The sequence below is a fragment of the Engystomops pustulosus genome, chromosome 2 (genome assembly GCF_040894005.1).
Source record: "Engystomops pustulosus chromosome 2, aEngPut4.maternal, whole genome shotgun sequence".
In the NCBI taxonomy this organism is placed as follows: Eukaryota; Metazoa; Chordata; class Amphibia; order Anura; family Leptodactylidae; genus Engystomops; species Engystomops pustulosus.
The window spans coordinates 215970273-216108138 of NC_092412.1; the positions used below are offsets into that span (position 1 = coordinate 215970273).

The 137866-nt window shown below is 44.0% G+C and overlaps 1 protein-coding gene and 1 long non-coding RNA gene across 3 annotated transcripts; one reads left to right on the plus strand and one right to left on the minus strand.

Annotated features, from left to right (window-relative positions):
• The first annotated feature begins 45657 nt into the window (after window positions 1-45657).
• Window positions 45658-72178, plus strand: LOC140119275 (protein ABHD15-like). Its single transcript, XM_072138122.1, has 3 exons — window positions 45658-46293; window positions 62751-63103; window positions 71008-72178. The coding sequence occupies exons 1-3, from the start codon at window positions 45856-45858 to the stop codon at window positions 71540-71542; spliced, it is 1326 nt and encodes a 441-aa protein (XP_071994223.1). The 5' UTR covers window positions 45658-45855; the 3' UTR covers window positions 71543-72178.
• On the minus strand, window positions 62984-104029 carry LOC140119276 (uncharacterized). Of its 2 annotated transcripts, XR_011853359.1 has the most exons (5): window positions 103680-104029; window positions 103049-103149; window positions 66117-66183; window positions 64037-64093; window positions 62984-63077 (listed from the first exon to the last, which is right to left on the minus strand). It is a non-coding gene; the product is annotated as an uncharacterized lncRNA (long non-coding RNA). The 2 variants fall into 2 exon arrangements; XR_011853358.1 differs by lacking the exon at window positions 66117-66183.
• Between the last annotated feature and the right edge of the window lie 33837 nt (window positions 104030-137866).

A 137866-nucleotide genomic window follows, 5' to 3' on the forward strand; every position in this document is an offset into this window, starting at 1 on the left:
TTCCGGACCCCTGAAGGGTACGTAAGGTCACTCAGTTATCCTTTTACAGACACTCCCAGAACGCACGGGTTCTGAGAGGCGCAGGAAGTGATTTAAAGTTGTCCACACAACTTCCGGATATGGCACAACCCTAAATCAGATCCCTGAATGGCTATAAGATCCCTCTCACTAGCCGCAGTGAGACAGAATATTATCAGCCTTATGCTGCCACCAGTTCTCCTTTAATATAAGCCCGGTCCGTAACGGGATTATATAGGGTGAGGAACCAACCCGGTAGCATGTATATAAGCGAGAAACCCGGACGTAAGATTCGTGATCGAGATAAAAGAGCAACACAGATTAGATTTTATATTTAATTGCCTTAAGGGCACACTAGACAATACAGTACACACAATAGGTATATACAGTAAACAGAGTACAAATTACACGGGCAGCACTACAAGTCTAAGCAGTTTGGTTAATTAGTTAGTTACCTTTGTGTGTGGCCTAATGGGGATGGATAGTCCACACTTTTAGATCCTCCCTGCGCTTAGTTGATGTTAGTTTCCCCCAGGACAAAGACCCCGGCCCCTTCAATGGTGCCCGATTATATCAGGTGTGGACACACCTCTGTCCACCCTAAGGTGGGGTTAATGGTCCCTCCTACCTGATATTACATCCAGAACCCTGTAGAAGCCACAGCTACCCCATGGGAAGGTCCTGGGGTCATGGTTCTGGTATCATTGGATCCGGGTGAATCCCAGGATCGCATTGATACCAAACCTGACCCATTTGCTATGGTCCTATCCAGAGATATTGATATCTCTGGATCTGAGTATCCTAGAGCAATGAACAATGGGTTGTTATGATTTATGGAGAATAACTGATCCAAAAATGTATTTGGTGTTCTGGTGAGACGGACCATAACTTCATAACTGTCTCTATACAACCTGGTGATGTGAAAGTTTTAATGGCTCTTTGTTTGCGACTGGGGAGGCGAGGGGGGGTGAGGCCTGCAGTCGGTTTGTCTGTATAGGTCTTTGAAGCCCAGCCACATGCTGGTTTTGTCAACAAACTGGCTCAATTAGGTTAATTTATGGTGGTGAATTACCAGCAGGCCTCCCCTCCCCCTGGTCACCCTGGTCACATCATCACACCTCCCCCCTATAGAGGGCGCTAGGGGGCAACACCCTTCTGTGTTCCCCCGCACGCCCATCAGCTATCTCCCCTTGCCTGGATAACCCATCTGCATTTCTGTGTTCACGGCCCTTTTTGTGTCGAATGGCGAAGTTGTACTGTTGGAGTGCGAGGCTCCAGCGTAACAACCTCCCATTGGTACCGGATACCGTGTGTAACCAGCTGAGGGGATTGTGATCCGTCTCCACCGTGAAGTGGCGCCCGTACAAGTAGGGCTGCAGACGCTGCAGGGCCCAAACAATTGCCAGGCATTCCTTCTCCATGGTGGAGTAGGCCACCTCCCTCGGCAGGAGTTTCCGGCTCAGGTACATAACGGGGTGTTCATGGCCCGTTTGGTCTACCTGGCTGAGTACAGCACCGAGGCCAAACTCGCTGGCGTCGGTTTGTACTATAAATGGCCGGCTAAAGTCAGCTGCTTGTAGCACCGGGAAGGTAGACAAAGCAGTCTTCAGCGCTCGGAAAGCCGTCTCGCATTCGTTTGACCAATCGACTGCGGAGGGCAACTTCTTCTTGGTGAGGTCCGTCAGGGGCTTAGCCAGCGTACTATAGTGTTGTACAAATCTCCTATAGTACCCGGCCGTGCCCAGGAAGGACATCACCTGTTTTTTAGTCCTGGGGGTGGGCCAGGACGCAATGGCATCCACTTTCCCTGGCTCTGGCTTCAGCACCCCCCCACCTACCCGGTGTCCCAGGTAGTGGACTTCACTCATGCCCAGCTGGCACTTTCCCGGCTTAATGGTCAAGCCTGCCTGGCGGATCCGCCAAAGCACCTGCGTCAGATGCTCTAGGTGATCCTGCCATGTTGGACTGAAGACGGCAATGTCGTCCAGATAGGCGACCGCATATCCTTCCAGCCCTTTAAGCAATGTGTTGACCATCCGCTGGAAAGTGGCAGGGGCATTCTTCATGCCAAAAGGCATCACGGTGGACTCGTAAAGTCCAAAAGGGGTGATAAAGGCAGAGCGTTCCCGGGCCTCATGAGTCAGAGGAATCTGCCAGTAACCCCGGCTCAGATCCATGATGGTCAGGTACTTTGCCCCGGCCAGCTGGTCGAGCAGGTCATCGATGCGGGGCATTGGGTACGCATCGGTGACCGTAACAGCGTTGAGCCCCCTGTAGTCCACACAGAACCGGGTGGTCCGGTCTTTCTTTGGAACGAGGACTACAGGGGAGGCCCACGCACTGTTAGATGCCTGGATGACCCCTAGCTTCAGCATTTCGTCAATCTCCAGCCGCATGTGCTGCTGCACCTCCGGGGAGACCCGATACGCTGAACGCCGGATTGGGGAATGATCCCCGGTGTCCACATGATGGACTGCCAACTCGGTCCTTCCCGGTTGGTTGCTAAATAACTCCTGGAAGGGTTGTAGGGTGGCCCACAGCTGGGTTCTCTGTTCCACCAGGAGTTCATGGCTTACCTCCACATCCGCAAGGGAGCCTCCTGCCCGGACCTGGGCCAGCATGTCTAGGAGGGTCTCTGCCTCCCCTTCCTCTGGCAGGTTACACACTGGGAGGGCGCATGCCTCCCGCTCATGATGTGCCTTCATCATGTTTACGTGATAGGCTTTCCGCCTTCCACGAACTGGGTCCAGGGTGACCAGGTACGTGACGGCGTTAAGCTGCTGATGCACGAGGTATGGGCCTTCCCAGGCAGCCTGAAGCTTGTTTTGTGGCACCGGGACCAGCACCCACACTTTTTGACCCACCTGGTAGGTCCTCTCCCGGGCATTCTGGTCATACCAACGCTTCTGGTCGGCCTGGGCCTGCGCCATATTGTCATGTACCAGCTGCGTTAAGGCCGTCATTTTGTCACGAAAGCGCATGACATACTCAACGACCGACACTTCAGGGGTAGCTAATTCTCCTTCCCAGGCCTCTTTCACCAGGGCCAGAGGTCCCCGTACCCGTCGCCCATACAGGAGCTCAAAGGGGGAGAACCCGGTTGAGGCCTGTGGAACCTCCCGGTAGGCAAATAGCAGGTGTGGGAGGTACCTTTCCCAGTCGCGCCCGTGGGCGTCAGCCAACATACGAAGCATTTGTTTTAAGGTGCCATTGAACCGTTCGCACAGGCCATTGGTCTGTGGGTGGTACGGGCTGGCCACCAAATGTTGCACCTGTATTTGTTTACAGAGAGACTCCATCAATACTGACATAAACTGGGTTCCTCTGTCAGTAAGCATTTCCTGGGGAAAACCCACCCGGGAGAAGATCTCTAACAATGCAGTAGCCACCTTGTCCGCCCGAATTGAAGACAAAGCTACGGCTTCGGGGTACCGTGTGGCATAGTCTACTACCGTTAATACAAATTCCTTACCGGAGCTACTGCGGACGGGCATCGGTCCCACTAAATCCACAGCCACCCTCCGGAAAGGTTCATCAATTATCGGCAGAGGCATCAGTGGGGCCTTAGGGCGCAGCCCAGCCTTCCCCACCCTCTGACAAGTGTTGCATGAACGGCAGTAGGCAGCCACATCGGCCCCCAATTTTGGCCAGTAAAAATGTGGGGCTAGTCTAGCCTTTGTTTTTGTAATCCCCAGGTGTCCGGCCATTGGAATCTCATGGGCTATCCGCAACAACTCACTCCTGAACGGATAGGGTACCACTAACTGTCGGTCCCTGGGCCATGCCTCCGGTGCACCCTGCCGGACCGTCACCCGATACAGCCGTCCTTGGTCCCAGACCACCCGCTCAGGGTCCGAGTCTGAAGGAGGCTGTGCCGCTTGCTCCTTAAGAGCTTTCAGGCTGGCGTCAGCTTCTAACGCTGCCTGAAACTCCTGGCTGGACATGGCGAGAATAGAAGAGACTGCCATGTCTTGTACCATTTCCCCGGGTTCTGACTCCTGGCCTCCATCTGACCTGGTAGTCACTGGGTCAGAAGGGAGGAAGTCGTTTGGCCCCTGAGGGGTCTCAGCACTCCGACTGCGTGTGACAGCGGCAATGGTCGCTGCAACCGCAGGTAGTGCCCACTTCCTCTCCCCTTCTGATCCAGTTGCCAAGGCAGACGGACTGGCCCTGTCCGGAGACAGCCCAGCTGGGGTTAGATTCTGCACGGAATCCGCTCCTGCAAACCTTTCCCCCACAGCTGTTGGCCCCCTGTCTCTCCCTATACTAGGAGTCTCAGAGGACAACAGGTAACCAGAGGCGGACAGGCCACTCCCTATAGTAGCCTGACCCTCTGCTTGGATGGTCCCCTCCCCCACGGGTAAAGTAGGACCCAGGACCCTACCCACCCCCACATTCCTGGCAGTAGGTAGGTCACATACATCAGTATTATCATTGACAATATCAACATCAGTGTCAGAACAATCAATCTCAATACCAGCTACAGCGGCAGGCTGCACATCGCTGGTTATGGGCTCAGTCCTTGCAGATGCTGGGGTCACATACTGTGACACAAGCCGGCCCAAGTCTGTTCCCAGCAGGACACTCACGGGAATATCGGAGGATACCCCCACCTCCCTTATGCCCCTCCCCGCACCCCAATCCAAATAGACCTTGGCAATGGGCAGTGCCGGTTCTGTTCCTCCAATTCCGGAGACAGTGAGGGTTTTCCCGGGTATCAAGTCCTGTGGGGACACCAGTTCTGGTCGTACAAGGGTTAGCTCCGCCCCGGTGTCTCTCAGTCCCATGGCCACGGCCTGGCCTATGGTGACGGGCTGCAAGTTATCATGGGACCTCCCACCACCCCCACCCACACATAAAACAGGGGACGGTTTTAGGGACGGTACCGGGGCCCTGTGACGCTGGGGACAATTTGCTTTGAAGTGTCCCGGCTGTTTACACAGATGACATACTCGAGGTTCACCAACCGGCATGGAGAGGGAAGGATGGAAATATGCCCCCTTGGGCTTAGGGACAGGGGTAGCAGGGATGGTCTCCCTGACCGGGATGGTGTTGGTCTTACCCCCTCTCCAGCCAGCAGGTCTCCTGGTCTCCAGAGTCCGGTTGTTGCTGTATTCATCTGCCAGGCCAGCTGTTTCCAAAGCATCCTTGGGTTTCCGGTCACGAAGGTGCTGCTGTAACTCCTCCGGGCAATTCCACAAAAACTGCTCAATGGCGATTAGCTCCTTCAGCTGCTGGAAGGTGGTAAGTCCCAGTCCTGAGGTCCACTGGTCCACTGCTCGGAGAAGAGCCCTCATGTGATCAGTCCAGCTGTCAGCAGACCCCCGCTGCAAACTCCGGAGCTTCTTCCGGTAATTCTCAGGGGTTAGGTTGTACTGATGGACCAGAGCCTGCTTGATATCCTCATAAGTCAGGGTGGTCTCGCTAGACATATAGCCGAATATTTCCAGGGCCTTCCCTCTGAGACGAGGGGTAAGGTACCGAACCCATTGGTCCACAGGCACATGGTACTGTTGGCAAGTTTTTTCAAAAGCCAGCAAAAAAGTGTCCAAGTCAGTACCTTTATCCAACAGGGGGAAGTCCTCAGTCCGCAGCTTTGGGACATGGTTCTCCGGCAACACTGGACTAGCAGGAGCAGACTGTTGTAGCTGCAGCATCTGTAGCTGGTGTTCACGCTCCCGTTGCCTTTCTGCGGCCTCTGCTTCCACTCGCTCCCGCCGTTCTGTAGCCTCTGCTCGCTCTCGCCTTTCTGCCGCCTCTGCTTCCATTCGCTCTCGCCGCTCTGCAGCAGCCATGAGGGTCTCGTATGCAGCATGGTTCCCCGCCTGTAAACTGGACAAGGCAGCTTGCAAGATGGCCGCCGAGCCCATCAGACCATGTGGGTGGGCGGGCAGTGGGCGGTCCAATGTGGGACTGACCACTGGCGACCGGCTCCTTGGGGAGTCTGGGCAGAGCTCCCCCTCGCCTTGAACAATAGCGCCCCCCACCTCCTCCTGGTCCAACTGCGGTACTGCATCGTCCTCTGTAATGTCCACAGCACTGGCAGCATTCTTCCTGCCTTTGTTTCTACCGGCCATTATCACAGCTCTTGGTAACTAACAAAGAACTGCAACTTGATGTACCTCACACCTTACTGTAATTGCACTCTGCTTGTGTCTAGTGCTGAATTGGTCTTAAGATCCCAACACAAAAGCTGCTGTTGGCAATCTTTAGTATTTGAGAGTATGGATTACACAATCAAACACTATTATCTCGATTATCCCACCGCTTGCCACCAATGTGAAGGAAACCGCAACGTTCCGGACCCCTGAAGGGTACGTAAGGTCACTCAGTTATCCTTTTACAGACACTCCCAGAACGCACGGGTTCTGAGAGGCGCAGGAAGTGATTTAAAGTTGTCCACACAACTTCCGGATATGGCACAACCCTAAATCAGATCCCTGAATGGCTATAAGATCCCTCTCACTAGCCGCAGTGAGACAGAATATTATCAGCCTTATGCTGCCACCAGTTCTCCTTTAATATAAGCCCGGTCCGTAACGGGATTATATAGGGTGAGGAACCAACCCGGTAGCATGTATATAAGCGAGAAACCCGGACGTAAGATTCGTGATCGAGATAAAAGAGCAACACAGATTAGATTTTATATTTAATTGCCTTAAGGGCACACTAGACAATACAGTACACACAATAGGTATATACAGTAAACAGAGTACAAATTACACGGGCAGCACTACAAGTCTAAGCAGTTTGGTTAATTAGTTAGTTACCTTTGTGTGTGGCCTAATGGGGATGGATAGTCCACACTTTTAGATCCTCCCTGCGCTTAGTTGATGTTAGTTTCCCCCAGGACAAAGACCCCGGCCCCTTCAATGGTGCCCGATTATATCAGGTGTGGACACACCTCTGTCCACCCTAAGGTGGGGTTAATGGTCCCTCCTACCTGATATTACATCCAGAACCCTGTAGAAGCCACAGCTACCCCATGGGAAGGTCCTGGGGTCATGGTTCTGGTATCATTGGATCCGGGTGAATCCCAGGATCGCATTGATACCAAACCTGACCCATTTGCTATGGTCCTATCCAGAGATATTGATATCTCTGGATCTGAGTATCCTAGAGCAATGAACAATGGGTTGTTATGATTTATGGAGAATAACTGATCCAAAAATGTATTTGGTGTTCTGGTGAGACGGACCATAACTTCATAACTGTCTCTATACAACCTGGTGATGTGAAAGTTTTAATGGCTCTTTGTTTGCGACTGGGGAGGCGAGGGGGGGTGAGGCCTGCAGTCGGTTTGTCTGTATAGGTCTTTGAAGCCCAGCCACATGCTGGTTTTGTCAACAAACTGGCTCAATTAGGTTAATTTATGGTGGTGAATTACCAGCAGGCCTCCCCTCCCCCTGGTCACCCTGGTCACATCATCACACCCCTGTCTATAGGCTACTCCCCAAACAGCACTTCTAAGAACCTTTTGTATAAGATCAAGTGTAGTAGCGTTCTTATAAGTTTAGGATATGGCGGGTGAGGGGAATGTAAACAGATGCGCAAGAAGCGCTGAAATAATATCCCTAAATGGTAAAAGTTTGCAAGTATATTTTGGGGATTACACAGCAGGGTGGCGACAAAGTTAACAACTTTGATGTGGAATGCCCTGTAATAGCTCTTGGGCGGTGTGCCTTTTATCGCCTAGGCTCAGCAGTTTCAGCACCGCCTGCTGTCGCTTAGCGACGGCACTGCTGCTGTGCCTAGAGCTACCGACTGATGGCGCCATGCCCACGGATGGTAATTCGGAGGAGGAGGAGGTGGAGGAGGGGTGGGAGGAGGTATAGTAGGCCTTTGAGACCTGGACCGAGGTAGGCCCCGCAATTCTCTGCGTCGGCAGTATATGACCAGCCCCAGGGTCAGACTCGGTCCCAGCCTGCACCAAGTTAAGTGTAGTAGCGTTCTTATAAGTTTGGGATATGGCGGGTGAGGGGAATGTAAACAGATGCGCAAGAAGCGCATGATGCGCATGGAGCTGGCGTTCCGCTGCCAGGCGAGCTTTCGCCAATCCAAGCCCCTGTCTCTAGGCTACTCCCCAAACAGCACTTCTAAGAACCTTTTGTATAAGATCAAGTGTAGTAGCGTTCTTATAAGTTTAGGATATGCCGGGTGAGGGGAATGTAAACAGATGCGCAAGAAGCGCTGAAATAATATCCCTAAATGGTAAAAGTTTGCCAGTATATTTTGTGGATAACACAGCAGGGTGGCGACAAAGTTAACAACTTTGATGTGGAATCCATGAAAACAACCCAAATTTCTGCCTGACACACCTCGTTTGATAAAGGGACGATGTATGGAGGCAGCTATATGGACGACTTTTGGAGGTAGCAATGGAGACAACGTGTGGAGGCTGCTATGGAGACAATTTAATTTGGATAGTGCCTGTATGTGGCAGTCCCAAACATTTTTCAAACCAGAGGAGCAGGTAGGTGGCCCTCCAGTAAAATGGGATAGATTGAGTGCCTGTATGTGGCAGTCCCAAAAATGTTTCAAACCAGAGGAGCAGGTAGGTGGCCCTCCAGTAAAATGGAATAGATTGAGTGCCTGTATGTGGCAGTCCCAAAAATTGTTCAAACCAGAGGAGCAGGTAGGTGGCCCTGCAGTAAAATGGAATAGATTGAGTGCCTGTATGTGGCAGTCCCAAAAATTGTTCAAACCAGAGGAGCAGGTAGGTGGCCCTGCAGTAAAATGGAATAGATTGAGTGCCTGTATGTGGCAGTCCCAAAAATGTTTCAAACCAGAGGAGCAGGTAGGTGGCCCTCCAGTAAAATGGAATAGATTGAGTGCCTGTATGTGGCAGTCCCAAAAATTGTTCAAACCAGAGGAGCAGGTAGGTGGCCCTGCAGTAAAATGGAATAGATTGAGTGCCTGTATGTGGCAGTCCCAAAAATTTTTTAAAACAGAGGACCGGGTAGGTGGCCCTCCAGAAAAATGGAATAGATTGAGTGCCTGTATGTGGCACTCACAAAAATTGTTTCAAACAGAGGACCGGGTAGGTGGCCCTCCAGAAAAATTAAATGCATGAAGTACTATAGCAAGAGCCAGTGGGCCCTGTCAAAAAATAGCCATTTTCCTCTGCTTTACTGTACAAAGAGGAGGAGAAGGAGGAAAATGAGGAGGAGGAGGAGGAGTGGATCAATTATTCAGGTTGAGCTTCCTTCACCTGGTGGAGATTGGAAATTCTGAGAAATCCAGCCTTTATTCATTTTAATAAGCGTCAGCCTGTCAGCGCTGTCAGTCGACAGGCGTGTACGCTTATCGGTGATGATGCCACCAGCTGCACTGAAAACCCGCTCGGACAAGACGCTAGCGGCAGGGCAGGCAAGAACCTCCAAGGCGTACAGCGCCAGTTCGTGCCACATGTCCAGCTTTGAAACCCAGTAGTTGTAGGGAGCTGTGTGATCATTTAGGACGATGGTATGGTCAGCTACGTACTCCCTCACCATCTTTCTGTAAAGATCAGCCCTACTCTGCCGAGACTGGGGACAGGTGACAGTGTCTTGCTGGGGTGACATAAAGCTGGCAAAAGCCTTGTAAAGCGTACCCTTGCCAGTGCTGGACAAGCTGCCTGCTCGCCTACTCTCCCTCGCTACTTGTCCCGCAGAACTACGCACTCTGCCGCTAGCGCTGTCAGAAGGGAAATACTGTTTCAGCTTGTGCACCAGGGCCTGCTGGTATTCATGCATTCTCACACTCCTTTCCTCTCCAGGGATGAGAGTGGGAAGATTTTGCTTGTACCGTGGGTCCAGGAGAGTGAACACCCAGTAATCGGTGCTGGAATAAATTCTTTGAACGCGAGGGTCACGGGATAGGCAGCCTAGCATGAAATCTGCCATATGCGCCAGAGTACCAACGCGTAAGAATTCACTCCCCTCACTGGCCTGACTGTCCATTTCCTCCTCCTCCAACTCCTCCAACTCCTCTTCTTCTGCCCATACACGCTGAACAGTGAAGGACTCAACAATGGTCCCCTCTTGTGTCTCGCCAACATTCTCCTCCTCTTCCTCCTCATCCTCCTCCACCTCCACCTCCTCCGATATGCGCTGAGAAACAGACCTCAGGGTGCTTTGGCTATCAACAAGGGAATATTCTTCCCCCGTCTCTTGTGACGAGCGCAAAGCTTCCGACTTCATGCTGACCAGAGAGTTTTTCAACAGGCCAAGCAGCGGGATGGTGAGGCTGATGATGGCGGCATCGCCACTGACCATCTGTGTTGACTCCTCAAAGTTACTCAGCACCTGACAGATATCAGACATCCACATCCACTCCTCATTGTAGACTTGAGGAAGCTGACTGACCTGACTACCAGTTCTGGTGGAAGTTGACATCTGGCAGTCTACAATCGCTCTGCGCTGCTGGTAAACTCTGGATAACATGGTCAGTGTTGAATTCCACCTCGTGGGCACGTCGCACAACAGTCGGTGAGCGGGCAGTTGGAGGCGGCGCTGCGCTGCCCTGAGAGTGGCAGCATCTGGGCTGGACTTCCTGAAATGCGCACAGATGCGGCGCACCTTCGTGAGCAAATCAGACAGATTGGGGTATGTCTTGAGGAAACGCTGCACTATCAGATTTAACACATGGGCCAGGCATGGCACATGTGTCAGTCTGCCGAGTTGCAGAGCCGCCACCAGGTTACGGCCGTTGTCACACACAACCATTCCCGGCTTGAGGTTCAGCGGTGCAAGCCACAGATCAGTCTGCGCCGTGATGCCCTGTAATAGCTCTTGGGCGGTGTGCCTTTTGTCGCCTAGGCTCAGCAGTTTGAGCACCGCCTGCTGTCGCTTAGCGACGGTACTGCTGCTGTGCCTAGAGCTACCGACTGATGGCGCCGTGCCCACGGATGGTAGTTCGGAGGAGGAGGTGGAGGAGGGGTGGGAGGAGGAGGAGGCATAGTAGGCCTGAAACACCTGGACCGAGGTAGGCCCCGCAATCCTCGGCGTCGGCAGTATATGAGCAGCCCCAGGGTCAGACTCGGTCCCAGCCTCCACCAAGTTAACCCAATGTGCCGTCAGCGATATATAGTGGCCCTGCCCGGCAGCACTCGTCCACGTGTCCGTGGTCAGGTGGACCTTGTCAGAAACGGCGTTGGTCAGGGCACGGATGATGTTGTCTGACACGTGCTGGTGCAGGGCTGGGACGGCACATCGGGAAAAGTAGTGGCGGCTGGGGACCGAATACCGAGGGGCGGCCGCCGCCATGAGGTTGCGAAAGGCCTCGGTCTCTACTAGCCTATAGGGCAGCATCTCCAGGCTAAGCAATCTGGAGATGTGCACATTAAGGGCTTGGGCGTGCGGGTGGGTTGCACTATATTTGCGTTTCCGCTCCAGCGTCTGGGGTATGGAGAGCTGAACGCTGGTGGATGCTGTGGAGGATCGTGGAGGCGACGATGGGGTTTTTGTGCCAGGGTCCTGGGCAGGGGGCTGACTAGCAGCTGACACAGGGGAAGGAGCAGTGGTGTGCACGGCCGGAGGTGAACGGGCTTGTTGCCACTGAGTGGGGTGCTTAGCATTCATATGCCTGCGCATACTGGTGGTAGTTAAGCTAGTAGTGGTGGAACCCCTGCTGAGCCTGGTTTGGCAAATGTTGCACACCACAGTCCGTCGGTCATCCGGTGTTTCCTTAAAGAACCTCCACACTTCTGAAGATCTAGCCCTCGCCGCAAGAGCCCTCACCACGGGAGCTTCACTAGTTGACAGTGGCGCTGATGCACCAGCTCTGGCCCTGCCTCTCCGTCTGGCCCCACCACTGCCTCTTCCAACCTGTTCAGGTCGAGGACTCTCCTCCGTCTCAGAAGCACTGTGTTCACCCGGCCTCTCAACCCAGCTTGGGTCTGTCACCTCATCATCCTCCGATCCCTCAGTCTGCTCCCCCCTCGGACTTCCTGCCCTGACAACAACTTCCCCACTGTCTGACAACCGTGTCTCCTCATCGTCGGACACCTCTTTACACACTTCCACTACGTCAAGAAGGTCATCATCACCCACAGACTGTGACTGGTGGAAAACCTGGGCATCGGAAAATTGCTCAGCAGCAACCGGACAAGTGGTTTGTGACTGTGGGAAGGGTCCAGAAAACAGTTCCTCAGAGTATGCCGGTTCAAATGCCAAATTTTCCTGGGAGGGGGCAGACTGGGGGGGAGGAGGCTGAGGTGCAGGAGCTGGAGGAGTGGGGATTTCGGTGACATGGGTGGACTGCGTGGAAGACTGACTGGTGGTGGACAAATTGCTCGAAGCATTGTCAGCAATCCACGACATCACCTGTTCGCACTGTTCTGGCCTCAACAGTGCTCTACCACGAGTCCCAGTAACTTCAGACATGAACCTAGGGAGTGTAGCTCTGCGGCGTTCCCCTGCTCCCTCATCAGCAGGTGGTGTCTCACCCCGCCCAGGACCACGGCCTCTGACCCCTGCAGTAGTTGGACGCCCACGTCCCCGCCCTCGTCCTCTACCCCTAGCCCTCGGGTTAAACATTTTTAAAATGAGAGTTATAACTTTTTTTTTTTTTTTTACTTCTTTTTGTTTTTTTTGGTGTTTTTTTGTGTTTTTTTTTTTTTTTTGGGTTTTTTGTTTTTTTTGAGTTTTTAAAACCAAACAATCCTATCCTATTGCTATGGCTATTTTCTAGCCAAGTATCAAAGGAAGCACACTACTATGCCAGATGAGATGACACTGAGTTATTGCCTAATAGAAATCCAACCCCTACTGAATTTTGCCACTTCGGCCTTTGCTATGGATATGTGCGCCACTAAGCGCAGAACACAGCGGTCGCAAGTCTCACTACAAATTGCTCAGAATTGGCAAGTACATGCACTGCAGAAACTACAGCCACCAGCAGATCAACCAGAAATCAAATATATAGAACGCTACTGTAGGCTTCAAGAAGCTGTTTGTATTCTCCTATGGCTATTTTCTAGCCAAGTATCAAAGGAAGCACACTACTATGCCAGATGAGATGACACTGAGTTATTGCCTAATAGAAATCCAACCCCTACTGAATTTTGCCACTTCGGCCTTTGCTATGGATATGTGCGCCACTAAGCGCAGAACACAGCGGTCGCAAGTCTCACTACAAATTGCTCAGAATTGGCAAGTACATGCACTGCAGAAACTACAGCCACCAGCAGATCAACCAGAAATCAAATATATAGAACGCTACTGTAGGCTTCAAGAAGCTGTTTGTATTCTCCTATGGCTATTTTCTAGCCAAGTATCAAAGGAAGCACACTACTATGCCAGATGAGATGACACTGAGTTATTGCCTAATAGAAATCCAACCCCTACTGAATTTTGCCACTTCGGCCTTTGCTATGGATATGTGCGCCACTAAGCGCAGAACACAGCGGTCGCAAGTCTCACTACAAATTGCTCAGAATTGGCAAGTACATGCACTGCAGAAACTACAGCCACCAGCAGATCAACCAGAAATCAAATATATAGAACGCTACTGTAAGCTTCAAGAAGCTGTTTGTATTCTCCTATGGCTATTTTCTAGCCAAGTATCAAAGGAAGCACACTACTATGCCAGATGAGATGACACTGAGTTATTGCCTAATAGAAATCCAACCCCTACTGAATTTTGCCACTTCGGCCTTTGCTATGGATATGTGCGCCACTAAGCGCAGAACACAGCGGTCGCAAGTCTCACTACAAATTGCTCAGAATTGGCAAGTACATGCACTGCAGAAACTACAGCCACCAGCAGATCAACCAGAAATCAAATATATAGAACGCTACTGTAGGCTTCAAGAAGCTGTTTGTATTCTCCTATGGCTATTTTCTAGCCAAGTATCAAAGGAAGCACACTACTATGCCAGATGAGATGACACTGAGTTATTGCCTAATAGAAATCCAACCCCTACTGAATTTTGCCACTTCGGCCTTTGCTATGGATATGTGCGCCACTAAGCGCAGAACACAGCGGTCGCAAGTCTCACTACAAATTGCTCAGAATTGGCAAGTACATGCACTGCAGAAACTACAGCCACCAGCAGATCAACCAGAAATCAAATATATAGAACGCTACTGTAGGCTTCAAGAAGCTGTTTGTATTCTCCTATGGCTATTTTCTAGCCAAGTATCAAAGGAAGCACACTACTATGCCAGATGAGATGACACTGAGTTATTGCCTAATAGAAATCCAACCCCTACTGAATTTTGCCACTTCGGCCTTTGCTATGGATATGTGCGCCACTAAGCGCAGAACACAGCGGTCGCAAGTCTCACTACAAATTGCTCAGAATTGGCAAGTACATGCACTGCAGAAACTACAGCCACCAGCAGATCAACCAGAAATCAAATATATAGAACGCTACTGTAGGCTTCAAGAAGCTGTTTGTATTCTCCTATGGCTATTTTCTAGCCAAGTATCAAAGGAAGCACACTACTATGCCAGATGAGATGACACTGAGTTATTGCCTAATAGAAATCCAACCCCTACTGAATTTTGCCACTTCGGCCTTTGCTATGGATATGTGCGCCACTAAGCGCAGAACACAGCGGTCGCAAGTCTCACTACAAATTGCTCAGAATTGGCAAGTACATGCACTGCAGAAACTACAGCCACCAGCAGATCAACCAGAAATCAAATATATAGAACGCTACTGTAGGCTTCAAGAAGCTGTTTGTATTCTCCTATGGCTATTTTCTAGCCAAGTATCAAAGGAAGCACACTACTATGCCAGATGAGATGACACTGAGTTATTGCCTAATAGAAATCCAACCCCTACTGAATTTTGCCACTTCGGCCTTTGCTATGGATATGTGTGCCACTAAGAGCTAAACACAACGGTAGCAAGTCCCCCTGCTAATTCCTCACAAAATGGTAAAAGATGCAAATTAAAATAAAAAAAGTAGAACGTTATTGTAGCCCTAAGAAGGGCTGTTGGGTTCTTTGAGAATCACTCCTGCCTAACAGTAAGCTAATAGAACACCCTAACGCTTTCCCTGACCAGCAGCAGCTCTCTCCCTAGCGGCATCCAGAGACAGAATGATCCGAGCAGCGCGGCCAGCGGCTAGTCTATCCCAGGGTCACCTGATCTGGCCAGCCAACCACTGCTATCGACGTGTAAGGGTACCACGTCATGCTGGGTGGAGTGCAGAGTCTCCTGGCTTGTGATTGGCTCTGTTTCTGGCCGCCAAAAAGCAAAACGGCGGGAGCTGCCATTTTCTCGAGCGGGCGAAGTATTCGTCCGAGTAACGAGCAGTTTCGAGTACCCTAATGCTCGACCGAGCATCAAGCTCGGACGAGCATGTTCGCTCATCTCTAGTCTGCAGTTATCACATTAAACCAGATGTAACTATTTGACACAAGCCTTTTACACAGGCCTTAGGTTAGATAAACCCTGAGTGTCTAGGTTATGTATGGGGATAAGTAGTTATGTCTGTTAGTGCTTGAGTACCTGTCCTCCCAAATTTGATGTGATTATTGCAATTGCTCAACACTTCCCAGCATTGACTTTACAAGAAAAAATAAAAAAGATTGCTCCCAAAGAGTAGTAATTGCACAGTAAGTATAAGATGGCCCACTAGTACCCATCCCCTGAGATAAGGAGGTTACCTGTGACAGGATTAATGAAAGACTGTAGTAATGGAGGCAGCACAGCAGCCAAGATTCTGAGACACGGAATGTCCAGTGTAGTAGATCATCAGTGAGAAGAAAAAAAAACGGACGAGAGACGCCAATCCATAAGGTAGTTTAAGGATTTTTATTGGTACAAACCAGGGCTAGTGTAAAAGCCAAGGTTAACGCATTTCAAGGGAAGACCTCACTCTTCTTCAGACCCAGACAGCTGAGAGTTAAGGAACCAGTATTAACTTTGTCCTTAAAGGACACCTGTCACTTGAAATAACAACCCACAACAAATCAGCCTTCAGAAATGATCTCCTCTGCCCCCTTCTAAGCATATGCATTATGTTAATTTGAGTGTTCTATAACTTTTATGAATTTAGCTCCAACATAGGATCCATAGTATGCTAATTAGCTACTATAGGTCCAATCCACAGCACTCTTGTTGCAGCGGTCCAGCGCAGTCATGAGGAGGCGCTCTGGGCACTCCCCTGTCCTCCTCTATCTCTCCTCCTCTAAACTCCCCTTTGATCCCAGTTCTTGCGTGTGCACATTGGATGATGGAAATGCTGGCATCCAGTTTCCGGATACCTTTTGGTTTGTTTATAGGGTGTCCTGTGACGTAACTCACAAACCACAGCGGGATGCGCATGCCCAGCCAAAGAGTGACGAGCTAGCTGGATGCAACGTGAGAACTGGTATCGAATGGGATGGTAGGGGAGGAAAGACACAGGAAGGAGCTAAAGTTATAAAAGTTATAGAACACACATATGAACATAATGCATATGCTTAGAAAGGGGGTGAGAAGAAGGCTTCTTTGTTGGATTTTATTTCATGTGACAGGTGTCCTTTAACTCCTTCCCGCCAAGGACCTTTTTCGTTTTTGCTTTTCCATTTTTCACTCCCCACCTTCAAAACTCTTTAACTGTTCTATTTTTCCATGTAAAGAGCTGTATGAGGATTTCTTTTCTACGTAACATATTGCACTTCATAGTGACAGCGTCACGGGTGCCCTTGCAACCCATGTCCCTCAGGGACTGTGTCTCCTCCGGCCAGCAGCAGATGCAGTTACCTCGCCACCCTCCAGCGAAGGTCTTCTCACTCCAGCGCGTGCATACCCGCCTCCTAGGGCTTGCGCGGCCCGTCCGTCCAAGATTTAAAAGGCCAGCACACTACTAATTGGCCGTCCGAGATTTAAAGGGCCAGTGCACCACTAACTGGCCCTGCCCACCGGTGGTCTAAAAAATGGCCAGCCTCTTCCCTTATGCTCTGACAGATCTTTGTGCCTTAGTGAAAAGCTTGTTCCTACTCTCTGTGATTGTTTGGTCAAGTCCATTATGCCCCCAGTTCTGTCCCTGACTATGCTCCTTTGCTGCCTGCCTTGACCTTCCGCTACGTACCAGACTCTGATTCTATGATGCTTCTGTCCTGACCTCCTGCCTGTCCCCTCCTACAATTCTGCTTTACGACTCTCTACTTCGCCATGGCCACCACCGCATAGAAAGTCGTGCCTGTGAAGTGACCTGGTGGTACCACACCGGAATAAGTCCAACCTGCTTTGTGACGTGCTCTGGTCAAAACTGGTGTCGGCTCACGTCATCATCCGAGGTGGTACAGAGGGTCCACTAATATTGATCCTGATAGACAGTATCTAATATTTCCTGTCATGTAATGGGAAGCGGGAAAAAAATTCCAAATGCAGTCAGAATGGTGAAAAACCGCATCTGCGACGCATTCTTGTGGGCTTGGATTTTACAGCTTTCACTTTTTGCCCCAAATTATATGTCTACTTCATTCTTTGGGTCGATGCTTTCAGGGGGATACCAAATTTTTATAGGTTTTATAATGTTTTCATACATTTACAAAAATTAAAACCTCCTGTACACAAAAAATTCTAAATATTGCCATTTCTGGGGCTAATAACCTTTTCATACTTCGGTGTAAGGAGTTGTGGGTGGTGTCATTTTTTGCGACTTTTGATGCTGTTTTCAATGCTATCATTTTAAGTACTGTAGGGCCGATGAAGTCACGGGGTGGCGATTGTATCCAAGATGGTGGCGTGTAAATGCCTCCAGAAGCTTTGCCAGTGGCATTTAAAGGGTTAACACCCACGATCGGGGGCTGGACAGGCAAATAAAAGAACAGAGTAATAAACATGTAAAAAAAGGTCATCTACAATATTTTTTCCCTGCTACAACAACACAATTGTGGATGGGAATGATATGAGAGGACATCACCAGGCACAGGTTGGGGACATGCACATGTCTGTTGGAAGACAATGGGCGGCCGTCAAAGGGATTAAACTCTTATAATCAGGTTTATATAGATCACAGCGTAAAGCTCTCCACTACTCAGCCAGGCTAATGTGGATGACAAAACAATACTAAAAAAATTGAACCAAAGGACTAGACACGTTTCAATTTAAGTACAATGTATAATGCCAGGGTTAGGACCTGAGGTCTGAGAACTCAATGACCTCAAGGCCAATCTCTGCTCACACTGTACTTATATACAGTAATAATTCACTAGAGAAGGTCAACCATTGACATCAATGTTTGGGAACAGACTACGCATGTTAACTTTGGAAGGGCTTCGGATAACATATTGCACTTGGAAATGTGATTACATGTTAAGACTTGAAAATGATAAAATGTTTTCTGAATCCAAGTCTAATTGATGTAGATTTGATGTGTCTGGTAACATTGGCTTATACTTGACTGTTAACTTACTAAAATAATTTTTGGACTCTATAAAATCGAAGGGATATGCTGTATTTGCCTCATGGAGGGCATGGGGAAAATGTATGAGAATGGGGCTCAAACAAACCAAAAGTAGAAGTCTTTCTGACAGATATTTCCATTGAAACACTTCCATTGAAACTGAAATTCTTCAACCTCTTACACAGTGCAGCTCCACTTCATATGCTCATACAGTACATATTCATTACCAGATAAACACAGATAAAACTTCCTCGACTACTACAGCGGAAAAGAAATCCACATGCATGAAGTAATCGAATGGTTTCTGCAGGAGTCACTCACCATTTTTTACATTTAAGGAAAAAATTTCAATCCAAATAGAAACATAGGGGCACATATACCAGAGCAGGGATGGGCTCTGGTATAATTTTAGAATAATTTAAAATAGATTTCATAAGGAAGGCGGCCATGGATCACAAATATATGCAAATATATATATACCACAGTCACAGTGCCTGGATCTATGATTAAGTGTCTCTGGTTTATTATTTTTTATTTTGATGGTACCGTTTAGCTGCCCTTGATTATCAGAGATCCTTATGGTACCCTGTCCGCTGTGCACAACCAAAGAGATAATGGAATTAACCCTTCTCTATGCTGGACCACCAGGGATCCTTATGCAATGGCTGTGGTCTTCAAATTAACCTCTTTTTAAACTGTACATAACTACCAAAAATACTGGAATTAACCCCATTTTCCCGCAGTAGACCATCAGGGATCCTGACACTAACCCGTTCATTTCTCCAGATCACCAAGAATACTGATCAATAGCCACTGCACAAATAGACATTAAACCTTCCACTGCCCTAGATCATCAGGGATGTAGACAATAACCTTGATGACGCTGATTAATACTATTTTATCTGATGGTGTTATATCTAATTTTAAGAGAGCAGGAATTTGGAGAAAGGAGATCTGATACAGTGTACCGTCCCTCCTGCATAAAGTCCACTATTACAGTCCACCTTTCTTCTCATCAATATCCATTGGCAATCTGAGCTTTGTTCTTGTGCAATGGCAACCTGACACTGCCAAGAGCCAAACCTGTACGCATACATTATACCCTGAATATTTATCAAGAACAGTTTGTAGCATGGAAGGAAATGCATAAATAGTGAGATATGAAACCTTCTCAGATGTGCAATATGTGCTGCCAACATCTGGCTCCTCAATGGATGTTGTTTTGTTATTCATCATATTCCACAAAGACCGCAAGTAAATGAGTGACTGCATGTAGTTGGAATTGGCCTGGAAAGCTATTAGGTTATAACAACATTCTGGTATAAGGTTAGGTTACAGTTTCAAAGGGTCTTAATATGAAATGAAGAAATAAAAAATCAAAGAGTCAAATAAATGGGAATTGTTTAGAGCAGAAAATTCATACATTACTGCACATTTTACTCACCACTGTAGAAGAGTCAATTCTACCCCATTTGTCTATGATCAGTAGAGTCAGGTAGGTGCACTTTATGGAAACTATAGTAAATGTAAGTTCATTCACTGCCAAATTTTAGTTGTCATAATTACATTCCCTCCCATGGAAACCTAAAACCACCTTTGGCTTGCAAAAAAGCCTGGATCCTTTTGGGCATGCTCTGGATAAGATTCAAGCAGGTCTCGACTATAATCAGGTCCCAGGTCTCCTCTACACGTCCCCAATGTTAGTTCCGACTGGTCAACTTTTTGGGCACTTGAGCATGAATACAGGTTTCTTTAACTCTACCTACAAGTGTTTGGTTGGGCTGAGCACTGGGCAAATGTGGGGCCCAATCCAGCAGCTATATTTCATTGCTGTTTAACAGATTGAATGAGTCATTTTGAACATTATTTTGTCCTGAAGGGTGCAATGTAATATTGTAGGATACCCACATACAGCTCACCTGTTAGCACTTTTTCCTTTGATTCTTGGCAGCCATCAAAGCCCAGTCTATTAACTTTCGTTAATCTTCTACTTTTCACTTTTCATAATTTTTTGGGCCACTATTCCACATGGAGATTGCTCATATGCAATCTCACTATGTAAACATACAATTCACCTCCACTGCTGTATCAGTTGTATCAGCTGTATCAGTTCTACCGGGACTGATAGACCCTCTAAAGAGCCAAGAATAAAAAGATTGTACTACCATCAAGGAGCAGAACAGTAATAATGTAGTTGCATGACAAGAATCTGCATTACTATCAGTGGTCCCCAACGACCGGGCTGAAGCTGTGGAACACTTTGTTTCGGGCCGTGATTGCTGGGTGACCTGTCCCGTGTAGAGCAGCAGCTGTGGCTAGGATAGCGGACCCGCACGTGTAACACGTTGTTACGGGGCGCGGCTGCTGAGTGCCCTGTCTGATGCAGAGCAGAAGCCGCAGCCCTGAACATCAGAGCCGCGCACAGCAGACTCTGCATTACTAAGCCACTCCCTTATCAAGAAGTTCGCACTGGGGGGTACCGGTGCTATGTACTGCCGTCAGTGATTAACAGCGGTACACAACAACCTGTGCTACAGTAACCCCTGCCCCTTTACTGTAAAAGCAGGGGAAGGTTACTGCCACCCAAACAGAGTTTCTTAAAGGGCTATAGATACTGGATCAGCGTGTTCTGCTGTTTTGGTCATGTGATCCAGTGCGTATAATAAATATATTAAATAACCTTTAATAGTAGTTCCACCTCCTTCTGAGCCTGACAAGGTCCTGGGTCCAGGATTCAAAGAGGGAATTGTAGGGTCTTTAAGTTAGAAAATTGTGTGTACACCACAAATCCCCCATAACAGTGTGTCCGCCACCAGAACAGTATGTCCGCCACAGATCTCTCCAAAACAGTGTGTCCGCAACAGATTCCACCAAAACAGTGTGTCCGCCATAGACCACCCTAAAAAAGTGTGCCGGCCATAGACCACCCCAAAAACAGAGTGTCCTCAACAAATCCCCCAAAACAGTGTATTTGCCACAGATTCCCCCAAAACAGTGTGTCTGCCACACTGTCTCATATGTCACTGGTCCCTCGTGCAAAAAAGGTTGGGGACCACTGTGCTAAATAGTTGCAAGTAAAATGTATTTATGAAGTAGCCAAGATGATTGTCTACAAAATGATTTTGTGATTTTCTCACATTCAAAGTTGTAGGGAATGGTGAGATATGAAGTTCAAAACATTGTTCCCTTATGTTTGCATATAAAGGGGGAAGTTGTCTATTTGGTATTTAGGAGGTCGGATGAGCAACAACTAAGTGCAAAACGGTACCTCTACAAAGTGAATGGATCCCTAACATGTCCTCCAGGGGCGCAGCTAGGTCAAATTATTTGGGGCACGAGCCGGATCATTTGCACTAAGGCCTAAATATCCCCTGACAGTGAGACGTTGATCCTCGTGCAGGGCATCTTTCTCCATTCTCATCCCTATTTGTGTCTTCTGGACACAAATAGGGATGATTAATGTATTGTAGCACGGAGCCGAAAGCTCCCTGTTCCACTACAGAGACAGGCTGCTGTATACAGTGAGGCCGGGAGCTCAGTGGGAGATAACGTCCCTGCATCGTGTCTCCTGCTTCATTACAGCAGGAGGCACAATGTAGTGAGGTCACCGCGCCAGGTCCTGCAGGCGGAGGGGAAGAGAAGTATCAGGAGGAGAGGCCTGTGTGTTTGTTTTTTTAATTCTTCAGTGTTTCTATAGGAGTGTGGGAACATTCCTAAGGCTAATTTTGAGTGTGGGAGGCTATTACTAAGAATGTGGGAGCATTTACTAAGTGGGGGGGCTATTACTAAGTATGAGGGACTATTAGAAAGTGTGGGGGGCTATTGCCAAGTGTGTTGAGGAGGGGCTATTACTAAGTGTGGGGGGTTATTACTAAGTATGGGGGGGGGCTATTGCTAAGTGTGCGTGTAGGCTATTACAAAGTGTGGCGGGCTATTGCCAAGTGTGTTGGGGACGTACTATTACTAAGAATGTGGGCGCTATTACTAAGTGTGGGGGGTCTATTACGAAGTATGTGGGGTCTATTACTAAGTTTGTGGGAGCTATTACTGTGTGGGGGCTACTACTCTGTGGGGGCTATTACAAAGTGTGGTAGGGCTATTGCTAAGTGTGCTGGGGACGAGCTATTACTTAGAATGTGGGAGCTATTACTAAGTGTGTGAAAGGATATTACTGGTGTGTGAGAGAATATTACTGAGTGTGTGAAATGATATTACTGGTGTGTGAGATGATTACTGAGTGTGGGACAGCTCTAACTAAATGTAGTGTGCTCTTACTGAGTTTGTGGGGAAATTAATAATTGTTGAGGAATTATTATTATTATGATTATTATTCAGTAGACATTATCAGGATGGGACAATAATCAGTATGTTTAGAGAAGGCTTTATTAGGCACAGAGGAGCCATTATCCATTGTGGGGGTCACATACCTGGGGCATTACTAGGTGAGTTGCACAGTTAGGGTGAATTTTTGGGGGTGTCCAAATTGAGGGGGAATTATTATATTATAAATGTGGGTGGCCTTATTACATAACAGGCCACATTTAGGGACTATTATAAGGTGTGTCGCACAATGTGAAAGCATTATTAAGTGTTAGGGCCACACTTGATGGTTAATTATGTTAGGGCAACCAAAAGGGATATATTACAAGGTTTGAGGGACACAACTGGGACAATGTACTGTGTGTAACTCTTTATAAAGTTTGGGGGACAAAATTCGTACAATAGACAGTGTAGGGGCACAAGTACAGGTGATGTAAAGTGTAGGGCCTACAGTAAGGGAATTTTACAATCAGTCACAAAAGGAAACACTATTTATGTGGTTCTGGTACTATTTTCTCCAATATTTAGAGACAATGAGGCACATTTACTTACCCCTTCTGTCGGGATCCCCGAGGTGCGTTGTCCGACGAGGATTCGGAGCTGCCATGATTCACTAAGATTGTGCGTCCAATTTCCTGCATGTGTCGCTTCCCCTCTCAGGTCCGATGGAGTTCACTATCTTCTTCCAGGTGCATGTAAGTGCATTGCTTGCGACACAATTTTGAATGTTAAATCCTGCGCTTAGTCCGAATCAGTTGGGTTGTCTGACGGCCACGCCCCCCGATTTGTGTCGCATGAAAGTCGGCGTGATTGCACCAAAATAGGATCGCGTGCGCCAAAAACCCCAGTCAAATGCGGTGCAAAATGGAAAAAGTTGGGAAAAGCGAAGAAAATGTGGTCCGCGGACCCTTAGTAAATGTGCCCCATTGTTATAGTTAAGAACAGAAATGTCTGTGTGGTACACTCTGCATGGATGACATATGAATAGAGGAAGAGACAAGGTGATGTTGGGCCAAATGGTGAAGACAAGGAACAAGAACAAGTACTATCCTAGTACACGTCACCTGAAGTAACTCGATGGAATAGGTAGGGATTTTGTTTGTGTTTTCTACAGCTGTCTATGATAAGTTTAGTTTTTTTTGGAACAGGCCCATGTGGGGTAGTGTGTATGTCAGGCTCCAGGGGTAGTGGTCAATGACATAAACCAACACCTGGTACCGGAATCCAAGTGGTACCCGGTTTTTACCAGAGCCTGACGCAAAGCGGTTTCGACTTGCTTGTACTAGGTCACTCCACAGGAGTGACTTTGTCTACGGTGGCGAGGTACAGAGATGTTGAGCAGAATCATAGTCGAGGACAGGCGTGAGGTCAGGATGAGCAGCACCGGATCAGAGTGGGGGACGTAGAAATAGGTCAAGGCAGGCAGCAGAGGAGCGTAATCAGGAACGGAACCGGGGTCACAACAGGAAATCACAAAACCAGCACTGGGCATGAGACAAAGTTTTCTTTGGGGCACGAGGCACAAAGATCCAGCAGGGTGTGCAGGGAGAGGCAGGTTTATATGGAATTCTGGGAAAAGGCCAGTGCCAATTAACAATTTTCTGAAGCTGGCGCTCTCCCTAGGAGGCGGGGACGCACGCACACGGCCGGAGTAATGGGAACAGGTAAGAAGTGCTGGCTCCGTGCTTGTGAGCAGGGAGGAACACGGGTGAGCCTGCGACCCAAGATGTGTATCGAAGTAGACGCTAGTGAAAATTCTGTGCCCCGGATCTTTTCCTACTCTAGCAATGCCCCTAATGTCCTCTTTCCTTTACATTTCTTATCTAAGTATTTTTTCTCAATAAAAAGGAAAAAAAAAAATTATTTATAAGATTGGTGAGTGCTTTTTTATTTTGTGCCTTTCTATTAGGTATTGTAGCTGCTATCCAGTTTTTCTTTTGACTAAATTTGGTGCAGTTGCTCTGGGGTGTTTATAGCAGGTTTTTAGACTTTGCTGAGCAGTCTAGCCCATTGCCCATAAAGTGTTTCAGTGAAATGGGCAGACAAGAGAACTTGCACGCCCCCATAAAACCATAAAATCAATTCCTAACAATAACGTCATTGTAAAGGCAGTGAATTCGTAGTGCTGGAAGCACGGGCACAATGAAATAAAATTGGCTCCTTGTTATGATCATGTATAACTCTGAAACATGACAATGTTTCAGAGAAAACACAAATTAAACTAGCATCCCCATGTCCTCCCCCTTCTCACACAGTATGTACTCAATTTCTTGCTCTTTTTCAGACTGCACCCCATTGGCCCTCATTTTCCCAGCCAGCACCTTTATCCCCAAACCTTTCTCATAGTAATGTCTCACCAGTGCCCCTCGGGCTCACCCGTGCCCCTTGCTGCCAGTAGGCACAGCGCCAGTGCCACTCACCAGCCCCCGCTCCCGATTCCTGGCCTTGCTCAGTGTGCGTATCCCCGTGTCCTAGGGTGCGGGCGCCGGCTTAAGGTAAGTTAAAGGGCCAGCGCACCATTGATTGGCGCTGGCCATTTTCCCAGAAGGCTATTTAAACCTGCCTCTTGCATCACACCCTGTCAGATCTTTGTGCCTGTGCCTTAAAGAAAGCTTCCCTGTGACATTCCTGAGAATTCCTGCATTCCTGTGTGTTCCTGCTCCTGAGTCCTGTGTTCCCGCTCCTGTGTGTTCCTGAGTCCTGTGTTCCTGCTCCTGTGTGTTCCTTGCTCCTGAGTCCTGTGTTCCTGCGTTCCTGTGTCCCGAGTACCTGTGTTCCTGTTCCCATCTGCCTGGACCTCCCGTTGCTGACCCCGGATTGGACTTGGCCTTGCAATTCTGCCACCTTCCCTGACCCTGTGCCTGAACTTGACCACTAATGTACCTCGACCTCGGCTGCCACTGCGGGCTAGTCGCACCTGTGGAACAACCTTGTGGTACCCTACCGCAGCAAGTCCAACCCGCTTTGCGGCGGGTTCTGGTGAAGACCAGGTGCCACTTAGACTCCGGTCCCAGGTCTCGGCTAGTACCATCTCCCGTGGTGGTCCAGAGGATCCACGCATCCCAAATCCTGACAGTAAGATCCGGCCATGGATCCCGCCGAAGTTACGCTTCCCGGTCGGCCTGATCTTGCCTCCATCGTGGCCCAGCAATCCCGGCAGATTGCCACACAGCGTGAACAGCTGGGACAAGTCACCGCCATGCTGCAACAGTTGCTATGCGCCAAGCAACAGGTTCTTGAGACTGCTTCCGCGACTTCTGCCACCCCTGTCTGTCTTCTTGCCTCTGAACCTAGGCTACGGCTGTCTAGTATGATGGAGATCCCAAGTTGTGCAGGGGCTCCATAACCCAGTGATCCCTGCGATCCAAGGTGACATTCATCATCATTCTCCTCTCCGGGAAAGCCCTGGCCTGGTCTACCCCTCTTTGGGACTCCTCTTTGGGACAGAGACGATCCGGTCACAGCATTTCTGGCGGAGTTCCAGTCAGTGTTTGAAGAAACTGCACGGGCCTCCTCGGCTGAGACTTCATTGTTCAACATGCGCCAAGGGAAGTTGTCTGTGGGAGAGTATGCAGTTCAGTTCCGCAACCTGGCCACTGAACTTGCCTGGAACGATGCAGACCTTATCGCCACCTTTAAAAAAGGACTGTCTGCTCAGGTCAAAGACGCTCTGGCGGCTCGTGAACTGCCGTCTCATCACACTGGCCACTCAGATTGACGTACGATTTAAGGAGCACGCTGAGGAACTACGCTCCGAGCACTCTCAAAGTGTGTCACGTGTGTCGTGGTCTACTTGGACGACATTTTGGTCTTCTCCCGGGACCTTGAGTCCCACCAGTCTCACGTGCGGCAAGTTCTTGGACGCTTATGGGATAATAGTCTCTACGCCAAGGTCGAGAAGTGTCTGTTCCACCAGGGAAGCCTACCTTTCTTTGGTTACATAATCTAACAAAGGTCTCCAGATAGATCCAGCCAAACTGTCGGCAGTTCTGCAGTGGCCACGTCTAAAAGGCCTAGGAGCCATCCAGAGGTTCCTAGGCTTCGCGAACTACTACCAGCAGTTTATCCCACATTTCTATACTCCGGTGTCTCCCATCGTGGCGCTCACCAAGAAGGGCTCTAATCCGCGCCTCTGGCCTTTGGCGGCTGAAGAAGCCTTCACAAAGTTAAAGTCCGCCTTTGCCATTGCTCCTGTTCTCTCTAGACCCGATACAGAGAAGCCTTTTATTCTGGAGGTAGATGCATTTTCTATAGGTAACAAAAAATTGCGTGGTGCTGCACCTTCCCTCTTATGAGCTGTCCTTAACGGTCCTAGATGGATCCAGCAAACATCCACTATTCAATAATCCAGTAGAAGAAACTCTTTTGTGACCGGAGCTCAAAAACGAAAAAGACGATCCATGCAGGTTTCCTCCTTATTTGTGCACCAAACACAAGGGATCACTTTCAGGGATAAGTCACCATTCAGACCAGAAACCGTCAATATTTTCACTCCTGTCCTAGTTTCCTCCACTCACTGCATATAAGAGACATATCCAGACATAGTGTAGACAGTTTCAAACTTTTAAAACTTTTATTTCCAGTTCTACTCACATATGTAGATAAAAAATGCGCATATCACAAATAACTCCACAAGGACGCCAATCCTTGCCCGACCTCTATCTTTGTCTCCTCTGTTCCTTACATTGTCTAATTTCTGGATTTACTTATAGTTTTGCTCCTATGAATATTACAAGACCACATATGGATTCCAAGTTGAATATAGTAGACAGGACCATGAATTCCTTTTTGATCTGTTTACAGCTGCGAACAGCCATTTGGATGAATTTCTATCGTAATGTGACATTACTTGTTTAGGTCTACTCCTTGATTGGATCTTCCCAAGCCTCTGTGTGTTCCAAGCTATACAACAATAGATCATCAAGAAAGTCTCTGTAATCTAATAGTCTACAGGTAATGTTCAGCAGACCAGATGTTCCACTGCTAATTATGAATAATTACACATCCAGTAAATGACTTGGTCTATTTATACAACATTTCATTATCATCATTGCATTTACCATATAACGTAACACTGCTTAAGATATCACAGTCTTCTTGCCTGCTATCATGTATATTTTATGCATTACGGACCAGTCAGGCATTTTAGGTTTACGAGAATGTTAAAGATTCCAGGAAACAAATGAAGACGATAAGTCTTTTCTTAAATGGTCCACTATAATTTTTAGCACTAAAAATAATTTTGAATGAATAAGATACTAATAAGTTGAATCTGGTCCACCTTTTAAAAAAAATCACTAGATACAGCATGACACAGTTTGTTCCTAGAAAATCTTGTACAACCAGTACACCCTGACCTGATCAGTCTTGCAATGTTGTGTAGAAATGACATATTAAAACACCATAAAAAATCTTATAAAATTAAAACGTCTTGGGCAGATCCTACCACCAGAGAGGGGGTTGCCTGTGTTCCTGCAGCTGCATCTCTCAGTAAATACTTCGTTACAGGCTAAAAATATCCAACGTGGATGGTTATTAATGACTGTGAAGCGGAGGTGAAAATCTCAAGGGATTCAATTTGCTGTATATGGGATTATCTCCGTAATATAAGAATGGAAACTTAATATTAAATCTACTTTTATCCCTGACTTGTATAATGAACTAGCCGCCACTGCAGGGATATTGGGGCTGTTCCTGCAAAAATCTAGGCCTTTTTCACATGTAAGACGCAGTCATTTTATCATTTTATTCAGAAAACTACATCTGAGCCAACTTAAGATATTAAATGTAGAATGTCCATTGGTGAGAACAGTCTGAAATATAAATGATGAAATATATATATATATATACATAATATATTAACAAAAACAAGTAAGTTAACTGCAGAAAAAAATGGAGAACTGGCGCAGGTTATAGCCCAATTCAATAGGAAGGAACTAGCATAGAATTGCCTGGCCACATGTTGGTGTAAAAGTTGATTTTATAATGGAGGCCATGGATAAAATTTATAAGAAGATTACCACAATCACGGTGCCTGGATGTATGTATAAGTGTATGCTTTATTTTGATGGTAGATTTCCTTTAACCCCTTAACGCTTTGCGCCGTAGCTCTACGGCGCAGAGGTGTGGGGAATGTATGAAGAGGGCTCACGGGCTGAGTCCTCTTCATACAGAGGTGGGGGTTGTTGCATATTGCAGTAAACCCCCATCGCTAATAACCGCGGTTGGTGCAACGAAAGGGCTATTAACCCTTTCGTTGCCACCGGCAAAGTCGATGGCGGCATTTAAAAAACGGCGGCGATCCGTTGCCATGGTAGCCTCGGGTCTTTGTTTGACCCGAGGCTATCTGGCATCTGCAGATTCGTTACAATGAGCCAGTGGCTCATTGTAATGAATGAGCTGCAAAAATGCCATATATTGCAATACAGAAGTATTGCAGTATATGGTAGGAGCGATCTGACCATCTAGGGCGGTGACCTCCGAGATGGGAAATGGCGCCCAAATGTCCGAAATGCGACTTTTACATCTTTTTACATCACATAAGAAATGGAATAAAAAATGATCAAAATATCGCACAGACCTAAAAATGGTAGCAATGTAAAGGTCGACTCATTTCACAAAAAATGACACCTCACACATCTCCGTGCGCCAAAGTATGAAAAAGTTATTAGCTTCAGAAGATGACAAAAATGTTTTTTTCTTTTTTGTACACATTCGATTAATTTTTGAAAATGTATTAAAACACAATAAAACCTGTATAAATTTGGTATCACCGTGATCGCACCGAACCAAAGATTAAAGCTGAGGTGTTATTTTGAGTGCACAGTCAAAGTCGTAAAAACTGAGCCCACAAGAACGTGACGGTGCATTTTTTTTTCAATTTTTCCACATTTGGAATTTTTTTCAGCTTCGCAGTACATGTTAAAATAAATAACATTACGGGAAAGTAAAATTTGTTACGCACAAAATAAGCCCTCACACAGGTCTGTACACGGAAAAATGAAAAAGTTATGGATTTTTGAAGGTGGAGAGCGAGAAATGAGCGAAAAAACCCTGCGTCCTTAAGGGGTTAATGGGGTTGAACCAAATAAGCAGATTACGGACCGCTGGGACCCCACAGATCACAAGAACAGCTCCCCAGAAAATGATTAGCCTTTTTTAAATTGATGCTCATCTTGTTTCCATGCCAATAAGTAAGAACAGGACCTGTTTCTCTGGATTGCTACGGGGTCCCGTTCTCGTGATCAGAGGGGGTCTGACTACTGGGATCAAAACAAATGACGTTTTTTATCTCGTCATTTTCCCTTACAATGCATTTTCTGCATAACCACTGATTCACTACTGCTTTGACATATTCATTACAAGGAGACCTTCTACAAGTCCAAAAAGGTAGAATTCTGATGGCACTAATTTAGGACAATAAGCTGCGTCTTCCATATTCTTCCATTTCAGAGGGTTTCTAATGCTTCTTTAGTGTCGTGACAGATTTCCTCTTCTTTTATAGCAGATTGCGAGTTACAAACGTTGCACTTGTAATGTACATGGTACATGTTTCTTTTAGGTTTCTATATACTTATAGATGACTCTACAGAAGAGAACTTTATACCCACACATAAGGAGAGGCATTAACACAACGACAAAACTACATATCATACTTCCAATTACTACCTATTTCCCTACTCACGGCTTCCAACAAAAATTCAAAACAGCTCAAACTTTTTAAAGAACCCAAATACACTGCTGAATAGAAAATAACAACTTGTTTTGAGTGATAGTAAGAAATGCAGAGTAATACATAGTAATAACATGATATTTAAAGTAATTAGAGGGTGACGTGTCATTTTTATAATTACAGTACACCAGGAAAAAAACAAAAGAGAGAAGTGATTATTAAAGTTCATTCAAGGATTTGAAATTCGAAACGACACCTCTTCTTAAAACCACGGCACCTAAAAGGTTAACTGCTGCGATCGGTGCCAGCACATTTTCCATGAACTGCTCTGGAAAAATTAGAGGCAAAATGCACATTAATGCCATTATATTCAGTAGATAAGTTAATAAACATAAAATATATGTAATGTATAAAATATAATAATAATATCATAAAAATATGACAAATGGCTAAAATCTGAATGAAAATAAATAATAATTTAAAGGGCACCTACCACCGCGATTCTACCTATAAAGGTAGAATGGGTGGTAGGTGGATGAATGGGACGTGAGGATAGCCCTTTTTATGCGGCTACTGGGGGGTGGAGTAGCTGGACATGAGGCTACTAGTCGCGGCTACTCCACGCCCCAGTAGCCACGTTACTCCGCCTACCATTTAATCTTCGGCGCGCAGCTCCTCGTAGCTGCGCACCCTTGTCCGACATCCCGGCGTCTTCGGCCTTCTGCGCATGCGCAGTAGCTCCGGCCTTGGAGCCGCGGCCGCGCAGCCAAAGGCCTGCGTTCTGAGAAGATTAAATGGTAGGCGGAGTAAAGTGGCTACTGGGGCGTGGAGTAGCCACGACTAGTAGCCTCATGTCCGGCAACTCCACGCCCCAGTAGCCGCATAAAAATTTTTACATATGCCTTCATTAAAGTTTTCTAAAATATAGCCGGGACGTGAGGATTAGCCCAAAAAAGGGCTATCCTCACGTCCCATCCATCCACCTACCACCCTTCTACCTTTATAGGTAGAATCGGGGTGGTAGGTTCCCTTTAAATGAATAAACTACTCCCATAGATTGGCCAAATCATGGTATCATGACAAATTATACAGTATATGTTATCTGTGTTCATATGCAATAACTGAGTCACATGTATAATTATAAAACAAAAGAGGAGAGAAGGGGACTACCCTGCAAGTTACCCTACAGCTTTTTAAAGAAAATCCATAAGAGGTGTGAGTGCGCACTCACCTGTGCAGGATGTGTTACATTGTAACACACTTTTTTGAGGTTATTCAGGCAAAGAATATGGAGTAAAAGTGTATTAGGAATGCAGACGTGTTTAGACTTAAATTCTTGCGTTGGTTTAAGTAGAAAATCATATTACTACTTACCAAACACAAGCATGTAGGTCAAAACACATCTGTACACATGGTCTTAGGCTGCGGTAACTTTATGGGGCACATTTACTTACCCGGTCCTGTCGCGATCGTCTATCCGGATGGTCCGACGGAGATGAATTCCGGCGTGATTCACTAAGATCGTGCGCCCGAGATCCTGCATGTGTCGCTTCCCCGCTGAGGTCCGCCAGAGTTCACCTTCTTCTTCCCGGTATATGTAAGTGCATGTCTTGCGACACAATTTGCGATGTTAAATCCTGCGTGTTGTCCGAATCCGTCAGAGAGTCCGACGGTCCGCCCCCCGATTTGTGTCTCGTAAAAGCCAGTGCCGATGCGCCAAAATCCGATCACGTGTGCCAAAAACCCGTTAAATGCGGCACAACACGGAAATCAACGGGAAACCCAATGAAAATGCGGTCCGTGGACCCTTAGTAAATGAGCCCCTATGTGTTTGCAATGCGTTTTAAAACACGTTGTAAACACATGTGGAAAAATGCACCTCATAATACATCCATATTTTTTACTATCATTAATACTAATGTGTTTTGGGATGCGTTTTGCCTGATGCATTTGTTGTGCCTTCCAGACACAATTGAAAACACAATTTGTAAATGCAGCCTAAGAATATACAGGTAATGGGGCATATCTATCAGGGCAGTGGCGCAGAGGCCCTGTGATAATTGCAAATGCTAGCCTATTGCTAGCACTTATGACTAGCCGGGAGTGAGGCGGCACAGGGCGTTGCTGTCCCTGCGCTGGTGCACTCGCTGCCACCGAGTCTGTAGAATAAACGCGGCGCAGCATCCTGCCCCGATACATCAAGAGGCTTCCACCATTTTTCTTGTGTTCATCACAATAACTGACCTACATGGTTTTATTTTTTTGACAGTACTTATGGAGGATCCTTTGTAATTTCTTTGCTTTCAATTTGTTATCAATTTTTTAAGCTCCACATACAGCAGCACATCCTTGTCTGCTAATCGTATTAGGTTAGTTAGGCTTGAACTAGTTTGTTACTGCTTAGTGGAGTAATTTAAATGACTTTTTCTTAGTTTGCATTCCTTGCATTTATTATTTTACGCTGGTGTCTTGACTGATGTGATAAAAAATTTTTTTTTATAGAAACATCCCTGAAAGCCCAGGTCTAAGCTCTTAATGCAAATCTCTAGAGCAGCAACTGTATACATACTGAACGAATAGGAAATCCTAGGAGATTTAAAGGTAAACTACCACCACATGTTTTACATGGAAAGTAGTTACATGGTGCACCTCTGTATAGTGAGGACTTCCCCTAAAATCAATGATGCCCTTCTCCTATGAAAGGTAATGTAACAGCTCTAACATAAACGCTCTGTAAAATAATGAACTAGTTATTAAACCATTCCCAGTATTATTGCGTTTATAGGTTGAAGCTAAAAACCAACATTCCTCATAACACTTTGCTTACGTAGTATATTTTGCCATCTCTATATGCTTCTGCAGCCGATAGCTGTAAGGGGATATAAAGCCTGCAGATATTCAAGTTTTCTCCTACTTTGCTTTATACTAAATGTGATAAAGTATGCAGCCTGCGAGTCAAACAGGGACACTGATACAATCCCTTAAAAGTTTTCAAGGGGATCATTAGAGGTATGTATTACATTCACACTGGTTTACTGGTTGCTTTCAGTTGAATTGTTTAGGTACACACACTGGGAACATTTATCAAACGTAGTGAAACTTTACTATGTGCAGTTTGCTTGTGGAGTGTGCAGAGTGCTCCAGATTAATCAAAGTGGTGCACAGTCTTTATTAATCTGCACCCCCTATACTTCTCGGGAAGTGTGCACCAACTTTTTTTTGGTGCACTTTTAATATACAGCATGTGTTAGGTTCTGCTCCTGTTTACACAACCTCTGGTCCTCTAATGGTTAATAAAATCCACTTAGTGAGCTCAAAGACATAAGTATGGTATAATATCTCACTCTGTGAAGGCCTAATGCTATGCAAGGCTAGGCAGATGTGAGATGTTTTATTTGTATCACAAAGGAGTATACAGAAACCTCTAGTGCGGCCGGACCTGGGCTTGGTTAGTTAGGGATAAAGAAGTAATGTCCATAGTTCATTGGTTTGTAAATTATCACATGGGCATTGCAAAAGCAAAAGGCGTTGCTTTCCCTGTAATGGGTAGTATCAGTAAAACACTGGTGGTGTATGTGAAACATCAGCCCAGGGAGTCTTGCATTTCTCGGTGGAGAGGAGTGCACTGTGATCTACTTTCATCCACAGTCGAGCGTCCTCATAGTTTCAGCATATTCAGGAAGGATATAAAAATAAAAGAATTTTCATGAATCATACAGCAATACTTCACATATGCAACACAATTCTGTCAAGATGCAGTAATAAGTGTGGTCCAACTCCGCAGCGAAACCCCCGTTTATGTGCAGAAATTTGTAGCGCGGCAGCCATGACACAATACTGGCGCAAACACTTTATAAATACATGTGCAAATACATGTGGCCCAAAGTCTTTTAATAATTTCAATGCCTGTGACTAAAGCGCGCTCTGAAAATCTCAGAGCAATCTCAGAGCAATCTCATATAGGAACATGACTGAATGTTAAAGGTTACTTACCGTTACCTGGTCCCTAGTTCCTTTCAAAAGTGATCTTCTACTGTCTACTGATCTCTGTGTTCCTGACCATGACTTGTACAAGACCCCTTAAGACAAATATCATTGGAAATCTGGACACTCAAACCTCTAGAACACCTATATACGGTACTCCTTATTTTTGGAATCCATCCATCAATTGCCAATATTTCTTTATGCTTCCTATATTTAGGAAAAATTCCAAAGTAGAAATTTACTCAGGAAAAGGCACCTCAATTTTTTAGCAGGTTAAACACATCAATGTATATAGACAGCTCCACCGTCTACCTACTGTTTACCATTCTAGATGCGAGGGTTTAGACGTGGTAAGAATGTTAAATAATAAGAACAAATAATGTTAATGTGAAATATTACAGAAAACCTAAAATGCATATCTATATGTTCTTAATCATAAGAAAAGTCCTGTTTCACTTTATAAAGGAGAAATCTTGTTGCTTTCGGAATAGAAAGCTTGGCCTGCTTCTGTAGTTATAACACTGACCTTTACCCTTCCCCCATATATGATGCTTCAGATTCGGCTCAAATATAAGTTGTGAAATGCCTCATGGGAGTATCAGAATAAGAGGCTAAGAACGGCATGCAATACTAAATACTTAATGGCAAGAATACATTGCAGAAAAACACTTTATGTCCACTGCCAAATAACTCTGGACCGGTAAAACAGAGCACCTATAATCCTCTGTGATGATAGGTTTACTTGTAAAATTAGTTAAGAATAAAGGGATTGTGGATTACACTTTTCTTTTTTTAAATAAAAGCATTACAGGCAGGCAGTGGGTTAGATACAGGATAGGTTGTTTAGATTTGTTCTTAAGTTGAATGAGCTGTAATTCCTGTGTGTCATGTCCTGCAGGTTTTAGTAATTTTTTCCCATTTTCCCTGCCTAGATATCTCAAATTGAGAAAGGCTTGTGATTTGAGCGGAAGGGGCGTTTCTAGTATCCCTGCATTAATATGCTGTATGTTGCATTTACCATAATAAACACTTGAGCTGATGAGGATTGCGAGTGGATTTATTTTTTTTTGGATTTATTATTGTGGCATTGACCAAACTACTATAATACTGCCCCCTATGTACAAGAATATAACTACTATAATACTGCCCCCTATGTACAAGAATATAACTACTATAATACTGCTCCCTGTGTACAAAAATATAACTACTATAATACTGCTCATATCTACAAGAATATAACTACTATAATACTGCCCCCTATGTACAAGAATATAACTACTATAATACTGTCCCCTATGTACAAGAATATAACTACTATAATACTGATCCCTATGTACGAGAATAGAACTACTATAATACTGCCCCATATGTACAAGAATATAACTACTATAATACTGCCCCCTATGTACAAGAATATAACTCCTATAATACTGCTCCCTATGTACAGGATTATAACTACTATAATACTGCTCCCTATGTACAGGAATATAACTACTATAATACTGCCCCCTATGTACAGGAATATAACTACTATAATACTGCCCCCTATGTACAAGAATATAACTACTATAATACTGCCCCCTATGTACAGGAATATAACTACTATAATACTGCCCCCTATGTACAAGAATATAACTCCTATAATACTGCTCCCTATGTACAGGATTATAACTACTATAATACTGCTCCCTATGTACATGAATATAACTACTATAATACTGCCCCCTATGTACAGGAATATAACTACTATAATACTGCCCCCTATGTACAAGAATATAACTACTATAATATTGTCCCCTATGTACATGAATATAACTACTATACTACTGCCCCCTATGTACAGGAATATAACTACTATAATACTGCCCCCTATGTACAAGAATATAACTACTATAATACTGCCCCCTATGTACATGAATATAACTACTATAATACTGCCCCCTATGTACAGGAATATAACTACTATAATACCGCCCCCTATGTACAAGAATATAACTACTATAATACTGCCCCCTATGTACAGGAATATAACTACTATAATACTGTCCCCTATGTACAAGAATATAACTACTATAATACTGCCCCCTATGTACAGGAATATAACTACTATAATACTGCCCCCTATGTACAGGAATATAACTACTATAATACTGCCCCCTATGTACAAGAAAATAACTACTATAATACTGCCCCCTATGTACAAGAATATAATTACTACAATGCAGCTGCACATGTACAAGAATATAACTACTATGATATTGCCCTCTAAGTATAAGAATATAACTACTATAATACTGCCCCCCATGAACAAGGAAATGACTACTAAAATACTGCGTCCTATGTACAAGATTATAACTACTATGATACTGCCCCCTATGTGTAAGAATTACATTTTTATTAGATTGTAAGCTCTCTTGGGCAGGGTCTCATACCTATTGTTTCAAATGTCTATGTTATTACTCTTTAATATATGTTTTTTGTATATGTACCCCATTATCTGTAAAAAGCTACAGAATATGGTGTTGCTATAGAAGTAACGATTTATTATCATTATTGTTAAATGAGGTCATGGAAGGTTCCTTTCAAGTGCATAACACCATACTTTTCCTGAAAAAAACTGCTGGACTAAACCTACTTTAGTCTTATAAGCTTCTCAATTTGATGACAAACTGGGATGTAGAAAGCGTAAAAGTGATAATAGCGCTTCACTCTTTCCAGCGCCTCTTATAAGTACAGTATGGTTGGGTGCACTTTATTTGCTAAAGGAGTCAAGTATAAGATTAATGAGGATATTCCATTAAGGTAACATGTGTAATACAAAGTACAACACAGGAATGGCCTCTGAATACAATGAATATAAATGTTTACATTAGTCTAGCGAGCTAATGTTCCTCACGTCTCTCCTGCAGACAGAGCGCTGCCCTATTTACTACTAACTCTGCCCTATTTACATTATACAAGACATAGAATTTATACATATATCATAACTACAAGAGAACATCATTTAAGATGTCTGTACCTTTACTGTATATGGTTCGTAGAAAATAGCAAAACATGAAATAGTACAGGTCAATATTAACTAAATGAAATAGAACTGGGGGCTATAGAGCAGTAGAGAGACTTGGGTATGAGAGACTGCTTCCAAGCAAACTCAATGTCAGGCTGCAGCTGCAAAAGCAAATAAAGTGTAAGTGTTTAAAAAGAGAGATGTTATGAGTATGGGATTCAGTTCTGGGGTTCCTTCATGCCAAAAAGGTTTTAGAAGAGCTTGTGAGAGTTCAATGAGGAGTGACCCAGTTACTAAGGGAAATGGAAGGTTAGAAAATCGGACTGGTCAGGTTGGAAAATGATACCTTAGAGGTGCAGATCTGATCTATCTGTACAAAAATATGTGTGGTCAGTACAAAAATCAACTATATAATACAGTGAGGGCAAACCTTTTAGAGATCGAGTGCCCAAAATGAGACTCAAAAAACACTAGCTTTTCCCAAAGTGCCAACACAGCAATTTAGGCAGTAACAAACTTATTGCTACCAGAATTTTTGAGCTCAAATCCGACCCTGTCAACACCTTCTCACTCTTCGGACAGGACCAAGCAGCACAGGATGGGTCACTTTAAAATAGCAGGGCACTACTTGGACTGCCTGAGACTGCAGGAAGATGTCTGGCAAACTCTGTGCCTGGGAGACACAGCCTGTGTGCCCACAGAGACCCCTTCGAGTGCCATCTCTGGCACCAGTGCCATAGGTTCACCACCACTGATATAATGTATTCTTTCAGAGTATAGTGCAAAGGAACAGGGGGCGTACACTGTGAACAGAGGAAAAAAAGGTTTCTTTACGATAAGAAAAGTTACTATGGAATTCCTTACCACAAGAGATAGTAATGGCAGGAAGTTCTGATCTGATCGAGCAAGTGACATCTCATTGACCCATAGCACTTATAGCTGATCCTTAATTGCCAAAGACTGGAAGACCACTGCAATGTTGGAGGCTGGAGGGCCACTGCCACTTAGTAGCTGGATTAGGGTGAGTACACTTATTTTCATGGGTATCTAAGTCTAAGTGAATGGCAGTTTCCACGATCCCATACTACTGAATGGAGCAAAAAAATTCAGCAAATCAGTCACAAGGGCTCTGGGGAGAGTGCTGGCTTCACAGGCTGTTAAACTGTCTCCAGTCATTCTCCCTCTGCCCGATGTTATCTCACACAGTAGGAGGAAGAAGTTTCTCTGCATAGTGGAACAGCCTGAGAAGCTACAGCACAGAGGTGCTGTGGTAACGCCCCTCAGACCCCATCTGATTCATTAGCATAATTTTAAAAGTTGATTTTAGAAGAAAGAAGATCATGAATAACAAAGTAGATTACCACCGTCATGGTGCCTGGATCTATGAGTAAGTGCCCCTGGTTTATCCATGCTTGATTCTGATGGTAGATTTCCTATAAAAATGAACAGACTTCTGTGCATGGATTAGGGAAGTAACATATATTTTAAAGTGTATCATTATCACCTGTACAATTTTTTTCTGAACTCCCAGTGTTCATTTTTGCATTGCATTCAATTTTATTGTAGAATGACAAAGCTTTATTTACCTCAGACCCCTCAGAAGTCCCTTATTTATTGTGCTATATGAGGACTTTGATGCATTGATCAATGTGAAAAATGATTTCCTATTGCATTATAAAGTCAAACTCCACAGTTATATATCACAGCGACAGTAATTGAGATTATTAACAATCCTGACTTGTACAGTAAAATTCACAGCAGCTAACATTCAATTCTGCCAGCTCCCCATTAACCATGTTGTCCTGTTTAAATCCCCATACACAGTGGGAAATCACTGAGCTATTAATGGATGCTCTACCCGCCGCTCACCTGTCATACGTAATACAGACAGTGCTTAATAGGGGATTTATCTGCTTCCATGGAATATAGAAATAGTTCACTGGGCACTTACCTGCCACAACGTATTAACAGTAATAATTTCATGTTAGGATACCTATTACATAAAAGGGCATAATGCAGGAGAGGGGGCATCACAAATCCCACCTACGTTTAAAAAGAATTTACCATCAAAATCTACCCATGTATACTTACTTATAGATCCAGGCACCATGATTGTGACCCTGACCAATGGCCTCCTCCTTTCTGAAATCCACTTTTAAACTATGCTAATGAGCTTGAAAGGTTACTGGGGCAGTTCTCAGAGCCCCAGTGTTACAGTCTGCAAGAAGCACTTCCCCCCTCCCACTGTGTGCTGAAACTTCCTGTGCTGCAGTGAGATTACATCAGACAGAGGGAGGGGGGAGTGACAAGCAGGAGCAGGGTGAGACAGTCTAAGAGCTTGTGAATCTGCAGCACAGAGGAGCTCTGGGAACCGCCCCAGTAGCCTTTGTGGCTCATTAGCATAAATCTTTAAAGTTGATTTTAAAAGGAAGTAAGCCATGAATAACAAATATAGAAAAATTACCACAATCAGAGTGCCTGGATATATGAGTAAGTGTCCTGGGTTTATCATGTGTGATTTTGATAGTAGATAGTAGTAGGGCCAGATAAAGGGTGGTGAAGGGTCCTGGGTGCAAACTGGTGGGGGCCGTTCCCACAATTTTTTCAATAAAGTAAATGTCGCTAAATATTGCTTCTCCAGAGATCACAGATAACAGAATTGCCCTCAAACTGATACTTAACAAAGATCACAACTTACCGATTACAGACAGTGGCTGATTAAGGACTGTATGGAGATTGAGGGCCCCCTACCAGTTTACTAGGCAAACCCTAATAAGGACCCAAACCCTAACCAAAAAATGCTGACCTGTCATATTTGGAGGGAAGACATAATCACTCTATATAGACGCTCTGTGACTGACAATTCACATGATGATACAATACACAATCAATAATATATACAGTGTGCCCTGTATCATAATATATAGTCCCCCTTGATTAATAAGTAAAACATTTTAATTACATTTTTTAAATTTATTCGCTGCATATCCATATCTGTGTCCTTGTGTGTACCGCATTGAGCATGGAGAAAGAAAGAAGACCACAGAACTGTCTGAGGACTTGAGAATCAAAATTGTGAGGAAGCCTGAGGAATCTCAAGGCTACAAGTCCATCTCCAAAGACCTGAATGTTCCTGTGTCTACCGTGCACAGTGTCATCAAGAAGTGTAAAGCCCTTGGCAGTGTGGCACCTCCCTAGATGAAGAAGTGTAAAGCCCCTGGCAGTGTGGCACCTCCCTAGATGAAGAAGTGTAAAGCCCCTGGCAGTGTGGCACCTCCCTAGATGAAGAAGTGTAAAGCCCCTGGCAGTGTGGCACCTCCCTAAATGAAGAAGTGTAAAGCCCCTGGCAGTGTGGCACCTCCCTAGATGAAGAAGTGTAAAGCCCCTGGCACTGTGGCACCTCCCTAGATGAAGAAGTGTAAAGCCCCTGGCACTGTGGCACCTCCCTAGATGAAGAAGTGTAAAGCCCCTGGCACTGTGGCACCTCCCTAGATGAAGAAGTGTAAAGCCCCTGGCAGTGTGGCACCTCCCTAGATGAAGAAGTGTACAGCCCCTGGCAGTGTGGCACCTCCCTAGATGAAGAAGTGTAAAGCCCCTGGCAGTGTGGCACCTCCCTAGATGAAGAAGTGTAAAGCCCCTGGCACTGTGGCACCTCCCTAGATGAAGAAGTGTAAAGCCCCTGGCACTGTGGCACCTCCCTAGATGTGGACAGAAAAACTTAGGAATCTTGAGAGCTGCAGAAATTCTTTTGTAACCTTGGCCAGATCTTTGCCTTGCCACAATTTTGTCTCTGAGCTCATTGGGCAGTTCCTTAGACCTCATGATTGTCAAAGTGCTCTGACATGCACTGTGAGCTGTGAGGACTTATATACACACATATATGATTTCCTTATCAAGTCCAATCAGTTTAATCAAGCACAGCTGAACTCCAATGAACCATCTGAAGGAGGATCAGAAAGAAATGGACAGCATCTGAGTTAAATATGAGTGTCACAGCAAAGGGTCTGAATACTTATGACCATGTGATATTTCAGTTTTTCTTGTTTAATAAATTAGCAAAAATATATACTTTTAAAAAAAAAGAATTCTGTCAGGATGGGTGGCAGAGTGTACATTAATTAGCAAAAAAACTTTGAATTACCAAAACATTTTTGATCTTACCAATTAGCTGCAATAAAACAAATTTAAGTGACAAATTTTAAGGGGTCTGAATACTTTTTATACCCAGTATATATATCCCACACCCCTAATTAATGTATCTAGCCCGATGTATCCAGCAGATGTGTACAATGTGTATATTTTTTAAGGAGAAGGGGGGCCCCACTCTGTAATTTGCTATCTCTCCTAGTTACGCCCCTTATGTCAGATAGTTTATTTTTGACTCATTATACTTACAAATGTGTTCTAGGCGATTTATTTTTGCACATATAATTTGCCTTGTTGCATCTTTATATAAATGCAATAGATCTCACTGTACTTGTATATATAAGTAATATGCCTGCTCATAGTCTGACACGTGCTCGTGAACCAACTCCATCCATGTACCACATTGTACAGGGGGGCGCAATCGGGGAACTGTGAGATTATAGTGAGAAAACCTAGCTCCCAATCAGAAGAACATGATTGATCATCTAACCTTACACCTTACAAATGAACATACGTAATGTTACATGAATGATAGCTCTCTCATTGACCTCAATGATAAAAAAAGGATCCTGTAAAAGTTCTGATCATGTGTAAACTGTTGGGTAATGTCCTATAACTGACAGATGGTGGAGACAGCAGATATACAAACTCTGTGTTCACTGGTAAAGGCAACATATCTATCAGCTGGAATGTTTATATGAGCAGGAAAAATATGTATCTAATGATGTCATGAGTGTACATGGAAATAGAGAAGACACATCAGGAATGGTGCTCTCATTTCTGCTATCAGGTTTTCACTTGGGAAAGTTGTCCTACACCCATTTATCTCTTATGTGTCTTACATTTACTCATTTACTATGCATTTGGCCATAATTGAATAAGACAGGGCTATGTGTAGTACAAGGCACAGCCCTATGTTACATAGTGAAAGGAATTTAACATGTGCGGACAAGGGGTTTACTTGGATTTTAGCCTTAAATTCTGCAGCATAGATGACTGCTTTCTGCATTTACTATTTAATTTTACATGTCGGTAAGGGGTTAACCCCTTAATGACTGCTGTAACTGGTTTTTACGGCGGCCATTAAGGGTACTTCCTCTGATGTGCTGCCTTTCTCTGCCAGCGCATCAGAAAAAGTTTGCAGGACATCGCCACCTGCAAGTGCCGGTGTCGGGCTAACTAACTACATTTTATATTATCAACGGAGGAAAAGTACTGCAGCCAAAGTAATTTTTTTTTTATCCAAGAAATGCATGAAAAACAGATACCTGCCGAAAAGGAACATAACGGATAACATAAATTTACATTGATGTAAATGGGATTTTTAAGTGACCTCAATTATACCTGTATTCCCTGTAAACCTGTATAAAACACATAGGAAGGCATTTAAATTCCAGCGGTGCATGGGCGCCGCCATATTGGATTTGATCGCATCCCCCTGTGAAGTCATCGGGTGTGGCGATTGGTTACAGTGACAACCTCAGGTCTTACAAAGACCCCAGTCTGTCTGTCTGATTTTAACTCATTTATTACAATGTGCGTTTTGCAAATTGTAATAGATGATGTGTAAAATCCCCATATACTGCCATACAGTAGTAAGGCAGTATACCCTCTCCAGCCACTTTATTAGGTACACCTGTCCAACTGCTCGTTAACACTTAATTTCTAATCAGCCAATCACATGGCGGCAACTCAGTGCATTTAGGCATGTAGACATGGTCAAGACAATCTCCTGCAGTTCAAACCGAGCATCAGTATGGGGAAGAAAGGTGATTTGAGTGCCTTTGAACGTGGCATGGTTGTTGGTGCCAGAAGGGCTGGTCTGAGTATTTCAGAAACTGCTGATCTACTGGGATTTTCACGCACAACCATCTCTAGGGTTTACAGCGAATGGTCCGAAAAAGAAAAAACATCCAGTGAGCGGCAGTTCTGTGGACAGAAATGCCTTGTTGATGCCAGAGGTCAGAGGAGAATGGGCAGACTGGTTCGAGCTGATAGAAAGGCAACGGTGACTCAAATCGCCACCCGTTACAACCAAGGTAGGCAGAAGAGCATCTCTGAACGCACAGTACGTCGAACTTTGAGGCAGATGGGCTACAGCAGCAGAAGACCACACCTGGTGCCACTCCTTTCAGCTAAGAACAGGAAACTGAGGCTACAATTTGCACAAGCTCATCGAAATTGGACAGTAGAAGATTGGAAAAACTTTGCCTGGTCTGATGAGTCTCGATTTCTGCTGCGACATTCGGATGGTAGGGTCAGAATTTGGTGTGAACAACATGAAAGCATGGATCCATCCTGCCTTGTATCAACGGTTCAGGCTGGTGGTGGTGGTGTCATGGTTTGGGGAATATTTTCTTGGCACTCTTTGGGCCCCTTGGTACCAATTGAGCATCGTTGCAACGCCACAGCCTACCTGAGTATTGTTGCTGACCATGTCCATCCCTTTATGACCACAATATACCCAACATCTGATGGCTACTTTCAGCAGGATAATGCGCCATGTCATAAAGCTGGAATCATCTCAGACTGGTTTCTTGAACATGACAATGAGTTCACTGTACTCAAATGGCCTCCACAGTCACCAGATCTCAATCCAATAGAGCATCTTTGGGATGTGGTGGAACGGGAGATTCACATCATGGATGTGCAGCTGACAAATCTGCGGCAACTGTGTGATGCCATCATGTCAATATGGACCAAAATCTCTGAGGAATGCTTCCAGCACCTTGTTGAATCTATGCCATGAAGAATTGAGGCAGTTCTGAAGGCAAAAGGGGTTCCAACCCGTTACTAGCATGGTGTACCTAATAAAGTGGCCAGTGAGTGTATGTTAGGATCAATCAGACAACAAATCAATTAACAAAACCTAAATATTCAAATCATCCCTCTTTCACTAGAACTGATAAAAAAAATCGAAACAGTAAAAATCATAAACATGTTAGGAATCGCCACATCATTTTTTGCCATTTTGAAAAAAATTCAAAAACCATAAAAAGTGATCAAAAGGCCGTACAGTACCTAAAATGATGGCATTAAAAACTACATCAAATGTCCCAAAAAATGACACCACCCATAGCTCTGTACAATGAAGTATGAAAAAGTTATAAGCGCCAGAAGAGGGCAAAATTAAGAATTTTTTTTTCGGCAGGAGCTTTTCATTTTTGTAAATATATGAAAACATTATAAAACCTATATAAATGTGGTATCACCGTGATCGCACCGACCCAAGGAATAAAGTAGATATGGCGCAGCATTTTCCCGAGGGTGGGGGGAGAACCAGTTTTCAATGGCCACTTCCCTGAGACATAGGACAACGCTCTGCAAAAAGAAAGGTAAACTTTTGTCCAACCTTTCTTTTTTATCGGAAAAAGCCAGTTTTATTATAAAAACACATGTGTACACACTAAACTCTCGGGACATGGGTGAGCAAGAAAAAAAGCTCCTGATGACAGGTTCCTTTAAAAGTCGATTTTAGACTGATGGAGGCCACGGATAACAAATATAGGAATATTAACACACTGGGGCACATTTAGTACTTATCCGTCCGACTGAGTTCACCCAAAGTGCATTGTCCGACAATAATGCACTGTGCGGCAATTCACTAAGATCGTGCGTCCAATATTCTGCATGAGTCCAACTTCTTCTTCCTGGTGCATGTAAGTGCTTGGGCTTGCGACACAATTTTAAAGTTAAATCCCGCGTTCAGTCCGAATTAGTTGGAATTTCTGACAGCCCGCCCCTCGATTTGTCTGAAGCCAGCGCTGCTACGTCAAATTCCGATCGTGTGCTACACAATCCCAGCACAAACCCCTGTTAAATACCTGTCAAAGCTGCGCAGATCACGAAAACGGCGCACAGTGGTAGGATCCACTACCCTTAGTAAATAAGCCCCAGTGTATGTGCCTGGATCTATGAATAAATGTCCCTGGTTTATCATGCTTGATCTTGATGGTAGAAGGGCATCTACCACCAGGATGAAGGACTGTATACAAATGAGCCTGAGCGGCTCCAGGCGCCATAGGTGCCCCTCATTTGCATACAGTCTTTCATCCTGGTGGTAGGTGTTTGCCTTGTTGCACACTAATACACCCCCTGGAGCTAGGTGACTACTCCTTTGGTGTTGTGCATTTTGTATGTACCTGGCAGTCAGATCCCCTGCCTGTGGCTTCTCAGACATAGGAGGCTTCCTCTGCCTGCAGTGGGGAGTGACCACAATAATAGGTTGTGTGAAGTAGTTTCTGCTCCCTCCCTTGTACACAGAGCAGTGAGTGGAAGCTTTGCCTCAGCCTGTGAGGATGTGAATGTAAGCTCCTAGCAGCTGCTCCACAACTGAGGCACCTTGCACCTCTTTGCAGACCCCCTCTACTACTGCAATGCTAGGATGGGCTGCCTCTCTAGGCACTCTCCTGCTCCTGCTTCTCTGGTCCTATAGGAAACGCTTCAGCAGTACTTTCCCGGCAGCTGAGGATGAGAAGAGTGAAGAAGATTATAAACTCATCTGCAAACCCTCAGCTTTGGCTCAATACCTGGTGAAGCAGTGCAGGAGCTTCGGGAGTTACTCTGGTGTCAGCTGGTTGTGGAGGACCTTCCCCACCCTGCAGACTTTGGTTGGGGTGCTTGGACCTGTGGATAATGGAGTCCACTTTGTTAGGGAGTATCTACAGCTGAGTGATGAGGGGCTGGTGGCCCTGGACTGGGCAATGAAACCTGGGCAACCACAGAGGAGGAGGAGGGCATCCAGTAACTCCACTGTGCCCATTCTGCTGGTCATCCCAAACTCTTTCGGAAAGATCACCAGGAACACCAGTAAGGTAATGATAACCAGTCCTCTTTCTGGTGTATTTACAGGGAAGGGTTATCTACTATTTTCTAGAAATAATAATGTAAATGTTTGATACACACTAGTAGTATAAAATGTTTTATGGTCACTCGGGGAGCGTTCACACGTTCAGTTTTTCAGATGCAGTTTTTTTAGGCCAAAAGCAGGTGTGGATCATAATGGGTGAGAACATTTCATTGAACTCCTCCAACTTTTTCAGGCTGCGGTCACACGTGGCATTTTGAACCAGTTTTTTAAGCTTCTGCTTAAAAACTGTACAAAAACGGGTTCAAAACGCAACGTGTGACCGCAGCCTCACTGGGTCTTGGTTTGGACATGAACAACTGAAAATGTGGAGGCACCCCAAATTAGCTACAGGTGGAGGAGAGGAAGGGCGGAGACTACAGAAATAATGGGGGTATGTTCAGACCTGCAAATTGTGATCAAACTTTTCTCCGGTTTTTAATGCAAAAGTTTTCTGCATAAAAATCCTTGACATATGAATATACCCTCTGGTCTTTATTTTCTTTGCAGTGGATTCTTGATCAATGGTTTAGAATGAAACCATCTGTTCTCTGGAGCAATGGTATTCCAGCAGCTGGACCCCACTGATTTATAACCTATGAGCTTTTCTATTAATATGTTGTATAGCTACATTAGAAAGTAAACAAGATTATTCCAAAATCCCAAGTCCCCAGCAGAGAAGTCAAGCGCTGAAGCTAAAATCTGGTGCAAATATTTTACTTCAGGTCCAGCAGATGTGACTACAACCAGTATATATCTATAAATGCTCACGCTCTTTAATATGCAGCATGTTCTACTTTTATGCTATAGTGGAATATTAAGACATATTCCAATCCTGGAGGCATGTTAGCATGAAAGAAGTAGTAAAGAAGTTTCCTGGTTCTGAATCTGTTGGGGGTACCACTGAGGGCGCGTTCACACGATGCATTTTTGATGCATTCAAAAGGCTTCAGCCTTGATCACATGCCAAGATTACATTGCATTTCCACTGCAACACAATGTAACCTCAAAAACGCATCAAAAAACGTAACGCATCGTGGGAACGCGCCCTGGGGGTGGGGTCAAACTTGAAGCTTATGGATGAATTTTTTTTTTTTTTTTGGATACATTGAAAATGTTAACACAGCAGCTTACACTTCCAGCAATGAAGAAAACCACTTTCAAACAAACCAAAAAACGCATCCAAAGAACACCAAGTGTGAACGTAGCCCAAGCGCTTAAATGGCACTTTCAACCGCAATTCACAGGCTGCTGGGAGGAGTTTGTCTTGATCATACACACATTTCCACTGAAAAGTATGCGATCACAAACCAGCACCATGTGTTTTGCATATAAACAATGCAATGTAAGTGTGATCCCAATCACAAAAGTTTCAGTGTAAAACATTTCAAAACACAATTCAAACACTTCGTGTGAGCGTGGTTACCCCTACAGCCTTCTAACGCTGGGGTTCTGGGTTCAAGTCCCATCCAGGTCAACATCTGCAAAGAGTTTGTATGTTCTCTCCGTGTTTGTGTGGGTTTCCTCCGGTTTCCTCCATACATACTGGTAGGTTGATTAGATTGTGGACATGGACTGATATGGCAAACTCTGTATAGCGCTGCGTAATCTGTGTGCGCTATATAAATAAAGGAATTATTAGGAGATATTCATTTCTTAAAGGAAACCTGTTAGCAGAAAGTGACCTAGTACACCACTACCAGTACATTGACAAGTAGCTGGCACACATTCCGGACCATGTTTCTTTCATGGCTCATTGTGGTGGCATTATCCAGGAAATCTACTTTGAAGTAAGATGTAAAATGGTTGTATATAGTCACGGAGGCGGAGAATTTAACACGGAAGTCAAGCTCTCCCTCAGAAACCGCCCCTTCACTGTAATTGATGATCCTGCAGCCAGAAAAATCACTAATCAGATCTTCTAAAGTCCAATGCATGATTTAAATTACAGAGGAGGAGGCATTCAGAGCTCTCCGTCTTGACACCGTCAGAGCTTGACATTATAAACTCCCCTCCTCTTTGACTTTACACAACCAATTTACAGCTCACTTCAATGTTGATTTTCTGGATGATGACACCACAATGGATCATGAAAGAAACAAAAACTGGGTGGTGTTATGCTGCATGACAATATTCTGGAAGCGGTTTATTAGGCCAATTGCTGATGACAGGTTCCCTTTAAATGTCCTCTGAATGGCATGCTGCATCTTGGGTTACATGCAATATTTGTGGACTTGTAGCCTTAGACACATACCCTTTTTCCACACTTCATTTCATACTAAAGTGGAAACATTTATCATGTTCTAGCACTAATTACACCAGAAACTTATGTCCCCCCGCCATGCCACAATTAACAGGGGTTTGGGGCAGCACGGTGGCATTACAGCCTTGCAGCACTAGGGACCTGGGTTCAAGTCCCAGGGTCAACATCTGCAAAGAGTTTGTATTTTTTCTCTGTGTTTGCGTGGGTTTCCTCCGGGCCGTCCGGTTTCCTCCCACACTCCAAAAAACATACTGGTAGGTTGATTAGATTGTGAGCCCCATTGGGGACAGGGACTGATTTGGCAAGCTCTGTGCAGCACTGCGTAATCTGTATACGCTATATAAATAATAATTATTATATATATGATAAATCTGGTGGGCAGCTGCGCCAGTTCTTCCGTAGACTAACACACAAACTGGACCACGCTATAGCTTGTGCGAAGGCCACTCCGCTGCTGGCCGCAGCCCCTCCACTCCTACTGGCTCTAGAAATTGCTTAGAAATAGCCCTATTTCAGGGCTTTTACACCAGATTTTGGGCATACAAGCCGTGATGAATCTGGCCCATGGTCATGGTTCATCCATTAATTCCAGACTGCAGAACCTGGATTTCAAGGACCAAGCCAAATGTTCCCAATTGGGACGCTGAGCATCACAGTGATACGAGGAGTCCCTGCTTCAGCGCAGGATAGCACGCTGTAATCATGATTATAGTTCACTGCTGCTGATCTGCCAGGAAGAAGGGACTCCTTGCATCATATATCACTATAATGCTCAAAGTCCAGTCCTCTTCACTGTGTTCGGATGGTGCATCCACTGCACAGTCCAGGTATTCACGGACCAACATAAAAACACTTCACGGATCCATTTTTTTTTTCAAAGGTAAAACTGCCTTTATTTCTTATTGCATGGCATCCCACAGCATATGGACAGGTATACAGGATATACAGCAAGTCAACGCGTTTCTCTTACTCATTACTGTTGTGCTAGAAACGCGGTGACTTGCTGTATATCCTGTATACCTGTCCATATGCTGTGGGATGCCATGCAATTAGAAATAAAGGCGGTTTTACCCTTTGAAAGAAAAGCTGGATCCGTGAAGTGTTTTTATGTTGATGCACTTGCTGCAGCCAAGTTTGGATCCGTGCTGCAAGGGATATATATCCGCAGATCGAGGTGAGCTGGAGGAATTCCCAAATTTTGATTCACGGACCAACCATGGCTTTGAGTTTCTAGCCGAACCTGCTGACCTGGTCTTGGGTTGTCTTATCTGGTGAAAAAGTCCAAAGGACCAGTTCATGCCATCATCATAATAATAATGATAACAATAATAATAATTCTTTATATAGTGCACACAGATTCTGCAGCGCTGCACAGAAGTTGCCAAATCAACCTACCAGTATGTTTTGGAGTGTGGAGGAAACCAGAGGACACGGAGGAAACCCACCCAAACACAGAGAGAACATACAAAGAGTTTGCAGATATTGATCTGGATGGGACATCGTATACCACAATGCAAGTCATGTATGACTGTGACTTGGATTTGTTCAATTATTTTTATGTAGAAAATTATTTATATATATATAAAAAAACCTCTACAATCGTGAAATGACAGTAGGTTTCGCCAAATTTCAGGATGTGGATCAGATTGAAGATTTGTAGTGTCAATCCATTAATACAGTGATAGATCTGCTTTCTATGTTCTCCTACAATTTGATGGACGGCAATGCATGACCAGTTGGGCTATGGTCCAGTCTAGAAAGTAGTGATCAGTCCACAATACAAGCTTCCGCATGATGGTTGTTCGTGTACAGCATAGCCAAATAGGTTTGAGTAGGTCTCCATGCCGGGTTATTGTATCTATAGAACAAAACTTTTAGACCGAAAAAGTTGGGGATGTGAAACTTGAGCGAAACCTAGAATGTCATAGTAACCCCCAGATGAAGGCTAGCGCCGAAACGCGCGTCGGGGAACCTGTTTGTGGCAGACGGGTGGTGTATGATGGCTAAAGGTATGCTCCCATTTTAGGATTTGCACATGCATTGAGCACTTTATATACCCACAGGGAACCTATGTACATTAAGCTGTATGGCAAGCACTTTATTGCAGTATTTGCACAGCAACCCACTATTGGGTATAAATTGCATTATGCATTTGAAATTGTATATGTATGTGCAACATCCCCCACCGGGGCCTAGCCCTTTGCGGTGCGGCCTGGAGACAGCCGGGGCCCGCGGTACCGGAGTGGCTGGCGGTTGCGGCCTAAGCACGCTATTGTCACGGTGCTTGGTACGGGGGAACCGGAGGGCTGTCCTACAGCCTGGCAGGTCTCCAGCAGGGTGGTGTTGGCAAGAAAAGATGAGGGAGAGGCTGCTAGAGCGGGTCTCCCTGGGGCAACCCCTTAATGTCCCGAGTGTGAGTCTCTGGGTGATGGACAGGGTGCCGGTGATGAAGGCAGCCGTATTAGCAGGGACCAGACGGAGACAGAAGTTGAAGAAAACAACTTACAGTTCTTTATTTGAACCGCAGCAAACGTGCCTTTAACAGGTAGGTGGTGGAGTACTGGAGAGGTATTTGGAGGGAGACACAGGATGTAGATCACCAGCCTGGATGCAATGGCAGGCTGGGAGGCAGCTGTGTCCTTAGAGGATGCTTCAGCTCGGTCCTGGATCTCTTCAGGTATCACCCTTGAAGGTAGGATGATACCCCTTTCCTCACTACACTAGCTCTAGTCTTATCTTCCACTTCAGGCAGGGGCTAGGCTCTTCCTGCACTGGTCTGGTGTGCTAGAGACTCTGAGCTGCTGCTCAGCTAACTACTCTCTGCTTGCGTCCTGCAGACCCAGAGGGCCTGACTAGGACCGGTCTCTTCTCCCTTCTGGGAGAGACTACTCTCCTCTCTCTCCTGAGAGAGACTCCTCTCGGAGTGTTCTCTAGAACATTCCTGGCCAGGGGGTTTTATTACCTCCCTTTGGTCAGGTGGTGGCTGCTCCTTCAATTACCTCTCAGTTCACAGAGACAGGATGTAACACAGATCATTGGATACTGGACTTTTACATCATATACAGATTTAACTTCTGCCTTGCCAGGCAGGATTAACCACTGCAATTTCCCCTTTGTGATGTGGTGACATGTTATGGGGCTTATTCGCAAGCACCCACTCGCCATTGCATCGGCGAGGGTGTTGCATACCCCGGGGGCAATTGAAAGAGCCGCCCTCGGTTCGACTATAGATGTTTTGGGGCACAGAGGGGGCTAAGGGCACTTCTGGGAAGTGCAGGCGATGTGAGGTGTAGGGACAAACCGCCCATGGTCCTGGAGACAGGCACCTGGGTTGGTGTTGGACTAAGACAAAAATATGTAAGAGCTGTATGACAGTTGGTCGCTGACGCCATTAAACCGAACTGTACAGTAGGAAAGGTGTGGTGTCATGTCCTGTAATCCACTCCTTGCACCAAGGCCTGTATATTTGTTTTATCAACGCTTCTTCCCTGGCGGCAATTATATATAAGGTGTCTATCTGCATTGCGTTAGCATATGCGACACGAGTACCTCCTGACTGACAACCTTACCCATGTATGAGTGGCATCCAGGTGCTATCTCTGTAACACCCCCGGTCCCCTAAAGACCCGCAGTTTACGGACTACCCCCATGTGCAAACCTCGGTTTGAGGGATCAGGTAGCGGTCAGTGTTTTACACAAAAAGACGGTCCGACACAGCCACACTACAACCTGTAAAGCCTATGAAAAGGTTAATGCAGACTACTGGCATATATGACAGTGTGCAAACATGTTAAGATCACATTGGCTTAGGAGCCCAATGGGTACACATCTTATAACATTGAAAACGTTACAGAGGTGGATAGGCTACTCAGGGTAGCAGGATAAAATGTCTCTTTTCCTGAAAAGGAAAGGCATAAAAAGTGCAAACAGAATGTCCGTACCTAAAAAGGAAGGCATTAAGTGCAAAATGATAATAAATTACATTGCAACTTTTCCTTGAGGTTGGCAAAAGTCTCTCAGAAGGTCTCTAGTAACAAAGTCCATCTTCTGGGTACAGCCCAAAGCACAGGATGTAACACAGATCATTGGATACTGGACTTTTACATCATATACAGATTTAACTTCTGCCTTGCCAGGCAGGATTAACCACTGCAATTTCCCCTTTGTGATGTGGTGACATGTTATGGGGCTTATTCGCAAGCACCCACTCGCCATTGCATCGGCGAGGGTGTTGCATATGTGATCCATATGACTATGTACCCCACCTTTTGATCCCGTCCCACATGTTTTTAACATTTCTATGTGATAGCCCCACTGACCCACATGCTTCTCCCTGTTGAATTGTATATGTACTGTAATTTTTGGTTTTTGTTTTTACTGAATATGCAATAAAATATATGTAATTTTTGAATTGGCTTAATGTTCTGTTTGTAGGTGTTTAATGTCATAGTAATGACAACTTGTAGATCACATCAGATCCACATAATCTTTCATTAAGGCTATATTCACACGAACGTATGGGGGACGTATATACGGCCGACGTATATACGGCTGATATACGTCCCCCATACACTCCTATGGGCGCACGGCACCCTACGGGAGCGGTACGGTGCAGCACACGTGCGGCACCGTACCGTTCCGTACCCGGGAAAAAGATAGGAGTTGTCCTATCTTTTCCCGTAATACGGGGCCGTGCGCCATAGGTTGCTATGGAGAGGGGCGGGGGTGAGCGGAGCTCACCTCCTCCTCCTCTCCCCGTACACTGCCGTTGCCCGCTACGGTACGGTACGGGCGGGCAACGGCAGTGTGAATATAGCCTTACTGTGACGCAGACATCAGTACAATTTGATCTATGGCCAACCTTGTCATGCAGCCTGAAAACAATGACAGTATGGTGGCCCTGAAGGACCTTTCACGTTTTTTAAAGATTGCTATGTTATCCCAGCTGTATTATTGAGGTCAGGCTACAGTCATGCTTGACGGGCTTATGACATCTATGACTGTGCACGGACATGCAGTTCAGGCCATCATATTACCCACTACTGCCATTTATCAAGGTCTAGTTTGATCAGTCCCTCTGTCTCCGACTCTTTTCCCAAAATTAACCCCTTGTTTTTGATGCCATATTTCCATTTTGAGTTTGTTTTTTTCTCCCCCCTATAACTTTTTAATTTTTCTCTATACAATAGATATACTGTACAGTGCTATATGAGGGCATGTTTTCTACATAACAAATTGTTCTTCCTAGTGGCACCATTTAATATTCCATGTCATGTTCTGGGAAGATGAAACCAAATGCAGTTAAATTGACGAAATAAAAGCATTTTCTTGTGGGCTTTCACTGATCATTCCTAATGGCGACTCCCTTTTTATTCTTTGGGTTCGTATCATCACAAAGATAGAAAATTAATATAGGCTTTATTATATTTTAATAAATTTAAAAAAAAAACATTGCTCTTTTGTACAAAAAATATTTTTTTTACATTTCAACGTATTGTGGTGCCAATAACTTTTCCAATTTTTTTTTTTTTTTTTTACATTTTTCTCTTATACATATTGTATGGGGCTTATCCTCCATACAATATACTGCAATAATCAGGGCTGCCATCAGGGGTGATTTAGTAGGACTGTGTTCTGGGGTCCCCAAATTGGAGAAGGGGCCCCAAGTCACAGAAAACCCTACTCCCTTCTCAGGTACAGGTAACTTACTGTGCAAATAGGGCCGTATAATAATTCTGTGGGAGAGCCCACAAAATTTGCCAGTCCTAGTGGCGGCCCTGGCAATAATATTTTATCTGCCTCGGCCAGACTGTTGTAGATTGGGTTAAATTACATGTTTGTTTTTCACAGAAGCAAATCTCAACCCCCCCCATGACCTAACAAGGGGTTAGGAGGGCTGGGCCCAAGTGGGTGTGGAGGGGTGTTGTGGGACGGGGTGGCCCGGCATGGGACATTTCTGGTTGGCAACTAGGCCCAGCTGACTAAAGAAGCAGCCGCCTAAATCCATACGCCAAAGCTTCCTGATATATAGAGTGCACCAGCGTATGATAAATAACTCCAATGAGAGAGTTACACCCACAGCACTGATCAGCCATTGTCCAGCATCGGTGATCCGCAGCATCAGCCCGCACCCTTATTCCGTAGTCTCCTGTTAATAATTCTAAGAATGCAAAAACATATTGCAGCCACCAAACACTTGATCTAAACCACGGACATTCTTGTAGGTGTAAGTAATAGTGGCTTGGACTTTCACATAACACAGTGCAACTGGCAAAGTTGTTGTACATACAATAGGGGAAATTTTGGTAAATATGGTAGTTTTCCGGCATAAAAGTGAAAAATTTTTTAACACATGCCCATTTTGCTTCAGAAAAGCCCCACTATGTGAAAATAGTGTAGAGCAGGAAGCAAGGCAGGCTGGGACGAGGACACCTTTGCAGATAAACTCTGTGTGCCAGATAACGGCCGCAAATTATAGCAGGAATCTATGGAGGACCTTGGCTGTGCTAGGACACAGGAATTCCCAACGTGCTTCAGACTTATTAAGAGGCCAATTTTATGGGAGGACTGAGCAATATTCCTGTGGCTGAGTTTTTGATCTGCATTTTTTGATTCAGTTTTTTTAGTTACTTCTCCAAAAACATTTTTGAAACAAGCCTTTTAAAAGTTATCGATACTTTTTGAACCTCAAAAGATATTGTAAATCTAATTTTGGGAAAAGAGTTTAGAGTGGCTTAGTGGTTAGCACTACAGCCTTGCAGCGCTGGGGAACTGGGTTCAAGTCACAGGGTCAACATCTGCAAAGTGTTTTTATGTTCTCTCCGTGTTTGCATGGGTTTCCTCCCACACTCCACTGCAGTCCCTGGCCCGGCCACTGGATGAGCCCAAGCTGCTGAGCACCGTCCAACTTCTGTCCCTTAAAGGGGTACTTACCTTCCGATGCCCTCCTCGTGTCCCGTTCTGTTGTCACTCCTGTCTGTGCGCCATGTGAACGAACATTGCCGCCGGAGCAGTGCTGCATTTAGCTTCCAGCTGGACCCGACAACCATCCGGCCCGCATACACAGCGCTGTGAATAGGGACAGGTGGGGGTGGCTGGCAACGGCCAGCCGGAAGCTGAATCCAGCACTGCTCCGGCGACCATGTTTGTTTACATGGCACGCAGACTGTAGCGAAAGCAGCGTGGGACACCCGGAGGGCGTCGGCAGGTAAGTACATCCTCACGGCCACCTTTTGTTTTTTTTCATAACTCTCGGACAACCCCTTTAATATCAATCAGCAAAATGTGAACTGTAGGGTGAGGTAGAGAAGGAGTGGACGCCAGCATCCACCAGCCCTGAAGAACGAGGGAGCAAAAAGGAGATGGCAGCAAGGAATGCAGGTTGGTAAGTATTAATATTTTTTTTCTGTTCTGCATGTATAGTGGGGGGTGGGGGGTATGTGCTGTGGCTACCTATCTACTAGGGGGGCCATGTGCTGTAGCTACCTATCTACTAGGGCTAGGGGGGCCATGTGCTGTAGCTACCTATCTACCGGGGGGGGGGGGGGGGCATGTGCTGTGGTTACCTATCTACTGTGAGGGGCATGTGCTGTAGCTACCTATCTACTAGCAGGGCCATGTGCTGTGGCTACCTATCTACTAGCAGGGCCATGTGCTGTGGCTACCTATCTACTAGCGGGGCCATGTGCTGTGGCTACCTATCTACTAGCGGGGCCATGTGCTGTGGCTACATACAGTATATACTGTATATGCATTTTGGGCTTTATGTTATGTTAATGAACTAAAGGTACTGTTTGTAATCAATTAAGGGGGTGCAGTATATATAATTTGGGGTGCAGTACTAGCTATATTTCATTCCAGGTAACTACATATAGGATGAGAATAAATTTATGAAGCGCTTATATGTGATGTGGCATAATAAAATAAGATGGGAAATGAAGTGGAGGAGGGAGGGCAAAGATTTTGTCAGTCAAAATTTCTATACGGCCCTGCTTCTCATTCCTATTCATGTAAATGGAGGAGTGGAGAAGGGCCTATATTAACAGTGAACAGGCTTGTCTGAGAGAGGATTTACAGCAGGGTGGTGCCCAGCGCCATATATCAAGAAAACAATCGTAAATGACATTGCATGCCAGGGTGCCATTACATGTGCTATTAGCTGGAGGTATTGTTGTTAGGTAATCCTGTCCTATATTTAGATGTTAATAATAGTTATAGATTAGGGTTTGGTTTGTAAAATCTGAAGAAGTCTCCTTCTGGGTCCATCATGGAATCCATGTGTCAGATTTGGCCGTGTGACCTTCTGATGGATTTGCTCTTTACTCTGCTTATTTGAGGTAATACAAATATGTTTTATAGTTTTTGAAGCTTTTTCCGACCTCTCCACTTCATCTGTCATCAGAATACCACAGGCAAAGTAGACCTGTCATCACCATATAAAGCTCACACACCACTCCTATACACGTCCACTACCATGATTTTACAATAAAGCTGTCAAAGATAGAAAAAATACTTTAATGTTCAGGGAGCTGCTACCTTACGGATTCAGTCTCCCTTCTGCAGACATTGACACTTGGCTGCACTTTGCGAATCTGCCTGCGGGGGTGGGGGAGGGGATCTGAAAATAAATATAACTGCAGTCCTGCCTCTGCTTTATATGAAACTTCACAAAAAATATAAATCGCCCCATTCAGGCCAAAACTGGATTATGACTGGGATAAAATTTATATTTAACGGAAATCTACCATCAAAATCCATCATGATAAACCAGGGACACTTACTCATAGATCCAGGTACTGTGACTTTCTTCTTCTTTTTTTATTTGTTATCCATGGCCCCCTACGTTCTAAAATCAACCTTTAAAATTTTGCTAATGTGCCTGAAGGGCTTCTGGATTTGTTACCAGAAATTCTCTGTGCTGTAGCTTCACAGGCTGTTACACTGTGCAGGAGTAATCTTGCACGGTGGGAGGGGGAAGTACACCTGCCTGGATCTATGAGAAAGCGTCCTTTATCATGCTTGATTTTGATATTAGATTTATTTTAATTTCTATATAAAGCATAGTTCTGCAGCGTTCCAAGGTTGCGTTCACCTATGTACGACGCCTGCTTCAGTTTATCCTTGACCAAGTGACCATGGTCACTTCCGTTTCACTGACCAACCACACAGCCAGGGACGAGATTCCTTGCATCATAGGGATAAACGATGCACAGGATCTCGCTATGATGCAAAGAGTCTATCCCCAGCAATTTGATCAGTACATGATACAGAACACTGATGGTCCGTGATTCCTGAACCACCCACATAGTGTGAAGTTGTGAGAAGCATAAGAATTTGATTTGACAATCTAGTTGGTGTGTTGAAAGCCTCAGCTTTGAGGGTGCAGTCAAACGTTGTGTGTGGCGCATGCTTTTCAAAACACATTGCACCAGCTGGAGAGAGATTTGCCTAATTAAACGGCTGTTAACAAAATGCAAATGTTAACTACCGCATTCTTTGTTTTAACATTGCATTAATAAACGCATATGTTAACATCGCGTTAAGCAGTTGCATTTTGTAAACGAATCAGTGGTGATTCTGCAACTAAATCAAAAATGCTTGTGGTTATGAAATGCACAATTTTAACCGCACCAAACTACGTTGAAGTGAACCCACAGGCTTGGATTATTTACTAAAACCTGTTTCAGAAACTCAAGATATACGCCATTAAATCCACAGCATAATATGTTACAGATTTCTAACGCACCCCTGTAGTCACCTTGTGCTTCAGATTTTTCTGTAGGTCATGACACAGGCAGTCCACGGGTTACCTACAGGATAGGTTCTGCAGGTTTGTTCTTACGTTGAATTTGTCAGGACGAGTATATTTTGTCCCGACTTACGGTATGTATATTTTGGTCCTTGTTATAATTTGATATTCTCAATATGAAGTTGTCATGAGGAAAGGATGAACAATAAAGCTTCATTGCAGACAGCTTTAATAACTCTTACAGCTGGGGCTAAAAGTTCAGTAAACTACCAGCATCCAGAGGTCCCTCTTTAACTAGGAGTCATCTGTATGTCCGGTGTCCTTACATCGGGGACCGCCTGTACTGTACAGGATGCTGCAAAGCTCTTATTTTCTACATAAATGTGATTCAGCTTCCAGTTGCTCTTTTTGGCTTTCCTGTTTATTTGGTGGTTTGAGCAGAACTCACTGGCTTTGTATAAAGTTATGGCCCGGAAGGAAGTTAACAACCTGTCAGTGACTGTCCTGGAAAGAGTTTGCATTGAAAAGTTAAGAAAACCCTAAAATTAGATCTCTAATAATAATAATAATAATCCCTTTATTTATATAGCGCACACAGATTACGCAGCGCTGCACAGAACTTACCAAATCAGTCCCTGTCCCCATGGGGCTCACAATCTTATCAACCTAACAGTATGTTTTTGGAGTGTGGGAGGAAACCGGAGGACCCGGAGGAAACCCACACAGACATGGAGATTTCTGCTTTAAAGGAAACCTACCACTGCCCGCATGATGAAATCATGCGAGCAGACCACCCAGTAGGCTACTTAATGCTGATGCGGCATAGTTTTGTTAGGCTCGGTGAACTTTAGTTTAGCTAAAAAAAACTATGTTTTTACATATTTAAATGAGCCCTCCGGTGCTACCCTGCGTCATCTTCGGGCTGGCGATGGCTTCCGATGTTTAATTATTCCTCCTTCAGGTGCCGAGAGCCGTGACGTCACCAAGCTCTCGGCACCTATCGTGCATGCGCAGACACTAAGTCTCGCACAGCCGGCCGGCTGGTGCCGAGAGCTTGGTGACGTCACGGCTCTCAGCACCTGAAGGAGGAATAATTAAACATCGGAAGCCACCGCCAGCCCGAAGATGGCGCAGGGTAGCACCGGAGGGCTCATTTAAATATGTAAGAAAATAGTTTTTTTAGCTAAACTAAAGTTCGCCAAGCCTAACAAAACTATGTGCCGGCATCAGCATTAAGTAGCCCACTGGGTGATTTGCTCGCATGAAATCATGCGAGCAGTGGTAGGTTTCCTTTAATTTATCAACATTCTGTTAAAGGGAAGGTCTAACCAGAAAATTACCAATTTGAATGTATGTTCTAGATATATATTTTATGCTTTTTAAATGTCATAATTAATAAAAAAATATGCCATTCTGTAATTTCTTACAGAAATTCGCGTAGCTGCGCGCCCTCGTCCGGCGATCCTGCCGTCTGCGCATGCGCAGAAGAGCAGGCCCGCGCCTGCGCGGTCACTGCTCCGAAACAGGCGCAGGCCTGCTCTTCTGCACATGCGCAGACGGCAGGATCGCCGGACAAGGGCGCGCAGCTACGCGGAGCTGCGCGCCGAAGATGGGTGAGTAGGAGGGGTAAAGTGGCTACCGGGGCGTGGAGTAGCCGCCTCGTGTAACCTCTGATGCGGCTACTCCACGCCCCAGTAGCTGCATAAGTAAATTTGAATATATGTGTAATAAAAGTTATCAAAAAGTTGCGGGGACGTGAGGATTAGCCCTTAAAAGGGCTATTCTCACGTCCTATTGATCCACCTACCACCCAATCTACCTTTATAGGTAGATTTGTGGTGGTAGGTTTCCTTTAATACATCAATACGATGGCTTGACCTTCAAGGAAATCTACAAAATCAAGCATGATAAACCAGGGCACTTTCTTATGGATCCAGGTACTGTGACTGTGGTAATCTTCTTATATTTGTTATCAATGGTCTCCTTTGTTCCAAAATCTTTTAAAATTATGCTAATTAGCCAGAAGAGCTCTTGGGGCGTTACAGTCTGTTACATTGTCTCTCGCTGCCTCTGCCTGCTGTAATCTCACCTAGTGGGCGGGTTGGAAGTGCCCCTGCACAATGTAACGGCCTGTAAATCTAGAGTCCTTTATTAGCATTATTCTAAAAGTGAATATTAGAGGGAAGGAGGCCATAAATAACAAATATAAGATGATTACTACCGTCACTGTGCCTGGATCTATCAGTAAGTGTCCCTGGTTTATCATGATGGATTTTGCTGGTAGATTTCCTTTAAAAGTGAACCTGTCACCAGGTGGCAAAAGTTGACGCTGTAATGATTTTAAAAATGCTTTTGTCAGCATTCTGAATAATTTCAGTACTTTGCATAAGTTTAATTCACATTACCTGGCTCCCTGCCAGTAGAATGTGGCGAGTCTCAGGGGAGGGGCAGCTTTTGTTTGTGTCTCCTCATGCCTTCTTCCTCTCCTCCACACCACTCCACCCTCTCCTGCCTGCTCAGTGCACATGACAGGGAGAGGGGTGAAGGAGCTGAATGAGTGAGGATGAGAGGAGGTTGAGACAAAGGCACACACAGGCTGCAGCTGGGCAGCTTCTAGATGATGTTTCTTTTTTGTCCTGGTGTGGCGGAATCATACAGAAAATCAACTTTGATTTTGAAGTGAGATATAAATTGATTTTATGAAGTCAAGGAGGCGAAGAGTTTATCTTGGATTTCCCCATTCACTGTAATTGATGGTCCTGTGCCCAGGGACACCATTGATCAGATCTCCTGAAGTCCGATGCATAATGTCACCTGGTAGGAGGTGATCAAAGTCCGGGAGAGCTTTACTTGAATTTTCACTCTCCGTCTCCGTGACTTTATACTTCTAACTTCAAAGGTGATTTTCTGGATGATGTCACCAAACTGGGTCATGAAAAAAACATGATCTAGAAGCTCTTCAACTGCTTCATAACCCACTGGTAGTGGTTTATTAGGCCAATTTCTGATGACAAGTTCCCTGTAAAGGGCCAATTGCCTATGAAAGTTCGGCCGGACAAATTTCTCCCTTGTATGTTCGGGATTTACTGGTACAAACCTACAATTTCGTTCCATGCAGCAGTTGTAGGTTTCATTTGGTAAATCCCGAGCGCACACAGAGAAAGTTTGTTGAAACAAACTTGTTCATGGACAATAGGCCCTAGTGTCCAGGTTTAATATTGTGTTGTATGGAGGAAATGTAAGGATCACCAATGGCATATATGACTACAACTGTATATATGTTCACTTTGTCGCTTTACATTCATTGTGTCACTTTATGGCACCTTCTCAAGCTGTTATTATACAATGAGATGGCACATGAGCCCTACTTGTAGATGTCTTCTTAGGTCTGATGTGTTCTTGCAGGGGGAAAGCAATAAACTTCCTCCAGCTGCCTCCTATTCTGCCAGTAAATGTTTATGCACCGATCCCTGTTACTGTTTTTGTAACCCTTGTTGCGACATAACTAATAAATAATTGAAAAGGCGAGAGGAAGATGTTGTTTTTCCATGCTATTGTAAAAACAATGCCGCCACTGCCTCGTGCGGTTTTTGACATGTGGCTTCGATGATGTTCATTGTAGATTGTTACTTCCTTTCTGTGCTTTCAATACTTTGTCCTATTTACAGAAAAGTTGCTTAATATGAATATAATAAAATAAGCCATATATCTTGCTCGTCATCTTCAGAATTTAGAGCATTCTGGTCCAGTTGGACTGGTAGTGGCGCCATAACATACATTGTGCATCACTGGCCCCATAGGTCAAATGTAACTTGGGCATCCTGAAAATAACCCAGGGAAAAATCGACAGATAAAATGGACATTAACAAAGATTTGCTTCATTCGTGCTTCACTTGTTCCTGGATCTTCAAAACAACAGCTATGAGTGATCGGTTACAAATCAGTTGCTTGATCCGTTCAGATGTGCATCTGCCCTAAATGCAATTTGGAAGGATGCATTACCAAAAAACCTTCAACAAATGCTAAATGTTTGGCTTTAACAGCGTTCACACACATAAGATGCGTCTGTGGTGAGGTCTGTGCAACGTTATCATGGGTTTACATTCCTTATGGTAAATCATTTTCCCAGTTGCAGAGCTGGACCCTGTGCCTATTGCATATCATCACTGGCTCCTAACTTTTGGCTGATGACTTTGTGATCGCACTAAGAGTTTTCTGGTTGTTTTGTGGCAGGAAGCTTTGTGGTTAGCGGTTGTCTCGCTATCTGCGCATCAACTTACAATTGATCTAATTTCTGGCTAAACTGAAAACTGGTGAATGTAGAACATATGTTAGCATTGACATTGCCACACGTATAATAAATGACCCAACAATATTTTAGTAAACATAACTGTGCTTTCCATTTTATTGACAGATGTGTCACTTGGCGCTCACTCATGGGTACCAGGCGGTGATCTTTAATCGTCGATGTCATAATGGTTGCCCCCTCAGCACAACAAAGTTACAACCGTATGGTGATCCCAATGACCTGCGAGAAGCCATTCGATACATCCGCCATTGTCAGCCTTCATCTCGACTCTTCGCAGCGGGTGAAGGCACCGGGGCTGGACTTCTGCTTTCCTATCTTGGGGAGTGTGGCTCCTCTAGCTACATCACCGCAGCAGGCTGCATCTCTCCTCTATTTCGCATTCAAGATTGGTATGAAGCTGGGTGTCCCTGGTTGTGGCAGGCGGCTTTACTCCTCTACCAAAAGATGTATTTGAGTAGGTAAGTGCCATTTGGATGGGAAAAGATGCATTTTTTTTGCTTAACTGGACCTAGTCAATAAATCAGATTCTTTGGAAACCAGCTAATATAAAATTTTGTGGAGGTAATCTCCTTTCCTGGGCTGTATTAGTTACTCACTCTCTTCCAGCAATCAGACCACCCAACTTACATAATGTCTTATGTGTAGACCAGAAGTCAGTTTCTCTGCTCATATCAATTCGGGTAATAAATGGTGATCAAGAATCTTTCCTGTAGGGCGGTTGTCAGGTTCCTCAGAACGCACCTTTTTTTAACTGGACTGAACTGATATGCTGAGTTCAGTTCAGAGTAAGAGGTTCGGTCTTGGGAAAGCCCACCAGTGCTTTTCTCAGACCAAACTTGTTCTTGTTCAAAAATCATTTGAAAAGAAAGAACCACTACCATACATGACACACGTTATACATAGGTAATCTCACTAGGAGATTCTGAACTATTTAACTGGGCTCTTCTTTAGTAATAGAACCAGTTACCTGTAATTTTCACTCATTCTATGAAGTATTTTCATAAAATACAAGTACAATATAATGAAGCCAGGCTGTACTGTAATTCGTGAATTGCACAGCAGCTAAAACCTTAGACATAACGTTGCTTCTATGTCACTGCACCTTATAAGTATATGTTTCCGCTGACAAGCCTGGTTTAGTAAATATTTGGATTCTACAGGAAATATAGGTTCTGGACAATCTGTTCTTATAAGTTTTATTGTTACTTGTCTGACATCAAGAAATTTGAGATGAGTGAATCATTCAAGATTCGCTTTGCCAAAGCTTTTCCAAAATTTGCAAGAGATTCTGTTTGGGTCTGAATTTATTTGGTTCAAACCAATGCTGCTCTGCCACACAGATTCTTAAAGGTAATCAACCATTTTAAAAAACAAACAAAATAAATGCTTACTCCTCTTCATCTTGATCCCGAGACTGTCCTCTGCTAGTCTTGACAATCCTGGATCACCTAGAAAAGAAACTTATAATTAGTAGGCCGGAGCGGGACCAAGATGCATGCCACCGGCAACTCCATCTCCCATCCTGGGATGTCACGCGATGGGTGTGAATTCAAGTCACCTCCCATTTTTCTTTTGGTCTTCTCTCCTCCACTTTTAAGTAATAAAAAAATAACTTCCGGATGAGGAGAGGGGCGCCATTTTATATAGTTTGCCTCAGTAATTTACACTGCCCAAAACCAGTTCAATAAATCATGTATTATCCTCAGGGATAAAATCTATGCTGCCTAACATCAACAACGTTTCCACTATTACACTGGAGCACAGTCACGTATTGCAGCACTCCCCCACAGGCCCGCTCATAACTCGTGGCTTCAGTGACAATACAGATGTAACACAGCCGCTCTAAAATATACATAGCTCAGACTATAAAGGATTGTGTTCTCAGATGAAGATAAACCTGTTTTGTGTATACGTCTGGTCGCCTTCCAAGACTTTTTAAATACATTTTGACCTTGCACACTAGATAATAAAGGGTGCATAGAACAATGTCCATTTTGTTCCTAAGAAAATGTCAATGCCAAACTTGTGATGCGTAGAAAAGTCAGGCTTGAAATCCTTAGCATTCTGTAAGACAGGAGACATACTTCATTTGTTGTATATATCAGTGATCTCCGACCTGCAGCTTTCTAGTGATGGGCCCCTTTTGTGTTGGATACTTTCGACAAATCCCATTGTACTGACCAAGATGTGGACTTTTTTTGTGTCCATTAAAAAAAACTGAACTATATACTCTTCTCTCCACATAATACTCCCCTCCCATCCTACTGGAAGTGTTGACTTGTCCATTGGCAGAGCTAATTGCTGACCACTATGATCATGTGGAATTTATTGGGTTGTTACAACAAAGGATTGGGGCTGGAACCAGGGACGGGAATACAGTTAGTGTTCCATTGTAACAATAGTAATAATAGTGACATCTGCAAAAAGTTTTTATGATCCCTCCGTGTTTGCGTTGGTTTCCTCCGGGTCCCTCCTACACTCCAAATAAAATCCCATACTGGTAGGTTGATTAGATTGTGAGCCCCATGGGGACCGGGTCTGATGTGGCAAGCTCTGTGCAGCGCTGCGTAATCTCTGTGTGCTATATAAATAAAGGGATTATTATTATTAATAATGTGGCAATGGACTATGGCAGGTTCCAGCTGGAATCAGAGTAGTATCACAGAATAGAGGGAAATGAAGGGAATTGTAGATTGGAGAAAACTGGACGTGCGTGTATTTTTATTCTTGAAGGACTTGGCCTCTTTACTGCTATTTATTTTGTAATGTGTAAGTGTGGGGGCAGGATATTAGGTAATTTACCGATATACATCTATTAGAAGTTCTGCTCCGCTTTCTTGATATGTAAAGTGAAGGCTCCTGTCTTTTACCTCATCAGCCAGATATTCCTGTCCATAAAATGGCTGCAGATAGAGGGTGATGTGATCTCTTACTGTCCATGAACATTCGCCAGTTAGAGATCACATGACTCTCCATCTGCGGCCATTTTTATGTAGGAATGTCTGGCTGATGAGGTAAAAGACAGGAGGCTTCACTTTACACATCAAGAAAGCAGAACTATCAATAGATGTATATGTATATTGGTACATTTCCTGATATTCTGCCTCATACGCTTACACACACATTACAAAAAACATGGGGTAAAGTGACCAACCCCTTTAAGACTTGACTTTTATTCATACTACTAAAATTTAAAAAGATAGGATCCATGTGTCTTTTTAAATGGGTCTTTTTAAATTTTAGTAGTATTGATAAAAGGTGAGTCTTAAGAATATAAATCCACTCACATCCTGTTTTCTCCAATCTACAATTCCCCTCATTTCCTTCTATTCTCTGATACTGTACTGGAATGGTGAGTGTCTGGTACAAAAAGACCATATTCTATTACTTTATTGCTTGGAATCACATTGCAGTTCCTCACACTAAATAATTTACAGAAATGATAGATCTTCGTATAATAAATCTTCATACATATAGCGCCATTATATTCCACATGATCAGAACATCAGTGCTCTTCTTCTGCACGTTATTTCCATATCTGCAGAGAAAAAATAAAAAAGATTGGGGGTTTGCCCAGGAACAAATACCATCTCTTCCCCATAAATCATCCTCCCTGCCAACCACTTTCTCACAGAAACATTTAGTTAAGCCTGGGATTAGGTTAAACTCTAAGCAGCACCGATCCACAACACGAGAAGTTCTGTCTCTTTACAAGCCGTTATTAGTTACTGTCACTCCAAGGATTGGCCTGGAAAGGTGCGCCATTCTCACAAAACGAGACAATGGCACCGCGACATAGTAATGTATGGCGCAGGGGCCATATTCGGGGGAAGGATAGGACACGAGCGGCACCGTACCACTCCCATGCGGCGCCGTGCACCCATTGCCAGCCTTTGGGGGACGTATCTAAGCGTATAAACGTCCTCCAACGGCTGTGTGGATATAGCCTTAGTCCTTTTTTTTTTTGGTGGCAAGAAATGGAGAGCGCTTAGTAAATGTTTTCTAGCATTCATGTCAACGAGGCATAGACCAGAGATTTTCATACTGTGACCGGATCCTTTTTTTCTCTTAGTCACAAGATGCAAACTACACACAGTGTAAAGCCACGCACTTCTTGTCTATTTACAGAACAAATGTAATGGCCTGCGTAATGCAAACAAAACGCTCGACACAAAACTCTTCTATTTGCTGCAATACATCACCGGGGGGAGGGGAGGATTGTTTTTTCTTCTTTTGCAATATAGTGACAAAGATATAGATACATCCTATTCTATATATACATTCTCCTAGCATTGTACTGGACATCGTTGTGTACCGCAGCATTTAATTCTTTCTTGGGAATATTGTAAAGGACAGCCTGAGCTGTCAGGTCGCCCCAGTTTTTCTTTTATAATGTTTAAATACAGCAATATAATAGAATACAATACATGTGGAGTTATTGTTGTGGGTAAACCATTGCGGACTCCCTGACAGCTGATTTTCCACAATCTATAGCACTATAGTACCTGCTATCCCATTCTCGTGCTGCAACAAAACCCACGTAGAAAGGGAATCCTATACAGGGCATCAACTAGCAGTTGTCACCATACAAGGCAGCAGTTTTGGTAGGTATTGGCCCTGGAGAGCTGTGTAACAATACCTTTGTGTTTGTAAGTAGCAGCAGGACTATGAAAAATGCAGTTATTTTCCTATCTAAGCTCAGCACTGCTTCCGTGCCCTTCCATGACCAAAGAGACTGCAGTGCTGGACGCCCGGACTGACCGCGAAGGTAAGTAAATGTTTATTTTATTTAAGCAGCCCCCCCCCCAGACACATATATGATTTTTACTTAAGGTCTCGGACAACACCTTTAATGCACATGCACACAAGGACCTTTTGAAGGTCCTGAAACCGAATATTGAAAGCAGGCAGAAGGGAAGCATCCTCCTTTCCCCACGCTTTATACTAGTACCATATGTAGGAAGTGACTTTCAGACTTGTATGGGCAATAATATCCATACAGCTCAGAGCCCATGGCAGTCTTCACCCACCCCTCCATTCCAAGATTGGAGCTGCTCACTTGCTTTGCAGGGGGCTTCTATATTCCCTGCATATTGACTATTGGAAATACAGACCCAGGTCGTGAACGAGGACAGAGATCAGTGATCTGCCAGTGTCAACCATTGATATTACTTGATGGCTTTATATGACCATTGATATGACTTGATCAGGGGATTTATATGACAAGCCAATCACAGTAGCAGGTCACCGTTAGTGATCACATGAGCTGAACCTCTGGAGTCTGTAGTTTGTCCATAAGAAACGGTCTCTAAATTCAACTTCTGAATCGGCTGCACCCAATTTATAATCCTAAATTGCAGGACTTGTTCAAGCTCCAACTGGAAATGACCCTAAAACTGCAGAAACTCCCCCGAGACGGTCTTGTGGAAAAAGGGTTGTCAAGTTTAAGACTGCATTGTATTCAGCAGTAGCCACACTGTAAAATATCTTTCCTGGTGTTTTACTAGTATGTAACCTGACAGCCAATAAATATAAAGGTTTCTCTCCGTTCGGAAGTCCATCTGATGGAGCTATAAAAAAGTGAGGGAAGTCATAAAACATGCCGTGGTACTGTAAAAGTCACACAATTGTTCAACACCATGTGAGAAAACCCGACGGATAGATTATTTACTTCCCTATCGCATTGCTGCCGGGATCCAGGAGTAATATAGAATATTGCGCTGCTGTCCTCAATATAGCTGGAGAATCAAAGCCACTTGCCTCAAATGAGATCTACTTACTAGGATTTCCATTTCATACACCAGTCTTAAAAGGATATTCCCACAAACACAAGATTTAAATATAGTCAGGATGACAAAATAACACCTTCACTAATCTAACAAAAATACAGCATTGCAAAGATATAATTCCAACCTGTCTCTACAGCCTGTGTACACAATTTTGGCTGCCCCTGGATACGTCTGTAAATCTTCTGTCTAGGGTCGGCCAGGTTCTTCACATGAAAATCTCCTTTCTGCTTCCTGCAGTCTCTCTCTGCACTCAGGCACCGTGTGAGGAGACTAAATCTACAAGCTACACGCAAGATAAGATCTTTATAGCAGGGGACTGTGTGTTTTATAGCTCAGATGTAGCAGAGCTGAAGTGTGTCATTGTGTGTAATGGGGCGGGAGAGATCTTGACTGGTCTCCCGCCTCCTTGACTGCATTGATGAGTGGAACCAGGTTGAATAAAAGTGTTTTTTGGGACAAATCCATAATGTACAGAATACACAAATTGGCCTAACAAACCACCTACTGTATGTTGTCATGTAAATGAACACCTTCTAGATCATGTGTCTCCCATTACCCAGTGTGGTGACATCAAATAGGAAATCAGCTTTCAACTTAAATGTTAATTGGTTGTGTAAAGTCATGGAGGTAGAAAGTTTAGCACTGAAGTCAAGCTCTCTCTGTCCCTTCACGATCATTGATGGATCTGCGTCCAGGGACAACACTAACCTTATCTCCAATCGCAGAAAAGGGGGCATTCTGAGGCAAGGAGAGCTGGACTTCAGTGCTAAACTCTGTCTCCATGACTTTATACAAAGAGAGATTAGTTTTTTGGATGAAGCGTTTGCTTCTGCTTCTGCCATCAAAACCCATAATCAGAAGAGAAATGAAAGATTGCAAATATTTAACCGAACTTTTTTCAGTTTTGTATAATATTAAAAATTGTATTTACCTGAACACTTTCTATTCAGTATTTGCAGCTTATTTTAATTCTTCTAGCATAAAGCCAAATCAATATATCTTTTTTTACAATGTTTACTTGGAACACAAACCTATTGTAGCAAGTAAGCTTTGCTCAAGTTTCACATGGCACCAAAGCTCGGAATACATGTGGGATAATTATTGTGGGTTAACTATTGCAAACTCCACACCAACAATCTACAGAACCAGCTTAGATGAGATTTAATCCAAATCCAAGTAGAAGTGACCTGCTGTGTGATCTTTACAGGGAGTTATGACAGGGTCTCATACACAGGCGTGTACTATGTCCGGCTACAATGCTGGAATACAACTGTATACCTTTCTCAATGCTGTTGTTACTAACACTATGCACAACAGGTATGGTTACACACACCTTTTGGGCTGCTACCTAACGCTATCTGCAGCTATGTTTAGTAGACATTGCTTGTGGACTCTCTTAAATTTGCAGCATGTTAATTATTGCTGCATGGAACCCACACATTCTTGCTTGTACAGCTAAAAACACGCAATTTCAGGCCTTGATTTCCTAGCAATTCATCAGAGTGTTTGCTATGTTTGTCCTCAGACTTATAAAAATAGATTTTCATATCCAGACCTGTGTCTGATATAGAAGTGAATAGGGATGAGCTGCAATACCACACACAACCTGTGAATCCTAGACGACCCCTTTAGACTGTGTTCACAAAATGCGTTTGAATCACATTTTGAAACGCATTCAAGTGGTAACATGTTTTTTGACAGTTCACAAAGCAAAACACGTCTGAACGTGCTCCTAAAGGAAACCTACCACCACGGATCTACCTATTAAGGAAGATCTGGTGGTGGGTGCCTCCAATCTATGTAAGGATAACCCATTTTAAGGCTAATCCTTTAGTCCCCTTTATATGGCTACTGGGGCGTGGAGTAGCCGGAGTTGAGGCTACACGGCGCGGCTACTCCACACCCCAGTAGCCTCCTTGATCCTCCTACACAGATCTCTTCAGCCTCCTTGTAGCTGTGCGCCATCGTCCGCGAAGCCGGCATTCTGCGCATGAGCAGTAGCTTCGGCTTCAGACCCGAGACCACGCAGCCTGCGTTCTGCACATGCACAGATCGCCGGCTTCACTGAAAATGTCTGGGTAGGAGGTTCAAAGAGGCTACTAGGGCGTGGGGTAGCTGCCCTGTGTAGCCTCAGCTCCGGCGACTCCACAAACCTTTAAAAAAAGCTAAAGGGAACTAAAGGATTAGCCCTAAAAAGGACTATCCTTACATACGTTAGATGCCCCTATCACCGAATCTACCTTAATAGGTAGATCCGTGGTGGTAGGATTCCTTTCAAGGTATGAAAATCAATTAGGGGGATTCTGCATTTGGACTCTGACATCAAGTGGTTCAGCACACTGCGGAAAGGTCATCTGTATCAAAAATAGACAAAACCCTATAAAATTCCTTTCTTTCTCTTTGGAATTTGCAATATGCATCATATTAAACTAGCGGAGTCCTAGTAATAAATCTCACATACAAAAGATTGAGTATTAATGGAATTCATAGTTCCGGTTATACAGTAAGTGTCCTATGTAAGAGATTCATACAGATCTTTATAACATGCCTCATTCTGTTGCTCTTTATTGTAGATATGCCACAGCTCTGGGACAGCTTATAAATACTGAAAGACTTTTGGAGAGTCGAACTTTAAAGGAACTTGAAGAAGCTTTGTTTTGCCAGACGAAGGTTCCCAATGGTTTGACGTGGGATACTTACTGGGAAAGGAATGACCCTTTAAGAGACATTGATGAAGTGGCTATTCCGGTCCTGTGCATTTGTAGCCAGGATGATCCTATACGTGGGGAGGCCCATAGCACGGTACCCTTTGAACTTTTTGAGACAAACCCTCACTTCTTCTTGTTGATGAGTCGGTACGGCGGCCACTGTGGCTTCATCAAAGACAATATGTCCGCTGCAATGTGGAGTCACGGTGCACTGCTGGACTTTTTCAAGTCCACTGTCGACTTCTTTGCAATGGAAGAAAGACTGAAAGGACTTTCCAGGAGAAAAGGAACCATCTCCAACTTCAGGACACTCCAGGACAGAGTCAACTGCAGAAAAGAACAAAACTGTCCTCACAATATCCATGAGATTTACAACTGGCAGCGGTCCTACACGAGATGACACAAGAATTAATTTATTTCGAATTTGTGTTTTTGTTTTGTCTTTTTTTGGGGCTATTAAATAAAATAAATAAATGCATTTTTATGGGGATGGATCGTATGACTTTTATAAATACTATAGGAAATTACAGGCCATGCCGCATTAAATATATCCCCTGTTTTCAGGAGTTTTATCCATTTTTATCTTTGTACAATTTTGGTAAACCGATGAGCCACTGTCATATTTATGTTTTATATATAATTTACTGCTTAGCTTGACTCTGTGTGTGCTGTATTATGTGATTGTGAGCTTTCCGAATGGAAGTATCGGTGGAGGAGACTAAAGAAGCTAAGGGCAGTGTCAGGCTGGAGTTCCTTGGGCCCACCAGATAAAATTATCCTGGGGGCCCACCGTTCATCGACCATAGAAATAAACCCCAGTAGCCTTCAAATTTGGATGTCTTCTGCCAGACCTCTAGGTTCCTGTATTGGGTTAGATTCTCGCCCACCGGAGGATCCACTGGTTCTCTGGTGGGCCAGTACGGGTCTGATTCTACTGCTAATGTGAGCTAGTTCACTGTATGTTGGCTCCCATTACATTTGCCAAATACAACGATTAGGCTCTAGATACCCCCCATATGACATTACTGTATAGGATAGTCTTTCCTACGCAGCAATATAGATACAGTAAAAATGTAAATTACATGGCATCATGTGTATTTTTTTATGGTTTGTTTCTTTTTTACAATTGGAATACATGGACAAGGTTTTACAGCTGCATGGCTCATACGGTTAGAATCTTTCTGTTGAAAACGTCCATCGGATGATATTTTTTTCTCCACAAATCAATAGCTCTTATTGTCATAAAGGACAACGTAGCCTATTACAGATCTGTGCTGTGAGTCTATAGATTGTGTAAATTAGAAACTGGGTAAATTATAATTGCTGGAGGGAGGGACTCCTGCTCACTATATAGGAGGAGGAGACCATGTGATGCTACTCTCTGTTTAACTAGCAGGAGAACCTTGTGTCTGTGCAGCTCTGTGGATGGAGAAGTCTTCTGCAGACAATGGGACATAGGGGAGCACCTCTTCTAGCCCTACAAACCCTTTCGTCCTAGTCTCTGATTCTTCATAACATTCTATGTCTCTGTTTGGACATCAAGATGTATCATATACTCTTCACTACTCTGCAGCTCCCCCCCCCCCCCCCCACCTTGCTTCCAGAACCGATCATCACTGCTGTGTATTTTCTACTACTCAATCGATGCTACCCCATTTGAAAATTCTCAAATAGGCTCACTAAAGACTTGTGAATATGTACCGACTATGAGAAGCTGAGTAGATTTACTTGTTGGAATCTCATTGGATTTGCTGCCAAGTTAATTCTGGAGATAGCACACGACTTCATGGGAGCTATGGGCAGGATGTAATTGACTCGGCTTTAGGGCAAAGGTAGGAGTAAGTTAGTTGGTGCCTGCTTCTCTGCTGCTGAGGAAAGGTAGCTTTATAGCAGAAAAAATAACTCTGGAAATAAAAAATGCCTAATATGGGCGAACAGGGATTGATATATGGCAATTAGGTAAAATCATTATAAACCAGGAGCTACAGTGTAAGGTTAATTTTAGGGAATGCACTGGACTAGGATGTCCATATCTAGGATGGGAGAAATCAATGAAAATAGAGCCAAAGACTGTGATTCATAGTATCCGTGGATATAAGCTATAGAATTCCCACTTGCCATCTCATCTTTTGTTGTCCTAAGTAATAATTATGCACCTTTTGCAGTATTTATGTCCCTTGCCTATTAAAATAAACCCCATTTGGCAGTCTATTCTTCAATGATGAATCCTTCTGGCAAACAGTATGAGAGATTGTAAACTACTTCAAAGCTTCAGAGTATATTCCCATAGATGTCTTTGAAATAGCAGTTATTTAAAGTATCAAACCTTGAACTTACTCTTGACATTTGCAGTAAATGACCATTTGTGTTATTATTGGCCACATACAGTACAGATATATCCATGTCATTTTTGCATGTAACTCAATGTACCACTGGCCCACAGTGCCCACTAGAACATTGTGTCCATAACTTGTTTTCTGTCTATTAGAAAAAATGTATTTTAATGTCTGGTTCTTGGATTCAAATGGATAACCCGGAAGCTACCTTAATATTTTGAATGGCTCTGATTCAAGTCTTCAACTACAAGTTCCCTTAGTGAGTGGGCAACCTGTGGTGAAGGACTTCATGGAATAATATTCCTACTCTAATAGGCTAATGGTGCAGAGTTTCATTGTGGCTTAAATATATACAACTTTGTTCAGTTGCATGAATACCCAAATAACCAGCTTTATTAAGTCATCTTGCCAGGGGGCAGTACCTCAAATGACAGCAGCAACCCACAAGATTTCAAGGAGCTCAATATTTTGTAATTGAGCAGTATCCCAATACAAAAAGTAGGTCATGTGTGTGTGTATATATATATATATATCTTAGAAATGTATTCTCACTGCTAAATTCAAAGGTGACTATTTGCTGCTCATTCTTCTGGATCTCTCGGGAGCGTTTGATACTGTGGACCACCAGCCCCTCCTCCTAAAGCAGTGTTCCCCAACCACTGGTCGTGGACCCAGACCGGGCCGTGGAACACCTGGTTCCGGGTCATGACCGTTCTCTGTATAAACAAAAAAAAAACTCACCTTCCCAGTTATCCTGCAGCAGTCTTCTCTTTCTTTACTTAATTTCCACATTAATGCGCTGCTCTATGTCATCTAATCGCGTCTCCTGACATTAGCGGCATGCTCTAATGCAGAAGAGAAGTGAAGAAAGAGAAGACATGGAGGGGGGGCATGCTTCAGGAAAGGGGACAATATAAGATACCATACTAGGCACACAGAGTGTTATGGTGGGGCATGCAAACATACATTTTTGGCTATGAAACTATGACACCAGACCGCATCCCCTCACACACCGGTTCCTGGAGAAAATTTATGGTTACAGCCTGTCCCTAGGCAAAAAAAAATTGGGGACCTCTGGCTTAAAGATCACTGTACTCTCCTTTCCTATCTCTCTGACCACACTTTCAGTGTCTGCTTTTCTGGATCTTTCTCTTCTCATCGTCCTCTCATTGTCGGGCTTCCTCAGGGTTCAGACCTAGGTCCTCTTCTTTTTTTCCCTCTATACTGTCCCTATCGCACAAACCATTAGCAGATTTGGTTTCCAGTATCATCTCTATGCTGATGATACCCAGCTATACACATAACGTCATCCCAGCCTTACTTCAGAACACTAGTGACTGTCTCTCTACCATCTCAAACTTCATGTTCTCTCTCTTCTTGAAGCTTAATCTTTCTAAGACTGAACTTCTTGTCATTTCTTCATCTACTAACAGACCCAACCATGACTTCTCCATCTCTGTCTGTGGGAACACCATAACCCAGAGGCAGCACGGCCACTGTCTTGGGGTTGTGCTGGACTCCAACCTCTCCTTAGTACCGTATAATTAATCTCTTGCTCGCTCCTCCCGTGTGCATCTCATAAACATCTCCAGAATCCACCCATTTCTTGCAATTGAAACTTCTAAAATGCTAATTGTTGCTCTGATTCACTCTCGTCTAGACTACTGTAACTCCCTAGTAATCGCTCTTCCACTTGTTAAACTGTCTCCTCTATAATCTATTCTTAGTGCAGTAGCCAGGCTTGTCTTTCAGACCTAATGCTACAAGGATGCCTCCAATTTGTGTCAATCACTGCACTGGTTGCCCGTCAACTTCCGAATACAGTTTAAAATAATCACCCTCATCCACAAAGCTCTGCATAGTGCTGCACCTTCCTGCCTCTCTTCTATCATCTCAGTCTATCCCCCAACCGGTGCTCTTTGATCTGCCAGTGATATTAGATTAATCTCTACCTTCATTTGAACCTTCTAACTCACGTCTACAGGACATTTTCCAAGCTGTACCGCTTCTCTTAAATGCCCTTCCCCAGACTATCAGACTAATAGCCAACCTCCAAAGCTTCAAACGTGCTCTTAAAACTCATCTCTTAGGGCAGTGATGGCAAACCTTTTAGAGACCGAGTGCCCAAACTACAACCAAGACCCGCTTATTTATTGCAAAGTGCCAACACAGAAATGTAATTTGTGATTTATACTCCCTTCTCTGTCACAGTTTTCATTGATACCAGCCCCTGAGGACACCAATAAAGCAGAAAATAGTCCCAGGTAGAGCTGTCACTTTAATAGCTCTGTGCACAGCAAGTCTGGGACTGCAGGAAGATACCTGGAGTCATCTCTGGTGATGGCCTGAGTGCCCACAGAAAGGGCTCTGAGTGCCACCTCTGGCACCAGTGCCATAGGTTAGCCATCACTGTCTTAGGGCAAGCCTATCACACTCGCCAACTGCTTGAAATGTCAATTTCTCTTTACTAATCCATCCTATCTCCTGTCTCCTGTCTGTTATCCAGCAAACACCAGATATATACCAAGCTTCAGGCTTCTCTGCAGTCACTTTCACCTTGGACTTTGTATATAAGATGGCGGCTGATGGCTATTTCAAGCAGCAAACTTTTTATTTATCAAATTATTTTTTTCTGTTACCTTATAAAGAATGGCTGGACCATTATACAATCTCTTTACCTCTTGTGTCACCCCCCTCATCCTCATAGACTGTAAGCTCTTGCGAGCGGAGTCCTTACTCCTATTGTTCCTTTTTAGTCCTTTACAGAATATGATGGCACTATACAAATAAAGATTATTATTATTACCTCACACACAATACAATATCCTATTGGTGAGTCTTCTATTTGGCCCAGATCATCATGATGACTTCTGCATAGTTTACTGACCCATTTTTCCATCCTTGGTTTTGAATTTATACCTAACTTTTCCATATTTAAAAAGTCAGATACTAGACCAGATCTCAAGCTTGGCATCCGCACATATAAACAGGCTGCTAATTCTCATCTATAGAGTGATCTGTCATCTCCGCTATGGGGCCAGCATAAACTACATCCAGTCACTAAACAGTGCCAGAGCACAGCACTTGGACTTGAGGAGGAGGCCAGAATTGAGAAGAGTATTGTCAGATGTCACCTGTTGGGTAAACATATACAAGATAAATGGGCTACTGGTTTGCTATTAGCTGTTGCTCATGGCCAATCTTGGGCTTTTATACTGTAAGTATGAGGAGGAGTGTAGAAGATCAGGCAGGCATCACTCTTGAGACATGTTTGGTTTATTTAAAAAAGTTCTTTATGTTGAATTCACGTTCTCCATTATCCTAGACCCGATCACAACTTCCACCATTCTAATGTGTGTTTAAAATGGTCCGTAAACAGATCTTGTTTACGTCCTGCACTGGCCGGTGGACATTGGCACGGGGGGGGGGAAATGTTCACCCTGCTGATGTCTATAGGAAATGAGTGGCCCAGTCATGGTGCGGTGAGACACAGTGCAAGCAAAAAAAAGGTTTTGTGCATGAGGCCATACAGCTGGATATGTTATCTTCTCATAGCACCATTCATGCTTTTGTTATAATGTTGGGACCTGCTGCATCCAAGAAGAATCATAGCAATACACATTTATTACTTGAGTATGCTTCTACATATCATGGTCCCGTACTATGTGACTTATAGGATAATGCAATGCACAAATCTATACAGTATTCAAAATTATAGACTTCCAAGCGCAGGAAGAATAGGGCTTTCACCCAACAAATGATAAAGTGTACAGAATATTTTCTCACAAAATGATAAATCCGTCTGCTCCACTCCTCTTGCTCTATAATATTCTGCCTGCAGATTAACCTGTTTTTTCAAGGTGACAGATTCTACATATTGTGCACTTTTTGTAGTCCCCTGACCCTTATACTTTTGGACAATTAGCTTGTACTTAGAAAATATTCTAAAATATACTCAGGATAACAAAATAACACATTCTCTAATTAAATGTTATTAACAGAAATACAGCATTTCACAGATATAATTCTAACCTGTATCTATCAGTCCTGTGTTTACGATTTACGAATATATTTGTACTATGGTCAGACAGGGCAGATTTTTCTTATTGAATAGCTTCTCCTCTCTGCATGCTGCAGAGCTCTCTGCACCTAACCCCTCGCTCGCATTACAAGACGAGCTCAGACACAGGCACTTCCTGCCGAAAAGCAAATTCAGAGTTTACTCTATAAACTGCAGATAAGATAAGGTCTTTATCCAGAGGTGGGAGGCACTCTGGGTGTGTTATAGCTGAGACGTAGCAGAGCCGAAGTGTGTCATTGTGTATTATATCCATCTCATGGATCTCTCATCTCTGATCTGTCTCGCCTCTCTTTTTCTATGTGTCAGATACTAGTAGAATGTCCAGTAGCTAAATAAAAATGTAGTTAAACCTGCACCCTGTTAATCTAAGCACATTGTCAGCACACAGTAAGCACAGCACAGAGGAATCATGAAGTGTCTGCTTAGAGAGTCCCCGCCCCAAACTCTGGAATCTTACACTGACCATCACTGAGTTATAGGATTTAAAACAGCAATAAAACCGAGTAAAATTATAAAGTAAGGGGTTAAAAAGGATCTTTATTGTGTTAACATCACTAGAAGATTAAAATTTGATGACTCTATTTCATGGGCAAACCCCTTTAATGAAGGATAAACTGTCAGGGTGAAAAGTTGCTTTAATATCTTTATGGTTATGCCTTCAGCGAGAATATCACAACCACACCCCCGCAACACTGACCATCCAGTGTTCCGTATTTAGCATGTGACCTCATCTGACATGCAATAACACTCAAGTACTAGCAATACAAGCACATGGAGAGCTACTGGTACACTCATTTATCAGCTTCTGCGAGGGATTTCATACAGTAGGGCTGTCATTTCACAGTCATATGATAAACAGCTTCTGCTACTTCACTGCAGATCCCTGAGGTCTAAATGTTATTTTCAAGCCTCTGTGCTCCACAAATTGCTTTTATTTTAGTACACAGCTCCCTCTACACATTTTCTAAAAGCCATACTTATAAAGCAACCTAATTACTTCACTGACTGATTTGCTTTGCTGGAATCCTCCGCTATGGCTGGCATCCACAGACAACTTTATCATCTCAATAAATCCCAACTAACAGCTTCTTCTAACTCCTATGGGAGAAAGCACATGGTAGGCAAAGTCTGTTCATTTCCAAATACTATGAAAGATCAGGAAGAGCCTATGACTGGTAACACGGATTTAATGGGCAAGGCCCTTGCATATTTACCACCACAATATTCTGATTTCTGTATGGCGCACCCTGTATTACAGCATTCCAAGATGGCGTTCCTTAAACATAGGGAAGATCTTTTGGATATGACTCAAGAGATTATCTTCAGATTTCTATCCAATAGCAACTACTAACTAACCGCTCGCAGAAAGTAAATCCAGATGACAGAAACATGGTCATACAAATCCAGGACCAGGGCAAAAAGATGACACAAAGAACAGAATGGGTATATCTTTAAATAGCAAACAATTTTTGGTATTTGAAGGGAACCTGTCACCAGGGACCTCATTTTCACTAAAGACATGCTTCAGTAGGCCATCAAACCTGCATTGCCAATATGCCTTTCTGCTTTCTATAAGCATTTACTTTACAATATAACTGTGTGTTATATATGTTACCTTGTGTCCTGACAGAATACTCTGTCCCAAAGGTGGGGCTTTGGTTTGGATGCATTTCAAAAAAACAACATGTGACTGGTCTGTGCTGCAGACTCCTCAGCTCTCAGCCCTTACTTTTGTGCTCCTGTATAGCTCCTCCCTCCTGCTTCTTCAGCGCTCACCGTAGTGGTGAGCTGACATTAGTGGGAGGGGGTGGAGCTGTACAAGAGCACAAAGGTGGGAGCTGAGAGCTGAGGAGTGAGTAGCACATAAAAGTCACACGTTGTTTTTTGAAATGCATTCAAACCAACCCCAACCCCGGGAATACACAGGTAACTTACTGTCAGGGTGAAAGGTAAGTTATAACACGCAATTATATTGTAATGCAAATGCTTAGAGAAGGCAGAAAGACATATTTGTAATGCAGCTGTAAACCTGTCTTTATTGAAAATGAGGTCCCTAGTGACAGGTTGCCTTTAAAAACCTTTGGAATAACCAATGAATTTCATACTTCTTTTTCCAGGTGTTTCTGAAAACATAGAAAAAAGCAGTTCTTGTCCATTAGATCCCTAGTTGTTCCATCACCACCGATCCCCCAGAAAGTCTTTTTTTTTTTTTAGACAACTTTAGTCCCTGTTGGGCGATCACAAGTGCAGTAATGTTCCTTGACCTGTGATGCTTCTTTTCTTAGACTCTTTTTTACTGCTAGACGAGTTAGAAAATAAGGGGGTTCTCATCGAAAGACAAAATGTAAGTGATGTTTTTTCAAACTGTGGTAAGAGATTTGTTTTCAGGTATTCTCTTCCTTTTCTGCCTTAACACACATTGGAGAAAAGCATTTTCTAAAGGCTGTGGCCTCCCAATATATCCGGTGGGTTGCTACGCCAGCAAATAATTGTACAGCAGGTCCTGCCTGGTGTAGAATTGCGCTATAACCTGTGACATTTCAGGCCTGAATGTTCCCAGCCTACAGCTATTGTACAAGCAAGGACTAGGAACGCTGGGCTAGAAGGGGGGACGGCCCACTCAACCACCGGCCGTGCCTCCCCTCAATGCCCACTTACCGTGGAGATGACAAGGAGAAAATAATCACAAATACTGGCTGATCGATAGTAATTGCAGTTATTTCAGGGCTTTTATACCAAGAAACTTCCGTACAAGTCCTGATAAATGTCCATCATGGAGTGTTGTATGTAACTGTGACCATAAGATATCCCATGCTGAAAGGAAATCAATCATGATAAATCAGGGACACTTACTCATAGATCCAGACACCGTGACAGTGGTAACCTTCTTATAATAGTTATCCATGTACTCCTTCCTTCTAATATCAACTATTAAAATGATGCTAATGAACTGGAAGGGCTCTGAGGCGTTATGAGAGCCCTAAAACACATTTGTGGGCATGAGATCTAACTGATGCAAAAAAAACTAAAATGAGATGTGAACTAGTCACAACATTGCCTGTCTGTCACTAAAAGTCTTTAACCACTTTGATATGTGTGGTAGTTTTCTAGCGGTGGTAGATGACTCCCACTTATCAGTCATTTAAAATACTGAAAACTGGGTCCAACCCCTTTAACGTAGGCAGCTTTTGTAACAAATTGTTAAGATGGAAGGACCTTACAATCCTAGCTCCAAGGCACTTGTAAAATCCTACATAACTTACATTTCCCTGTCAGTACATTTTTATATGAAGTAAGCAATTCTATATCTGACTAATGGTATACTGAGTAAGCTAATCCCAGAAATGTGAAATGTGCTGACTCTTCACACTGCTGTGCATTACAGTGGCACATGCCTGGCATGATAAGCTTTGAATGAATTTCTTACATTCAAACACAAATTAATATTACATGGTGAATATACACTTTTTTGAGTTTTTCATTTTTTTTCAGGTTTTCATTTTAAATAGTAGGAATATTCATACAGGCGGTCCCCTACTTAAGAACACCCGATTTACAGACGACCCCTAGTTACAAACCGTCCTTTGGATGTTGGTAATTTACTGTACTTTAGCCTTAGGCTACAATGATCAGCTGTAACAGTTATCACAGGTGTCTACAATGAAGCTTTATTGCTAATCCTGGTTCTGATGACAACCCAATAGAGATGAGCGAACATGCTCGTCCGAGCTTGATGCTCGGTCGAGCATTAGGGTACTCGAAACTGCTCGTTACTCGGACGAATACTTCGCCCGCTCGAGAAAATGGCAGCTCCCGCCGTTTTGCTTTTTGGCGGCCAGAAACAGAGCCAATCACAAGCCAGGAGACTCTGCACTCCACCCAGCATGACGTGGTACCCTTACACGTCGATAGCAGTGGTTGGCTGGCCAGATCAGATGACCCTGGGATAGACTAGCCGCTGGCCGCGCTGCTCGGATCATTCTGTCTCTGGATGCCGCTAGGGAGAGAGCTGCTGCTGCTCAGGGAAAGCGTTAGGGTGTTCTATTAGCTTACTGTTAGGCAGGAGTGATTCTCAAAGAACCCAACAGCCCTTCTTAGGGCTACAATAACGTTCTACTTTTTTTATTTTAATTTGCATCTTTTACCATTTTGTGAGGAATTAGCAGGGGGACTTGCTACCGTTGTGTTTAGCTCTTAGTGGCACACATATCCATAGCAAAGACCGAAGTGGGAAAATTCAGTAGGGGTTGGATTTCTATTAGGCAATAACTCAGTGTCATCTCATCTGGCATAGTAGTGTGCTTCCTTTGATACTTGGCTAGAAAATAGCCATAGGAGAATACAAACAGCTTCTTGAAGCCTACAGTAGCGTTCTATATATTTGATTTCTGGTTGATCTGCTGGTGGCTGTAGTTTCTGCAGTGCATGTACTTGCCAATTCTGAGCAATTTGTAGTGAGACTTGCGACCGTTGTGTTCTGCGCTTAGTGGCGCACATATCCATAGCAAAGGCTGAAGTGGCAAAATTCAGTAGGGGTTGGATTTCTATTAGGCAATAACTCAGTGTCATCTCATCTGGCATAGTACTGTGCTTCCTTTGATACTTGGCTAGAAAATAGCCATAGGAGAATACAAACAGCTTCTTGAAGCCTACAGTAGCGTTCTATATATTTGATTTCTGGTTGATCTGCTGGTGGCTATAGTTTCTGCAGTGCATGTACTTGCCAATTCTGAGCAATTTGTAGTGAGACTTGCGACCGCTGTGTTCTGCGCTTAGTGGCGCACATATCCATAGCAAAGGCTGAAGTGGCAAAATTAAGTAGGGGTTGGATTTCTATTAGGCAATAACTCAGTGTCATCTCATCTGGCATAGTACTGTGCTTCCTTTGATACTTGGCTAGAAAATAGCCATAGGAGAATACAAACAGCTTCTTGAAGCCTACAGTAGCGTTCTATATATTTGATTTCTGGTTGATCTGCTGGTGGCTGTAGTTTCTGCAGTGCATGTACTTGCCAATTCTGAGCAATTTGTAGTGAGACTTGCGACCGCTGTGTTCTGCGCTTAGTGGCGCACATATCCATAGCAAAGGCCGAAGTGGCAAAATTCAGTAGGGGTTGGATTTCTATTAGGCAATAACTCAGTGTCATCTCATCTGGCATAGTACTGTGCTTCCTTTGATACTTGGCTAGAAAATAGCCATAGGAGAATACAAACAGCTTCTTGAAGCCTACAGTAGCGTTCTATATATTTGATTTCTGGTTGATCTGCTGGTGGCTGTAGTTTCTGCAGTGCATGTACTTGCCAATTCTGAGCAATTTGTAGTGGGACTTGCGACCGCTGTGTTCTGCGCTTAGTGGCGCACATATCCATAGCAAAGGCTGAAGTGGCAAAATTCAGTAGGGGTTGGATTTCTATTAGGCAATAACTCAGTGTCATCTCATCTGGCATAGTACTGTGCTTCCTTTGATACTTGGCTAGAAAATAGCCATAGGAGAATACAAACAGCTTCTTGAAGCCTACAGTAGCGTTCTATATATTTGATTTCTGGTTGATCTGCTGGTGGCTGTAGTTTCTGCAGTGCATGTACTTGCCAATTCTGAGCAATTTGTAGTGAGACTTGCGACCGCTGTGTTCTGCGCTTAGTGGCGCACATATCCATAGCAAAGGCTGAAGTGGCAAAATTAAGTAGGGGTTGGATTTCTATTAGGCAATAACTCAGTGTCATCTCATCTGGCATAGTACTGTGCTTCCTTTGATACTTGGCTAGAAAATAGCCATAGGAGAATACAAACAGCTTCTTGAAGCCTACAGTAGCGTTCTATATATTTGATTTCTGGTTGATCTGCTGGTGGCTGTAGTTTCTGCAGTGCATGTACTTGCCAATTCTGAGCAATTTGTAGTGAGACTTGCGACCGCTGTGTTCTGCGCTTAGTGGCGCACATATCCATAGCAAAGGCCGAAGTGGCAAAATTCAGTAGGGGTTGGATTTCTATTAGGCAATAACTCAGTGTCATCTCATCTGGCATAGTACTGTGCTTCCTTTGATACTTGGCTAGAAAATAGCCATAGGAGAATACAAACAGCTTCTTGAAGCCTACAGTAGCGTTCTATATACTTGATTTCTGGTTGATCTGCTGGTGGCTGTAGTTTCTGCAGTGCATGTACTTGCCAATTCTGAGCAATTTGTAGTGGGACTTGCGACCGCTGTGTTCTGCGCTTAGTGGCGCACATATCCATAGCAAAGGCTGAAGTGGCAAAATTCAGTAGGGGTTGGATTTCTATTAGGCAATAACTCAGTGTCATCTCATCTGGCATAGTACTGTGCTTCCTTTGATACTTGGCTAGAAAATAGCCATAGGAGAATACAAACAGCTTCTTGAAGCCTACAGTAGCGTTCTATATATTTGATTTCTGGTTGATCTGCTGGTGGCTGTAGTTTCTGCAGTGCATGTACTTGCCAATTCTGAGCAATTTGTAGTGAGACTTGCGACCGCTGTGTTCTGCGCTTAGTGGCGCACATATCCATAGCAAAGGCCGAAGTGGCAAAATTCAGTAGGGGTTGGATTTCTATTAGGCAATAACTCAGTGTCATCTCATCCGGCATAGTACTGTGCTTCCTTTGATACTTGGCTAGAAAATAGCCATAGGAGAATACAAACAGCTTCTTGATCTTGAAGCCTACAGTAGCGTTCTATATATTTGATTTCTGGTTGATCTGCTGGTGGCTGTAGTTTCTGCAGTGCATGTACTTGCCAATTCTGAGCAATTTGTAGTGGGACTTGCGACCGCTGTGTTCTGCGCTTAGTGGCGCACATATCCATAGCAAAGGCCGAAGTGGCAAAATTCAGTAGGGGTTGGATTTCTATTAGGCAATAACTCAGTGTCATCTCATCTGGCATAGTACTGTGCTTCCTTTGATACTTGGCTAGAAAATAGCCATAGCAATAGGATAGCATTGTTTGGTTTTAAAAACTCAAAAAAAAACAAAAAACACAAAAAAAAAAAAAAAAACACAAAAAAAAACAAAAAAAAGTAAAAAAAAAAATAAAGTTATAACTCTCATTTTAAAAATGTTTAACCCGAGGGCTAGGGGTAGAGGACGAGGGCGGGGACGTGGGCGTCCAACTACTGCAGGGGTCAGAGGCCGTGGTCCTGGGCGGGGTGAGACACCACCTGCTGATGAGGGAGCAGGGGAACGCCGCAGAGCTACACTCCCTAGGTTCATGTCTGAAGTTACTGGGACTCGTGGTAGAGCACTGTTGAGGCCAGAACAGTGCGAACAGGTGATGTCGTGGATTGCTGACAATGCTTCGAGCAATTTGTCCACCACCAGTCAGTCTTCCACGCAGTCCACCCATGTCACCGAAATCGCCACTCCTCCAGCTCCTGCACCTCAGCCTCCTCCCCCCCAGTCTGCCCCCTCCCAGGAAAATTTGGCATTTGAACCGGCATACTCTGAGGAACTGTTTTCTGGACCCTTCCCACAGTCACAAACCACTTGTCCGGTTGCTGCTGAGCAATTTTCCGATGCCCAGGTTTTCCACCAGTCACAGTCTGTGGGTGATGATGACCTTCTTGACGTAGTGGAAGTGTGTAAAGAGGTGTCCGACGATGAGGAGACACGGTTGTCAGACAGTGGGGAAGTTGTTGTCAGGGCAGGAAGTCCGAGGGGGGAGCAGACTGAGGGATCGGAGGATGATGAGGTGACAGACCCAAGCTGGGTTGAGAGGCCGGGTGAACACAGTGCTTCTGAGACGGAGGAGAGTCCTCGACCTGAACAGGTTGGAAGAGGCAGTGGTGGGGCCAGACGGAGAGGCAGGGCCAGAGCTGGTGCATCAGCGCCACTGTCAACTAGTGAAGCTCCCGTGGTGAGGGCTCTTGCGGCGAGGGCTAGATCTTCAGAAGTGTGGAGGTTCTTTAAGGAAACACCGGATGACCGACGGACTGTGGTGTGCAACATTTGCCAAACCAGGCTCAGCAGGGGTTCCACCACTACTAGCTTAACTACCACCAGTATGCGCAGGCATATGAATGCTAAGCACCCCACTCAGTGGCAACAAGCCCGTTCACCTCCGGCCGTGCACACCACTGCTCCTTCCCCTGTGTCAGCTGCTAGTCAGCCCCCTGCCCAGGACCCTGCCACAAAAACCCCATCGTCGCCTCCACGATCCTCCACAGCATCCACCAGCGTTCAGCTCTCCATACCCCAGACGCTGGAGCGGAAACGCAAATATAGTGCAACCCACCCGCACGCCCAAGCCCTTAATGTGCACATCTCCAGATTGCTTAGCCTGGAGATGCTGCCCTATAGGCTAGTAGAGACCGAGGCCTTTCGCAACCTCATGGCGGCGGCCGCCCCTCGGTATTCGGTCCCCAGCCGCCACTACTTTTCCCGATGTGCCGTCCCAGCCCTGCACCAGCACGTGTCAGACAACATCATCCGTGCCCTGACCAACGCCGTTTCTGACAAGGTCCACCTGACCACGGACACGTGGACGAGTGCTGCCGGGCAGGGCCACTATATATCGCTGACGGCACATTGGGTTAACTTGGTGGAGGCTGGGACCGAGTCTGACCCTGGGGCTGCTCATATACTGCCGACGCCGAGGATTGCGGGGCCTACCTCGGTCCAGGTGTTTCAGGCCTACTATGCCTCCTCCTCCTCCCACCCCTCCTCCACCTCCTCCTCCGAACTACCATCCGTGGGCACGGCGCCATCAGTCGGTAGCTCTAGGCACAGCAGCAGTGCCGTCGCTAAGCGACAGCAGGCGGTGCTCAAACTGCTGAGCCTAGGCGACAAAAGGCACACCGCCCAAGAGCTATTACAGGGCATCACGGCGCAGACTGATCTGTGGCTGGCACCGCTGAACCTCAAGCCGGGAATGGTTGTGTGTGACAACGGCCGTAACCTGGTGGCGGCTCTGCAACTCGGCAGACTGACACATGTGCCATGCCTGGCCCATGTGTTAAATCTGATAGTGCAGCGTTTCCTCAAGACATACCCCAATCTGTCTGATTTGCTCACGAAGGTGCGCCGCATCTGTGCGCATTTCAGGAAGTCCAGCCCAGATGCTGCCACTCTCAGGGCAGCGCAGCGCCGCCTCCAACTGCCCGCTCACCGACTGTTGTGCGACGTGCCCACGAGGTGGAATTCAACACTGACCATGTTATCCAGAGTTTACCAGCAGCGCAGAGCGATTGTAGACTGCCAGATGTCAACTTCCACCAGAACTGGTAGTCAGGTCAGTCAGCTTCCTCAAGTCTACAATGAGGAGTGGACGTGGATGTCTGATATCTGTCAGGTGCTGAGTAACTTTGAGGAGTCAACACAGATGGTCAGTGGCGATGCCGCCATCATCAGCCTCACCATCCCGCTGCTTGGCCTGTTGAAAAACTCTCTGGTCAGCATGAAGTCGGAAGCTTTGCGCTCGTCACAAGAGACGGGGGAAGAATATTCCCTTGTTGATAGCCAAAGCACCCTGAGGTCTGTTTCTCAGCGCATATCGGAGGAGGTGGAGGTGGAGGAGGATGAGGAGGAAGAGGAGGAGAATGTTGGCGAGACACAAGAGGGGACCATTGTTGAGTCCTTCACTGTTCAGCGTGTATGGGCAGAAGAAGAGGAGTTGGAGGAGTTGGAGGAGGAGGAAATGGACAGTCAGGCCAGTGAGGGGAGTGAATTCTTACGCGTTGGTACTCTGGCGCATATGGCAGATTTCATGCTAGGCTGCCTATCCCGTGACCCTCGCGTTCAAAGAATTTATTCCAGCACCGATTACTGGGTGTTCACTCTCCTGGACCCACGGTACAAGCAAAATCTTCCCACTCTCATCCCTGGAGAGGAAAGGAGTGTGAGAATGCATGAATACCAGCAGGCCCTGGTGCACAAGCTGAAACAGTATTTCCCTTCTGACAGCGCTAGCGGCAGAGTGCGTAGTTCTGCGGGACAAGTAGCGAGGGAGAGTAGGCGAGCAGGCAGCTTGTCCAGCACTGGCAAGGGTACGCTTTACAAGGCTTTTGCCAGCTTTATGTCACCCCAGCAAGACACTGTCACCTGTCCCCAGTCTCGGCAGAGTAGGGCTGATCTTTACAGAAAGATGGTGAGGGAGTACGTAGCTGACCATACCATCGTCCTAAATGATCACACAGCTCCCTACAACTACTGGGTTTCAAAGCTGGACATGTGGCACGAACTGGCGCTCTACGCCTTGGAGGTTCTTGCCTGCCCTGCCGCTAGCGTCTTGTCCGAGCGGGTTTTCAGTGCAGCTGGTGGCATCATCACCGATAAGCGTACACGCCTGTCGACTGACAGCGCTGACAGGCTGACGCTTATCAAGATGAATAAAGCATGGATTTCTCCTAATTTCCAATCTCCAGCAGGTGAAGGAAGCTCAACCTGAATAATTTATCCACTCCTCCTCCTCCTCCTCATTTTCCTCCTTCTCCTGCTCTTTGTACAGTAAAGCAGAGGAAACTGGCTATTTTTTGACAGGGCCCACTGGCTCTACCTATAGTACTTTATGCATTTAATTTTTCTGGAGGGCCACCTACCCGGTCCTCTGTTTGAAACAATTTTTGTGAGTGCCACATACAGGCACTCAATCTATTCCATTTTACTGCAGGGCCACCTACCTGCTCCTCTGGTTTGAACAATTTTTGGGACTGCCACATACAGGCACTCAATCTATTCCATTTTACTGCAGGGCCACCTACCTGCTCCTCTGGTTTGAACAATTTTTGGGACTGCCACATACAGGCACTCAATCTATTCCATTTTACTGGAGGGCCACCTACCTGCTCCTCTGGTTTGAAACATTTTTGGGACTGCCACATACAGGCACTCAATCTATTCCATTTTACTGCAGGGCCACCTACCTGCTCCTCTGGTTTGAACAATTTTTGGGACTGCCACATACAGGCACTCAATCTATTCCATTTTACTGCAGGGCCATCTACCTGCTCCTCTGGTTTGAACAATTTTTGGGACTGCCACATACAGGCACTCAATCTATTCCATTTTACTGGAGGGCCACCTACCTGTTCCTCTGGTTTGAAACATTTTTGGGACTGCCACATACAGGCACTCAATCTATTCCATTTTACTGCAGGGCCACCTACCTGCTCCTCTGGTTTGAACAATTTTTGGGACTGCCACATACAGGCACTCAATCTATTCCATTTTACTGCAGGGCCACCTACCTGCTCCTCTGGTTTGAACAATTTTTGGGACTGCCACATACAGGCACTCAATCTATTCCATTTTACTGCAGGGCCACCTACCTGCTCCTCTGGTTTGAACAATTTTTGGGACTGCCACATACAGGCACTCAATCTATTCCATTTTACTGCAGGGCCACCTACCTGCTCCTCTGGTTTGAACAATTTTTGGGACTGCCACATACAGGCACTCAATCTATTCCATTTTACTGCAGGGCCACCTACCTGCTCCTCTGGTTTGAACAATTTTTGGGACTGCCACATACAGGCACTCAATCTATTCCATTTTACTGGAGGGCCACCTACCTGCTCCTCTGGTTTGAAACATTTTTGGGACTGCCACATACAGGCACTCAATCTATCCCATTTTACTGGAGGGCCACCTACCTGCTCCTCTGGTTTGAAAAATGTTTGGGACTGCCACATACAGGCACTATCCAAATTAAATTGTCTCCATAGCAGCCTCCACACGTTGTCTCCATTGCTACCTCCAAAAGTCGTCCATATAGCTGCCTCCATACATCGTCCCTTTATCAAACGAGGTGTGTCAGGCAGAAATTTGGGTTGTTTTCATGGATTCCACATCAAAGTTGTTAACTTTGTCGCCACCCTGCTGTGTAATCCCCAAAATATACTGGCAAACTTTTACCATTTAGGGATATTATTTCAGCGCTTCTTGCGCATCTGTTTACATTCCCCTCACCCGGCATATCCTAAACTTATAAGAACGCTACTACACTTGATCTTATACAAAAGGTTCTTAGAAGTGCTGTTTGGGGAGTAGCCTAGAGACAGGGGCTTGGATTGGCGAAAGCTCGCCTGGCAGCGGAACGCCAGCTCCATGCGCATCATGCGCTTCTTGCGCATCTGTTTACATTCCCCTCACCCGCCATATCCCAAACTTATAAGAACGCTACTACACTTAACTTGGTGCAGGCTGGGACCGAGTCTGACCCTGGGGCTGGTCATATACTGCCGACGCAGAGAATTGCGGGGCCTACCTCGGTCCAGGTCTCAAAGGCCTACTATACCTCCTCCCACCCCTCCTCCACCTCCTCCTCCTCCGAATTACCATCCGTGGGCATGGCGCCATCAGTCGGTAGCTCTAGGCACAGCAGCAGTGCCGTCGCTAAGCGACAGCAGGCGGTGCTGAAACTGCTGAGCCTAGGCGATAAAAGGCACACCGCCCAAGAGCTATTACAGGGCATTCCACATCAAAGTTGTTAACTTTGTCGCCACCCTGCTGTGTAATCCCCAAAATATACTTGCAAACTTTTACCATTTAGGGATATTATTTCAGCGCTTCTTGCGCATCTGTTTACATTCCCCTCACCCGGCATATCCTAAACTTATAAGAACGCTACTACACTTGATCTTATACAAAAGGTTCTTAGAAGTGCTGTTTGGGGAGTAGCCTAGAGACAGGGGCTTGGATTGGCGAAAGCTCGCCTGGCAGCGGAGCGCCAGCTCCATGCCAAGATCCAACTAACATAGTTTTAACTGCAGCACCTTTAATCTACTACTAGTTCACTGCCTCCATACATCGTCCCCTTATCAAACGAGCTGTGTCAGGCAGAATTTTGGGTTGTTTTCATGGCTTCCATGTTAACTTTGTCGCCACCCTGCTGTGTAATCCACAAAATATACTGGCAAACTTTTATCATGTACCGATATTATTTGAGCGCTTCTTGCTCACCTCCTTTGGTTCCTCTCTGCCACCCATTGGTTTGAAGCCTGAGTCCATTTAGGGTATGTCGCCATGACACTCTCTAGCCTGCTGCCGCTGCCTCTGCATGCCGTCCCCTATAGTGTCAGGGTCAATTATTGGATGTTTTAGATGCTATCTAGCTTCATTCTGTCACTCTGTCATGGCCATGCTGTTGCCCATAATTTTGGCATAATGGTGCGATTATGCAGCCTCAGAGGCATCCATGCATGCTGCCCCTGCTGTTTCCTGTCCATTTCCGTGGTGTTTCCATCCTTTTCTGAGGTTCCCAGGTGTTTGGCCAAGCTTCCCTGTGCAGAGCCTTGGTCCCCTTGAAAAATGCTCGAGTCTCCCATTGACTTCAATGGGGTTCGTTATTCGAGACGAGCACTCGAGCATCGGGAAAAGTTCGTCTCGAATAACGAGTACCCGAGCATTTTAGTGTTCGCTCATCTCTACAACCCAACATTTTTAAAATCCAATTGTCACAGAGACCAAAAAAATTCTGGCTGAGGTTACAATTATAACATATACAATTCTGACTTACATACTCAACATAAGAACAAACCTACAGAACTTATATTGTACATAACCCGGGGGTTGCCTGTATTTATACTAGAATAAGATACTTAACATTTCAACCTATCAATGACAGGCTATTTTTATTTTTCCTTTTTGCCTCTATTTTATATAGGATAGCCTATTAACAGCCATAGAAAAACAAAAGTCAGTAAGTAAGTATGTATGACCTAAGTGTCAATAAGCCCTGGTTCTATATAAAACTATATAAGACAGAGAAAGAAGAACAACAAATGAGGGAATACAGCTGTAGTAGCAAAAGTACAAAATACATTTTTAATACATGCTAAAACAACATCTCATTATTAATGAAACATATAAAAGGGGAAACAACCCAGAAGAAGTAAGGTATAGTGCAGGGTAGGACCCGAAAACACATGAAAATGATCAATAAGTAAAATAACCAACAAGGACCACCTAGTACAGTGATGGCAAACCTTTTAGAGACCGAGTGCCCAAACTTCAACAAAGACCTGCTTATTTATCGCAGAGTGCCAACACAGAAATTTAATTTGTGATTCTCTGTCACAGTTTTCATTGATACCAGCACCTGAGGCACCAATAAAGCAGAAAATAGTCCCAGGTACAGCTGTCACTTTAAAATATCTCTGTGCACAGCAAGTCCTGGGCTGTCTGGGACTGCAGGAAGATACCTGGAGTCATCTCTGGTAATGGCCTGAGTGCCCACAGAAAGGGCTCCGAGTGCCACCTCTGGCACCAGTGCCATAGGTTAGCCATCACTGACCTAGTATGAACTGCAATAGATATTATATCTAACAATGAATATTAGGTGGGATGGAGTACACTGAGTGACTGAACTAAAAGACCTAATATACCATAGAAGTTACTTAATAAAAATCTGAACCTTGGAGAAAGAGGTACCTAGCGTGCCACCCCAATGCATGGTTTGGTAGTCAACTGCCCACAATCTAGGCTGTTCTGACCTATCTTGTTAGTAGGTATCCTGAGCAGTGGTTGCATGAGGCCATGCACACATGGCGTACAGGCTCCACAAGGCTCAGATGGGAAGGATCTGATGGGAAGGATCCTCTGATTCCCCAACACTCACAAGCAGTTCCTAGTTCCATTGTCCTTCATCCAGACTTAGGTGGCACCTTCATAACACACTCTGTTGGCACATGTAGAAAAGACCACTGGGCAGCTTCCTTCTGACTTCTCCCGACTTGTATAATTATATACAAGTAGGAAGAGATGTCCTCCACCTTTTTTTCACAAAGACCGCACTCAACCTTGTACCCCCACATCCACTTCTTCTCACTCAACAGGAACTCCCCATTCTTCCCATAGATCTGGATCTCCCCTGTCTCCCTCTTTCTCACATCCTGAACCCCATGTCCCCCCCTTTTTCTCACAACCCCATGTCCCTTTCCTTTATCTTACTTAACCCACCATATATTATATGTAATCCTAGAAAAAATGTTTGTAGTTATACTGGTTTACCAGAAATAAATCCTATGGGGACAGAATGGTTGTCGGGCATTATGTTTGCTTTGGGGGCTTTTTGGCTGTCATTATGGGACACCGTAGTATTCGAGGATTCAGTTTACACAGAAAATCTATGTCTGGATCTTATTCCTGAGATTCATCAGTATTAATATCAAAGAACAAATTCTTTGCTTCCTCTTCTTGCTAATTGTGAAGTGGAGGAGGTGGTGAACAATATCAGAGTGAAGATAGGAGGACAGAAATGGTCCATCAGGAGCCAACAGAAGAGACATTGAGGGTTTACTGGGTTCCTTTAGAGGGGATTGTGTATGGGGTCCACAGAGGAGCATTATACGGTGAGGGAACCATTAAGGTGGGTATTACTCTGTGTGGGTAAGGGCATGACTTAAAAAATTCCATCTTTCAGCCTCTTTCCCCTACCAAAAGTTGTGAAGTAAGCTAAGGGGGCACTGAAAAGATATCTGCATTGATACACTATTAATGTGTGGTATATAAAGACAAATTGTGGGGAACATTGTTATGTGCTACAAAAGTATGCCACTTTTATTGTGTGGCTGAGCAAAAGAGACTGGGTGAGATTTGAAGTGATTTTGGTTTAACAGTCCCTGGTTGAGCGGTTAAAGTCAAAGTTGGGAACATGAGATGCAAATAAAGATCCATTTCCTACTATGTGATCAGAAATATGGGATTCTTATCTTTATTATGACTCCCAGAGCATGTTCTTAGTGCTATAGAAACAAAGATACAGGCTTCTGAAGTGACACTACCCCTGCAGCCTCTAAACTTGACTCATCTCATGTAAAATGACTCTTCTCTGCACGTTTTCACATGACTTTGGAGGGTGGTATTTCTCATAAAAGAGGGAATTCTAAAAAAGGACAATTCATACCCTAACAGAGGGGGCTAGTAGTTTAATGGTGTAAAAGCTAGTAACCTATATTGAGTAATGTGAGGGTCTGCCCTGTTTTTGTATGTCCACTCCATTTGTGAGACAGAACAGGAAGCCTTTATTTATGCGAAAGACATGGAACATCATAACAACCTTATTGAGGGAATGCATGTGCCAAAAGGGGAAAGTGGCATACAAAATGCATCTGAGATATCTCTAAACCATTGGGAAATAATCGGTTATGTTTGGGGCAGGAAATAAAACGAGGTGTGAAAAACTGAAATATTTTATGATGGAACTTTATACTTCGATGGTGAAATAACTGGATGAGAATTGACTGAACAAAATTCTGTTTAATTCTAAAAAACAGGTTAATATTGCCATCTAGTGGCCGACCTATATTATATGCTTTTGGTTTTTTTACCTTCTTTTACACTTAATGCTGAAAATAATATACCCTAATTGATAGGAATTATAGCTTGATTTCCATGAAAATGTTATGTACAATTTATGTTAATAAGAAAGTTGGGCATTGGCTTTACTCCTGGGCACAACAACATCAGGGGTAAAATGATGGCAAGGCTGTTGGTAAACTGTAAAACGGGATGGAGCGGAGCGTTACTGCAGTGGAGGCAATTCCCTGGGTGAGAGGTAAAACTGTAAATTGGCCTCCAACAGCTACAAATCCATAAAATCCAATATTATTAGTATCATTAAAAGCACACAGCAACAAACAATGCAGGGGAACCAAAAAGGAAACCTCTGCACTCACGTGTTTCGGACAAACTTTCTAATTACAATAAATCTTAAGTAATTTTTAAGAAAAAACAAGTTAACAATCACACTTTCAGATGTATGTTATTTTTCTTTGTGAGGGGCACTGCGTGGTTCTGTAATTGATTAGATTGGTGTGGTGGAGGGGGGGGGGTTTGACTCCCTTTAAAGAGACCAAAGTACTCTTTGGACTCACAACCATACATTATACATTGCAGAACATGAATGAGACATGACGTTACTGCCCGTGAAGCAGGGAAGCTCCACAACTACTTCAAGTAGCCAATTGGTTATAGTGTTGGGTGTCAGACACAACACTAATCTGTGCCCAGGCAGTAGAGACAACACCCTAGATGTGTGCAAAAACTGAAAATTTGAGCGGTCACAAATCCATGAAACCAATTTTATTAGTATAATTAAAACAAATAGCAGCAAACAATACAGGTAAACAATAATGGAAGCCTCCGCACCTACACGTTTCAGGCAAACATGTCCATGTCCTAGCTCCCTGATTTAACTGAGTATTTTTCAAGGAAAACAACTTATCAATTCACACCAATAAAGGTAAGTTATTTTTTTAGTCACGGGCCTTGTGTGGTTATGTAATTGATTCCAGTGGTGGTGGTGCACTGGTGTTGGGGAGACGGTAGAATTCTTTTAAAGTGACCAAAGTGCTCAGATAAGGGTTGTAATTAGAAATGAGCAGACCCAAATTTACTGTTTCGGTTTAGGGGTCGGGTGTGTCCCATGCGGCCAGGACATATTGTCAGATTGAAGGCTGCATAGCCAATGCAGCAAATTGACGCCTCTGGCCAAGTAGCCATGGCTATGATTCGCTATTGGTGTCCTCCTGGCCATTCACAGTCATAACTAGTTGACTAGGGGTGTTAGTTTGCCGAAATGGCTATTTGGCCACCAATCTAGCAATATGTCCTGAATACAGGGGACGCACCTGAACTTCAAATGGAAAACCTTGGGGCACATTTACTATGCAGTTTGGCTGTGTATAGTGCAGTGTGCCCCAGATTAAGGTTTTTTGGAGCCCGTTCTTCATGAATCTGGCACTCCCTTTGCTGCCCAGCAGAGAGCTCCGTTTGAATCCACTCATCTCTAGCTATAGACTTTTGACTTACAACAAAGAACAACACCATAGCTTGGATATTGTAGAATTCACCCCATCCACTTGTATGAGACATGATGTCACTTCGAGCTCCACAACTACTTTAAGTAGCCAATGGCTACACAAACAACTATTCTATGGATAAATCATTCATTTTCAAAACCTGGAATATCCCTTTAAAGCAAAAATATATCATTTAATCAGTGGTAAATAATGAATTGCTTAGCAATAGTTTTCCTCACATGCAGCTAGCATTATCCACACGTGGTCCTGGCTGTGGTTTAATTGCTCATTTCTGACTGCTGCCTCCATGTTTGGAACTGTAACAAGATTCTTTTCCTTGGAATTCCAAGCTGACGTCTTAAGAATGTCCTGTGCTCATTTTCTTTTTTTGCCTCTTCTAGATACGAATCTAGAAACTACTTTGATGATTAGTTATGATTTATTTTCCTGATGTCACATAATAAAAAAAAATCTTTATTACAATTGAAAGATAATTTTCTTTGACTTTTATTCTGGAAGAAAAAAAATCTCATAACATAAAATAGAGAATGAAGTGATGTAGCTATTTACAGCGCTCTGTTGAGGGGCCCATCCCCCCAGTTTTAGCACCTTCTTGGGGATTTGTCGCAGGAATTTCTGGCAGGTCACAGGCTGAATTGGTGATTGTCAAGCAGGCACTTTAAAAGGGCAGCCCCTCCTAGGACTGGAGTGAAATAAGGACAGTAGCATGTTAAACCCATCAGTCTGAACTGATTGACACACTTCTACAAAAAATGCCACATTTTATAACGATTCACTTCAAGCCAAAGACTCCAAACCACAAAAATCTATGACTTTCCTTTTATTCCTTTTTTGTACTTTATTCCCTCAGGTCCAATAGTAAATGTCTTATCAAGGTGTCTTAAGTCAGTTGAATATAAAGATCCTTTATTTCTTTTAGTATTAGACTATAATATTGTATATACAGGCAGTATGTATGTAAGTCAAAACTGTATAGTTTATAATTGTTTCACCAGCCAGAATTATTGTTTAAATTATTATTTTAAAAATGTTGGGTTATCATAGGAACCAGAATTAACAATAAAGCTTAATTGCAGACGCCTTTTATAACAGTGAATTAACGACATCCAGAGGTCTGTTTGTAACTAGGGGTCGTCTGTAAGTCGGTTGTTCTTAAGTAGGGGACCGGTTGTATATAATGGTTGTAAAATTCTTCTTCACATTGACTGGACCGTCATTATGGGCCACTGTTAAAGTAGTAAATGCTACTGGTTGCAGGATCTGTTGGAATAACAGCTATGGGCACCAATCCATCTAAAAGTATAGCATTTAGTGCAGCCTGGTGCTGTACTTTAAAAACACCAAAGACACCCAGACTATTTTATCACAAACTGCACCATATCAAGATTCCCATTGACTTACATTATGCACGGTCACGCAGTGAGGAATTGTGTGCTTGACCAAACCATGTGGCTGCAAATTATAGCACATGTCCTGTTCCTGCCCAGAACGAATGGAGATGGGATGGCGGCATGGAGATGGGAAGTGTGAATAGCACTCACCTTTCTCCCATCACCAATGAGCCACAAACTTTGCGGCCTGTTTGTATGCACTTATTTAGCGGGTCCGATTTACCTTATTAGGATGAGCATTCTCATCCTGGTTACCTGTGTGGCACTGTGAAAGTTCACTCAGGTTGGATGGTGAACGTTGGTCTGAAGCCATTAGGTCAACAAGCTGGGACACTCAAGAATGGGCACAGAGTTGTTCTGAAGCCACTGCTTTGTTATTTTAGCTGTGTGCACAGGGTCATTGTCTTGTTGGAAGTTGAACCTTTGGCCCAGTCTGAGGTCCAGAGCACTCTGGAAGAGGTTTTCATCCAGGATATTTCTTTACTTCTCCCATTTCTCTACTGCATCTCTGAAGCTTAGCCATGGTGATCTTTGGGTTCTTCTTTAACTCTGTCACCAAGGCTGTTCTACCATGATTTATTAGCTTGGCTGGAGGGCCAAGTCGAGGAAGGGTTGTGGGTGTCCCAAACTTCTTCCATTTAAGGAGGCCATCCATCTCTTTGCTCGCTCGGGATCGGTCTGGACGAGTTAAGGAGATTGTTCTAATTTAATGTCAAGTTCAACTACAATACTTTAAAGCAAGTAGGTAAAATTGACTACTGCCAACTATTCTGGTGTTTAGGGTAGAGTTTATCATGCTATTTTTATAAATATAAAGTAATGTAGTATAAATTATAAAGCAACAGGGGGATAAAAGATGTGATGCTGAGGAAATTTGTTTCCCCCCAAGCTAGCATTTTGGCTCACCCTTTACCCTTTACTTCCTACCCACACAGTACAATTTCCCCCCTTATTTCCCGACCTCACAGCTCCCCCCATATTGTGCCCCCTTATCTCCTCTCTGCTGCTGTCTGTCACTCTCAAGGCGGCAGACAGGGCGATGAAAAACATCTCACCCATCTCATGGCCGTGTGCATGAGCTGTAAAATCTCATAGGTGGTGGTCCGTCCAGCAATTGTTATGAAACAAAGAAACGCTCACAATATGTACCCCAAAAATAAACCCCACGTCAAGAAAAAACTCCTACATGGTTCCCATTAAATGTACAGCCTTATATAATATTCAAACATATTGGGGCAGATTTACTTACCCGGTCCATTCGCGATCCAGCGGCGCGTTCTCTGCGCTGGATTCGGGTCCGGACGGGATTTATTAAGGCAGTTCCACCGACCTACACCTGGAACGCACTGGAATACACCGAGCCGGGCTGAGTGAAGGTAAGTGCAATTTTCGCTACACATTTTTTTTAAATGCGGCGGTGTTTCCGAATCCGTCGGGTTTTCGTTCAGCCACGCCCCCCGATTTCCGTTGCGTGCATGGTAGCGCCGATGCGCCACAATCCGATCGCGTGCGCCAAAATCCCGGGGCAATTCAGGGGAAATCAGCGCAAATCGGAAATATTCGGGTAACGCGTCGGGAAAACGCGAATCAGCCCTTAGTAAATGACCCCCATTATATTTTTTCCCCCAAAAATGTAATTATTGTATAAATAACACACGGTAGCAGATAACAAGTATCCTGATGCCCGGCTCTCACTACAAACTTCGGACGGACCACCTTGGTTGGAGTGCACGGACTGGTCTGGAGCTCGACCAAATGGACAGAAAACGGAGGAAAGATTCACAAGTCCAGCACAACGCCTTTCCGGTGGTATAAAATAAGAAATTTATTGTCCAAAGGCTAAAATCCAATACAGGAACATACAGGTAGAGCGTCACAGACCAACGCGTTTCAACACTTGCGTGTCTTTATCAAAAAGGATCGTGTGCATCACAATCTCAGCGCAGACACTTCTTAAATACCTGTGCACGCTGTTTTAGCCATGAAGAACGTGAACAGTCCAACTAAAATGCGTTGCAAAGCGGCGCAAAGCCCTCTGCACATGAATTTTGTAATTCTATGAATTCCTACATCTTTGTATTTTAATGATTATTTATGCTTGGACAGTCCAACTGTGGGTATATATGTTTGTTACATTTGTAAGCACACATTGCTTAAGAAAGGTAGGAATGCATCGAAACGTCGCCTGTCTTGGAATAAAACCCTTCATTTTTTCACCATTTGGAACCTGGAGTGCTGGACTTGATATTCATGTAAGTTTCTTACCCGGACTTGTGCACCCCTCTCTTATTAGGGGTTTTAGACACTGTGCTGCAGTGGACTTTCTTTTGTGTACATTAATGGCAAGTTATCTTCACAAAGGTACATTTCTGTCAATAACATCCAAATGAAGAAATCTATATATGGCAAATGAATTCAATTATTTTTAGCCTATTATTTGCTCATTGCAGTAAAATACATTCTCTGTAGGTCCACATTTTCTTATAGGGGAAATGTTAGGTAATAGTTTCCCTCTCCCTTGAAAAAGCAAAAGAAGGATAGAAAATGTGTTGCAGAATGATTTATAGTCATTGCCAATGCCCTTTCCCCCACCCCTAGTTTTCCACACTTTATAGGATCATGTCACTATATAATGCCCCCCTTATAGGCCTACACATAGAATAATTCCCCTCTTCCTGTAAACCACCCACATTGTATAAACCACCCCTTTTCTGTGGCTCCTATACTGTTTATATCCCCTTTCTTGCGGTTATTACTGTATAATGCCTTCTATCCTGAAGCCATCCCTAAAGCTGTTCAATGTGACTTACTGGACCTTGTATATAATAGCCCCTATAATGGCCCACTAACTAGTAATGTCCCCCATTCTTGTAACCCCCACATACTTATAATGCCTCCACTCAAAACACCCCCTTTCTGAGATGGCCCTAATTTATGCCCTTTTACTGCAGTTCTCCCACTTGTAATAGCTCCCTCCATTGGTGCACCTGTAGCTGTTCTCTTTACCTGGTGTTTTGGCACTGTAGCTGGCATGTACAAGATGTGATGCACCTACTTGCTTTAGCCAAACACAGCAGCAGAAGAGACACGATGGTGGAGCGAGGAGCTAAGAGCTTCCTACTTTAACACTGCATTCAACTCTACCTGCTTAAACACTTTAGAACAGTAAGTGCAGGGTCCGCTCCAGGTTTTCTCTCAGGTTTCCACTAGGAAAAACAAACCTATTTTGGATCTTAGGGTCGGCTCCAAGTTTCAGTAGGTCCTTGGATGACAGAGCCTCGGTGGGCCTCTTTGCAGCCAACTCACGTGGCAACATTAAAAATTCAGAAACTAACACTCTCTTGTTCTCTAGTTTATCATCCCAAATCACCCCATCAGCTATGGGCCTGGCACTTGCGCAGGTATAACCAGTGCTGCCACCGGCCCTGATTAAGAGTTTCCCTTTGGCTCACATGAAATCCCACTCAATCAGACATCCCTTTAACAACTGTGACTATATTTCTTTTCTCCATCCTTATGGTCTCAGAAATGTTTTGGTTGTCATACAGTGAGACTCCGCTCGGCTATTATTCCCTATATGATTTGAGGCTTCTGCACTTTTCTTTCCTTAGGCTAGTTGTGTCCAGTTGTTTTTTCTGTAATGAATGCAAAGAATGACAAAATTGTGAGTAAGTCAGTGGCTGTGACCAAAACCTCACCCAATGTTTGTGACTGACACATGCTTCCCAACGCACTCCCCAGGCACTGTGGGCTGACTCAAGGCCTTGTCTGTTCACATCAGTCATACACACATCAGCGTTCTGCCTGCCTGGTATCAGAAGATTCTCCATTTTCAGCTCACACGAGCGGCTGCAGAGGCTATAGTAATGCAGAATGGTTATAATCCTCACTTACTAAGCTGATCTGAGGTATTAACCATGTACCAGTGTTTTTAGTCCATGTTTACATCATCTATGATCTCGGTGCAATAGATAAAATTCAACAAGCACTAGATTTATTCCAAGAAATATCGAACAATTATAGTTATAGAATGACCACATTTATTTGAGAAAATTTAAAGACATTGGGGCAGATTTACTCACCTAATCCCGTCGCGATCCCGCTGTGCCTTGTCCGATGAGGATTGGGGTCCGCCGCAATTCACTAAGATCGCGCGCCCAAGTTCCTGCATGTGTTGCTTCAGCGCCGAGGTCCGCCGAAGTTCACCTTCTTCTTCCCGGTGCCTGTGAGTGCTTGATCTTGTGACATAATTCCTTTTTTAAATTCCGCGGTTTGTCCGACGGACCGCTATCCCCCCCCCCCCGATTACTGTCGCATGCAAGCCGGCGCGGTTGCGGCACAATCCGATCGCGTGTGCCAAAAACCTGGGGCAATTCAGCGCAAAACGGAAATAATTGCGAAAGTGAGGTGTGCGCCGTTCGGACCCTTAGTAAATGTGCCCCATTATGGTAGCACTAAAAGAACATGAGATTTTATTATAATGCTGCTCTCTATCTGGTTTTCTATGTAGATGATCTAGCACAGTGATGGCAAACCTTTTAGCTGCAGAGTGCCCAAACTACGTCCAAAACCCACATATTTTTCACCAAGTGCCGATGCAACAATTTAAACAGTAACTTATTACTCCCTGCTTTGTCACATATTTAAATTGTTTAGGCACCTGAGGTCACCAATACAGTAGAAAGAATGAGAAAAAGTTTGGGTTATCATTGTAGCTTCCTTTTAGGGTCCTGGGCTGCCTGAGACTGCAAGAGGCCTTGAGTCCTGTCTGGCGAACTCTGCAGTGGGGTGATGGCGCGGGTGCCCATAGAGAGAGCTCTGAGTGCCACTTCTGGCACCTGTGCCATAGGTTCGCCACCACTGATCAGCATGTGGGGTCATTCTTCCATTTCAAACCAGTGAATGTGAAAATTTACAGTATGTTCTAAAATTGTTGATGCATTACATAAAACGGTTCCTTCCCGTTGTACAAACAAATCATTTGCGGATGATCTTTTGATCTGGATAAACCTGTGGGAGCGTATGTCACTGGTCCCTTGACTTCCTTCGTTTCTATCGTTGCAGAGTTTAAGTAATTTGGTAATTTCAAGGTTTGACTTGACGGACCCGTAGACGTTGAAATACCCACCGATCCTCCAAAAGTGACTTCCGACTTTGACTTTCTATGGCTCAGGTCACCAGGTCATGGTTTAATAAAATCAATGCTGTCAAAATGTATGTTTTACCCTAATTCTTTTACATCTTCTACTCTCATAATTTTTTTACAAAGTTTCAAAGGACCATTAGTAAGTTTGTATGGGGTTCCTCAAAATCTAGGATACTTCTTATTGTTGACCGAGGGTATCCAGTGGCACAGACCTCTCAGACTTTAAAGATAACACTTGGCATCTGCACACTCCTGAGTAGTTGATTGGTTTAAACAATCCACTTCTAAGCAGTGGGTGCGCATCCTGGCTGTGATCTCTAGACTTACCATCAGGTCTCTTCCTTAGGTCATTCCCCAACTACATAATTCTGTCACACTTCCCCGTGTTACTCCTCAATTTCTTTCCCCTTGGTACAGAAGTGTTCTCCAGCAGGGTAGGCCCCCTCGCCCCCATTTAAATTCACCTTTCCTCCTGCTATGATGGTCGGCTCATTCCTTATATAACGTAAACAGGATTGTACTTTTCTAATCAACATCTTCAATGACTTAAATGAACTCCCCTTACTAGTGCCACTGTGCAGCTGCTGTGTCGGAGACCTGGTTTTTCCTATCCTTGGTTAGAAATCTTTCCATACTTGTTGCGAGACAAAACTCAGCGCCGTCGCACTGCCACAGACTTCAAGTCTTATTTAATGAGCTCTAAACCCCGGACACAATGGGGCGAGTTTCCCAAATTTTTCAGTTTTGCGCTGAATTGCCCCAGGTTTTTGGCGCACGCGGTCGCATTGGCTTTCATGCGACTCAAATCGGACAAACCGCAAAATTTAAAAATCAAATTGTATCGCAAGATCAGCACTCACATACACATAAGATATCACACACCAGTGCACCAGAGTGATCCACGTCCAGAAACAATCCGGAATATAAATGCATATTCCACGGTCTACTTTTTTTTTAATATTAACAACATGATCAACAGTACAGTTACACAGATCCGTATGCAGGTATGTATTCCCTTTAAACTAAAAAAAAAAAAATGGGAAACTTGCATACACTTTTTACTAGAGCACTTTTAAAAATAATTAAATTAGTAATTTATTTAAATGATTTGTTTGAGAGTGTAAAAAAACTATTGGTGGCCGGGAGCGGGCTGATTAAAAAAAAATAAACATTTACTTACCTTTGCGGTCCCTTACAGTTGTGCAAGGGTGGAGACAGGAAGTTATGCATTTGGGCTGGAGCTGTGTCACTCTGTCCTGGCCAGTGAATAACATGACATTCCTAATATCAGGGAGTAAAGGTGTGCAAAGTGTGAGGGTGCGTTCACACGTTGCAGTTAAAACTGCATCGCAATTAGTTTTGAAGGGGTTTTAGGTGCAGTTTTGTCAATTTCACAGGTGAAAGAGATGAACTGAATGGGTGAATTTGATTTTGAAGGAGAAAGCGGTTCCACAAATTTCATTCACCTGCTGATTTGATGTCCTTCACTCGTTAATATAAGTAATACCACCTAAAACCAACCTAAAACTAATTGGGATGCAGTTTTAACTGCAACGTGTGACCGCACCCTGAGTGGTATGTGTTATCATTAAAACCTCCAACCTGCTAAACAACACATTGGAGAGATTCACAGACTTTATATATTATTTTATATATTATTTTGAAATTGGAAGTCATTTTTCTGTATGATAGCTGCTCCCATTTACACCTAGTCTGACCTCCACGTAGGGAATGGAGGTGTCTGCTCCCTACATGATTCTCTGTATATAAGCTGTTGACAATAGTTAATCTCTGGGGGTGCTCTCACCCACCTTACATTGAGGCATCTGAACATTGAAGACATCTTATAAACTGGCCATGGAACATCCAGATCCTGACTGTGACCAAATCATATGGAAGGGTAAAAGAGTCAGTTCTATGTTCTGTCTGCCAAAGAAGAATGAATTTTCATAATTAAAATCCCTGAAAAAGTATCCAATTCAGTGTTGGTTGCCATCTCTCACATGTCTTCCCCTTTCCGAAGGCCTTTAAGAAATAAATCCTTTATTAACAACATTTGATGCCTCGAGGAATGAGTCATTGTTTCCCTTGTAACAACCATCATGAAATTACCCTGAGTGCAGTATGCCATCCTCTAGGATAACATAGAATGTATCCATTGCAAAGTATGATTTTTTTTTTGCTGGATCATTGATATGTTCCAGCTACAAGGTCTTTCCTTGCTCCGAGTTTAGTATTGTGCAATGGCTCTTGTGCAATGGGCCTTGGTGACTTAACACCTAACCTTTGGATTTTATAAAGAGTGGGAGGACTTGGCAGTGACAAAATATCCAAAGATTCATTTCAGTCATAAATACTGTGCATCAAAAGGGACAATATATTATCCACTAAAAAAAGAAATCTGTCAAATGCTAAGGGTACATGGATTTTACTGCAGTATTGTGAACACAGTATTACTGTATTTTTGGGTCTATAAAACTCTCCTTACTATATGACACCCCCCAGATTTTCAAAAGAAAAAAAATATATATTTTTGACAGATTTTTGCACTACTGCATACACAGCTTTGCTACATCCATTCACTCGTACACACAGCACTGCCACATCCATTTACTCATACACACAGAACTGCTACATCCATCCACTTACACACAAACACCTACGCTTGGGAAAAAGTATTAAGTCAGCCACTAATTGTGCCACTTAAAAAAATGAGAGGCCTGTAATGCACATCATAGACCGCAACTTTTTAGAGACAAAATGAGAAAACAAATCCAGAAAATCACATTGTCTCATTTTAAAAGTATTTATTTGCAAATTATGGTGAAAAAAAAGGATTTGGACACCTACAAATAAGTAAGATTTGTGATTCGCAGACCTGTAACTTCTTATTTAAGAGGCTCCTCTGTCCTCCACTCATTACCTGTAGTAAATCAACAAATCTCTTAACTTAAAATAGCCTGCAAATGTCTGAATTGACACTTTGAGTGAGTACAGACTTTTTTTTTTTCCTAGACTCGAGTAGAAGCTGAGTTAGGGTTATCAGCACTTTTTTGTACTGAAAAACTCGGCCTATACTCGAGTATACAGGCGGTCCTCTACTTAAGGACACCTGACTTACAGACGCCCCCTAGTTACAGACGAACATCTCTGCACTCCCTGACCTCTGGTGAAGCTCTCTGGATGTTACTATAGTCCCAGACTGCAATGATCAGCTGTAAAGTGTCTGTGATGAAGCTTTATTGATAATCCTTGGTCCAATTACAGCAAAACATTTTGAAAATCCAATTGTCACTGGGGCAAAAAAAGGTTTTGTCTGCAGTTACAATGATGAAATATACAGTTTTGACTTACATACAAATTCAACTTAAGAACAAACCTAAGGAATCTATCTTGTACATAACTCGGTGACAGCCTGTATATAAATTTATCTTCGACCAAACAACGTGGAACATACGCTAGTACAATAAGTATAGCAAACGCCAACACACTAAGGCACACTAAGTTCTGTGACCTGGCATTTCCTCCTCCCACTTGGGTCCTATACAGAACCATTTGATTACTTTGGGCTCTGCTCTGCTCTATACCTATGTGATCATCCCTGCTCTAACCATATGGGACTACCACTGTTCCCTGTTCCCTTCTGCATTGGCAACTGACCTTTGGCTAGCATCATTAATAAGGGCTTTGGTTTTGTGAGTACTTGGACTATATAGTATATTTCTTTTGGATAGATTATAGGTATGGTGGTCAGGGCTCCATTTTCATTTGTTGTGAGTAATTTGCATTCACATACCCTCTTGTGATCTGTGGCCGTAGGTGGGTCCTTGTTATCAGGCTCTGACCCACTTAGTTGTATATGGATGTGTATTTGTACACTTTTTAAATGTTTTTAATCATGCATATAGGACACTTTAGTCATTGTTTGTGAATTTCAATAAAGTTTATTGTATTTTAGCCTTTACACACTTGTCTTTCTCTTCTTGTGGTATAAGCCTGTATATAAATTTGCCATCACTATGATCAAATTGACACAAAGAATAAGAATATCTGCACATATTGCAGATTTTGTTGCAGATAATCCGCAGCGTAATACAGTAGCATTAAAGTGAATGTGATTTGAAAAAAGTGATGTAGACAATGAATTTTTTTTTCTGTATGGAAATCGTTTATCAGTGTGGAACATGAAATAATGATCATGTTTTCTTGTGTGTTCTCACAGATTTTTTCATGTGTTTTTTTTACATTGAAGTCTATGGGAGTGTGAAAATCTGCATTAAATCCGCAAAAAATTTGCTTTAAATTGCGTCAGATCAGGTGAAAGGAAACATGTGGAAAATTTGCATAAAAACTTATATAAAAATCATGCGTATTGGATGTGAATTTTCATGCATATTTTCCACATGACAATCCACAACTTGTGCAGATAGCCTAAAGGGGAGATGTAATTTGGAGCACACAGTGAAAACGGTAAAATCAGTGCCCACAAGGAAATGGCATGAATGCATTATTTTATCCTTTTACCACATTTTTTTTTTTTTTCTCTCCAGTACATTATATGGTATATTAAATGGTGCTACTAGGATGTACAATTTGTTACACAGACACCAAGCCCTCATACCTCTCTGCAAAAGTTATGGCTTTTGAAAGGAAGATAGCAAAAAGCTGAAAGGCTGGAAAAAGGGCGATGATGATAGGAGGATACCGTATATACTTGAGTATAAGCTGAGTTTTTTAGCACAAAACCCCTAACTCGGATTATACTCGAGTCTGTAAAGAAATTAACACTGTACCCACCTTTCCGACGCAACCCCCCCCCCCCATCCGTAGATTCCCTTCTTGATTCCGATGCTTTGGTGCCTCTTTGGGTCCTTCGGCTCCTCTTAGGGTCCCCTCGCGATGCTGGCGGCTCACAAACAATGACTTTGGCAAGCGGCTGACGTCATTGTGTGTGCTGGCCGAGCGCAAGGACCCGAAGAGAACTGAAGTACCCGAAGAGAATCTGAAGCAAGAGGAGGACCTACGGGGGTGTCGGAAGGTGAGTACAGTGTTCATTTTTTTTTCACTACAAGAGGGCTGGCTGGCTATATACTACAGGGGTTGGCTGGCTGTATACTACTGGGGGCTGGCTGGCTGTATACGAAAGGGGGCTGGGCAGGCTGTATGCTACAGGGGCTGGGAAGACTGTATGCTACTGGGGGCTGGCTGGCTGTATACTAAAGGGGGCTGGCTGTATACTAGGGGGCACGTGCTTGCTGGCTATATACTGGGAGGGCTGTGACCAATGCATTTCCCATCCTTGGCTTACACTCAACTCTATAGGTTTTCCCAGTTTTTTGTGTTAAAATTAGGGGTCTCGGCTTATACTCAAGTATATAGGGTAAGCACACGGCTAAAACGTTAAATTGTTTTCAGCTCCTATGACTGCATATGACTTTGGAGGCCATTGTCTTAGGTAGATGGTTATGTTTCGACACAAAAGTGAGAATACTGGAAAGGGTATTTTACATCCTACCTTAGGGTACGGTTAGTTTAGTGGTTTAAAAGCTAGTGCCAAGTTCCATTTAACAAAGAGTGATTCGTTGTGGTATGTAATGGCCCCAAGTGATTCTACCATTAGAATGGCTGGTAGATCATGTATGTTTGTTGTACAGGACCTGAATAAAAGACTACCGGTACATGTACAGAGAGTTTTACTGTAAAGTTGGTTCTGTCCTTATCACTTGTATAAAAAAACAGTGACAGCGTTATTACCTCCACAAGACAACGTATCCTCAAAATTCTTCTAAAATGGTCACACTCTTTAAACTATGGCAATCCAAAAGCTGCTTAACTGCAACAGAAATACATGTCCTTCTGTGCACTACAAATTGTGCTCAGAGTTTTTTCCTTTTTTTTTTTCAATTACCTTGAATCATCTTTTGAATATAAACCATGACTGGTGCTGGCTCAGCAGATATCGGTCTCCCATGCAGACAAGCTGGCTGCCAGCACTGCACTACATAAACACATTATTTCACAGGTGCATTGACCCCATGGGATTTTAAAATCTTAAAATCTCAATGTAGTCTTCTCAGCTGTTTCTCTTTAATTCTCAAGAAAGTGAACTTTGTGTGCCTATGACAAGCACTTTATAAGTAATTAAATAGTAAATGTTTAAAGTTCTATCTCCCAAAGTACATGTCACAACTCGCTGATTTGCTCTGAATGTGATCATGTTTCAAGCTCCTGTGCTTGAAAACCACACACAGGACTGCCTTTGATTGACAGCTACTTTTCAGGACCTTTCCTTTGAGAAAGCTGGGTGTGAGATTTAGTTTATCTTGTGTGCAGCTGTGGCACGAGTGATGGACGGCTGAACTAGCTAGTTGCTGGGGCGACATCCATTACTCCCTTTATATTCTGCCCAGTTCAATCAGTGGTTGCTAGTTATTGCAGTCCTACTCTTTGTCTTTACTTTTGCTATTGCTATATCTTTGCTATTCTGTGTATCCGATCTCAGCTACATTTATTCGACCATTTTCTCTCTATGTGTTACTGTACCTCGCTGCCATCTTGGATTTCACCGGTTCTGTTTGACATTACTTATCTGTTGTTTTCCCTCTGTGTCTTGTCTCTCCCGGTGTTACCCTCCGTTCCCTGACTCTGACTAGTGTTTGATTTTGCTTGACGTTTTTCTGTGAACTTGTGTGAAGATGGGTCTATTTCTTACTTCTTGATACCTGTCCGCTCCACCATCCAGCAGGTGTCAGACAAAGTAAGTGTTCCCTGTCACCTTGTAGGGTCTGTCAGTTAGGTCCTTGATAGTGAGTTTGCTGGACAGTTTTGTGACAGTACTTCTGTAAGGCATAACATAGGTGTTTAGACTTTAGAATCTAGTTGTCCATCCACTGGACAAGAAGTCTTTCAGGTAACGGAGTAATCTTTGAGATGACATAGGAAGCTGGAGGATATTACTTTCATGATTAGTTACTTACTAGTTTCTCCACCACCTCTAACCTCTTCCAGAATCTGGGCAAGGCATAAAAATGGCACCCTTCCACCCAAGCTGTAAAATCAATTGCGGCCAAAACAAGGTGGGATCAGGGACAAATCTAACCTTTCTGTTGCCTGATTCTCCCATTAAAAATCATAAGAAAGAAACAGCCAACTGCTAAGTAAAAAATACATACCAGTAGTATATATGCAGCAAATATCAATATGTACACATGATACCATGATAGATAGACCATCATTATTTGAAGAATTTGAAGAGGACTGGTTCCACAGGAGAAGCACATAGCAAATGTGGTGCCAATGTACAAAAAAAGGATCAAAAAGCAATCCTGAAAACTACAGACCTTTTAGTCTAACTTCTGTTGTGGGGAAAATATTTAAGGGGTTTATTAGAGATGATATCCTGGAGTATCTCACTGCACATAACCTTAGAACCCAGCATCACCATGGGTTTAGGAAACAACAAAGAGTGACATGTATTTTTAATGACATCCTCCACCAGTCTGCTACATCTGAAATACTGATAGAGTTTATAGAGTTTCCAGAATGTAGAACTCTGACTCTTCAAGAGACATTTTATGCCGCCTCCACTATTTTACGGATAAAGAAAAGATTATGCGTGCAACCTGGGATGCGAATACGGTGAGAGTGGATGGCTCAGAAATCCACATTTACCCAGACGTCTCTGCCCAAACACCTAACATGAGACAGCTCCGCCACATAAATGAACTGGGAGCTACGTATAGTTGGCGCCACCCTTTTCACATAGGGGAGCCGAGCCGCCACGGAGAGGAACACGGGTGTGCCTGCGATTCGTGACATGGATCGTGGGAGCACCCGTGACAGTATTTCCCCCTTTGGTCTCCCCCTCTTCTTGGCCCCAAGAAACCTCTGGAGGAGAGTTCGATCCAAAATATTCTCTTCAGACTCGAACCCTTCCAGACAGAGTTTGTAGGCCACTGGGTTGATGCGCTTGATTACCTCAAAGGGACCAATGAACCGGGGACCAAGCTTGTAACTGGATATCTTCAGCCGGACATATATGGAGGATAACCTGAAAGAAGACAGGAGGAGCTTCTTATCAGCCTGAGTTTTGGTGCGGTCCGTGGCTCTAAAAAGAGACTGGCGGGTCTGGTCCCAAATAGATTTGAGGTTCTGCACCAGATCCTCTAAAGCAGGGACCTCAGAGGCAGTAAATAGCGGAAGAGGAGGACGAGGTATTCGTCCTTAGACCACAAAGGACGGAGCCACGCCAGTGGACCCAAAATCCAGGGAATTGTAGGAGAACTCAGACGAAGTGGCGGAGGTTACAGCCTAAAGTCTGGTTTACCCTTTCTATTTGGCCATTTGACTGAGAGTGGTAGGAAGAAGAAAAAGTTAACTTGCAGCTGGTTACACAAGGAACGCAAACTGGACACCTTGGTCAGCACGTTGTGTAGCCGAAGTCCATGCAGCCGGAAGATATGCTTGATGAACAAATTGGCAAGTGATGGAGAAGACGGAAGACCTGGATGAGATGGGACATCTTGGAAAACTGGTCCGTCACCAAACAGTTGACAGTACTGCCCGAGGAGACAGGCAGATCAGTAATAAAGTCCATTGCCACGTGGGACCACGGGCGACTGGGTATCAGCAGCAGATGTAACAGTTCAGCCGGTTTGACACAAGAGGCTTAGTTGTGGGCAAGGAGGAGCAGGATCCCACAAACTCCTGAACATCTTTGATCCCTGGATGCCCAGCCACACGTGAAGAATGTCCCCTAGACAGAATCCTCTTCCGGAGAGCTGGTCTAACATATGTCTTGCCGGGAGGTAGCTGCCGAAGATCCACTGGAGCTGCAACAACAAGCTGGTCAGGAGAGATGATGTGCCAAGGAACTGGTTCTCCAACATACTGACTTGTGGTCAGTATACACGTAAACGGGATGGAGAGCCCCCTACATCCATTGTTCTAGAGCAAGTTTTATGGCTAACAGAAAAAGTCTTAGAGTGCGGCCCTTAGGCCCTTTCTGGGTGAGCATCGCTCCAGCTCCCACAGAGGATGCATCCACCTCAAGATGAAAGGGTTTTTTCTGTGTCAGGCCTAGTGAGCACAGAAGCCGAAGAAAAAGCGGACTTCAGCCTGGAGAAGGCCTCTACAACTGTAGGAGGCCAGGCACGTGGATTGGCACCCTTCTTGTTGAGAGCCACGATGGGAGACACCAGAGTGGAGAAATGCGGAATTAACTGCCGATAATAGTTCGCGAAACCCAGGGTGTGGCCACTATAGAACTGCAGACAGTTTTGCAGGATCCATCTGGAGACCTCTGTCGGAAATTATGTAGCCGAGGAATGGAAGGCTGCGTTGGTGAAATTGACATTTTTTCAGCTTGGCATAGAGACGGTTGGCACAGAGCCGGCCAAGAACTTGACGTACGTGTGCCTGATGAGACTTAAGGTCTGGAGAATACACCAAGATGTCATCGAGGTAGACCACTACACGCGTATACAGAAGGTCTCGGAAAATGTAATTCACAAACTCCTGAAAAACAGCAGGGGCATTACACAGTCCAAAGGGCATCACCAAATATTCAAAGTGGCCATCACAGGTATTACCGCCGTCTTCCACTCATCACCTTGGCGGATCCGGATGAGATTATAAGCACCACGGAGATCCAGCTTGGAGAACACTCTGGAACTGCGCAGGCGATCAAAGAGTTCTGTAATCAACGGCAGGAGGTAGCGTTGTTCAACCGTGACCTTGTTTAGCCCGCAATAGTCAATGCAGGGACATAGGGAGCAGTCCTTCTTGGTGACAAAGAAGAACCCTGCGCCAGCTGGAGAGGAGGACTTGCGTATGAAACCCCTTTGCAGGTTCTTCTTGGTGTACTCGGACATGGCAGCCGTCTCAGGAACAGAAAGAGGGTAGACACGGCCTCTGGGAGGAGAGGAACCTGGCAGAAGATCCACGGGGTAATCGTAGAGACGATGCGGTGGCAAAGTCTCTGCTTGTTCTTTGGAAAAAACATCCGCAAAGTCCCGGTAGTGAGCTGGCAGACCCTACAGAGATTTGGGAGACACAGAAGAAGTCAGGATTGGAAGTGGTGCCACCATGCAACAAGAGTGGCATTCAGGACCGCAACGCAGGATCTCACCAGTTTTCCAGTTGAGGACTGGAACATGGAGTTGCAGCCATGGAAACCCAAGGAGAAGAGATGATGTGAAGTGAGGAGATAACAAGGGGTTGCTTGAGAGGAACCACCAGAATGTGATGCCAGGAGACAATAGTGGCATCCACAAAGTTCCCCGCGGAACCAGAGTCCAAGAATGCTGAGACTTGCACTGGAATGTTGGTACCGACACTGAGGAGCACTGGAACAGTCAGGCGTGGAGAAGCTGAATTCACATCAAGGGATGCTTCTTCCAGAAGCCCTATGTGCTGGCGTGTTCCAGACGTTGTGGATGGACTGGAAAAGCCCCGATGAGGTGCTTGGGACTGGAACAGTACAGGCAGAGGTTTTCTTGGCAACGTCTGGAACGTTCCCTGGCCGTGAGTCGGGCTCTGTCAACCTGCATTGGCTCCACTGCAGACAGTGCGGCCGGAGGCTGGAACGGCTTTTGGAAAACCGGAGCCAAGCGAGGCAGGCGTGGAAGCCGGACTTGTGGATGCTCATGACGCAACTCTTCAGCACCCTCCATGAACAGCACGTCTATCCAAGTGGCCAGGGTGATGAGACCACTCAGAGTAGCCAGCAGGTCACGGGCGCACAGTGCGTCTTTAATCTGTGAAGATAGTCCCTTTTTGAAGGTTGTTGACAAGGCAGCGTCATTCCAGGAGAGCTCGGAAGCCAGGATGCGGAACTTGACGTCATATTCACCCACAGATGAGTCCCCTTGGCATAAGTTCAGCAGCGCCATTTCAGCTGAGGAGGCTTGTGCAGGTTCCTCAAACACGGAGCGGAATTCAGCCAGAAAGGTAGTATGAGTAGCCGTGACTGGAGCGGGGACACGCATGGGGCCCAGATCGGTTGGGAGTGGGAGAGGTAAGTGCGGGTCGGGGGGAGCTTTCAGATACACTACTCACTGCAGGAGAAAGAAGAGCAGAAAAAGCCACAGAAAAGTGGTTTCCCTCAATGATGTATATTACAACGTTTAATGTTTAATCACCTTCTTAAAAGAAATTAATTTGATGGATTATGAAGCAATCATACCTTGAGAATGCTGTAGCTACACTGATGCAGGATCATATCTTGGTTCATCCCTGAGCTGAGTGATTTTGCTGAAAAAACTATTATAACATTCAGGACTTTGGGAAAGCTGGGTCAGGCTGGCCGCCTAGATCAACACATTAGACACAGAGCTTGTAATTACAAATGGAGTTTAGTTAAGCATGGCTAATCAACCTGAGCTGGATCACTCATACACAGCAGCTGGGGGATGGTGCAACAATTGATTATTCTGCCTTCAGGCACAACCCTGGAATTACATCATGCTGTGCAGCAGTGAATAACTCATGTGCTAGGAGAAGCCCTGAACCAGCCAAAGAAGCGACAGAGCTTCCTTATCATAATCTTATATCTGTTTTATCAGCAAAACCACTCAGCTCAGGGATTAAACAAGATATGATCCTGCATCAGTGTAGCTAAAGCATTCTCAAGGTATGTTTGGTTCATAAAACATCAAATCAAGTGGTAGGTTTCCTTTAAATTAAAAAAATACTTCAAAGGTTCAGTAAGCCTTTTAAGATTTCTTGTTTCTTAACCATTTTCGATGATGATGATGAGATATCCTCAAGATAAGACAATAGTAATAGATTGGTTGAGGACCGAAATCATGGAAGTGTGCAGCTGATTTGTATATTTTCTAAATGTTGGCACCCATGATTTGATACTGATGACTAATCCTGATGTCATCAAAATAAAAAATGGATATGAAGCCAGACAACTTATTTATATAGTTAATAGGTAATTTGGTGTATGTGGAACAGATGTGACATATGATCTAGTTATCATGTATGTTACAACAGATTTATCAGGATGCCAAGCCAACTGCTGCTGCTTTCTGCATTGTCCCCATTAACTTTAAAGAGGTTGTCCATTGGTTGAAAAACATCTTTGCTTTCTTCCAAAAACAGCACCACACCTGACCATGGTTGGCGATATTGCAGCTCAGCTATGTAGAAATGAATACGTAGACCATAGCTGCAATACCATGGACTACCCATGTAAAGGTGTGGCGCTGCTTTTGGAAGAAAGCTACAATGTTGTTCACAACCCACACAACTCTTTTGTAAATAGTCCACAGCTTCCTTCTCTTAAAAGTTATCACAATAGGTGTGGGTCCCAGAGGTTGAACTCTACAATTACCAGGTATAAGTGACAAATGCTCCAGAAATTGGCTAAAATGATGTAACTTAATAAATGTGGACCATAGTCTCCAAACAGTTGTAAATTGTAAGACATATGACATACATAGTCACTTATCAGAAATTGTGTATGTTAATCTTGCATAGAATTACGTAGATAATACTTGGTGAAGCCTTGTCTAGTAGACTGTATCTTCAGTAGATTTTAGTTATGTAAAATGTGAGACTCTTATGGGAGCACAGCCTTCTATACATGGAAAGGCTGTTGCTATTTCAGGCAGCAGTGGCAGCGGAGTTGAGAAGGCTGCAGTCATTTGGCAAGCCCTGCTGAGGTCACAGTGACGTCAAGAGAGCCCAAGGCTGCCAGCTGAAATCCGTCAATCCGAGCTGAAGAGGCACCCAGCCCTTAAAAGGGGTGATGGCACCAGACACGGAAGAAGTCCACTGACACATGCGAGGATTCTGCGAAACAGCAGCAGCAGTGATCCTGCAAGTGGGAAGCACTTTCACTTCATTGATGTCTTTTTCTATTTTTGGTACTTTATAAAATCTATGCGCTACATCACTCTGCTCTAAGAATAACACAGAAACAATATGTCATTGCTGGGATCTCGTGTAATGTAAGATCATCTAAAGAAACAGGCAGGATGCATTCATCAAATTAAAAGAGACTTATACTGTCTCCTCTACTACATTTCCAAAATGGAGAATACACACTACTTAGGGCGGATTCTGGGCTTTTTGCTGCCCAAGGCAGAAATTTAAATGACGCCCCCCTCTCCCAAGCCGACCCATGATCACCTGTCGTATCCGGCTCACCAGAATGAAGGGCAAATTTATTAAAAAATACTGACAAATGATAACATCCCCACAAAGTTCCAGCAGATCACTGACACTACACAGGCTGATGCTGTCTCACACCCTAGTTAGTAGTCAGTCAGTGACACATACATTAGTGGCATCGAGTACCTGACTGGTGACAATTGTCTCCATCAGGAAGAGGACCTCATTACAACTTCTTCCAGCTGTGACTTATAACCTCTGAAATCACAGCTAGATATCTGCAGCTCCGTGCAGCAAATCCCCCACACTGTGCACCTTAAAATACCACAGTCACTTATTGTATAATGTCACCTGGATAACAGTGCTCCAAAATGACTTACAACTGACAACACAAATAAAACATCCTATATATAGTCCCTACAATAATTTAAAATATATATAGCATAGTATATATAGGCAGGAACTCCCATCGATAGTATATACAGGCAGCCCCCCAATAGTTAATATATATAGTCAAGGCGCCCCATAGATAATATATACAGAAAGAAAACCCCATAGATAGTATACAGATGAAGGACCTCCCCATAGTATATACAGACACGACCCCCCAAAGATAGCATATACAGGCAGCCTCACTCATATATAGTATATATAGCCAGGGCCCCCACAGAATATATATACAGGCAGGACCCATAGGTACTATATACAGGCAGGACCCCCCAAAGACAGTATATACATGCAGACCCCATCTCCCTAGGTAGTATATACAGACAGGACACCCAGAGATTAAATATATAGGTGGCCCCCCTCAGGTAGTATATAAAGGTAGGACCCCCCCCCCCCCATACATAGTACACATAATACAGGCAGACCCCTCTAGGTTGTATATACAGGCAGGACCCCAACATAAATAGAAAACACTAGCCCCTTGCAAATACTAAAAAAAACCAAAACAACAGGAGAATCAGGAAGGGAGAGAGAAGGGAGATGAAGGTATCAAACCTATATACCAAGTAAGTCAAGATCCATGTGGTACGTAATAGTGTGTGGGTTGGACCGGTATGGTAAGTAACACACCAAAGAAAGGCTTCCCATGAGCATACACAAAAACAAAAGGTAACCCTTTAAGGAGGGACAGGGAAAAAGGGGTAAAAGGAAGCACTATGAAAGACCAAATTGAGTCTGAATAATTGTAGTAAAAAATACTTTATTAATGACTATTTAAGACATAATGATAAAAGCAGGATGAAAATCCTCAGACAATGCTGAGGGGGAATGACGGTGCAAGGCGGCGACAACAATTGAGAAATTCGTCACCCCGGGCAGACAGGAGGAATTACACATGGACAAAGCATGCACATGTAATAGGTAAGGACAGAAGGTACATATAATGAAGGCAACAGGTGTAAAGTGGCACACAGCTGCTAACATGCATAAACATAGGTAATGCGCACAAACAGGTAGAGATAATACCTTACCAATGAACAAAAGGTGAGATGAAGTGGACCTCCACTGTCCGGGATGGCAATAGCCCCTTGCAAATACTAATAAAACTAATACTCACCTCCAGTGATCTCCAGCCACTGCCATCTCATCCTCTTTTAAAATCCAAGATAAAGGCTCCTAAAGTGACGCTCAGCTTTCAAATCATATCAGGCTTGTGGTTCTGTGATATACCAAATCTGAAATATCCGGAGTTAAAAACATTGGGTGGAAATTATTAAGCACTAGTGCATTATAATGCTCCCTTTAAGCCTTTGAGCCTGAGTCACCTCTGGCCAAAGAAGACTCTCAAGCTCATTTTCACATGACTTTTTTTAAAATAAAAAATTCACATAAAAGAGAATGATAGAAAGGACATTTCATAAACTACTTGAGGGAGCTGGTAGTTTAGGGAGTAAAAGTAGGAGCACACAATGACAAATCTAACACCGAACTGACCCAGCAAGGCATCGGACACACCTGCGCATGCAAGTGCACTAGGCCATTGTAAGTAAGGGAGCGGAAAGTCAACAGGAATTACCGTATATATACTCGAGCATAAGCCAAAACATAATACTTACCTCTGGCACTCCCAGCTGGCATCTTCTTCCCCTCACATATCCCTCCCGGCATCTTTCTGGCAGTGCAGGCAGAGACGTATCTATGCGCTCTGTCCGCACACACTATAGCGCATCAGTGTCACTGCGACGTAATGTCATTACATGTGTGTGGACAGAGCTCATAGATGCGCCTCTGCCAGCTCTGCCAGAAATACGCTGAGAGCCATGAGGGATATGTGAGGTGAAAAGGACACCAGGGGTGAGGACCCGAGGTAAGTATTACGTTTATTATTAATAAGGTGACTCTGCTGGACATTTTATAACTGAGTGGGAGCTTTCTGAACATTTTATTACTGAGTGGAGGCTCTGCTGGGTATTTTAGTACTTAGTGGGGGCTCTGCTGAGCATTTTATAACTGAGGGGGGCTCTGCTGGGCATTTTATTACTGAGTGGGGCTGTGCTGGCCATTTATTACTGATTGGGGGCTCTGCTGGCCATTTTATTAAGTTGTAGCGGCTGCTTTTCCCACCCTGTGCTTATACTCAAGTCAATAAGTTTTCCCATTTTTGGGGCGGGGGTTAAAGTAGGGGCCTTGGCTTATACTCTGGTCGGCTTATATTCAAGTATATACAGAATATATATAGGAAAATAAAATAAAAGTAGGAATTGGCCTAAAGGACTTGATTAGGTATATATATCAAATAAGAGACAATGCTTTCCAACTAATATTGAATAAAAGGCAGAGGAGTAATCGAAGATCGGATACACATAATTACTATAACATACTATTCTATACACATTAAAAAATGTTACAACTGGAATAAAATCAAGTGAATAAGAATATGAAAGAGAGAAGAAAAAAAAAGAGAAATATACCCTACATGAAAAAGGTCTATTATAAACAATAAAAAAGGGAGAAAATAATTGTGAATGTGAACAAGGATTTAAAGTGTAATTGAATAAGTAAATATTGTGAAAATTAAATAACAAATATTGTATTATCAAGGATGTATATTTGACAAAAAAATTTAAATATTTTTTAAAAAAACATCTGTGCTTTAAAGATCCTCTTACACGTTGTGATTATAAGGGAATGAACACCAGGACAACACTCGCAGAAATGTATTTTTCATCAATGAATAATAATATTAACAATCAACTGTTTCCTATACAGTTTACATCCGCCAGTACAAGGCATCATGTTATAAAAATTATCAGTACTTATTATGAGCCGGATGCTGACCTCTGTAAATGGAGTCTTCATTGTTTGAAGCAGGATTGTAGGAATTTCAAGGCCTCTTGACTTCTCAGTGCTTATATTCTATACACAATAAAATACAATATTTGAAACTTTGTTTCTCAAAAGAGGCATCTGAAATATAGGGGAACATTTATCAGGGCTTCTATGCTAGAAACTGGCATAGAAGACCTGAAATAAACACAATTGCTATGGGTTATCAAATGGTTGTGGAGAGGCATTGTGCTGCGCTGCACAGAGCTTGCCAAATCAGTCCCTGTCCCCATTAAGCTCACAATCTAATCAACCTACCAGTATGTTTTTGGAATGTGGGAGGAAACTGGAGGAAACCCACGCAAACACGGAGAAAACATACAGACTCTTTGCAGATGTTGACCTAGATTATACTTGAATCCCCAGCACTGCAAGGCTGTGGTGCTAACCACTGAGCCACCATCTTGGAACTGGAGTACAAATATATGCAGCACCATAAGGGCTGGACTCTACGATAAATGTCCCCTATAGTGTCTGATCTAAATTCAATAGTACGCAAAACAAACTCGGTCTGATCTCTGATGCCCCGGAAAGTAAATGTAATAAATTAAAAAGCTAGGAGCATTTACAATAATGGCTCCATACAAAAAGACCAATTAAAATATGCAGTTTGCATCAATTTAATATAATGTAATATAATGTTTAATATTCCATATAAATCTAATAAAGATTTCCTTTTCTTAGATAACGTGCATTTACCAATATATGCAGGCGGTCATTTTCTTTAGATTGATCATTGATGCACTTTGTTGCAAGGACACGAATAGACAAGAGATGCACAAGGGAGGCGAAGAATGTGTTGCTTCAAACTATATTAAATTTAACAAGACAAAGAAATCCATACTTGTCTCAATGGGAAGACTTTGCCTTGACAATGATTCTCTGCCAAGTATATTAATTCTTGATAAGGTTGCAACTTGCGTCGGAACAGCAGAGTCAGGTGTCCCCAGCCTGGGCTTATATTTAGCTGGTATGCTGTGATCTGTCTCCTCCACAAACCAATGTGTGAGTGTGACCTCTAATTTTAGTAAACCAGCAATAGAGAGAAAAGCCAGGTGTAACTCGGGTAATTCAGAGACTTATCCTAAAATTCTTTCCGCAGTCAGGAGAGCATTTTCACATGAAATTTCTGAAAGTAGTCAGCCATACAGATCTTCAGTGGGTGAATTACCTTCAAAATGTATAAAATATTAAACTTATACCAAACTGGGTAACAGGAAATTAGAAGACCCCAAGGGTATGAAAAGATCACAGCAAAACTATTATTTAGTGACCGTTGCATGTACTGTGAACATGAGACAGTAAATAATCATTTTGATCTATAAGTTATGAATTATTGTCACGATTCCTTAATTGATCCGGCCGGCCGCATCAATGCCGCAGAATCTATTCGTACCCTTATAGAGTGATGCATATTTTACCTACTCAGTTAAAGTTTGTTGTTCAGCGCCAAGAGCTGCAGATGATGCAGCAGGACTCAGAACTTCCTGTGATGTCTCTCGTCCTGATGGTTTCCAGTTAATGGAGGAGGTGATGCAGTCAATACTTTATGGGGCTCATTTACTAAGGGTCCGCAGTGCGCATTATCGTCGGGTTTCCTGGCGATTTCCGTTTTGCGGCGAATTGCCACGGGATTTTGGCGCATCGGCGCTGGCTTGCACGCGCCAGAAATCGGGAGGCATGGCCATCGGACAACCCGACGGATTTGTACAACGCACAAGATTTAACATTCAGAATTGTGTCGCAAGACCGGGAAGAATTGTGTACAAGCACCGGGAAGAAGAAGGTGAACTCCGGCAGACCTCGGCACGGAAGTGACGGATGCAGGAACCCGGGCAACGCACCGCGGGATCGCTACAGGACTGGGTAAGTAAATCTGCCCCATTTTATCCATACGCACCTTGAACCACTTATACGGGCTCCCTGAAGGTGGAGCCTGTATGCACTTATTCCACATCAGCTAACTCAACTAGGTTTTCTCAAGAACCTCCTGCAAGACCATACCCTGTACTCACAACCACTCACCTGTGCATGCAGCCAGGCTCCCTTGCTCCTCCTTCAGCTCCCATAGGGTGTGGGCAAGGTTATCTCTGCTTCTTAAATAGCCAGTAGGTTCCTCAGCCTATCCCCCCCCCTCTATAAAGATAACTCACTTGGGGCTATATAACCCAGAATTACCTGTTGCCCTTTGCCTATGCAAACGACAAACGGTGCCAGTTTATATGATCCTGTGGTACGGTAATCCTAATTCTGCTGATTACATGTGACCACAGGCTTGCATTATGACTGCCTTACTGATCTGTTTCCCTCTGTATACAACCCCTGTACCCAATGAGACAGAGTCTTGTGGTCTCTCATCAGCGAAGGCGATATTCCTTTATAGGGGTGAAAGGGTGGAAACCAAAGAGGCTCAGCAATAAGGCCCTGAGTGGTGGTCTTAAATCAACGTTTCTGACTATAGGTTTTTTCATTTATCTTTTTGTTCATAATTATGGGGGTTTCCATCTTGCCTGAGATCTAGTAGAAAAAGTTAGTGATGTGATTTACAGTAGCCTCATGGTCATAAGCATCAATAGTATGAAGCCAACTTATTGAAGTCTATGGAAAGTTATATAGGCATGATCTGTGCCACAAGGGGAGGGGCTAAGCTGTGACATCATCTTTTCCCAGTTGTGATGTAACGAAGGATCAGTGTTATCTATATAGAGGTCATTGTACAGGGAGGGGGAGATAAGCTGTGACATCATCTTTTCCCAGTTGTGATGTAATGATGGGTCAGTGTTATCTATATAGAGGTCATTGTACAGTGAAGGGGAGGAGATAATATGACATCATCTATTGTCAGTAGTGATGTAATGATGGGCCAGTGTTATCTATATAGAGGTCATTGTACAGGGAAGGGGAGGAGATAATATGACATCATCTATTGTCAGTAGTGATGTAATGATGGGTCAGTGTTATCTATATAGAGGTCATTGTACAGGGAGGAGGAGATAAGCTGTGACAGCATCTATTGTCAGTAGTGATGTAATGATGGGTCAGTGTTATCAATATAGAGGTCATTGTACAGGGAGGAGGAGGAGGAGATAAGCTGTGACATCATCTATTGTCAGTAGTGATGTAATGATGGGTCAGTGTTATCTATATAGAGGTCATTATACAGGGAGGAGGAGAAGATAAGCTGTGACATCATCTATTGTCAGTAGTGATGTAATGATGGGTCAGTGTTTTCAATATAGAGGTCATTGTACAGGGAGGAGGAGGAGGAGATAAGCTGTGACATCATCTATTGTCAGTAGTGATGTAATGATGGGTCAGTGTTATCTATATAGAGGTCATTGTACAGGGAGGAGGAGAAGATAAGCTGTGACATCATCTATTGTCAGTAGTGATGTAATGATGGGTCAGTGTTATCAATATAGAGGTCATTGTACAGGGAGGAGGAGGAGATAAGCTGTGACATCATCTATTGTCAGTAGTGATGTAATGATGGGTCAGTGTTATCTATATAGAGGGCATTATACAGGGAGGAGGAGGATATAAGCTGTGACATCATCTATTGTCAGTAGTGATGTAATGATGGGTCAGTGTTATCAATATAGAGGTCATTGTACAGGGAAGAGGAGGAGATAAGCTATGACATCATCTATTGTCAGTAGTAATGTAATGATGGGTCAGTGTTATCTATATACAGGTCATTATACAGGGAGGAGGAGGAGGAGATAAGCTGTGACATCATCTATTGTCAGTAGTGATGTAATGATGGGTCAGTGTTATCAATATAGAGGTCATTGTACAGGGAGGAGGAGATAAGCTGTGACATCATCTATTGTCAGTAGTGATGTAATGATGGGTCAGTGTTATCAATATAGAGGTCATTATACAGGGAGGTGGAGGAGATAAGCTGTGACATCATCTATTGTCAGTAGTGATGTAATGATGGGTCAGTGTTATCTATATAGAGGTCATTGTACAGGGAGGGGGAGGAGATAATCTGTGACATCATCTATTGTCAGTAGCGATGTATTGATGGGTCAGTATTATCTATATACAGGTCATTGTACAGGGAGGGGGAGGAGATAAGCTGTGACATCATCTATTGTCAGTAGCGATGTAACGATGGATCAATGTTATCTATATAGAGGTCATTGTACAGGGAGGGGGAGGAGATAAGCTGTGACATCATCTATTGTCAGTAGTGATGTAATGATGGGTCAGTGTTATCAATATAGAGGTCATTGTACAGGGAGGAGGAGGAGGAGATAAACTGTGACATCATCTATTGTCAGTAGTGATGTAATGATGGGTCAGTGTTATCAATATAGAGGTCATTGTACAGGGAGGGGGAGGAGGAGATAAGCTGTGACATCATCTATTGTCAGTAGTGATTTAATGATGGGTCAGTGTTACCTATATAGAGGTCATTATACAGGGAGGTGGAGGAGATAAGCTGTGACATCATCTATTGTCAGTAGTGATGTAGTGATCGGTCAGTGTTATCTATATAGAGGTCATTGTACAGGGAGGGGGGGAGATAAGCTGTGACATCATCTAGTGTCAGTAGTGATGTAACGATGGATCAGTGTTATTTATATAGAGGTCATTGTACAGGGAGGAGGAGGAGATATGCTGTGGCATTATCTATTGTCAGTAGTGATGTAATGAAAGGTCAATGTTATCTATATAGAGGTCATTGTACAGGGAGGGGGAGGAGATAAGCTGTGACATCTTCTATTGTCAGTAGTGATGTAATGATGGGTCAGTGTTATCTATATAGAGGTCATTGTACAGGGAGGAGGAGGAGGAGATAAGCTGTGACATCTATTGTCAGTAGTGATGTAATGATGGGTCAGTGTTATCTATATAGAGGTCATTATACAGGGAGGTGGAGGAGATAAGCTGTGACATCATCTATTGTCAGTAGTGATGTAATCATGGGTCAGTGTTATCTATATAGAGGTCATTGTACAGGGAGGGGGAGGAGATAAGCTGTGACATCATCTATTGTCAGTAGTGATGTAATCATGGGTCAGTGTTATCTATATAGAGGTCATTGTACAGGGAGGGGGAGGAGATAATCTGTGACATCATCTATTGTCAGTAGTGATGTAATCATGGGTCAGTGTTATCTATATAGAGGACAGTGTACAGGAAGGGGGAGGAGATAATCTGTGACATCATCTATTGTCAGTAGTGATGTATTGATGGGTCAGTATTATCTATATAGAGGTCATTGTACAGGGAGGGGGAGGAGATAAGCTGTGACATCATCTATTGTCAGTAGTGATGTAACGATGGATCAGTGTTATCTATATAGAGGTCATTGTACAGGGAGGGGGAGGAGATAAGCTGTGACATTATCTAGTGTCAGTAGTGATGTAACGATGGATCAGTGTTATTTATATAGAGGTCATTGTACAGGGAGGAGGAGGAGATATGCCGTAACATTATCTATTGTCAGTAGTGATGTAATGATGGGTCAGTGTTATCTATATAGAGGTCATTGTACAGGGAGGAGGAGGAGGAGATAAGCTGTGACATCATCTATTGTCAGTAGTGATGTAATGATGGATCAGTGTTATCTATATAGAGGTCATTGTACAGGGAGGAGGAGGAGGAGATAAGCTGTGACATCATCTATTGTCAGTAGTGATGTAATGATGGGTCAGTGTTATCTATATAGAGGTCATTGTACAGGGGGGCTGTGGCGTAACTAGAAGCTGATGGGCCCCAGTGCAAACTCTGTGCCAGGCCCCCGACTATAATGTATGGTTTATAGCAATAGTCTTCTCATATGGGAAAGTGACACCATAAGGGCCCCCTAAACCTCTCTGCACCCCCTCAAGTTACGCCCCTGCAGGGGGAGGAGATAAGCTGTGACATCATCTATTGTCAGTAGTGATGTAATGATGGGTCAGTGCTATTTATATAGAGGTCATTGTACAGGGAGGGGGAGGAGAAAAGCTTTGACATCATCTATTGTCAGTAGTGATGTAACGATGGGTCAGTGTTTTCTTTACAGAAGACATTGTACAGGGAGGGGATAAGCTGTGACATCATCTATTGCAAGTAGTGATGTAATGATGGGTCAGTGTTATCTATATAGAGGTCATTGTACAGGGAGGGGGAGGAGATAAGCTGTGACATCATCTATTGTCAGTAGTGATGTAATGATGGGTCAGTGATATCTATATAGAGGTCATTGTACAGGGAGGGGAGGAGATAATCTGTAAAATCATCTATTGTCAGTAGTGATGTAATGATGGGTCAGTGTTATCTATATAGAGGTCATTGTACAGGGAGGGGGAGGAGATAAGCTGTGACATCATCTATTGTCAGTAGTGATGTAATGATGGGTCAGTGATATCTATATAGAGGTCATTGTACAGGGAGGGGAGGAGATAATCTGTAAAATCATCTATTGTCAGTAGTGATGTAATGATGGGTCAGTGTTATCTATATAGAGGTCATTGTACAGAGAGTAGGAGGAGATAAGCTGTTACATCATCTATCGTCAGTAGTGATGTAATGATGTGTCAGTGTTATCTATATAGAGGTCATTGTACAGGGAGGAGGAGGAGATAAACTGTGACATCATCTATTGTCAGTAGTGATGTAATGATGGGTCAGTATTTTCTATATAGAGGTCATTGTACAGGGAGGGGGAGGAGATAAGCTGTGACATCATCTATTGTCAGTAGTGATGTAATGATGGGTCAGTGTTATCTATATAGAGGTCATTGTACAGGGAGGGGGAGGAGATAAGCTGTGACATCATCTATTGTCAGTAGTGATGTAATGATGGGTCAGTGTTATCTATATAGAGGTCATTGTACAGGGAGGGGGAGGAGATAAGCTGTGACATCATCTATTGTCAGTAGTGATGTAATGATGGGTCAGTGTTATCTATATAGAGGTCATTGTACAGGGAGGAGGAGATAGGCTGTGACATCATCTATTGTCAGTAGTGATGTAATGATGGGTCAGTATTTTCTATATAGAGGTCATTGTACAGGGAGGGGGAGGAGATAAGCTGTGACATCATCTATTGTCAGTTGCATTATAACATAACACGGTATTTCACCAGATTGAGTAAAATCAATCAGATAAAATGACAATGTCTGGTCCACAGATGTAGAATCATCTAATATCACTTCATACACATACAATTCATGCTTTGCCTTGCATGAGGCATACCAGAGATTTTCCTTGTTACAATGATACATGTCTGGATATGCTAGGCTTTGTGACATAGGTGATAAAAGATGAAAAGCATAATGTTGGCAATGTAGAAGCAGTGTTGAACTAGGCAATGTTCTGCTTTGATATTTGTGGATCGCAGATAAATACTAGAACATTGTACTATAGTGCAACTTGCAGAACATGTCCACTCCTTCATGGCAACATTGATACATTTTACAGTGTTCAATGACTTGGCCAGCTCTCAATCTGATTGGTCATCTACGGTAGTGGTGGCAAACCCATGGCATGGGTGGCATAGATGCCCTTACTGTGGGAGGACTCAAGGTACCTTCATGCAGTCCCAGACACCCCATGCTCCCTACTATTGCTAGTGATAGCAATGCCTAGTACAACAGAAGGAGTGGATTATCATTGTAGCTTATGCTTCAGACCTGACAATTCTTCCTGTTCAGGGAACTCTGAACTTGTCCTCAGAATATTGATATGATTCAAAATCACGACAGAGTAGGAAACTAGGAATTAGTTACTGCTCAAATTGTCAAGTTGCCACTTTGCGATAAGTACCATATATACAGGAGTATAAACCCAACCAAATATAAGCCGAGGCACCCAATTTTAACATAAAAAATTGGGAAAACCTATTGCCTCGAGTATAAGCTGAGGGTGGAAAATGCATTGGTCACAGCCCCCCCCCCCCCCAGTATATAGCCAACCATCACTGAGGAGGCTGAAAAAAGGTCCAATCCATGCAGACCCTACCTCTATACATACAACTTAAAAGAGCCATTGCTGACAATTGCAGGTCACAGAAGGGTCTTATTAAGGCCACATACACACAAACTTAATTCTTCTGCACTAAGTGATTTGGGACCCATGTGTCATAGAAATTTGAGTTCTGCTCACACACTTTTGACAGCACAACTGACTGCCTGAGCTGCAAACATGGGCAGGACTAGGACCTGATCTATAATTTACAGCCTGGGAAGGCGGCTCATACATAGTCCTGTTACAACCACGGCTGCGTGTATGACCAGCAGAAATACATTTGGACATGCGCTAGTCATGGCAATAACCAAGAAACAAGATTGATTTATGTAGATATATATTTTATTTTTTTTTATTTTTTTGTTTATCATTCTTTATTGTGAGAAAGGTTCAAAAAAGTGGTATACATACATTTTATAACATTTAAAGTTACATTACGTTAGATAAGTAATTTGTAACAATAATAACAGTGCAATAGTTATCAGACATTAGTGTGTAACCAGTGACATGCTCAAGAACAAAGCAGAATAATAATAATAACCTTTATTTATATAGCGCCATCATATTCTGTAGCACTTATAGGGGACATATACAAATAAACTAAAATATTACACAGTAAAAACAGTCATATGGAATAATAATAGAGGGGCCCCTACGGCAAGAGCTTACAGTCTATGAGGAATAAGCAGAACGAGGCTGACATGACTGTTGGCCCACATTGTGAAAGTTTTACAATAAGAAATGCAATAGTCTTATTATATGCTTCATATGAAACGTTATATATGTTATAGTGAGTAACACAGAGCTTTGTACAGGAGGAATATCCCATAATGAGCAGATTCTCCCCGGGGTACATGGCTGCACTCTCCTTCCACGTCTCCAGCTCTGTCTTCTGGAGCAGACCCTTCCCTCCCTGCTACTTCTGGGGCTCTTGGAAGTGGGTGGAATTCTTTCTTGCTGACAGCAGGAAGAGGAAATGTTTCTCATTCCACCATTATGCAATCATCCATCTAGCAGACAGCTACAGTGTGGGGGAATGCTTGCCCAAGGTAAGCAGGGCGGCAGGAATGTCCCTGTAAGGAGGCCTCCCTGACACGGCTCCGGCTAATGTCTCCAAGGAAACAAGTGCGTGTCTGAGCTCCTTACACAGGGCTCCCGGCTGCATCACCTCAAGTCAACACCAAAGTAGAATGTCCCAGATCCTCGCCAGACACATCCCAAATATTTTCTTTGCACTAATAACTTTTCCTTCATTTTCACCGGACATAAACATAAGTATTAATCCTCTAAAATACTCATTGACTTTCTTAGAAAGCCAGGTCTCTCAGGCCACGTTCACATGTCTTTTTACCCCCTGTTGTCAGAATACATTAGGAAGATTCCTGTTCTATACATACAATAGACGTGTCCCACTATATACGTATACAGTAGGATATGTCTTCTTGTTCAGGTCCTTCCCCTCTGGCAGAAGGAGGAGGAGGAACAAACATTGGGAAGTAGGGATTTAATAATAATAATCTTTATTTAAATAGCGCCATCATATTCCGTAGCGCTTAACAAATCATGGGGGACATATACAAATAAAATGCTACATTACAGATTACAAAGAGTCATATGGAACAATAGGAGAGAGGGCCCTGCTCACAAGAGCTTACAGTCTATGAGGATGAGGGGGTGACACAGGAGCTTACAGCCTATGAGGATGAGGGGGTGACACAAGAGCTTACAGTCTATGAGGATGAGGGGGTGACACAAGAGCTTACAGTCTATGAGGATGAGGGGGTAACACAAGAGCTTACAGCCTATGAGGATGAGGGGGTGACACAAGAGCTTACAGTCTATGAGGATGAGGGGTTGACACAAGAGCTTACAGTCTATGAGGATGAAGGGGGTGACACAAGAGCTTACAGTCTATAAGGATGAAGGGGGTGACACAAGAACTTACACTCTATGAGGATGAGGGGGGTGACACAAGAGGTATTAGAGCTTGTATAATGGTCCAGCCATTCTTTATAAGGGAACATAATAAAATATTTTCATAATTTAAAATACTGCTGCTTGAACCAGCCGCTATCTTATGTACAAGGTCCAAGGTCAGTGGGACTGCAGAGAAGCCTGGAGGTGGTATCTGGTGTTTGACCGATAGCAGAAGGGAGGAGGAAACAGGATGGTTTAGTAAAGAGAGAGTTGAAATCTGAGAGTTTTAGATATGTACCAGTAAATTCTCTTTTGCAGTTTCCCATTTTCAGGGAGTCTCCAAATATGAACAGGGTTCGGCCAAGGCTAGGGATGGACACCATACTATGGCATACTAGGCTGATTTGTCCTCTATATGCCAGTGTATGATGAAAGACCTGCCAATACATCAGGAGGCTTAGATGGATCTGGTGTGTGGCAATTTTACACCAATTGGTGTATATTTGTGCAAAACCCTGCAAACCTTCAACTGTGAACGCTCACAGGCTAGAGGGAGTGCGCAGGTGCTGGGCAGGAACACCCCGCACCAGGCCACTTCACTGCCAAACGACCCCCCCTCCCCTCTCTATGTCCTCTTAACATGAAGGTGGCGTTAAGGGGAGAATAATCACAATTACAAGTCCTAATGTCCCCCACCCAGTGTGTATGTGGAGAGCTTTCCTGGCGTAACAATTCAATTAGTCTTGGAAAGCAGAATACAAACCATTGTGAATCTAGGATGGTTGCACATTGATGTCACCAAGCCTCAGGGCTAGATATCCCATTACGCACATGTAGGGGGGATGTATAACTGACATTTGGGGGGAATTTTTGTCTCTGAAGGGTCTTAAAATCAGTGTATAAGGTTTAAAACTCACTAGTGTTTTCTCTTCAGACAACTTACTCCAGATCTATCATCCAGATTTGGTAGACTGATTTATGAAGAGGTATAACTGTACAGTTGCACATTTAGGCACAATCCTCTTGCAGGAAAAGGTTAGTAAGTTGTTGCCACGTTTTCCACTCCAGACTTTATGTGCACACATCAAATCACATTCATAAAAAAGATCTAAAAAACTGTAATAAATCTGATGTGCAAAATACACCAAGAGAGCTCCAAAGATATCCCAAAGCCTGGAGTGAGATACCGGCCTAATAATAAATATGCCCATAATGTCTTAAAGCTGTAGAAGTGCTTGGTCCGTAGTTAGATGCAGTGAATTGCTATAACCACTGAGGATGAAGGGAGCTATTTAGCGGGTACACTACTACTATTACTAGTACTATGCGACTATTACAAGTACACTGCTATAATTACTAGTACATTGCTACAAGTTTAAGTACACTGCTACAATAACTAGTACATTGCTACAAGTTTAAGTACACTGCTACAATAACTAGTGCATTGCTACAAGTTTAAGTACACTGCTACAATAACTAGTGCATTGCTACAAGTTTAAGTACACTGCTACAATAACTAGTACAATACTACAAGTTTAAGTACGCTGCTGCAATAACTAGTGCATTGCTACAAGTTTAAGTACACTGCTACAATAACTAGTACAATACTACAAGTTTAAGTACGCTGCTGCAATAACTAGTGCATTGCTACAAGTTTAAGTACACTACTACAATAACTAGTACAATACTACAAGTTTAAGTACGCTGCTGCAATAACTAGTGCATTGCTACAAGTTTAAGTACACTACTACAATAACTAGTACAATACTACAAGTTTAAGTACACTGCTACAATAACTAGTGCATTGCTACAAGTTTAAGTACACTGCTACAATAACTAGTACAATGCTACAAGTTTAAGTACACTGCTACAATAACTAGTGCATTGCTACAAGTTTAAGTACACTGCTACAATTACTAGTACGATGTTACAAGTTTAAGTACACTGCTACAATAACTAGTACAATGCTACAAGTTTAAGTACACTGCTACAATAACTAGTACAATACTACAAGTTTAAGTACACTGCTACAATAACTAGTACAATACTACAATTTTAAGTACACTGCTACAATTACTAGTACAATGCTACAATTTTAAGTACACTGCTACAATAACTAGTACAATGCTACAATTTTAAGTACACTGCTACAATAACTAGTACAATGCTACAAGTTTAAGTACACTGCTACAATTACTAGTACAATGCTACAATTTTAAGTACACTGCTACAATAACTAGTACAATGCTACAATTAGTGACATGGAATACATGACGTGTGGATATGGGATGGACCCCCACTTTATTTTAAAACAGTTTAGACAAGAGAAAAACATGGTGTATGGAAAAAATACACAACCACATAACGTAATGGGTGAAATGGCCACAGCTTTATTTGAATCACAGGAATAAAACAATCAGAGGAGGAGTCAGGTGACATGCTAGGGGTGGGATTCCCCAATACCCCAATCTAAAGCTGCCTGACATACAGCACCCGGCCAGACATCAACAAAGGGGGGCGGCACGCTCTGGCTGCCATTCTAGCAGAGCCAGTACACTTTAAGGGCACCAATGACCCTAGTGAAGATTATCCATTGTGTGCTTCACCACCGTGCCCGCCCCTGGCTGCTTTTACCATTACCAGAGCCTTGAGGCTGGCCACTTCCAAAGCTCAGGCTGTTGACCACCATGAGCTTTTACATCCTCTATAAGTTAAATTAGTCCACCAATAACTTGCCTGCACCTTCCACCTGACTCCTCCACTGCAAAATGCCATACTTTGACTCCCATTCTATTTTTTTTTTTTTAAATACATATTCTTTTCTTTGTTTTTAATTTTATATCTACATTTTTATTTAGATATTTCTTTCTTCTTCCATTTTACAGCCAGGAGCATAGTATTGAGAAATTTTAATCTCCAGGCAGAAACTTTAAATATGTGCAACCTCCGACTCACAAAGAGTCATCCCACAGCGCTCAGGAGAGGAAAAACCCCCTGTGGAGGAAACCTCTAGGGAACCATGGCTGAAGGATCACCCTTCCCCTGGGCTTAGGAGGATAACACCAACTTCATCTCATCAACAGTCAATTAAGAAATTTACATGATACAAGATAAACAGACAATCATTTTCATAGCATTATACCTGTAATTGGTAAATAACCAGTTGTAAATTAATGATAGTAAAGGGCGGGTGGGAGGGACATGTTTCTTTCTGTGCTTCTAGAGAGAGAAAGAGAAAGAGAGATACAGGACAGGGAGTGACATCTACCCCTGAGCTCCTCCCCTCTTACATCACTACACTATCCCACCCACTCTGTTCTTTTAACAAGGACCATCATCTTACATCAATACTATCATCTAAATTCCGTCGTTATAGGTCCCCCCTTACCACCGTCATGTTCCTGCTTCGCCTATGGCTCCGCTGTTGTCATTACTATTTAGGACCAGGTCACACTTCAGAGATTTGCATCTGTGATGTGTCTTTAACCACTCCTACTTTGACAAAAATGGGCAATGTGCGTTTGTTAACTGTATTGTTCTTTTTAGAAATATAACTGTATATTTATTGAAGTTTTCAGTAATACAATACCAGACGAGGGCTGCAAACCAGCCGAAACGCGCGTCGGGGCTGTTGTCTTCCAGGTAGCGATCAGGTCAACATGGGTAAGCTGTTTCTACATTGGTGATTACTATACCATTATCGTCTGTTTATTTGTCACTCTTTCATGCTTCCCATTTACATTATGTACATACGCTTCTGGCCACTGTAGCCTTACCATTTACTCACATTATTTATCCGCCTGATCTGTTATCTGGAATCCAACTTTTGCCTTGTGTTCCCCCTGCGGTGGGGCCAAGTTTTTTATATTCAATCATTTTATTGAAATAAAAGAACTTTAAGTTACAAGTCGGGGATAAATAACAATCACGTACAGTTTACAGTCGTTGTACATATTGGATACAATTACATTTATAGGTGCTTCCCTCCTTAGTTTTTATCAGATTAACAGTGGAGGTGGTCGGCTGTTAGAGTCGCGGGTTTTAGCCTGGTCATATGTTGTGGTCAACTGTGTCCCTGTGTAAGTCCTGCTTTCCCAATTTAGTTCTGGAGACAGAAGACTAGGATGTATATGGGAATAGTCTGCCATTGACGTTCTAAGTCGAGGAGTTTTTTCCATGAAAGTTTGTCTTGGCATTGACTTATGGTCGGGATGGCCTTACTCGTGGACCCGGTTTATGTAACCTCACTTATGGAGCCATGTGGAGAGACAATATAGAGGTACTCAGACAATCACAATCATACTATCCACACTGGGGAGGGGGGCTAGGGCTACAACACATACTGTAACAATAAGGGTCTTTAAAAGTAATGGGAGGGGGGGGATGAAAAGGGGAGGTAAGGCTTCTTTAAGAATTGTGTGAGGAAGTGACAGCCAGTTTAGGGGAAAAATGCAGTGTTACAAAGGCAGGTCTGGTTGCTGGTCTGTATTGAGGAGTTCCCGGAATCTCACAGATTCACGGAATACTATCCAGGGTTGCCATATTTTTATGAATTGCTCTGATGTGCCTGCGGAGTCGGCCACCACCTCTTCCATACGGTATATGGATAACATTTCTTGTGCCCAGTCAGAGATGGTGGGAGCTACGCTCGAGCGCCATTTACGAGGAATTACTGATCGTGCTGCAATTAGAGCGAATCTCATGAGGCTACGTTTTTGTTTTCCTATAGCTCCCGGAAGCACAGATAGTAAGGCCACCTCAGGAGTTTTGGGGTTTGGAATCTCTGTAAGTTCCGAAGATACTTCAAAGACCTGGTCCCAGAAGGAAGAAATTGCGCTGCATGACCACCATATGTGGAGCATGTCACCTTTGTCTGCGTTACATCTCCAACACGTGTCTTGTATCTCGGGATAGATAGAATGCAGTAGGGCTGGCACTCTATACCACCTTGCAAGGATCTTAAAATTGCATTCCTGTGCTGCACTGGCCACCGATAGCTTATGGGTAAACAAAAATGCTTTTTCCCATTCCTCTGTGGATAATGTGCTACCTAATTCCCTGGACCATCCTGCTACATAGGGCAGGGGTGTGGTGTCCGACTCCTTCAAGAGGAGATTATAAATCTGAGAGATACAGTGTTCCGGGGGGGACTCCAACTGAAATAGGGCCTCAAAGGGAGTGGGTCGCGTATTAAAGGCTGCTTCGGGTCCTGGGCTTCTAAGGAACGATTCCAACTGGGTCAGTTCCAACCATGATAGCTTAGCGGAGTTCGCTAGCTCCAGGAATTCATTGTGCAGGGGAATCCGTGCCTCCCCCAGGATATCGCACATTCGAAGGTCTTCATGGCTGTAGCGGCCCAAAAACATTGTTTTGGAAAATGCCGGCGGGAAATCTGGATTGCGAAACAGTGGTGTAAGAGGGCCCCATGGACGAGACAATATTTTACGTTTGAAGAGACCATTCCATGTTTTCAATGTTTGAGCTAAGAAAAGGGTTTGGGGTTCTATTTCTGTGTGTTGGGGGGATACCCACGGCAACAGTTTGATAGGAATTGGAGCGCTGTATTGCTCCAAGCGCACCCATTGTTTGGTGGACAAGTGGTAGTGCCAGTCAAGTAAACGCACCAATACGGAGGCCTGATGGTACAGTTTAAAGTCAGGCACACTCGCCCCGCCTGCCGATTTAGCCCTGGTCATGAATCGCCAACCGATCCGCGGGCGTGAGGAGCCCCATATGAAGTGGATGAGGGCTGACCGTATAGACTTAAAAAATGAGGACGGTGGAGTGATTGGTATGCCCTGAAAGATGTATAAGAACCGAGGCAATATGTCCATTTTTATGACGTTAATACGGCCAAACCAAGACAGCTGTTTCCTACTATACCCCCCCAGATCTTTTAGTGTGCGTTCCAACATGGGTAGGTAATTAAGGGTGTAAAGTTTTGATAAGTCGCTTGGTACCTGTATGCCTAGGTATTTAATGGATGTGGCTCGCCAGCAGAACGGGAAGTGTTCTTTGATGTGTTGGGTGTCTGCGGGTGTCAAGGATACATTTAACATTTCGGATTTGTTGTAATTGATTTTAAAATTGCTTAGGTGACCATACTTTTCAAATTCCTTCATAAGGGATGGGAGCGATATTCTTGGTTGCGTGACATACAGCATGAGATCGTCCGCAAAAAGGGCAAGTTTGTACTGTCTCTGTCCTACCTGTATCCCATGTATGTTTGGGTTGTGCCTAATGGCTGTGGCCAGGTGTTCCATGACTATCACGTATAGCAGGGGTGATAGGGGACACCCCTGACGGGTTCCATTTCCTATGCATATTGTCTGAGAAAAAAACCCGTTAGCCCTGACTCTGGCGGTGGGATGATTGTAAAGGGCCATAACCCTTCCCAGAAACCGAGGTCCAAGTCCCAGTTGTTTGAGTGCCGCGGCCATAAATCCCCAATGCACCCTGTCAAAGGCTTTTTCCGCGTCGATAGCGAGAAGGCACGAGGGGATTGCCCTTTTTTGGGCATGCCTCATCAAGAGGAAGGTTTTAACCAAATTATCCCTAGCTTCCCTGCTTCTAACGAATCCTACCTGATCTGTGTTGATTATGTGTGGGAGAGTTGGAGCTAAGCGGTCTGCCAATATTTTGGAGTATAATTTCAGGTCAACATTTAAGAGGGAAATGGGTCTGTAACTTGCCACATTCAGGGGATCCTTATCTGGCTTCAAAAGCACACTGATGTTGGCTTCTAGGGATTGAGGGTGGAAGGCTGCGGGTTGGGAAATGGAATTAAAAAGCCTTGTCAAAATTGGGGTCAAGGATTCCCTGAACATTTTATAAAAGGCCGGGGAGAATCCATCTGGACCCGGGCTTTTCCCTGCAGGTGTGTTTTGAATGGCTTTGGTTACTTCTTCTTCGCTAAAGTCCTGTTCTAACTCCTCCACGTCCTTATCAGCGAGAGATGCCAGGGCCGTATCCCTCATATAGTCGTTTATCTTTCTGGCTAGAATGGATGGATCCATGTCAGAGAATTGGCCCTTGATGTTATATAATTGGGAATAATAGGAGCCGAATTCTGAACTAATACCTGCCGGATTGTGTATGTCCGTGCCCCCAGGGGTTCTAATGTGGGGTATGTGTGTCATATCCGTTTTAGGATGTAAAAGTCTGGAGAGTTGGTGCCCGCATTTGTTTGCATATTCATATATACGGCCTTTAAACCTTAAGCGCTGTGCCCGATTTTTCTGATCCATTAGAGCTTTTATTTCGTCTCTTATTATGATGAGGTCTGTTAAGACTTCTGGGGATTGGGTCCGTTTGTGTTGTTGCTCGAGTTCGTGCAACCGTCGCAGTAAGGCGGTGAGTTTAAACGCATTTTCTCTTTTTAAACGAACCCCATGATCTGTGAAGCGGCTGCGCAGTTCGCATTTAAGAGCTTCCCATTTCATTGGCAAATCCTCAGGGCGGGTGTCGGGTGTGGGAGAAAGGCGTTCAATGGTTTGTCTAATTTCTTGTACGCATAAGGCGTCTTTGAGTAAGTGATCATTGAGGCGCCAAGTCCAAGGGCGTTGTGTTACCGTGGGTATAGTGACCGCCAGGTATATTGGTGCGTGATCTGATAGGACAATATTGCCTATCGTTGCCGAGGGTTCCCAGGTCAGTGCCCTGTGCTGTATCATGAAAAGGTCGATTCGGCTATATGAGTCATGCGCCGGGGAGTAGTAAGTATAGTCTCTGTCCTTGGGATGGAGGATCCGCCACGCGTCTACCAATTGGAGATTATACAGATCTTTTTTGAGGGAGTCTAACTGCCGCGTGGGGACATGATTCCTCCCCGAAGAGGTGTCTAACTTAACATCAAATGGGAAGTTGAAGTCCCCCCCAAGGATCAGCATCCCCTCCGAAAATCCTGCCAGGTCCCGTAAAATTTTCCTACATGCGGGGACTGGAGAGCGATTGGGTAAATATATATTGGCCAGCGTAAATATTTGGCCGAATAATTGTATTTTGACAAAGGCATACCTTCCACGTTCATCGAAGATACGATCCAATATCACATGTGGGAGAGTGCGATGAATAGCGATAGAAACACCCTTGGATCGGGAGTCTATATTTGCACTATGGAACCAGGTGTTGTAGTATCTGTTTCTGATTTCTGGAATGTGCCCGGTTTTGAAGTGTGTCTCTTGTAAAAATAATATTTTTGTTCCCTGCCTATGCATTCCATAGAGTATCTGAGATCTCTTCTGGGGCACATTTAAGCCTCTGGCGTTCAGGGACCCGATCTTTAAAGTTGCCATGAGGCGTGTGTGGTTGGGGATTTGTGTGTTGGAAGCACAAAGAGAAGCCTAGGAGGGGGAGGAGACAAGAGGGAGGACAGACAGGGGGTTCAGACGCGGACAAGGACAAACACAAACTTGGTGAAAAACCGTAGAGATATTAACGTATCTTAGAAAACTAAAAAAGAAAAACTAAACTTATAGCCTATTTGGCTATATTTAAAGCCCACAGTAGTGGTAGGGAGGTGTATATCACGTGTGCAGACTAGCTGAACACGCTATCCCAGATGGAACGAAGCCTAACTATCTAGCAAGCTCTCGCCCAGTGCTCCCGTGGTGTATAAAATGAACTTTTGACTCTCATCAACAGGTGCAACCCAGTGGACCGATTACACATGCAGCATAAAACATTGAAAAGAGAAATCAAGTCATTAATAAACATTTTGCATAACATTCAATGTGCAATCAAAGGATACTCCAGCCGAAGCTCTGTACGCCGTAACCAGTACAGCTTTCAGTCCCGGGGGTCATTTGGATGTCGTCTCTGACGCCGGGGACCCCTTGGGCCCCTATCCTCCATCCCGCGTGGCGGACGCTGAGGGAGCGGGCGAGGTCCCCGTGCCCCCGAAGTCGGCATTGTTGGCCATTCTGAAAGCTCTGGCACATGCAGATTAAGGATCTCCGCCACGGGAGGAACATCTCTGGGGTGTCGGATAAGGTGTGTGAGACCGCCATGACGGATCTGAAGTTTGAATGGGAAACCCCAGGTGTATGGTATATTGCGCCGTCTCAAGGTCTCCAAGAAGGGACGTAGAGCTTTCCTTTTGAGCAGGGTCAATCTCGACAGGTCGGGCAGGAGTTGGATATTAGTCCCTTGGAAGGAGATTCGTTCCATGGTTCTAGCTTTAAGCATTATGGCGTCCTTCAGCTGGTACCTATGTACCCGGCAAATGACATCTCGTGGAGGATCATGTGCTGAAGGGCGCGCTTGAAGGGCTCTATGTGCTCTGTCCAACTCAACTGGAGAGTCTTCCGGTACCTGTAATACCGAATTAAAGAGGCATCGTAAGGTGTCATGGAGGTGGGCTGATTCCACGGATTCTGGTAAGCCCCGTATCCGGATGTTGTTCCTCCTGCCCCTATTCTCGGTGTCGTCTAGTTGATCCGTGAGGAGCTGAAGTTGGTGAGTATGCGTATCTAGTAGAGCTGTGTGTGCATTGATCTGCTCTTGCGTAGCGACCTGTGCTGCTTCGGTTGCTGTTGTTCTGGCCTGTATCTGTTGTACTTCCTCTCTCAAGGTGGCTATCTCTGCTCCATAGGACTGTTCTAGGCGGGAAACGTAGCATTCCATATCTTCCTTGGTTGGTATTGCCTTCAAATGAGTC

Excerpts from the sequence above, each read along its gene's own strand:
- LOC140119275 (XM_072138122.1), top strand. The coding sequence starts at position 45,856 with ATGCTAGGATGGGCTGCCTCTCTAGGCACTCTCCTGCTCCTGCTTCTC. Across the intron at positions 46,294-62,750 it reads TCACCAGGAACACCAGTAAG|ATGTGTCACTTGGCGCTCAC; the intron begins GTAATGATAACC and ends TTTTATTGACAG. Across the intron at positions 63,104-71,007 it reads CAAAAGATGTATTTGAGTAG|ATATGCCACAGCTCTGGGAC; the intron begins GTAAGTGCCATT and ends TCTTTATTGTAG.